General features: G+C 35.4%; 1 protein-coding gene across 14 annotated transcripts; it reads right to left on the minus strand.

Moving 5' to 3' along the window:
- Positions 1 to 46,156: 46,156 nt before the first annotated feature.
- On the minus strand, positions 46,157 to 49,709 carry LOC107851528 (probable mitochondrial-processing peptidase subunit alpha-1, mitochondrial). 14 transcript variants are annotated; one of them, XR_001669058.2, is made up of 5 exons: positions 49,031 to 49,707; positions 47,174 to 47,252; positions 46,713 to 46,751; positions 46,565 to 46,614; positions 46,157 to 46,471 (listed from the first exon to the last, which is right to left on the minus strand). XR_001669058.2 is itself a non-coding variant. In XM_016696586.2 (4 exons), the coding sequence occupies exons 1-4, from the start codon at positions 49,306 to 49,308 to the stop codon at positions 46,354 to 46,356; spliced, it is 366 nt and encodes a 121-aa protein (XP_016552072.2). In that variant the 5' UTR covers positions 49,309 to 49,706; the 3' UTR covers positions 46,216 to 46,353. The 14 variants fall into 14 exon arrangements, 3 of the variants coding, with proteins under 3 accessions (XP_016552072.2, XP_047257757.1, XP_047257758.1); XR_001669057.2 differs by having other exon boundaries at positions 46,713 to 46,769; XR_007048654.1 differs by having other exon boundaries at positions 49,150 to 49,706.
- Between the last annotated feature and the right edge of the window lie 94,470 nt (positions 49,710 to 144,179).

A 144,179-nucleotide genomic window follows, 5' to 3' on the forward strand; every position in this document is an offset into this window, starting at 1 on the left:
TTTGTTCAGTTGCTTAAGAGTTATTCCAGTAGAAGGGTTAGCTTGGGGTCACTTGTGATCCTAAGCACCGTGTGACATCTCGGGACCCAATTTTGGGGCGTTACACACATCTTATTATGTTTTTATTATAATTTTATGCAATCCACCGATTATTCCTACTGAGTACCCTTTGTTTTGGATCTCATACTACACTTCTGCATCTTTTTCTAATGTAGATTTAAGTACCAACTGTAGTTGTTGACATTCTATCCAGTGCATTACCAAAATTCAAAATAGGGTTAGCTTTCAGAGCCAGAGATGAGTTTCTCTCTTTCTTTTATTTTGGATAATCTTTATTGTTTAAGACTATCAGTAATTAATACTCTTGGTACTCTTACTAATTTAATTAAAGGCTCTTGTATTGACCTTGCTACGTGGTGGGATATTCTTTTTCTATACTTCTCTCTTATCTATATATGGATGTTATTGTACTTGTAGTTTATCACTTACAACCTATTTGCATGTTTAAATTTTGATATATATTATAATTTCCACTAACTAGCCCATTACTTATTGTTTTGAGCTACGATTTGGCTTACCTACATATGGGTAAGATTAGGTGACATCATGACTTGAGAAATTAGGCCGTGACAAATTGGTGTCAGAGCTAGGGTCGCTGGTACTATTGGTACAAGAGCAAGTGTCTAGTAGAGTCCATGGATCAGAATGATGACATCCATTGCTTATCTTTGGGAGGAAATAGAAAATTCTTAGATATCTTTGCTTTCTTCATCATTTTATACATTGAGTCTAACTTGGTTTATAAAACTCATATTATTTCTCTTTCATAGATGGTCAAGATGCGAGCTATGATGATCGAGGATAAATAACCCAAGCCTGAGACCAGGTCTCCTACTAGAGGCCATGGAAAACTTAGGAGCCAAGGTCAGGTGAGCGATGCAGCCCCTGCTAGGGGTCAATATAGGGAAACTTCACCAAATATTGTATTTTTTCTACAGCAAAGGTTCCTCTACCTCGCCTTAGTGAGTTATCGGGCAGCCCAGTCTCCACAAAAGTTTATTTCTTCTTTATTTCTAAGAGATGCTTTGGTTTAGTTATTGGGTTTGGTCGGTGGTGCATCATTTGCTGGTGCTTAATATATAGATATAATGCTACAGAGGCAGGGTACAACATATCATTATTTCTAATAGAGATGAAGTCCCTCCAGCACCAGTAGTTGCTCAGCTAGTAGCCGCCCAGCAAGCTATGTCTATTGAGGAGCAGAAGATGTTGGGCAGATTTTTGATATTAACTCCACTAAGATTTGAAGGTCCTCTAAATAAGTATGCATTTGAGTTCTTTATTGCTTGTGAGTATAGGCATTATAATTTTGGCCCAGTTGAGACTCCTAAGGTTGACTTCAATTTAAGTTGGACTTGGTAGCTAGATATTGGTGGAGAGGTTATCTTGATTCCAGGATATTTGGATCTTTTTCTCGACATGGACTTAATTATTTGGACTTTTCTTGGAGAAGTATATACATTGTATCCTTAAAAAGTGCTTGAGAAATCAATTCTTGAGGTTGGAGTAAGGTTCTATGATCATTTTAGAGTATGAGGCATGATTTCATGAGTTGGACAGACATGCTACTACTATCTTACTAATCGAGTTTAAATAGGTTCAGTGCTTTATTTGAAGACTGAGAATTTCATTTGTATGGCTACTTAGAGTTTGGTTGCCACTGACAGATCTTTTGTTAAGGTTTCTAATTATGCTCAGACTCTGGAAGAGATGCATAGCAAGGCCTAAAGAGGTAGCAATAAGAAACCATATCTCCAGGGGTAGTGTTAGTGGTAGTCAAAGTGGCTTACAATTCAGCAGCAAAGGTTTTTAGAGTATATACCCTCTGTGCCCACTTATAAGTATTAGCGTTAGATTCGTAGGCCCATTCATTTTGCATTTTAGATTATCGATGAAGGTCAGTCTAATTATATTCATCATAATGGGTCAAGTATGGATAGTCTTTAAGAGTTGTGCAACTGAGGTAGATATTCAAAATTATCTAAATCTTCTAAATATAGTCTAGCACCTGGAGCATGTTATGATTATGGGGCCATCGACTAATATTCTAAGGAGTGACCTTGGTTTTGGTGTAGTTATGCTTGTAGTGTAGAGTATTCAATCGATTATAGTAGTTTTACCCTCAGCTAGAGGTCGTATATAGGGCTGTATTGGAGGTCCTCAGGGTTCTTGAGGAGGTCCTCATGTAGGTTGGAGAAAGAGTCTTTAGATGTTGTTATTACAGGTATGATTTAAGTATGCCATTAACCAGTTGTTGCTTTATTTAATCAGGAATCCACTTATTTATATGTGTGCTTATTATTCACCACGAATAGAGTTGTCTTTGGAGTCTTTTTCAATTCCATTATGTGTATCTACTCTTCTGGGTGATTTATTAGCAGTGGATTAGGTTTATTGATCATGTGTCGTGACTATTTAGGAGTTGGACACTTAAGATGATCTTATTATGTAAGATATTATGGACTTCATTGTTTTGTAATTTTGGGCATGGAATGGTTATCCCCTTATTAGGCAGACTTAGATTGTTTTGCCTAGACTATTATCTTAGTCATGCCTATCATACCCCCAATTGTGTGACAAGGTTATATTATCCGTACACCGACCAGGATTATTTCTTATATTTAAGCTTTAAGACTTATATCTAAGGGTTACAAGTTTTATCTTGCTTTTATTCATGATGCTAGTGTAAAGAGTCCTTTACTTAATTTTGTCCCTATAGTCCATGAGTTTCTAATTTTTTTCCTATCAATCTACCTGGCCTTCCTCTTGAGTATGATATTGAGTTCATTATTGATTTTGAGCTTGGCACCCAAAATATTTATCTAGTACCTTATTGTATGACTTTTGTCGAGCTTAAGAAACTAAATTTTCAACTCTAGGATGTTCTGGGTAGGGATTTTACTAAGCTGAGTATCTCTTTTGGGTGCTCCCTTCTAGTTCATGAAAATGAAATATGGTTCTATGAATATGTATATTGACTACAGACAACTGAATAAAGTGAAAATGAAGAATAAGTATTCCATGTCACATATTGTCGACTTGTTCAACAAGCTTCAAGGAACAACCTTATTTTCTAAGATTACCATCTGTTAAGGATTAAGGATGAGGACATCCCTAAGACAATCTTCAGGACTCGCCATGGCCATCATGAGTTGTAAGACCCCGTAAGATCCTATCTCAATTCAGCTCGCCATGGTATATTAAAGGGGTCTAAGACTTAGAAAATTTCACTAAGTGTTAAGACTTAATCACTTCTAAAGCTCCTAAACTTTGATGATTTTATTTTCGACCTTCCCAATATCAGAAAGTAAATTTTTAAGTTGATTCATAATCGGAGATGTCAAAGGTACATCTTGGGTGAGTTTCAAAATTTTTGGACGAGCATAAGGGCATGTTTGGAATTCCAAAATAGTACCAACCATAACAAGATGTGCTCTGTTCAACCAAACAGGTATCCCGCGATATAGCCCTTAGCGCGTGCTCCAATCTGACGGACCAGAGCTCGCAGCACGTGCTTTATTGTGGCCCCCTTAATTTTTCAGCTTTCAGTCATATTTTCCAAGGGCATTTGGGTCTTTTTCCCTTCTCCCAATTGGTCCATAACACAGGATTAAGGGTCCCAAGAGGCAAAATTGATCATTCTATTCACAATTCTCTAAAAAAAAAAAAAGCAATCCTATCTTAAGAACAAACCCTAGCCTCTTAAAATTTATAGCTCAAACTTCAAGAACTCACTAAGAACCTTCATGAATTCTTCAATTAAGGTATGTGTGATGTTTATTCATGGTTTTTTTCACTCATGCAGTTAAAGAATCAGTTTTAAAGATTTAAATGATGAATTTACATGTTTGTAATAAATTATCTCCATGAATCCTTATGAATTTCGATTGTACATGGTGTTCAAACGTAATTGTCGTTAAAGTTAAACATTACAAGTTGGAATAATGATATTTTTTTGTTAAGCCCCTAATTTATGGTTTATTATTATAGCCATGTAAATATTATATGTTTTAAACTATTCTCACGCTTTAATTCATAACTCTTATGTGTTTGATGAAATGTCTAAGAGATGAGTTTTGAACAATGGTTCCTATCATGGTTTTAAAGTGTTCATGTGTTCCTATTGTTATTTATCGAGTCCTGGGGATTATGAATACACAAAAACTTAGCTGTTTACTCAGTCTTAGTATTTTTAGAATGGTTTCAGATATGTAAGAACATCAGTCAGTCAGTCATCTATCACATTTAGTTAAACTAAGATCAGTTCAGAAATCAGTGTCTTTTAGTTTGGAGTAAGACTTAGCACCGAGTGAATGTAGGGATGGTTTCTCCCTCATTAGTAGGCATAAGTCACTTGTATCCATCATCAGTAGTTATGATATATTAGTAGCAGTCCCTAAGTTCTAGATCTACGGTTCCACCGTAGACTTTGAGGGGTCCCCCATCAGTTAGTCATGACACCCTCATCCTTCAGGACAATACATTAGTGGATCCACACAGCCAATGTTAGTACTCATGGCACGATACTAACACCCTTACAACTGGGGTTACAGGTTGGACCCTAATAGTATATTAGGGCATGTCAGTTAAAGCTAGCTCCCACAGTCTCAAGTCAGTATTCAGTACAGATTTCAGTTTCAGGTTTGCTTTACCATAGAATGTAGTTATCAATTATTCAGTTATCAGATTTTGGTATTTTAGTTTACAAACTATATCATAATCATGTTTTATGCTTGTTCATGTATTCTCATATTTTTTTATAGCTTTTATGCATTCATACTCAATCATATCATGATATTCAATCAATTACTACCTTATGCATATGACCCATACATTTTAACCTAACCTCATTTCATATACCAGTAAATTTAAAGTACTGACCGCATACTCTTTTCTTGCGCTATGATGTCTTATATCATAGGTTTGAGCACTCAGGTTCCTGATTGTACTTAGACATTCCAGTGCATCAGCAGTAGTAGCAGTGGTGAGTCATATCCTTTGAGGATAGGCTTATCTTATATTTAGTTATGTCGGCAGTTGGGTTGGGTGGACGGTGTGGGTGAGGGGGGGGGGGGGGGGGGGGGGGGAGTACCCAGCAACTCCACTATCATCAGTTTTAGAGGCTTTCAGACATTCAGACAGATAGTCATTTTATAAGTTGTTTTTGTTAGTATTTTTAGTATATTTCCATATGTTCAAAAGTATGACTCAGTAATGTTTTCAGTTTCTAAAACCTTATGGAATTATCAGTTGATGTTCCACATATGTCTTCATTATTAGTATATTATTTTGAGTTCGCTGCAGGTACCAGCTCATGGGTTAGCTTGAGGTCTCTCGATATTGTAAGCATTATATGGCATCCAGGGTGTATTCCCAGGGTGTTACAAACTTGGTATTAGAGCCTAAGATTTTAAAATGTCCTAGGGAATCTGAATGTCGCGCTACGTAGATTCTTGTGTCGATGTGAAGCATGCCACACTTATAGGCAAGAAGCTACAAGGCATTTTAGGAAAAATGTCCCTTCTTTCAGTACTCATATCATGAGAAAAAGTTTGAGTTTTCTAATTCAATCTTTCTTTCATTTATAGAATATGCCTTCCAGAAATACTAACGAAAGAAGAAACAAAATTAGCCTACACCTCTGCCCATTCAGGAAGATCCCTTGAATGAACATGTCTCTCATGCTAAGTTTAGAGCTATATTCACTACTTTATCTCATTCAGTTGATACTCAAAAAGATTAGCCAGTTGCTATTCTATCTAATCCAATGGCTAATACTGTTGCATCCAAGATTTGGGACTTCACCCGAATGAATCCTCCTTTGTTTTTGGGATCCAAGTATGATGAGGATCCGCAGGAGTTCCTTGACATGGTTTAGAAAGTAACATATATTATGGGTGTGACTTCTAGTGAGAGTGTAGAGTTGGCTACTTACCAGTTATAGGATGTAGATGATACCTAGTTTAAGTAGTGGAAGGGGGATAGCGGCGCAGATGAAGGGCCTGTATAATAGAAGGAGTTTACTACAACCTCTTTTGACAAATTCTTTCCTTTGGAGTTGAGGGGAAGCTAAGATGCTGGAGTTTATTAATTTGAATTAGGGTAGTATGAGTGTGAGGGAGTATTCACTTAAGTTTACTCAGTTGGTAAGTTATGCTCTTCATATGGTGTCTGATAATAGGTCTAGAATAAGTAAGTTTATCTCTGGTGTAGCTGATAGCATGGTCAAAGAGTGTAGGACCGTGATGTTGATTAAGGAGATAGACTTGTCTAGGTTGATAGTCCATGCTCAGCAGATTGAGGAATAGTCAGCTAAGGAGAGAAAAGGAAGGACGAGAGGGTTAGGACAGGTAGTTTCAACTTTACTCAGCCAAGATTTAAGGGTGGTAATCATCCTCAATTCTATTATAAATCTTTTACCCCAGTTTTTTCCTCAGCTAGTGCTCTAGTGCCGAAGTTCAAAAATAATAACTAGGATATGGCGCTAGGCTCTAAGACTCAGGGTAGTGTGAATAGTTGTCGGACAAATCCACTTTGCCAGAAGTGTGGTAGAAATCATCAAGGTATAAGTAGGACTAGAAGTGATGTGTGTTTTAGATGTGGAAAGCCAGGCCACAGGATGAGAAAGTGTCCGACAGGCATACAGAATGGTAGGAGCAAATGCCAGCAGGGTTAGGCTAACTCTTCAGCAGCACCAGCAGGGTTTGTTGAAGAGTTTTTATCTATTACATCAGCCATGTTCAGATTAACCCAGAAGAAAGTCAAGTTTTACTGGTCAGATTCTTGTGAGAAGAGTTTTTAGGAGTTGAAGACTTGACTCACCTCAACGCCAGTTTTGACCTTGCCAGATGGTTCAGATAGGTTTGTTGTTTACTGTGATACTTCCAGAGTTATCTTGGGTTGTGTTTTGATGCAAAAAGGCAACGTCATAGCCTATGCCTCTAGATAACTTAAAACCTATGAAAAGAATTATCCTACCCACGATCTTGAGTTAGCAGCCGTTGAGTTTTACTTAAATATTTAGAGGCACTGTGTCTATGGGGTGCATGTCGATATGTTCATGAATCACAAAAGTTTACAATATGTGTTTTCACAGAAAAATTTGAATCTTCGTCAGAGGAGGTTGTTAGAATTATTGAAAGATTATGATATGAATGTGTTATATCATCTGGACAAGACCAATGTAGTGGCAGACTCCCTTAGTATGATGTTTATAGGTAGTGGTGCTCATGTTGAAAATGATAAGAAAAAGTTAGTTAAGGAGGTTCATAGTTGGCTAGGTTAGGTGTTTGTTTAGTTAATTTAGCTGAGGGTAGTGTATGGGTTCATAATTGTTCAAAATCTTCTTTGGTTGCCAAAGTAAAAGAAAAGCAAGATAGGGATCTCAGTCTTGTTAAGTTAAAGGAGTCAGTCAGAGATCAGAAAGTAGAGGTTTTCTTCCAAGGGGGAGATGGTGTGTTGCGGTGTCAAGGTAGGCTATGTATGCCATGCGTTGATGGTTTGAGGTAGAGAATCCTTGCAGAAATGCATGGTGCGCATTACTCAATTCACCTAGGTGCCACTAAGATGTACCATGATTTATGGGAGATCTATTGGTGGAGTGGTATACAGAGAGATATTGCAGAGTTTGTAGCTAAGTGCTCAAACTGTTAGTAGGTTAAGGTTGAGCACCAGAGGCCTAGTGGTATATTACAGGAGTTTAGTATTCCCACTTGGATGTGAAAAGAGGTAATCATGGATTTTATGATAGGGTTGCCCCATTTGCATCGTTAGCATAACTCGATTTGGGTTATTATAGATAGAATGACGAAATCAGCCTATTTCTTTCTAGTTCATACTACCAATACAGTCAAGGACTATACCAAACTCTATATTAAAGAGTTGGTTAGATTGCATAGAGTTGTATTATCTATCATTTTAGATAGAGGTACTTAGTTTACCTCTTACTTTTGGCAGGCTTTTAAGAAGGGTCTTGGTACCCAAGTTTGTCTCAGTATCGGTTTTCACTCTCAGATAGATGGTCTAGAAGAGAGGACCATTCAAACCCTAAAGAACATGTTGAGAGTGTGTGTTATCGACTTTATGGGTAGTTGGGATGATCACCTGCCTTTGATCGAGTTTACCTACAAAAATAGTTATCACTATAGTATTCAGATGGACTCATTCGAGGCTCTCTATGGGAGGAGATATAGATCTCCTGTTGGTTGGTTTGAAGAAGGTGAGGCTGCTTTGGTAGGACCAGATTCGGTATTTGATGCGATAGATAAAGTTTAGTTGATCAGGGAGAGGCTTAAAACAGCCTAAAGCTGTCAGAAATCCTATACAGATATGCGTAGGAGAGATCTTGAGTTTGGAGTTAAGGATTTGGTGTATTTAAAAATCTATCCCATGAAAGAAGTGAAGAGATTTGGCAAGAAGGGGAAACTCAGTTCCCAATAGATTGGACCTTAAAGGATCTCGAGTCGTTATGGAATAGGTAGCGTATGAGCTTGAGCTACCTGCAGATTCGGCAACAGTACATCCAATGTTCTATGTTTCCCTATTCAAGAAATGTATTGGTGACCCTACAATAGTTGTTTCTTTAGAAAGTACAGATGTACTGGAAAACCTTTCTTACGAAGAAATCCCAATGGAGTTCCTAGATCATCAGATTCGCAGACTAAGGAACAAAGAAGTTCCCTTGGTCAAAGTTCTTTGGCGGAATCAGTCCGTTGAGGGAGCCACTTGGGAAGCAGAAGAAGATATATGAACTAAGTACCCTTATTTTTTCTCCGTAAACTCAGACTTAGTTTAAGGTAACAGTTCCCCTTAGATTTTCTCTTTTGTTCTCAGTTTCAGCTAAGTAATCAATTTTAAGTTAATACATGCATTTATGAATCATATGAGCCATTCATCATGTTTCTGCTTCAGTCATGTGATCATGTTTTATGTTATACATATTCAGTATGTAACCTCAGTTCCTTAGTATTCTCAGCATAATCAGTCTCATTTGAGGACGAATGTTCCCAATGGGGAGATATTGTAAAACCGCATAAGATTCTAGCTCAATTCAGCTCACCATGGTATGTTAAAGGGGTCTAAGACTTAGAAAATTTCATTAAGTGTTAGAAATTAGTCACTTCTAATGATCCTAAACTTTGATGATTTTATTTTTGACCTTCTCGATATTAAAAAGTTAAATTTTAAGTTGATTCATGATCGAGGATGTAAAAGGAACATCTAGGGTGAGTTTTGGAATTTTCGAATGAGCGTAAGGGCATGTTTGGAAGTCCGAAATAGTACTGGCCCACGATAAGTATACAACGCGTGCTTTGTTCCATCAAAAAGGTAGCCCACTATATATCCCATGGTGTGTGCTTCAGTCCATCGGACCAGAGCTCGCGGCGTTTGCTCCAATCCGGTGAACCAAAGCCTGCGACGCGTGCTTCATCGCAGCCCCCTTAATTTTTCAGCTTTCAGTCACATTTTCCAAGGGCATTTGGGTCTTTTTTCCTTCACCCAATTGGTCCATAACATAGGATTAAGGGTCTCATAAGGCAAAATTGATCATTATATTCACAATACTCTCAAAAAGAAAGCAATCCCCTCTCAATAACAAACCCTAGTCTCTTCAAAATTCAAGCTCAAACTTTAAGAAATCACCATGAACCTTCACGAACTCTTCAATTACAGTATGTGTGATGTTCATTCATGGGTTCTTTTCATCCATGGACTCCAAGAACCCATTTTTAAGATTTAAATCATGAATTTACATGTTTACAATAAACTATCACCATGAATCCTTATGAATTTCGATTGTACATGGTGTTTACAAGTAATTGTTGTTGAAGTTAAGCCTTACAAGTTGGAGTAGTGATGTTTTCATGTTAAATCCCTAATTTATGGTTTATTATTGTATCCATGGTATTATTATATGCTTTAAACTATTCCCATGATTTATTTCATGACCCTCATGTGTTTGATGAAATGTCTAAGAGACAAGTTTTAAATAATGGTTCCTATCATGGTTTTAAAGTGTCCATATATTCCTATTGTTATTGCTATCGAGTCCTGGGGGTTATGAATACCCAATAACTTAGTTGTTTACTTAGTCTTAGTATTTTCATAATGGTTTCTAATATGTAAGAACATTATCAGTTAGTCAGCTATCATATTAAGTTAAACTTAGATCAGGTCAAAAATCAGTGTCTTTCAGTTAGAGTAAAACTTAGCACTGAGTGAACATAGGGTTGGAGTCTCCCCCATCAGTAGGCATGAGACATTTGTAGCAGTCCCTAGGTTCCAGACCTACGACGCCACCATAGATTTTGAGGGATCCCCCATCAGTTAGGCATGACACCCTCGTCCTTTGGAACATTAGATTAGTGGATCCATACAGCCAATATTAGTACCCATGGCACAGTACTGACTCCCTTCCAACTGTAGTTATAGGTTGGACCTTGATATTACATTGGGGTATGCCGGTTATAGCTACCTTCCATAGTCCCAGGTTAGTATTTAGTATAGAGTTTAGTTTTAGGTTTGCTTGACCGTAGCATATAGTTTTCAATTATTCAGTTATCAGATTTTAGTATTTCAATTTACAAACTATATCAGAATCATGTTTTATGCTTGGTTGTGCATTCTCAGATTTTTTTATAGTTTTTATGCATTCATACTCAGTCATATCATGCTATTCATCCAGTTACTATCTCATGCATATGACTCATACATTTTAGCCTGACCTCACCTCATATATTAGTACATTCAAAGTACTGACTACATACTTATATCTTGCAATATGATATATTATATTATAGGTTAAAACGCTCAGGTTCTCGATCATACTTAGACATTCCAGCACTTCAGTAGTAGCAGCAGTGGTGATTTTTCATCCTTTAAGGACGACCTTTTCTTATATTGAATTATGTCAACAGTTTAGTTATGTAGATAGTCGAAGTTAGTTGGGGGTTTGTCCCATCAACTTTGCAATCATCAGTTTTAGTGGCTTTCAGACATACAGACAGATAGTCAGTTTATAAGTTGTTTTATCAGTACTTTTAGCATGTTTCCATACGTTTAGAACTATGACTCAGTATTATTTTTAGTTTCTAAAACCTTGTGGCATTATCAGTTGATGTTCCATATATGTCTTCATTATCAGTATATTATTTTGTGTTTGCAGTAGGTACCAGCTTATGGGTTACTTATAGTCTCTCATAACTATAAGCACCATGTGGCATCTAGGGTGTATTCCCGGGGTGTTACATGAGTTCTTGGTGATGTCATTTTTGTTTACCAATACCCCAACCATATTATTGGGTTTGATGAACTCAGTATTCAGACGCTATTTTGAATCCTTCATGATTTTCATAGGTAGGAGCATGAGGAGTGTTTAAGGATTGTGCTCCAGACTTTGAAATGTCACAGGCTTTATGCCAAATTCTCAAAGTGCAAGTTTTATCTTGAGTTTGTTACATTCCTTAGACATGTGGTATCTATGGAAAAGATTATGGTGGACCCAGTGACGATTAAGGCTATTCGTTATTGGGCCAGACCTATATCTCCAACTAAGGTTCATTACTTTATTGGAATAGAAAGTTACTACTCGAGATTCGTGGAAGGTTTTGCTAATATTGCACCACTGATAACTAGGTTAACTAGAAAAGACGTTTCTTTTAATGGCCCGGGGTATGTGAGTCGAGCTTTCTAAATCTTAAAGGTTTAATCACTTCAACTCCTATTTTGAATCTTCTTGTTGAAGGCTAGGGATTTACCACGTATTGTGATGCTTTGGGTATTGGTTTGGGTTGTGTTTTAATGCAATAGGGCTAAGTTATTTCTTATACATTGAGGCAGCTAAAGCGGCATAAATGCAACTACCCCACTCAAGATTTATAATTGGGGCAATAGTTTTTATGCTTAAGATTTGGAGGCACTACTTTTATGGTGTTTAGTGTGAAATATATTTTGACCATCATAATATTCAGTATATTATGACCTATCGAGAGCTTAATTTAAGATAGTGTAAATGGATTGAGTTGCTGAAAAACTCTGATTCTCTATTCTATATCTTTTAAGAAAGACAAACGTGTTAGCGGATGCCTTGAGCCCAAAGATAGTGAATATGGATAGCTTGACCTTCATTTTAGTTCTAAAGCGGTTGTTGGCTAGGGATGTACAGTCCTTAGCCAACTCAATGGTGCAACTTGTTGCTTCAGAATATAGGAGGATCCTTGCTAGTATTGAGGTTAAGTATACCTTACTTGAGTAGATTTGGAGTCACTAGTTTGAGGATAGTATACTTTGTGGAATTCCTAATTAGGTTCAAGGGGTGAGTCTAGGAGGGCCACCTTTGATTCGAAGGGAATTTTGAGATATAATAGCCATTTTTGTTTTTTGAGAGATGGAGATGTTCTTCTATTGAAATTGAAGGAGGCTAACAAATCTTGATATTCTATTTACCCTGGTACAACTAAGATATATAGAGATTTAAGAAATCATTACTAGGGGAGTGGCATGAAGAGAGATGCAGCAAATTTTGTAGCTCGTTGCCTATGTTGTTAGTAGCGAAGATCGACCATCAGAGAACTTTAGATATTACCTATTCTTGAGTGGAAGTGGGAGAGAATTACCATGGATTTTATTAGTATGTTGTCCCGCACATCCCGTGGTTTTGAAGATATTTGGGTTATTGTGGATTGATTGAACAAATTAGCTCATTTTATCCCTATTTAGATGTCTTTCACTATTGAGAGGTTTGCTTGAATCTATGTTCATAAGATATTTTGCCTACACGGAGTACCCATACCTGTCATTTCAGATAGAGGCTCATTGTTTACTTCTAGCTTTTGGAGAAATTTTTTAGAAGGACTTGGGTACTCATGACCACATCATTGAGTTTCACCCTTAAACTGATGGGCAGTCAGAGCAAACTATTAATTTTCTTGATTATATGCTTCGTACATGTCTTATGGCGCTAAATTCATTTGCCAAAATTGAGGAAGCAAAAAATGATGTCCCCAACCCCAATTATTCAAGTTGTGGAAAATGAAGAAGGTTAGGTCCCAATCAATTGATTTGTCATCAAGCAATTATCATTAGTCATGAATAAGAAATAAAAAAAATATTCCTTAAGGTCAGACTATTAGGGTTCTTGAGGATATGCATCGTATGTGGGTTATGGAGTTTGGAGTTTAGTGGGAGTAGCACTTAGCCTTGAAACAGTTTCACCTATAATAATAGCTATCATTTAAGTATTGAGATTAGACTATTTTAGGAATTATATGGTAGGCGAGTTGATCTCCAATCGGTTAGTCTGAGACATCTGAGGTTAGGCCCAATGGGACGGACTTACTTTGTGAGTCATTAGAATGAGTCTGAGGAATTTAGGATGGGTTGAGGGAAGATCAGAGTAGCCAAAAAAGTTCTGATGATAATAGACTTTGTGCCTTAATGTTTAGAGTTGGTGATTGGGTCTTCTTTCTAGCATCGCCTATGAAGGGCGTGGTGAGATTCAGGAGGAAGGAAAAGATCAGCCCTAGGTATATTGGGCCAATTGAGATCCTTCAGACAGTTGGAGAGGTAGAGTATGAGTTGGAATTGCCCCGTATTTGTAGTTGTTCACGTAGTTTTGCATGTTTGTATGTTGCAGCATTATACACCAAATAGTTTCATGCTCTTTATTGGGACTCGGTTCAGTTGGATGAGAAGTTGGCATTCGTGGAGGAGCCAGTTTACATATTAGCCAGGTATGTCAGGCTGTTTCACTCCAGAGACTCAAGTAGTAAAGGTTCAATGGAGAAACCACCAGTAGATTAGGCTACTCAGGAGATCGAGTGTGAGATACGAGACCAGGATACTCACTTGTTCGAGCTTTCAGGGGCACCTTAGTCCTTTACTAAAGTCCTTTTTGTGGTGAATATAGTAATGACCATCCAGGTTATTTTATCTATTTCTACACTATTTCACCATATAGAGCTTTCTCGTAGCTTCCCTAAATCATTAATGACTTACTGGAGTTGACAGTTCGGTTGTCGGGTAGTTTGTTTAATTTTAAAAGCTAATTTCCTATTTTAATGTTTATTGTTGAGAATTTGGTATTAGGCTTAAACTTTACGTTAATGGCCTCATATGCCGATTCTGAAAGTTTCTTTAGTTCCAAGGTTTTTGGTCTCATTTTAGACTATTGGGTGGATTTTGGTTAAAACGGCCATTTGGGTATGGGATCCACATTTCATCAAAATGACTCCAGATGGGAAATTTGATTTCTCCATTGAGTTCAGAATGTTGAATTTGATGGGGCAGCATAGATATTTTGCGTTCATGGGATTCCGAACAAATACCAAGGGTCTTGGGGTGCAAACTTGGCAAATTTTGGTGAGTGCTGGTGCAGGCCTCAACTAGTGTATCCGCTTAAGTGGAGATCGATTTAGCAACCAAGGCACCATTTTAGTGACCAATTTAGGTCCCTGCTTAACCATTTAAGTGGAGGTTCACTTTAGCAACGCTCGTCTACTTGTGTGGAGGCCAACCTTTAGGCATGGGTCGCTTAAGCGACGATTTGTGGCTTTAGTGACGATCGCTTAAGCAGTCAAGCGATCTCTAATCATGTTATCACTGGGCATTTATTTCTCCCTTAACTCAAATTTTCTCATTTTGTAAATTCCTAAAATGCCATCGAACCCTAAGAAACTTAGAAACTTGTAGAGCTTGGTCATTGGGTGTGCAAGGTGGGTTGGAGAGTTTGTGGAATCATTTCATCGACTAAATTTCCATAAGTTTCCTTTGATTTCATAATTAAGTGAACGTTTAAACCATAAGACCCTAATATTTTGTGGGCTGATTTGTGGGTGTAATTGTGCTCGGAATCCATCCATTTGAGTGTAATTTATCTTTGTGCCTGGAGGGACATTTTGACCATTTCAAAATTATGATTCTACAATCAGGCCCCACATGGGATATTTAGCTCAATTTTGGACCTGAAGCATCTATATACAATATGGGTATCGCTATTCTCATATTAATATATAAATCATTATTTTGATATGGTGGAATCATGAGGAGGATTCTTGTAAGGTAAAAACTCTGATTTATTAGACTTTATCGAGCATTCATAGGCTTCTAGGTAGGCTAGGCTTACTTTCCTTGTATATTGAGATATATTATGGTATTAGTGTTGTATTATGCTTGACTGGGGTTGTAAATTATTACATAGTTGCACCCTTAGTGAAATTTATGTATAGTTAGTTTGTTAAAAAGCCATTGTTAGGTAGAATCAGCCCATTCCCCTTTTTCTTGAGATATATTATTGATTTTGGAAATTTTTTTTTAGACTTATTTAATGGTTAGTAGTAGAACCTTGAAGCCTCAATCTATTTTTGGGTAGAAATTGCCTTTGTATGGGATTTCGGGGTTAGTAGCGGGCCCCATCGACCCTATTTTAGGTCAAACATCCTCATTAGCTCCTTGCAGGCCTAGTAAGTTGTTGCGTCCAAGCACACACACACAAGTGTACGTGGACTCACAAAGTAATAAAGTGGCCTTAAATACAGTCAAATATCTATCCCACAAGGACTTGTGTTAAACAACTATTCAATTCTAGTTCACTATTGAGATTAAAGTGGTGTATAGGTAGCCAAAAGAGTTTGAGAGTTATAAACCGAAAATAAAGTAGTCAATGCAGAAAGGTAAATGCCCTGGACAATCAATGATAATGAAACCCGGGGTTATGGCACTACGAATAATCATACTATGCTATTGAACTTCATTGGTTAAGTTATTTATCTTGGTCGTTCATTTACAGGGTTGTTGTTATGATCATGGCCTCTCGAGCCTCTAATCACCTATCTAACTTAGCTCCACAACTACATCATTGAGTGGGATGTGGTTACTAGGTTAAATTCATTCATATTTAATTCCTTAATTGAACCAAATAGGTCACTTAGATATATCCCTATACTAAATGCAAATTACAACTTCATTCTATAGAAGATTATAATCCTACTCTATTTACCCCACGTTCTATCCACTTGTTCTTTCTCTCGGGCTCACAAGACAATGATAGAAGTATTCTAAGTGTAGATAATCCTTAAAATAGTTCTAACAGAGATAAAAAAACAGCCGATATTGATAAATAATCAAAACTAAATCAATTCATAACAAGAGTAATCATGTTCTTGGCCTTAATCCCAGAAAAGGTACTTTAGTTTCCCATGGACATAACTATAATCTCAAAGATATAAACATGTTAAACTCCATTAACAAAAATAAATTAAATATATAAAGAACCTAATTGAATTTTTTTCCATCCCCTCTCCAAGTTTCAAAGTCGTCCAAGGTGTTTTGCAATGTGTTGAGGTGTCCTATTTATAGGAGGTCAAATCTGCCGAAATTGGACTAGGGTCCACGTCGCGCCATCTATCGTAGTACCTAGGTTGTTTGAAGCCCCCTAATAGGGTATACACACTGTTTTTAGTCCATTATTAAGCTCCCAAGTTGAGGTACATTCCCCATAGCAGTAGCTAAGCTCCGCAATGCGCCATGTACTTCCAAGAGGTCTGTTTTATGTCAAATCTTGTCCCGTACTTTTATCCATCCATTCAAAGCCTTGTGGTGTTGTTTACACTTGATTTAAAGCATTTGTATCATAAATATATCATCATAATCATCTCACAAATCATCCTATATCATCAAACACCACGAACTATATCTCAAAACACCACAACCTCCAAGACGATGAACTAGAAACATAAGCTAAGAATGCTAATTTTGTTCTTTTGATCTTTGACTTAGTTTTGGCTCTTGGCCTGCTTCAATTTAACCTTAAACTTTATAAACAATTTGTTAAATACATTATTAAACAATCATACCATTAGGAACTCATTACACACACTAGAATTCATCGAGATAAACTAGAACAACACATAGCTCAAGCTAGTAACACTTGTTTTCTCATTTTTCACTCTGAGTGACCAATTTAAGTACAAACTTATTTGGAAAACACCTTAAACATTGTAATAAAGTATGTAAACACTTAGATGCTAAATTATATCATTATTAACATATTAAGAACACAAGAATTCCTCAAAACAAGGCTAAATAAGCTCGGATAACAACTCTGAGATGCATAAATCCACCTCAGATCATCATCCCACACTTAAAGCCTTTTTCGTCCTCGAACAATTCTTTACTCTAAGCATAATATTAAGAGGAGACTCAACACTTCTACTAAAAAAATACACTCAATCTAGCACTACAATTACTACACAAAATGCAAGTCCTTACACTAAGAATGTTATAGTAAAAAAAAGGGATACAAGCCACATATGAGGCTTCCAAGGAAAATAAGCTAAAGGATCAATGTGGTTAACTAAGATCATGCACAAGGTTAGGTAAAAGAGGGTATGAAACAAGGCTATCAATGAATTTTCTATAGCATCTCATAAACCCACACTCTTAATTTTCCATTGCATACACATCAGGTAAGTTCTAGACATCAAATTTAACAAGGAATACACAACAACCTCATACACATGGTACATACTCAACTCAAGTAGGATTATTATAGACTCTAAACCAAATAATAGCATGAATTCAATATTAATCCAACGACATACAAAAGTCATAAACTAGAGACTAGGAGACTCAAAAGTAGTAGTTCACACAAACAACATGCTCTTTACATTAAAAATAACTTGCATCATGCAATCACACATAACATCAACAAGAATATCTCACTTACCTAAAACAAAAAATTTTAAAATTTACTTCTAAAGGGACAACCCCATGGAAAAGAACCGTAAAGCATAACCACGAGGTGGGTGAAGTGTGTAGCTACCAAAAACTAGAGAGAGAAAATCTTCTATTATCTTTTAGAAATTAAAAAAATTTCAAATTTAACCGAAAACTATGAATTTATCTAAGACTAAAGACCCTACACAATCACCTCACCCAAAACAATGGGAATTTCCCTACCCCATACTTAAAAATTTACTTATTCCCTGAAGTATACTTAAAAGTGGAGATAGAAATACTCCCTGAGGCCTCTAGGCCTAGCTAGTAGCATCTTCATAAATCAAGAGGGTTCGGGGACCCCACACTTAGTCTTTGCCATGCTTTTTAGCTCTGGTTTTTGATACTCAAACTTCCCATCAACCCGTGACTTAATAAAAATAAAAAATATATTAATTAAAAACTAAATTACTAAAAATAAAACCTACCTTAACTTTTGTTGCCTCCCAAGTAGCGCCTGATTTAGTGTCGTGACACAACCCACATTAATTTTTCCTCCACTTTGAGGATATAAATTTCACCCCCAAAATCGTATCCATATTTTTGATTCACTCATAGGTAGTGGTACAAATATGAAGGAACCAAGTAATGGATGGTGCATGGCAAACCACTCGGCCTTGAAGTGAGGTGTGTTTTTGTGTAGCTTGTCTGGTGTAAATTTAAGAAAATAGGATTCTTGTTCCTCATATTCACACTCTTCCACTATTTCAAATAACTCCACAGACATGTCATAATCAAAAAATAATGTAGAAAAGAGCTTTGAATGAGGCCTAACCAATCCCACTTCTAAATTTACATCATTCCCACACACTCATTCATGTTCACCTTCTCAATGTCAGTCTCAAGAAAAAGATGACAGTTGAATGGATGAGATTCATGTGTCTTCTCAATAGATTTTCTAGTATCCACCTCATATAGGGAAGGTCCTAACCACTCACTTCCATTAAAATCTTAACAAAAAGCCTCTCGGTGGGGTCCTCCATAAAATAGTAAGAATCATCATCACTCAAAAATCATTTATCCCAAGCTGACATATCAAGAAATGTGACAAAAAAGTAAAAGAAATTAAAAAGAAAAAGATACTGAACTATGTACAATTCAATATAGCTAAACTAAAAATAAGTTAGCTGTATATTTACAAGTCCCCAGCAACTATGCCAAGAACTTGTTGCACCCAAGAGCATACGCAAGTGTACGTGGTCTCACCAAGTAATATAGTGGCCTTAAATAATGCCGAATATCGATCCCACAGGTACTTGGGAAAAGTAACTATCCATTTCTAGTTCACTATTGAGATTAAAGTGGTGTAAATTTAGCCAAAAGAGTTTTAGAGTTGTAAACTAAAAGTAAAGTAGACAATGTTGAAAGGTAAATACCTTGGACGACTTTGAAACTTTGAGGGAGGTTGGATAACACTTAAAATAGGGTTTTTTTTATGTTACTTTAGTTTTCATATAGATTTTATCATGTATTCGTATATCCTGATTATGGTTATGTTTATGAGCGGCAAAATGCCCTTTTTCGAGGTTAAAGCCAAGAACATGATTACTTTTGTTATGAATTGATTTATTTTTTATTATTTATCATATTTGGTTGTTTATTTATCCTTGTTAGAACTATTTTAAGGATTCACGACCCTTACAATACATCCATTATTATCTTGTAAGCTCGGAAGGAGGAACAAGAGGATATAACGTGGGGTAAATAGAGTACGATTATAATCTTCTATAGAATGAAGTTGTAATTTACATTTAGGATGGGAATATACCTAAGTGATCCATTTGTTTTACTTACGAGATGAAATATGAATCCATTTAACTTAGTTCTCACATCCTCGCTCAACGATGTAGTTGTAGGTCTAAGCTAGATAGGTGACTAGAGGCTAGGAAGACCATAGTCATAATATCAACCCCGTGAATCAACAACCAAGATAAGTAACATAATCAATGAAGTTTAATGCCATAGAATGATTTTTCCTAGATCTTTAACCCTGGGTTTCTCTCCATTGATTGTCGAAGCACTTAAATTTACCGCATTGTTTACCTTACTTTTAGTTATAACTCTCAAAATCTTGCGGTTATATCTGCACTAATTTAATCTCAATAGTAAACTAGAATTTGATATTTGTTAGCACAAGTCCCTACGAGATCGATACTTGGCTTTTATAAGGCCACTTAACTGCTTGGTGGGACCATGTACACTTGCATGTCCGCAATAGAGGATTTCCTAATTGCCTTGTATATATTCTTTAGACTTAGTATAAGAAAACATTTTTCCATCTCTAGCTTTGACTAAGTTACTTTATTCTTACATTAAAGATAATTTTTTCTCTTACATTATAGACTGGTTTGAGTCTGAAGCTTACTATTTAGTTATGATACCTAAAGACCTGTTCAAGTTTGGTATTTACTATACACTTATGATAGGAGAATTTGGTTTTGAATCACATAGTTATGGTTCACTTATGAGGATGGAGGATCTTATTGAGTCCGATGATTGTGGTACGAAAGGGGTTCATATATTCACTTCCTGTTGTTGGTTATTTTGCTATGGGAAAAGGGAAAAATATGCCCCTAAACTTTGCGAAAAGGTCCAGAAATACCCTCTGTTACAAGTTTAGTCCACAGATGATCTCACTATTAAAGTTTAGGAGCACATATACCCATTTGGAAGTTTAGTGATTTGCTGGAAATTTAAGGTCTTCATTCCCCTTTTTAAAAATATTTTAATTGCCACAAAAGCAAAATAATTTCCAGATTACAAAAAATAAATTCACCCAACTCTTCTATACCCTAAACCCGACCCGGCAAAATACCCATACCCCTTTTAACCCCTGTAATACCCATACCCATTTCACCATATCCTCTTCATCATCTCTTATTTATGATTTGATCTTATCATGACCAAAACTAAGGCCTGGCCATAACAGGTACCTCAAGTCCAACATGGATCGGAGATCACCCCATTCACCTAACCTAGTCAATATAATAACCGTCGAGCTGGATGAATTTCGATCATACAACAAGATACGGGTTGAATTATATAAGGATATCAAAGTATAATCATAATCAAAACTATCAGGTATCAGCGTCAATGCCAATACCAATACCAATTTTGATACCACTACCGATACTGCACATACCAACAATAGTCTGACAAAACCTCTAATAAAATCCAAAGAGTATCCTGGTCGGGACATGCCCCCGACCATAGCTAAAAATTGTAAATCTAAACAAAGTCTAAAACATAGAAAATAATAGACCATGAAGGAAGCCTTCCGAAGTATGGAAGCTCACCACTTTAATGTCAACTCACAAACCAACTCGAATACCTAATCATTGTGGAGGAAAAGAAGAAGGAGTTCCAGCACCTGCATCGCGTAGGGATACAACATTCAGAGATAGTTAGCGGTTGTAATGATAGAATATAACTCAGGTATAGAGGAATAAAATAATGGGATCATACAAAACCAAATCAAATCATCTTATGCAACCACATGTATGCATATATATATATTGCTGGGATAGGGAGCAAAGCTTACCATGAACTCTTAACACCTTAACCTGGGCTATGTAGAATAACCTTCATATAATAAGGCACCCACAGGTTATATGGGCCCAGTTCTCCCCTAGTTGGAAGGTCCCTAGTATGTGTAGCCGCACAAACTAGAAAATATCTATAACCGCATATGCCATTATAGAGGAATCGAATCTCTCGGTATAATCAAGGTGACATAAGCACTAATGTATACAATATGTAGGAATCAAACCTCTCATTTATAAATTCATTTGGAGGACTCAAAGCTCCCGATCATATAGACACTCGCACAGGCTAGTGTGGTTCCAGTGTTAGTCCTTCGGACTCCACTTTCACAGCCCAGCTTCACATCCCACTTTAAAGCCCAATTAAACATTCTTCACACATATGGACAACCATTAATCAAATTACTTACAAAAAGTATCCCGTTAGTATCGTCATACCAACCCCACTTTCAAGCGTGCCACCTGCCATAATCATTATTAGTCAACTCTAGGACTCAAACCCATTGTCTAAACAAAGACCTCAATTCAATTCAACATTTAGGGACTCAAACCCATTTAGCCAATTAAACCACCAAGGTTATAATTTTTATATAAATTTATGGTCATCAAGGCCTTCATAAACGATTTATCAATCACCAATATTCATAGGCCAATCCCATAGTTCAAAACACAATTCATATATGACAAGATTCTTCTCATTGAAATTTTCACAAACAGGTTAAGGGCATACCATAATCCAACCATTATTCAAGCTAAAAACCATCAAGTCTAGGGTAAACATGCCCCCTTTCATTAAACCACAATTCCCAAGCACCCACATGTGCAAACCCATTATTAAAACATGTATAATCATAATTGGAAATATGGGAAAATGCTACTCAACATTATGTATTCAAACCCTCAACCATGGCTTTCAAAACCACTTTTAATGAACCATGAACAATTTTTAAAACACGTGATTTTTATGAGCTAATAATGAAAGAAGAGTCACATTCCTGAGTTATGAAGATTCACAAAGAGATTTCGATCCTTAAGCCTATAGATAGCCACCTTGAAGAAATCCTATCCATTTTTTTAGAGAGGTTTTTAGAGAGTGTTTCAATCTTCTACAGTGTAAAATGAAAGATAAATAGGTGTTATAGGACATGGGGTCTTAAGGAGGGTGGGAAATGTCCAAAATAACCTCAACTTAAAAGCTATAAAATGAATGTATAAGGGTACAATTGGACCCTTCAACTTGTAACCCCATCATACGAGTGGTACACCTAACTCATCACTTGAACAGAAAGTCGAACACCATATTCTATCCAATATATGACTCCCTTGCCTTACTTGTATCATCACCATACGACCATTATCATCAAATCATACCCTAGGTATAACATCAAAGGCTAGACACTAGACTACATTTAATTGGGCCCTATACTTCTCGTCATATAACCATACGACTCTATGGAGTCTCTCATACCTTGAATAGAACATGGCCAATAACATACTGACCAACATACGAATAGTTCCCTAGACCCGTAGCCACACCATACGAGTTATGGTGTGATTCATATGATTATCAGAAGGTTCAAGACTCAAGAAATTTTACAAAGGCCAAGTTTACGGTGTTTCAGTCTCCCCTTGTAGGATCATTTATCCTCGAATGATGGAACAAGGAAATACAAGAACAATTAAACCCCTAATTGTATCTACTCTTACCTTTAAGATAGAAAAAAACAAACCAAGGAATTCATAATCTATCATTAACAAAGATAGAAAACAAGATATTAGGAACAACACATACCTCAAGCACGATGTTTTGAAATCAAAAATAAGAACAGATACTTAGACTCCATGTCCTCCTCGACTTCCCAAGTAGCTTCCCAGACTTTTGGTTCCACCATAGAACCTTCACCGAAGCCGCGTCTTTTGTTCATAACCAACAAACTTGCCGATCCAAGATCCTCATAGGGACCTCCTTATAGGACAAAGAATCGAAATACCAATGGTTTCCAAAAGGACAACAAATGAAGCATCACTTACTTATTTTTGTAACATAGACACATGGAATGCTGGATGAATAGAACTCATGCTAGAGGGTAATTCCATCTTATACACAATATTACCAACCCTTCTCAAAATCATGTACGGGCCAACATACTAAGTACTGAGCTTCCCCTTCTTCCTAAACCTCATTATTCTCTTCATGGAAGATACCTTCAAGAATACCCAATCTCCTACCTCAAACTCTAAGTCCCTTCGCCTCACAAATGCATAGGACTTTTTGCAACTTTGGGAGGAATTAAGCCTATCCAAAACCACCTTTACCTTCTCCATATCTTGGTGAACCAAATCCAGGACAAATATCTCTGCTTCACCAACCTTGAACCACCCAATAGGAGATCTATACCTCCTTCCATACAACGCCTTAAATGGGGTCATACCAATGCAAAATTAGTAACTATTGTTATAAGCAAATTCAATCAAATGCAAATGGTCAAATAATTACAACTATAGTCAATAACACAGGCTCCCTACATATCTTCCAAAGTCTAAATAGTCCTTTCGGCTTACCCATCTGACTGTGGGTGGAAAGATATACTAAGACTTAATTTAGTCCCCAAACAACATTGAAAAGAGCACTAGAAATTTAATGAAAACTGAGTGCCATGATCCAAAATAATTGAGATTAGCGCACCATGCAACTTTAAAACTTCCTAAAGGAAGAACTACACATAATTCACGACAGAATAGGTAGTCTTCACTGGCAAAAAGTGAGCGAACTTAGTCATCCTATCCACGATGATCCAAATGAAGTCACACTGATACAACAACTTTAGAGATAGTGATGAAATCCATATAAATTATCTCCCATTTTTACACCAGTAGTTTAATCTCTTGGAATAACCGATCGGAATTCATGTGCTCCACCTTCACTTGCTGACACACTATATACTTAGACATAAAGTTGGATACATCTCATTTCATATTGTTCCACAAATACATTTCCTTAAGGTCATGATACATCTTTGTCGAATTGGGATGAAACATATACCGTGATTTATGGGCCTCTTCCAAAATCCTGCATTGTAATCCATCAACGTTGGGAACATAGAACCTCTCTTGGTATCTCAAGATACCATCATCGTCAATCTCGAAAGCAAACACCTTCTGCTTATCCACATCATCCTTGATTTTAATCAAGAGAGGGTCTAATACCTATTTTTCTTTTATTTCTAAACCAAGAGATGATTGCACCACTTGTTTCACAAATATACTACCATCCTCAAAGTCTAAGAGACGAACCCCAGAGTTAGTCAAATGGTGAATATCCTTCACCAATTCCTGCTTATCATTATCCATAAAAGCTAGACTCTCTGTGGATAACCTGCTAAGAGCATCAACAACTATATTAGATTTACCTAGATAGAGTGAAGACTCATATCATAGTCCTTTAGAAACTCAAGACACCTTCTTCGTTTGAGATTAAGCTCATTCTGAATGAACACATATTACAGGCTCTTATGATCAGAAAAGATATCAACATGGACCCCATACAGATAATGATGCCAGATTTTTAATATGAACATCACATCCAATATCTCTAAGTTATGAGTCAGATAATTCTTCTCATGAACCTTCGATTGTCTAGAGGCATAAGCAACCACCTTTCTATACTGCATCAACACACAACCTAAACCAACTCAAGATGCATCATAATAGACCGTAAATCCCTCTGCACCCTCAGGTAGAGTCAAGACTAGAGATGAAGTTAACTTATCTTTTAGCTTCTCAAAACTACTCTCGCAAGCATCAGACCATAAGTACTTCACCTTCTTCTGAGTTAACTTGGTGAATGAAGCAGCAATAGAAGAAAAATATTTCATAAACCTCTTTTAATAACTGGTAAACCCAAGAAGATTTGAATATCGATTGGAGTCATAGGTATAGGCCACTTTTTAACCACCACAACCTTCTGAGGATCCACCATGATCCCTTCACTAGACACAACATAACCCAAAAATATAACAATGTTCAACCACAATTCATATTTGGAGAATTTAGTATACAACTACTGATATTTTAATGTCTGTAACACAAGATGAATGTGATTGACATGATCCTCCTTACTCTTAGGTCCAGAAACTAATGGAAGATACTATTTATCAAATCTATGAATACCACAGGGGAATTGGTCAAGCCAAAAGACATAACCAAAAATCAGTTGGAGCCATTATATATGGAGGAATAGAGATAGGACTAGTGTTCGAAACAAGATATATCCAAAAATTAATCTCCCTATCAAGAGGAATACTAGGAAGGTCATCAGAGAAGACTTTAAGAAATTCATTCACCTCCAAGATATAAAGAACAAAAATATCCTCTAAGTTAGAATCTTTAACTCGGGCCAGATGATAGAGACATCCCTTGGAGATCAATCTTTGAGCTCTAAGATATGATATAAACCTTCTCTTAGGAGCTAGGAAACCACTCTCCCATTCAATAACCAACTTATTAGGAAAATTAAACATGAACTTATAAGTCCAATAGTCTAAAGAAACATAGCACGAGTACAACTAGGCCATTCCCAGAATAATATCAAAGTCAACCATGTCAAACTCTATAAAGTCTACTAGAGTTTATTTACTACCAAAAGTTACTACACACCCGCTATAGACTCTTCTGACAACTAAAGAGTCTATTATTGGAGTAGAAATAGAAAAAGGGTCAAACAGACACTCAAGATAGAAACCAAAATACATAGCCACAATAGGGTCACATAAGAGAGAGTGGACCCCAATTCAATAAAATAGTACACATCATGATAAAAGATTTTCTACTAACTAGTAACAATATCCAGAGATGCCTCAGACTCCTGACGAGTAGTAAGTGCATAGAGATGGTTCCGACCAGTGTCGGAGTGAAATATCCTGGGTCTTCAGCATTAGAAAATTTCCAGGAAATCCATTCTTTGGACCCAATATGACTCATAGGTATAAGCCATATACTGGGTTATGAGTGGTATGGTCCTATCATATATTGACTAATGTTAGTTGGTGGGATGGTTTTGGTCACTATAATGGGTAAAACTTAGAGGTGTGAGTCATAAAAGATCTGTACGAGTTGTATCAAGGACTTGTATGGTGGGAAGTATTTTGATTCTCCTGGTATTTTATTATTCCAAGGATATGGGTTATGGGTATGGATCATATACTAAGGTTATGACTTGGTTAGATGAGTCGTATACTGGACAGTATTTGATCCAAGGGTTGAGGCTTGGATACGAGTGGTGGATATCGATCATATAGGAGGGTACGACACATATGGGTTAGTCATATCCTTGTTATGGGTTTTAAAAGTACTTAAGTGGGGGTATTCTAGATATTTCTTTACTTAGCCTAATTAGGACCCAAGACTTTTAATACACTTAGGAGGTTATTTGCCCTATTATTCTATTTATTAATACTTAAAAACTATTCCAAAACATCTCATAATTATCCCAAGAGCCTTTGGGGCAAGAAGTCTAGGGTTTTATCTTATGGATAGCTTTGGGGATTATCTTGGTGATTTCTTTCCATTAATTCTATGATATAAGGTATGATTCTCTTCCCTCATTGTAATTTTAACTAAAGGCGTGGTTTATATAATTGATTTCATGGTTTTACTATTTCATGATTATGGTTTTCCATTATTATTTGAGTATTTTCATATTGAATGCTTGGGTATGGTTTCCTATAGTTTTAACTATGCTTTTATATGCATTAATGGTGTATTTGGACAATTAGATTGCATGGTAATGATTTAATGGTCTTTGTAATTGGTTTTAGTTATATTATTCCCCTAAGGTGTTTGATAAAATACTTATAAAGATATGTTCACTGCATTGACTTCTTTTAATGGAACTCTTGCATGTTTGAAACTAGACAAAGAATTTATGCATGGTTTAAATAGTTTTAAAAGGCTAAAGTATAAATGGTTATGCTTATAGAGAAAATGGAAGCCTTCCAAGTGGATTTAATATGGTTATTAGAAGGGCACCTAAGGTCCCCTTAACCTAAATGATTTGGCTATGATATTACTTGTAAGTAAGGGGTGGTATAACTATATCACCAATATTAGCCTAGGTTAATAAATGTAAATGTATTGATTGGACATGGTTTTAATTGGGCATTAATGGCGGGGTGTGTAGCTAAGTCGTGAAAGGTGGCAGTCCTGGGGGGACCAAAATTGAAAACTCATATTTGCTGATATGAGGGGTCTTGATGACCATGTGCGATTGTCATATTTTATATTGAGGGATGTACTAGTCATCCCATGGGATATTCCATGGTCATGCGGCAACATATAATGAGGCCCTTTCAGCAAAGGGAGCTGAACCCATATGGCCTATGGGTGGTTAGGACGATAAAGCTACACAGCCCAGGTAAAGGTTTTAAGTGCATACTAAACTCGGTTCCACTTTTCGACACTTATCTATGTATGGTTGTATGCATTATGGATGGTTTTACTTAGTTTTACGACTGATATTACTTTATCCTTATCATGAGATTCATGCTAGCGGTCACTTGCTAACTCCATCTACTGGCAGGTGTATATCCACGCTATGTAGGAACCAGCTATTGTACTCCTTCAATTTAGCACGCGGATTTAGTATAAGCATTTTGACTGAAGTGGTGAGCTTCCATTATTTTGGAAGGCATCATTTCATGTTATGGATTTCTTTAGACATTTTTCTTTTATTTAGATATTGGTTTTGGCCATAGTTTGGGGCATGTGCCAACAAGATTTATTTACTCTTTTGGATAGAGAAATTATGGTATTTCTGGGGATTAGTATGGGCGGGATCGATAGAAGTGTAGCCTTAGCATTGGTAGTGATATTGAGGTTGGCATCATCAGACATGATTTCTCACTATTCCATTCTATTATATTTTGGGATTAATTTTCATATTATGTTTTGGTATTCCCTTTGGTTTTTTCTCTATTGTTTGGTTTGGAATGGTTGCACGGTTTGTGCGGTATGGTTGGATTCGGTTGGGATGATCAAGGTTGTGATCCTATCCCAGAGTCTTAAAAAGAATAATAATGTTATCTGTTATATATTCAAAATTTAGCCTATCTAAGGATGGATATAGGTGGTTAGGTTGGGTAACAAGGGGTGGTTCCCATTCCTGGTTAGAGTTAGGATGCCCATTACGATAAATCCTGAGGTCGGGTCTTGTCAAGTTGGCATCAGAGCCTAGGTTCATGGTTAACTGGGAAGTCCACAAAGCAGTGTCGAGTAGAGTCTCTTTTAGCGACAAAAAGCACGCCACACTCATAAGAGAGAGGCTACAAGACATTTAGGAATGTTTTACTTTCTTGGTATTCTATCTTCAAGCTTGAGTTCACAATGTTAGAATCTCTACTAATTCTTGTTTTTTCATTTTTTAGATCATGCCTCCTAGATCTGAAGCATAAGGAAATTCTTTTTTCCCATCTGGGGATAATGCTAAAGGGGTACGTCAAATGTTTGGAGTAAATCTTTGATCTCATGGTCTTAATTCTGATGGTGTTAGAGTTCTTCCTATTCTAGCTAGTTCTCTTCAGGTCCCTTAGGGTAATATGACAAATGCAGAATTTTTCTAGTCTATTCATGTCATTGCCCAATTAGTTGCTGCTCAGGTTGAGAAGGGTGCGACTGGTGCTTTGTCTACTGAGGCCACAAGGATTGGTCAATTTATGAAGATGGTTCCTCCAACTTTTACTAGGGTGAAGGCGGAGGAGGATCCATAGGGTTTTTTGGATGAAATAGAAAAGATCTTTTGGGTGATACAGGCTACTAATATAGAGGGGGTTAACTTTGCAACTTATCAACTAAAAGATATTACTTATCAGTGGTATGAAGAGTGGGACAAGGATAGAGGTGATATGGAAAAGGAGGGGTTATGGGAGGCCTTTTCAGATGACTTCTTGGATTGGTTCTTTCCTCAAGAGTTTAGAAGAGCAAAGATAGAGGAGTTTATGAAACTCAGGCAGGGGAGGATATTTATAAAGGAATATTCTTTGAAGTTCCATCAGCTATCAAGGTATGCTCCTGATTTTATGGCTAATATGAGGTCAAGAATGAGAAAGTTTGCTTCTGGTTTGAATAGAGATTGGATTCTAGAGAGAAAGACTACCTTACTGATTAAAGATATGGACATCTCAAGGTTGACTATTCATGTATAGTGGGTTGAGGATGATAAGAAAAAACAAGTGGAGTTTGGGGATAGGCACGGAAAGAGGAGCAATTTTTTATCAGGAAGGTGCTCAGTTTAGGGTGGTAGAGATGGTAGGAAATGGTAGAAAAAAAGTGGGAGAGTTTGGGCTCCTTTTCTGCTAGTGCTCCTTATCAGTCGAGACATAGGCATTATTAAGGTGGTGAAAATTCTCGGGCATAGGTTGCCTAATCTCAGGAGAGATGAGGTTGCCTAATCTCAGGAGAGATGAGGTTAGTTAGTTTTTTTGCATCCTTCTTATTGATTTTGTGGTAATCCTTATTGGGGTTATTAGGAGGAAAAAGGGGTAAATGCTTCAAGTGTGGCCAGGTAGGCCATCGGCTTAAGGATTGTCTGATCAATAAGGTTTCTATGGGGGTGAATAATATTATTGTTACTTCATCTTCTGCTCCTACACATGGTGGGATGGAATCAGCATCTGTTACTACTCCTGGTCCTAGCATTAATCGAAATAGGTTGAATGCTTAGGCGTCCTGAAAGGAATCTTAGGCACCACTTGATGTCGTTATTAGTGCGTTACATTTTTTCTCTCATGAAATATATTTTTTTCTTGATCTGAGGTCCACTCTTGCTTATGTGACTCCATATATGGTTGTGTCTTTTAGTTTTGATCCAAAAGTTATTTCGAATCCTTTTTTTATTCCTACCCTAGTAGATGACTCGGTTGTTTCTAAGAGAGTCTACGGGGGTGTGTGGTAGCTGTTGGTAGCAACAAGACCTTTGTGGATCTATTTGAGTTGATATGGTAGATTTTGATGTAATTCTAGGTATGGATTGGTTGCATTCTTGTTGTACGTCTGTGGATTATCGGACCCGTAGGGTTATCGTTAAGTTCCATGGTGAACTGATTATAGAATAGGAAAGTAGTTTCTTAGCTCCTAATGGGAGGTTTATTTCTTATCTTAGAGCCCGGAGGTTAATCTCTAAGGGTTGTCTTTATCACTTGGTCTGGGTTAAAGATTCTAACTCGAAAGGTCCGTCCTTCCTTGTCTTCGATCCCTATGGTTAATGAGTTTCCAAAGATGTTTTTAAATGATCTTCCTGGTGTTCCTACAGATAGGGAAATAGAGTTTGGTATTGATTTTCTTTCAAATACTCATCTGATTTCTATTCCTTCATAAAGAATGGCTTCGACTGAGTTGAGGGAACTTAAGGAGCAACTTAAGGATCTTATGGATAAGGGGTTTATTCATCCTAGTTTTTCTCCCTGGGGTGCACCAGTATTGATTATGTGCAAGAAGGATGGTTCCCTTTGGATATGCATTATCTACAAGAAGCTGAACAATGGGTCAAGAATAAGTATTCTCTTACTCGGATAGATGACTTGTTTGACAAATTACAGGGTTCCAAGTTCATCTTTAAGATAGATCTTTGATTTGGGTACTATCGTCTTAAGATTAGGGAGGGGGATATCCCTAAGATAGCTTTTCGTACTTGATATGGGCATTTTGAGTTCTTGGTGATGTCGTTTGGGTTGACTAATGCTCCGATGATATTTATGGACTTGATGAACAGGGTGTTCAGGCAGTATTTGGATCTTTTCGTTATTATATTTATTGATGACATTCTAGTTTATTCGAAGAGTGAGGTGGATCATGATAATCACTTTTGTGTAGTGTTGCAGACCTTAAAAAAACAACATTGTATGCCAAGTTCTCTGAGTGTGAGTTTTGATTGAATGTTGAGACTTTGTTGGGCCATATTATTTCTAGTAAAGGGATCATGGTGGATCCACAGAAGGTTATTGTGGTGAAGAGATGGCCTAGGACCACAACTCCATCTGATATTTGGAGCTTCTTGGGTTTAGCTAAGTATTATAGGTGGTTTGTAGAAAGCTTTTCTTTGATAGTTGCTTCTTTGACTAAGTTGACTCAGAAGAAGCTTACGTTTTCTTGGTATAATACTTGTGAAGGGAGTTTCGAGAAGTTGAAGCATAAGTTGACTTCGGCTCTTATCTTGACCGTGCCTGAAGGCAATGATGGGTTTGTGGTATATTATGATGTATCTTGGGTAAGGCTTGGTTGTGTTTTGATGCATCATAGGAAGATGATTTTCCTATGCTTCTAGGAAGTTGAAGGTACATGAGAGAAATTATCCTACTTAAGATTTGGTGTTGGTGGTGGTTGTATTTGCTTTGAAAATATGGTAGCATTATTTATATGGTGTTCACGTGGATATCTTTTCTGTTCACAAGAGTCTTCAATACGTGTTCACTCAAAAAGAGCTTAATCTTATGCAGAGAAGGTGGGTTGAGCTTCTCAAGAATTACAATATGAGTCTCCACTACTACCCAGGCAAGGCTAATATAGTTATTGATTCTCTTAGTAGGATATCCATGGGGAGTTTGGCTCACATAGAAGAAGGCAAACGAGAATTGGTGAAGTATATTCACTACATGGCTAATCTTAGAGTTCATCTCTTGGACTCTAAATATGGTGGTGTGATTGTACAAGAAGTAGTTCAATCATCTCTTTGTGCAGAGATTAAAGAGAAGCAAGTGCTAGATCCTGTATTGATGAAAATCTAGAGTGATGTTGGTAGGCAAAAGGTAATGGTGTTTAAGATCAGTGGTGATGGTACTTTATGGTACCAAGGGAGGTTGTGTGTTTCTGATGTCGACGAGCTGTGACAAAGGGTTTTGGTGGAGGTACATAAGTCGCACTATATTATTCATCCGATCTCGAGTAAGATGTATCATAATATCAAGGAGATCTACTGGTGGAATAGCATAAAGAGAGATGTGGCTGATTACGTGGCCAAGTGCATGGTGTGTCCACAGGTTAAGGTTGAACACATGAGGCCAGGATAGTTGTATCAAGAAATTAATTCTCCTAAATAGAAGTGGGAAGTTATTAATATGGACATCGTTACCAATCTTTCTCTATCTCGGAATCAGTATGATTCGATTTGGGTCATCTTGGAGAGAATGACCAAGTCTGTGCATTTTTTGCCAGTGTTGACTACTTTTTCGGTGGAGGATTATGCGCGATTGTATCTTCAGTAGATTGTGAAGCTTCATGGGGTACCTATTTCGATTATCTCTAATTGTGGTAGGCAATTTACATCATTTTTCTAGTGGTCTTTCTAGAAAGGGCTGGGGACTAGGGTTAGTCTGAGTACTATTTTTCATCCACAGTCGGATGGGCAAGCAGAGAGAATTATTCAAACATTGGAAGATATGCTTCGGGCCTGTGTGATTGACTATAGTGGCAATTAGGTTGAGCATCTACCTTTGGTGGAGTTTTCTTACAACAATAGCTATCATTCGAGTATTGGTATGGCTCCTTTTGAGGTGTTATATGGTAGGAGGTGTAGATCTCCTATTGGGTGGTTTGATCTTAGGGAGATGGACATCTTTGGTTTGGATTTGGTTTATCAAGAAATGGAGAAGGTCAAGGTGATTCAGGATAGGCTTAAAGCTGTCCAAAGTTGCCAAAAGTCTTATGTGGATATTAGACATAGAGACTTGGAATTTAAGGTCGAGATAAGGTGTTCCTCAAGGTGTCTCCCATGAAGGGAGTGGTACAATTTCAAAAAGGGGAAACTCAGTCCTTGGTTCATTGGTCCTTATGTGATTTTGTAGAGAGTTGGCAATATTGCTTATGAGTTGGATTTGCCATCCAGCTTAAGTTGGAGTTCATGTTTCTATGTTGAAGAAGTGTCTTGGTGATCCTTCTTCGATTGTTCCTTTGGAAGGATTGGGTATTTCGGATTCTCTATCTTATGAAGAGGTCCCGATTGAGATATTAGATAGGAAAGTTCATCGATTGCGGACCAAAGATGTGACTTCGTTTAAGATTCTATGGTGGAACCATAACGTGGAAAAAGCTATATGGGAAGTGGAAGGGGACATAAAGTCCAAGTATCCGCATTTGTTTTCTGGTCCTAGGATTCTTGCGGAAGATATGTGTCTTGAACACATCTTTATTTTCTGAATTTAGTAAAGAAAAGATTAACATCATTGCCTCTTTGTTTTAAAACATTGTTAACGGGATGTTTGATAATGCAAATAACTCTATGTGTGGTTACCCCTACCATGTCTATCATTTGGGGATGAATGTTCCTAGTGGGGGAGACTGAAACATCCTAGGTTTTGACCCTTATAAAATTTTTGGAAATCCATTCTCCGTAGCTAATACAACAATCATGGGTATGAGTCGTATGCTAGGGTATGAGTGGTATGGTCCTGTCGTATGCTGACTAGTGTTAGTTAGTGAGATGGTTTTCGTCACTGTAACGGGTATGACTTAGAGGTATGAGTCATAAGGGATTGGTATGAGTCGTATTAGGGACTCATATGGTGGGCAGTAGTTTGATACTTCTGGTATTTTATTCTGTCAGGGATACGGGTTATAGGTACGAATCATATACTATGGTTACGACTTGGTTGGATGAGTTGTATACTGGACAGTGTTTAATCCAAGGGTTGAGGCTTGGATATGAGTGATGGATACCGATCGTATAGGAGGGTATGACTCGTATGGTTTAGTCGTATCCCTAAGACGTATATTTAAGGGACTTAAGTGGGGGTATTCTGGATATTTCCCTACTTACCCTAATTAGGACCCACGACTTTTATTACACTTAGGAGGTTATTTACCCTATTATTCTATTCATTAACACTTATAAACTATTCCAAAACATCTCATAATTCTCTCAAGAGCTTTTGGGGCAAGAAGGCTAGGGTTTCATCTTACGGATTACTTTGAGGCTTGTCTTGGTGATTTCTTTCCATCAGTTCTTTAGTATAAAGCATAATTCTCTTCCCTTATTGTAATTTCAACTAAAGTCATAGTTTATATGATTGATTACATGGTTTTACTATATGATTATGGTTTTCAACTATTATTTGGAGATTTTGATATTGAAAGCTTGGTTATGGTTTCCTATGGTTTTAATTATTCTTTTATATGCATTAATTGTGGATTTGGATAATTGGATTGCATGATAATGGTTTAATGGTCTTTGGAATTGGTTTTGGTTATATTATGCCTCCAAGGGGTTTGATAAAATGCTTATAAAGATATGTTCATTGCATTGACTTCTTTTAATGGAACTCTTGCATGTTTTAACTGGACAAAGGATTTATGCATGGTTTAAATGGTTTTAAAAGGCTAAATGGTTATGCTTGTGGACAACATGGAAGTATTTCAAGTGGATTTAATATGGTTATTGGAAGGGAACTGAAGGTTCCCTTAACCTAAATAGTTTGACTATGGATATTACTTACAAGTAAGGGGTGGTATGACGATACCACTAATATTGGCCTTGGTTAATAAATGGTATATGGATTGTTTGCACGTGGTTTAATTAGGCATTAATGGTGGGGTGTGTCATTAAGTCGTGCAAGGTGGGGAACCAAAATGAGAAACTCATATTTGCCGATATGAGGGGTCATGATGACCATATGCGTGTGTTACATTTTTTATTGGGGGATGTACTAGTCATCCCATGAGATATTCCCTGGTCGTGTGGCTACACGCAATGGGGCACTTTTAGCTGGGGGAGCTGAACCCATATGGCCCGTGGGTGGTTAGGAGGCAAAGCTACATATCCCAGGTAAAGTTTTTAAGTGCGTGTGAAACCCGATTCCCTTTCCAGGCACTTATATATGTATGATTATATGCACTATGGATGGGTTTACTTGGTTTTATGATTGGCATTACTTTATCCTTATCCTGAGATTCATGTTAGAGGTCACTCACTAACCCCATCTACTGGCAGTTGTATACCCATGCTATGCAGGTGCCGGTCATTCTACCCCTCCTGTTTAGCATATGGATTCGGTATCAGCATTTGGACTGAAGTGGAGAGCTTCCATCCTTTAAGAAGGCATCATTTCATGTTATGGATTTCCTTAGACATTTTTCGTTAATTTTGGATATTGGTTTTGGCCATGGTTGGGGGCATGTCCCAACCAGATTTGTTTACTCTTTTGGATAGAGGCTTTGTGGTACTTCTAGGGGTTGGTATGGGCGGGATCGGTAGAGGTGTCACCCTTAGCATTAGTAGTGATATTAAGGCTGGCATCATTCAACATGATTTCTCATTGTTGCATCCTATTACATTTTGGGATTAATTTTCACATTATGTTTTGGTATTCCCTTTGGTTTATGGTCTATGGTTTGGTTTGGAATGGATGGGAGATTGGTGCGGTACGGTTGGACTCGGTTGGGTCGATCATGGTTGTGACCCTATCCCAGAGTATTAATGAGAACAATAACACTATCTTGTTATATGTTTGAAATTCAGCCCATCTAAGGCTGGATATAGGTGGTTGGGTTAGGTAATAGAGGGTGATCCCCAGTCCTGGTTGGACATGGGATGCCCATTATGACAAGTCCTGGGGTCAGGTCGGGTCATGGAGCCTGAAGTAGCACCCTTTGGTGCCGAAGATGATGAAGAGGCAATAGGAACATTGTTTCCCCAGAAACAACTCTAGAGGGACAATCCCGTTGTATATGTCCAATCTGACCACACAAAAAACATTGATTCCTCCCATTTCGTACTGACCATGATGATTCTAACCACAGAATCTACAGAGGGTAGGATGGTGCTGACTAAGCCCCACTAGCCTGAGATTGGGCACCCTGTACCCTAAAAGCGTCACCACCCTATAAACATCGGTCTCCAGATGACTTTGGATAGGGGAACTAGCCGTCGAATAGGAGTTAGGACTCCTCTAACTCTTTTTCTTAGACCACTTACTACTCTACTGATGTCGCTCACTCAATTTGGAATACCTAAACTTCTTTCTCTACCTTTTACCAATTTCAGTCTACTACTTTTTCTCCTCTTTGACCTACTGCATATACATAACCAATTTGGATATGTTCATTTCCTTGATCAATAAGGTAGCCTTACACTCATGAATCAACTTACGAGACAATCCCAAAGTGGACTTTCTTATCCGAAACCTCATATTAGTACCAATTCCAGAACATACTGGGACAACTGATGAAATTTCAAAGCATACTACATGACTGTCATCCTTCCTTGCTTCAAGTAAATAAATACTTTCACCTTTGCCTTCCTCAACTTCTGAGGAAAGAAGCTCTTTAGAAACAAACTAAAAGAGTCATCCAACAAGGTAGAACCAGTATCCTCACCTCTTAACTATTCTTACTATTCGTACCATTGGTACGCCATATCTTACAATTAGTAGGCAACAAACTTCACACCTTCAAACTTCTAAGCATGCTTAACCCAAAAAATTTTCTCCATCTCATTAATAAAGCTTTGAGGATCTTCCTCACCCTTCGTACCAATAAACATTGGAGGAAGCAACCTCATAAATTGTCCCACTTTAGTGGCCTCAGACGAACCTATAACAACAGTAGAACCCAACTATTATCACTGAGACATCACCAATTGAGTCAAAACGTTAATGGAGTGACAAAACTCAGCATCAGTAACCTCCCTAGGAGGCAGCAGAGTATGAGGGCCACCATCGGGAGCAGGATCATTTGGGAACATGGCTTATTATGAACTTTTAAAACCTTAACTTGGCTATGTATTATAACTATCATGTAACAAGACACCCACGAGCTATATGGGCCCATCTCTCCCTTAGATAGAAGGCCCCATGTGTGTAGCCTGACAAACCAGAAAATGTTCGTAACTGTATATTCCAGTATGGGGAACTCGAACCTCCCGGCATAATCAAGGTGACTTAAGCACCAATGTATAAAATATGAGGGACTATAACCTCCCATTAATATATTCATTCAGGGGACTCAAACCTCATTGTCATATAGACACTCGCATCGGCTAGAGCAGTTTTCAATGTTAGTCCTTCGGACTCCACTTTCACAACCGAGCTATGTATCCCGCTTTAAACCCCTATTAAATATCCTTTACACATATGCACAAAAATTAATCAAATTACTTACCAAAGTAATCCTATTGATATCGTCATACTATCCCCACTTTCAAGCGTACCATATGTCATAATTATTGTCAACTCTAGGACTCAAACCCATGGTCTCAACAAAGACCTTAATTCAATTCAACCTTTCGGGACTCAAACTCATTTAGCCAATTAAACCACCATGGTTATGCTTTAAATGAATTTATGTTCATCAAGACCATCATAAATAATTTACCAATCATCAATATTCATAGGTGAATGTCATAGTTCAAAATACAATTCATATATGACAAGATTCTTCTCATTGACATTTTCACAAACATGTTGAGCGCATATCTTAATTAAACCATTATTCAAGCCAAAAACTGTCAAGTCTAGGGTTAAAAATGACCCCTTTCATTAAACCACAATTACCATGCACCCATACGCACAAAACCATTATTAAAACATATATAATCATAATTGGAAACATGAGAAAACAATACTCAATATTATCCATTCAAACCCTTGACCATGGATTTCAAAACAACTATTAATGAACTATGAAAAATGTTTAAAAGATATGATTTTTATGAACTAATAATGAAGGAACAGTCACATGCCAGAGCTACAAAGACTCATGGAGTGATTTCAATCCTTAATCCTCTAGACGACCACCTTGAAAAAGCCCTAGCCTAATATTCGATAGAGGTTTTTAGAGAGTGTTTTAATATTCTAAATGTTGAATTAAAGTCAAAAAAATTTTATAATAAATGGGGTCTTAAGGTCTTGGGGTGGGAAATATCCAAACTACCCTTAGCTTAAAAGCTTTAAAAAGAACGTTGGTGGGTACGATTGGACTGTTCAACTCGTAACCACATTATACCAGTGGTACCCTGAACTAGTCACTTGATCAAAAAGTTGGACACCACATTCTGTCTAACATACGACTCCTTTGTGTAACTTGTGTCATCACCATATGACCAATATCATCAAGTCATACCCTAAGTAGATCATCAAAGACTAGACATTGACAACATACGATTGGGCTCTATACTTCTCGTCACTTAACTATACAACTCGTATGGAGTCTCTCGTACTTTGAGAATAACATGGATGATATCATACTGACCAACATACGACTAAGGTACCTAGACCCATAAAAAAATAATACGAGTCATGGTGTGAGTTGTATGATGATCAGAAGGTTCAAGACTTAAGAAATTTTGCAAGGGGCCAAAGTTTAGGGTGTTTCAGATATTTCTTACTCCATTAATTTCCTATCCATAATCTCTCTTTCACGATATAACTCTTATTACTCCATCAATTCTTTTTCAATTTTGGGTTCAGTTTTGAAAAAATAAGTAAAGGTTCAAGTGTCTTAAGTAGGTCGAGTATTATTAAAACCCGACTCTAGGTACAAGAATTTCATCAAAAACCCGACTCTGTATGTACATAATTAAAATTATTTTTTATGAATATGCTGAATTTTCTTGGCTTCTTCATTTTGTCATTGATGTTATGATCTTCAAGATCAATAGACATAAAAAGATGAACTAAAGATTTTTTGATGTTACTAAATTTCCAAGGATACTTTAGAGCAAGATTTTGTTTGATTATCTATGTTTAGAGATAATCTACGGGGGATCCTTCTTGGTTTTCAACATTATGATCCAAATTATTAATGATTTATGAGCAATTGGATATCTTAATTTGCTTTCTTGACTTATGTTGATCCATGAAAATTACTATCTCCATACCCTCATCTTTGAGTTCTCTAAAATAAAATAGATAATGTGTTAATTTATCATAATTGATACTCATTAACACTATGATGTTACAATATCTATCAAAAAAGTTCTTATCTCGAGTCTTTAATATTAATTAAACCATGACTAGTGGCGTGATGAGGTTGTTTAATTATTCTATTATGCTTTTCAGAAGAAAATAATAGAGAGAAAATGGTAACCTGAACCTCTCAAAATTGTGTCACTTGAACATTTTCCAATAAGGAGTTCTATATAGGGAGCAATATCAATTCATTGTCTATTGTGGCCGAGGATCATAACCATGTCATTGTTGTTGCAGTGGCCACTGTTGTAGCCGTTGAAGCCACTATTACAGTTGCTCAAGCAGATACTAAAGTTGTCAGTTTATCTGGTGGCTATGGTCATGGACAATCTATAGAAGAAAGGGCTGCCACGCTTATTCAGTCATATTACAAAGGATATCTGGCAACATTTAATCCGAATTAGCCATTTTTTTGACTACGTAACACTATAATGCTATGTTACATTGTCCTTAATCTTCTAGTAATACTACCCAATAAGATCTTGATGATATATAATTTTACTAATTTTGGAAGCAAGATGATCTTTGCGTGCTTTCAAAGGTTTGGTAAGGCTGCAAGCACTAGCAACGGGACATAATGTGCACAAACAAGCATAAATGACCATGCAATGTATGCAAGCATTAGTACGAACTTCATAAATGGATGGTAACCTATACTCCAGAATCAAGTGGTGATGATTGAACTTCACCATTAGGAGCACGTTCCTGAAGATATAATTTTACTTGAACCTTTTTTTGTGTGGTAAATAAAGTATTGATCAATAATGTTGTTGTTTTGTTCTAATAACTTATTGTTATTGTTTATGTATCCTACTTTGAATTTTGGTGGTTAAATATGTGTTTGATCTTTTGCAATGAATGTAAAATGTGATAAGTGTATGTACAGATTAATGTTTGGGATTGAGGTGTAGTATATTTATTATTGATGTGTATGATAAATTTAGAACTACTTTATATGACACTCTTTCTATCATATTTTCCAACAAAATCTTCATGAAGTTGCTTCCTTGAGATGGCTATGAGATTTTCCCACTCTTGTGGCTTCTTCAACCCAGGAAAAATCATCTTTGTCCTGGGAATATATAGAAAATGCCTCGAAGTCAGCAATTAAGCATAGTGAAGAAGGAAAATAGTATCAATATGATCTCTAGCACATTAAATAGAAATTAAGCATAGTGAAATTGGAAAAATAGTACCAATATGATCCCAACACATCCAATTATTTCTCATGTTACACTACCTAGAAAAGTTGAAGAGCAACACCCCTTATATCTAGTGTACATTGCAAAGAGTAACAACCCCTGTATCTAGTCTACATTACAAAAATAGAAAGACACCACAGCTATGCAAACAACACAAAGGGATAATCTAAAGAGTCACTACACCATTCACATCAGCAATTGATAGTAATTAGTTTTGAACTAGCAGAAATAAATCTCAAGTGCATTTGAAAAAAGTAGTACTTTGAGCATACATTTCAATAATAGTAATCTGAGCATACATTTCATCATGCACGTTCTGAACTCATACATAGCTTTCTCACAAACATATTTATTTTTAATACAAGACATTATCATAATCTTAGTAAACTGGACAAAAAATGACAAAAAATCTGGGTATAAGAGCAAAAATAAGCTAGGCAAAAACAATATAGAAATTGGACAAAACAATAAAAAATCTGGGTAAAACAGCAGTAAAAAAATTGAACAAAAACATCACAAAATTTGGACAAAAAATAACAAAAAAATCTGGACAAAAATAGTCAAAAAAATTAGAAAAAAAAAACAACACAAAAATTGGACAAAAAACAACAAAAATTTGGGCCAAACAACAGTAAAAAAAAATGGACAAAACAACACAAAAGCTAGGGAAAAATAGCACAAAAACTGGGCAAAAGCCTGCAAAAATTTGGACAAAAAGTCAAAAAAATTAGGCAGTAATGGCACCAAAACTGAACAAAAAACAGTAAAAACACTAAGCAAAAATAGAAAAAAAAAATAGGACAAAAAAAGGATAAAAAACAGCAAAACAGCAATACCATTCGTTCATTCATTCATTCAGCTAAACAAAAGATAGAGTCATCAATACAATTCAACAATAAAATCATCATAATCAAAAAAGATATGTCCATAATGTTATTCATCAAGACATATGAAAGTTTGATCCAACTTAATCATCAGGTGCTTAATCAATTTAAAAAAGTTATGTTCAATCATATTGTTCATCAACCAAATGTGGTTAAACATTGAAAAATTAGGCCAAAAATAAACATACAAATTAAACTATATCACTAAAAAGCACCATCAGGTGCAAGTACTCCTTTGCCTTTAACCTCTATTTTGGTTCTTCTTCTTTTTTGCTTTCATTTGCAATTGTTTAGAAGAGACTGCTTCTTTCCCTTTTCAGGTTTTCTTGAATGGATAATAAGGTAGATTAGTTGGCATTGAAAGTCCAATTTGATCTTCAATGAAATTAATTTTTCTGCAAGGTGAAATAGGTCGGGGTATTACAAATGTTAAAAGGGATGTAGACCTTGGGTCGCATCGGGTTTAGGGTATAGAATAGTTGGGTGAATTTTTTTTGTGATGTAGCATTTATTTTGCTTATATGACAATTAAATTTTTTTTTAAGAAAGGGGAAAGAAGACATATAAATTTTCAACAAATCACTTCAGGTCTAAATGGGTATATATGCTCCTAAACTTTAACAGTGAGGGAATTAGTGAACTAAACTTGTAATGTAGGGAATATATGGACCTTTTTGCAAAGTTTAAGAGTATATTTGACCCTTTATTTTCCTTTTTACTATTACTATTATTATTAGTGGTTCTCTCTTAATTGCATCCACCAGGTTGATGGGGCTCAGATGAGTTATTTTTTTCTATTTATGCCTTCTGAGTTTTTGGAGGACCAACTAGATTTTTGTTAGCTTGTATTATTTTTAATATTATCTACCTTATTGTTGATTATTTGTTATCTACATCATTACTTTTTGTTTTTCTTTTCCCTGACTTTAGATTACCGTCTCACATCTTACTATGCTTTTATTATGATTTAGCTTAGTCAGTCGATGATGTCTACTAAGTGATCATAGTTTTAATACTCAAACTATACTTTTACATCTTTTTCTGATTTAGATCCGAGTACCAGTTGTTGACATTGACGTTTTATCCAGCATATTACCAGTATTTGGAGAAAGGGTAAGCTTTCATAGCCCAAGATAATTTTCTCTCCTTCTGCTATTTTGGAAAGTCTGTACATTTGATTAGAGGCTCTTGTATCGGTCGTACTAGGTTGTGAAATATTTTTTATCTATTTTTCTCTTTTATCTATAAATGGATTCTATTGTACTTATATTTTATCCCCTACAACCTATTTTCATGCTTAAATTTTGACATATATTATAATTTTCACCAACTAGCCTATTACTCATAGTTCTGGGATACAATTTGACTTATCTACTGGAGGCTAAGAGTAGGTGTCATCATTACTCGGGAAATTAGGTTCTGACAGGTTAAGGATAGGCTAATTGGGTTGTCTTTTCTCTTTTGGAATTAGTTTACTTTGTTTTTTCTACGGAGTTATGTTAATGCGTGAGGAAAATGCGGGAAAAAAGTCTCATAGCCTTGACAATGGTAGCGATATGTATGGTTTCAATACAATTTTGATTTGTCTCTGTAGTGTTTAATTGTAGTTCTACATTCTCCTATGTGCTTTCTTATTTTACATTAGTTCTTGATATGAATCGTGAGTTTCTTGTAATGTCTATTCATATTACTATCCTATAAGTGATACTTTAATGGTGAATTGAGTGTGTCAATCCTATGTTGTGACTCATTTAGAGTATGTTGTTATGCTAGATTTGGTTTCCTTGGATTTTGTAGAGTTCACTGTGTTTTAGGTATGATCTTCTCGATGATTATGCTATGGAATAGTGGAAGATTTACAATAGTTTTTAGGGTACTGATGGATATATTTACTTATATATTTTTATATATTAAAAATTAAGTATTAAACAAATTTAAGTTAATATATCATATTATAGCATATTTTCTAACAAAGTCTACTAGAAGAACAATACAAGGGAAGACTAGAGAAGAATAAATTATTAAAGAAACAAGAGAAATTTCATGGGTTCAACCACAATTTCATAGTCACAATTGTGGCACTTTCTGAAAAAAGTTACAAAGTTCATGGGTGTGATTATCACTTCATACTCACACCCATCAAGTGATAGAATTGAGAAAGAAGTTAGAAGTTAACAATTATAACCACCACTTAAAAGGATGCATTAACAAGGGCAACACTATAGTTTTCTATGATTCATCTGTTTGTTTACAGATCATCCAACAACATAAGCAAGATATAAGAATTAGTCTTGTTTCCTTTCTCTTCCTTTCTTTTTCTTTTGTAGTGTAATATTTTTTTTCTTTATTAATTTCTTCATAATGGAGTAGTTTTTATCTGTTGAAATAGTTGATGAACTTGATATATTTATAATATTATCTCAGTTTAACACATTCTTCGCCTAAATATTTAATTTACCTCTTCATATTGTGTTGGATAATAGACTTTATCTAATTGTTATTATCACATCTATTTATTTTATCTCTATGCTATTCTTATATTGATTTTGTTATCCTCAAAGAGCAAAATTAATATATAATAACTAATGGTAAAATAGTATAGTGAGAATAATTTTCAGTTATTTATTATTCCTAGTCTTTAATCTTGCTTCTATCAATTCTTATCCTTACGGAGGCATTGACTCAAGCAAGTTTGTAGATTTAGATAATCGCTATCTTATTTGTTCGAATCTGTATCCTCGTGGAGGGATTGACTCAAAGAATATTATTAATTTGAGAGATCTTTATCTTATTTCTTTCAATCTGCATCCTCAGAGAGAGATTGTCTCAAATAAATTTATTGATCTAAAAAAGTACTCGCAAGGGGTCGTTTCACCTTTTAGAATAATTTAGGAAAGAAGATATTTTCATTTAGGTATCACTAGTCTTAAACCATTTAATTGAAATAACCTGATAGAATGCTAATTAAAAATTCATTTCTTAGTAAATAAAATATAATTGTTTTAGTAATAAACAATTATTCATTAGAGAAATACATGTGGAGGCTGATATTTTACTATAGTAAAAGTATCTAGTGAATTCATCGATTTCAACAATTTTAATATATATATAAATCTTGTGGAAGTGATTTACTTTATTTTATGTAATTTATAATTTAAACTCATCTTTCATTGATTTATTTCTCTTAAATAGGAATCAAGATAATACAAATTTGTAGTCTAGACAATTTCAATTTCTGTGGAACGATATCATAAGTTATATCAGAATTTGATAGTACTAGCAAAAAATATCAAAAAATTACTATCCACAATGAACTTATCGAATTTTTGGCGTCGTTGCCGGAGATTGGTAAACATCTACTTCAAATTAATTATCTTATTTTACTTTAATATTGTACATTTATATTTTTTCAAGAACTTTATATTCTAATACTTTACATGATTTAGAAAAAAACTTTAAAATATTCTTTTTGCTATTATTTTTATTATTATTTTATCATTTTTATTATTTTATTATTATATTATTATATTTAATTATATTAATTTATATTATATTTAAATTAATGTATTTTACTTGTATGTTTTTGTCTTCAAGTATTTTGTTTTGTAGCATCTAATTAGTGCTAGGGACCAAGATTTTAAAAGAATAAAAATATTTTCTCATTGTGAACCCACTTTATACACTTTAAATATTAACTTCAATCAATCAAGTAAAAGTTTTATCAAGTCGGTAGAAAAATATTTTCAAAAGGCTATTATTTGTAAATATTGTGGTAGCAATCACTAAAGTTTTGAATGTCAAATAAGTAACACATTCTACTATTCGAATTCTAGGAGAATGAATGATCTAGAGGAATTAATTAACAAAATCAATGAAAGATTCATTACTTGTGAATATTGTGGAGGAAGTCGCCTTGTTCATGGATGTAAAACAAGTAAATTCATATTTCTTTAATTTTTCCTAAAAACAATCTTACGTTATTTCTAGTTTTTCCAGATACATCGATTTCAGTGAATATAATTGCAATCCAAAATGCAATCAATACTCCCAAGAGAATCACAATATTGAGTGTGAACCATTTCAAGTGGAGAATATTGACTTCATAAATTCATATCCAGAAAAATAAATTATTTTTTTTTATTTTTTCTGAAAGGTTTTGACAAGGTTCAGAATGGATGGTACCTATAATCAGATCCAACCATTGCAGTTTGTCTATCATTATAGACAATCCCATCCATATTATCTATTCTATGGAATTTGAAGAAATCTATGTATACCTTCATAAAGAATATCAATGAAAAAATTGCAAATAATTATAAAGTCATCACAAATCTAACAATGAAATTAAATGAATTAATAAATATGTTAAACTCCTGTAATCACTACAAAAAAGACTCATTTTGTGGAGGGTTTATTGTTAATTTGTGGGAGTTAAATTGAGACGGTTTCAGAAAACGCAACAATAAGCCATGGCACGAGCAAATTTGTGGCAATTTTATAGAACCTCCACTATCAACCGCCACAAAATAAATTTTTAATTTATGACATTTTTAAAATCAAATTTGTAGCAATTTATAACCTCCATAATATGATTTTAAATTTTTAATTTCTTCAACCTTTGGGGGGTTTATAACCCCAGCAGCAATATAGTCTCAATATCTTGTATAATTTTTTTGTAGGCTTTACAACCGCCACATATTGTTTTAAATTTTTTTTAACAAAAAAGCCTTTAGAATTATATTCATACGTACAAATAATTTTCTTTACTATCATTTATAACATATACTAAATAGAAACTATCAACGTACCAAAAAACACAATTACAACATATACAACCACTTATAACATAGACTAAACTAAAAATATTCCGAATACAAAACAGTACAAATCTAAATTCATGTCACACATAATTAACAATCTCGATTTGAATAACCTAAAGTTTACTTCAGCTCCATAAAAATCTAATATGAAAAGATACCAAATATTTGCATGGTGATTCTCCATCCACGGATGAAGCAAGTGCATTTTCGATTTGCATAACTGGACTGAAATAATTAATCAATCTGTAGACTTCCAAGCGAACAACGTAGATTTAGAGCAGCGAATTTTTTAAAATAATTAAGTCAGCTAGGAGAACATTAGAAACAACAGTGTACCTCTCTCCATATGTCAAAAGTTGTCTGCCAATATCTTCTGATGCAACCATCTACAAGTTAGGCATCACCAGTAAGCACATATATTATACAACATACATCCTTCGGCAAATTCCGGCCAATGTAGTATAGGCAGTTGAATTATACATACCCGATATTCCAAGTTCATCAGAATGGCAAACTTTGTTGCCTGTTTAGCAAAGTTTAGCTGCACTTGGTCAACTCCATTAGATGACAACTTATAAACCATTAAATACTTGAAAAAAAAAAAAATGAATGCAATGTGCTAATTAGTTGATTACAAGAAACCACAATAGTTAAAATTCATTACTAAATTAGAAGTATTTCATTAAATTAACGTTGTTAATAATACTTTAGAATCTAAATTTGACTAATACTATTTTATATAGTTATTTAATATTGAGGATAAAAAGAAAAAAACTATAATCAAACTCTCTTAATTTTTTTGAAGTAGACAAGTAAACTAAAATATATATTTTTGATATAAAGACCAAGTAATATGAAAAAGATGAAGCAAACAACATAAAAGTTGGGGAAGGGTGGATATGGAAAGGAAGCAAAACGTAAGGAATATGTAAACAAGAATTTGACCTTTGGGAGCGGACAACGAAATAAGGCACTGTTGGTATTCAGTCTTTTTCCAATTCATTCAACTTATAAAGTGGAAAACCTATATCAAAGATGGCATGTGAAAATAAAAAAAAAAGAATGATGAATACAAAACAACAGAGTTAAAAACAATGAATACTATTAACCAATATGGTGAGCCAAGATACTATAATCATGCATCAATAAAGAAGACCATTCATATGAAGTTCCCCATAAGTACATAAATAACATTGTAGTACGAAAATGAACATAAGTACAGGACTGAAACAAGAGAGTTAATTAATAAGAAAAGAGACATAAGTTGGTATAGTATAACTAATTCCACGAATTAAGTTACAGGCACAAACAGCAATCACTAACTAAATTCGAAAAGATACACCACAAAGCTTAAGAAATTTTTTTTTATTCTTTGTAGTAGAAGCAGCTAATAGTCTTTTTTTATTTATTTTTAAGGAGAGAGTAAATAGCCAGAGTTTTTGACCAAATTCATTCTTATTATTTCACCCAAACTTTAACTTCATCCTTATAATATGTCACTTAAATTGAAACATCCTTTAAGTTTTAAAAACTTGACCAAAAGCATCCCTCTGTTATGTTTTTCATCCATTCCTAATAGAAGATTGTTTATTCACGTGACTCGTTTCTTTCTTCTTCCATATCTAATTCTAAGGGGAATTTTATAAGATACAAGCTTCTGTCATTTTTTTTTCTAGAGAGTTTTCGTTCTCCCGCCTCCAAAGGGTCATAGAAATTAAAATTGTCTTCTCCAGTGAAGTTTGCCTTTTGTGTAGCTTTATTTATTGTGATATTTTGTGGTTAGTATGATAGGAGTAAATAATAGTAATAAAATCATGGTATATTTAAATGACACAATTATTTTAGTATAGGGGTCAAGTAAAATGAAACAGAGGGAGCGCATTATATTTTATACATTTTGCACTACTGCATATTTCTTGCATTCCGCACATTGTTTATCTCATGACTACTCCCTTCGTAAATCTTTACCTATCGAATATTGAATTGGTAAACACCTTAAGAAACAATAAATAATAGGTTCAATTCTACTATATCAAAATTTAAATATTATAAAGTTAATGCTTTGAAAAATTCAACGAATTTAATAGCAAAGGTAAAATTGACTCAAAATGGCAAATTATCCATTAATTTTTCAAACTGGATAAATATTGTTGGACATCTATTTCTGGTATACTGGACAATTAAAGATGAACGGAGAAAGTAATTCTTTGGCATTTTGTACAAATCTTTAGCAATTAGTGGAATGTTACATTTTTGTACTTAATTACTGCAGCTTTCTAGATGTCCTAAATTATATCTAAGCCCGTCAATGCAAAATTCTAAACCATACATACTTCTTAAGATGAAACAATTTATCAGACCACTTTACAACTATACGTGGGAAAATCGAGTATTCAAACTAAAAGAGATAGGAAGATATAATTGGGTAGAAAAAACTATGGACAATTATTTTCCTGGGGAAAGACAATACAAAGCAAGTTTTCTTGCAGAGAATGAGGAACTTACAGGGAAAGAAGAGTAAGAAGGTCACATGAATAACCAAACTTCTGTTAGAAATGGATGGAAAACATAACAGAGGGATGTTTTTGGTCAAGTTTTTAAAACTTAAAGGATGTTTCAAAATCATAGCCAAAACAGTTCACATCCATGTAGAGAAAAAGACTATAACAATTTGACTTCAGAAAGAAAGATAGTAACTAATTTAGGATTATTGAATTTCTAACTAAAACGGTAAGTAAAGGTACATTTAGGGTTAAAAAAAAGGTACATTTAGGGTAAAAAATAGACTACGAAAAAACATACCATTACACTAATTACATCGGAAACCAGCGCCAAGAATTACCAGTTTTGAATCTAAGAATCTGTACAAGGAAGAAAAAGGGTAGAAGAAGATTTCAGATGCTTTAAACAAGAGAGAAAACCTGACGCGAATGAATCCGCCATGCCCTTAAAACAATTCTCCAGAGAATTTGACCGGAGAAGGCGGAGGCGAGGCAGCAGATGAAAAAGGCAACATGGGGGGAAAAGCAATGGCGGCTGCATGTGATGGAGAGAGGGCTCGGCATCTGTATTGGGTTCATCGGCGGTGGATACGGCGGTTGGCTCAGAGGAATCGCCGGCTGGTCGGTTCGAAGAGTTCGCCGGCTGGTGCGATGTTGCGCTGGTTCGCTGAAATCACTGTAACGGGGAGAAAGGAGGCAACGAAGACAGGAGTTAGGGTTTCACCAGTCATTGCTGTCCATCGCCGTTGGTTAGAGAGAAGAGCGACGCTGGTCTGATGGAGGTGTGGTGGTCGCCGGCTGCATGGCGACGTCGTTCGTCAGGGTGGCGGTAGTCTTACCATTGACGTGGCTCACCGGAGCGTGGTGTTCGCCGGTGGGGTGAGTGGCCGCAGCTATGGTTGCTGATAGAGCAATGAGAGTAGAGAGAGAAAGTGGAATGGGTGCGCGGCTGATAGGAGAAAAATGGGGAGTTAGGGTTTGGGATATTGTTTAAAAGGAAATAATAGACTGAGTTGATATCAACCGTTGGATAAACTTTTATCAACGGCTGAGATTGAATTAATTTAAAGATAGGTAAGGAATCGGATTTTAATATGGAATCAACATTGATGACAATTTGTCAATTTTGGCTAAAATTGACATTAATTGAGTACAAAAATGACTAAAAATTAATGACATTGAAAAATTAAAGAAAATTGGTTATTACTTTAATACTAATGAAGTAATAAAATGTCGATATTAAAATAAACTACGTGTGTAAGTTGATGTTACGTAAAATATATGATAACGTGTTTGTAAATATGAGTGTGCATATTTACAAAAATGATTTAATAAATATTAACAAAATTATGTAAAAAAAATATTATATTTAAATTGATAAATTGTAAAAATGATATTAAAATTAATAAAATAATTTATATATTTTTTAAATCATGAATGTGACACGTCGATAATTGTTTGATACAAGAATAATGTGTAAAAAAATATTAATATTCAAAACTAATAATTTTTATAAAATAACAGCCTAAAAGGAGTATAGGCAGTCAAAATTGGGTTTCAACTTTAGGTACCACCAATATTCGTTACCATAACAATCATCGGTCTCTACCAACAATCACCACCATCAATCATCATTATATATTTTTAATTATCATCATTATTTATTACCACAATTTTACTATTACTATTAGCCAACTCTCAACAATCACCATCAAACTATCATCTTATGTTGTTAGCATTCTACCACTAGCTATCGGAATGCTAAAATTAAAGAACATCTTCCCCAATAGATATATTTTATTATGATCTATTTTTAAACTAGATTAATAACGCTTCATAAGTTGGATATTTGTATGAAATAAGAAAATGAAGGGTATTGGGGTTTAATGAAATTGCATGCCGGATTTTATTAATGTTAGGACCAAAATAATCAGGTGTCATACAGAAGTTAGCAAACAAACCTCAAAATACCATGAACAAGAATATAAATGAGAAATACATCAAAAAAGATACAAGAATTTTACGTGATTTTGTCAATCGACCTACATCCACAAATGAGATGAGCAATCTACTATATAAAAGAGAATACAAATTGTCAAGAGAGACAACCTCATACAATTCACTCAGAATAAAAAAGAGGTTCACACAAGTGATACCGTAACACTTGTATCTCACCAAGTCCCCTCCCCCCCCCCCCCCCCCCCCGAAACAATACTCTCAAATCCCTAGGATTACATTGTGGATTCTACCAAATTAGATGAAAGGAGCCTCTATTTATAGAGTATACAATCTTTTCCTATACGAACAAGAATTAGCCAAATATGGAGAATATGTTTTCCATTTTCTAAAGGAAAACCCAACTATAGTACCTAAAAGAAAATTCAATTATGGCAAGAAAGTCAAGACAAACACCAACAATTAATACAGCATATACCACAATACTCTTATAATACACTCTATCAAATGATTCTTGAGAGTGACTATGACCAAAATTGTATTTTTAGAACTTACCTTTGACGTTAGTATAATGCACATCTTTTTATCGTACCGTGATAGGTTTTGTTTACATTTTAGTTATTCAATTATGTATTATATGATTAATGTTTTCATCTATCATTTCGTTCTCTAGAAAAAAATGAGCCTGAATATATAAATTCTTTGCATTTTGTCATCAAAATCTCATCTGAATGTCATCCCAACTGAATTTTCTCCTCTCATATTGATTAAACTTGCAATATATTTATTCAATCTTAATTCTACTTATTCTAATTTCCTTATTGTCTAAAGTGTTTTTTGTAGTTCAAGCTTTTAGTCGACACATACTATTAACAAATTGTAAGAAATGATGAAATTCATCAATTTTTCAAGAATCTTTTTTAAGAAGAGCGATCGACTTGAAGAAAATCAATAGACATCTGTCGGTTATATATATTTCTTATAAAGATGCACAAAAATTGTAAAAAAAAAAAAGAGTTTTATTTTAGTTTGATTTTGAAGTACAAAATTGTAGTTGAAGAATATAGATAAAAAGCACAAATGTATTTAATGAAAAAATGTGTGGTTTAGTGGTAGAATTGTTTAATATCGTTGTATTAGTTTGATTTTAAATTGCTACATTTTTAATATATTTTTGAAAAATCAAGGAACTCTAACGATTTTCTAAAATTGATCGGCATCCCTCAATTTTATTCAAAATGATCTATTATTTTTCTTAAATCGAATGCATCATTTTGCAACGTTATTGAATCTATCAATTTTAGTAAAAAATGAGAAAGTTGTTAATCTTCATTTTGGTTTTAGTAGTGACCTATATTGTGGAGATAAATGCTACAATAAACCTCCACAGTAAAATCACCACAAAAAATTTATATTACGGGGGTTAAAATAAATGCTACAAAATAATCTTATAGTAGGAGTTTTTGAAAACTCCGCAAATAAACCTCCATAATTAATCTTATTTTTTTTGTAGTGAATGATGATGAACTTTCAAACGAAACACTGTCTTGTGAAGGTACAATAATTAATGAAATAAAAGAGCCTTGTGAAAAAGAATTTACTGCTCATGATGAAAAGACTAATTTAGTGCAGTAGGATGGCAATAAAGGATTGCTGGACTTCAAATCAACAACTAATAAATGTATATACCTTTTTTCTAATCCACATAAATTGATTAATTTTGAGAAAAATATGAATGAAGAGGTCACAAGTACAACATAATATTATTTGATCATTATTCTGTAATTTCTTTATATCATTATAGTTTTATTGTTTTTGTTATTGGATATTTAAAGGAAAAAACATGAAATGATCTTCATAAAAATACAAGAGTTAAGAACTATCATGCAAGATTACTTGTCCACTTTAGAAAAGGTCAAGAAAAAACAAATGATGCAAAAAAACAAAAAATTATAATGTTGTTGGTCAAGTTGGCTTTGACAGAATTTTCAAGAATCAAAAGAGAGATTTCTATTTAGAACCGGGGGTGGAATGCACAAACTCTCAAAAAAAAAGGGAATCGCTTTTTGCTCCTCTTGCTTTTAAATTATTTATTAGGGACATGGCGATATTTACTATCCCAAGATTTAAATATCATCTCCTGAAAAATAATTTAAAGCAAGAGGAGGAAAAAGGGGTTTCGTTTTTTTTTTTTCGAGAGCTTGTGAATTCCACCCTAATTCTAAATCGAAATTTCTCTTTTGACTCTTGAAAATTCTGCCAAAGTCCACTTGACCGATCACATTATATGTATATATACAATATAGTTATATATTTGCATAATTTTTTAATTTATAGAATAACTTCTTTAATATACTTTCATGAATTTCTTTGTTCATTTCTTTGCCATGATCGTAACATTTTGAACTGAACACCTTTTAAAAAATTTATAACAAATAAATAAATAAATAATTCAGCTAAAATATAATTTTTCTAGAATGAGATTTTAAAAAATAAATTAATTGACTATAATTCATGGGTTATGAATATCTTTCCAAACTCATATTTGCTTATTGGTGATTAAAATTCTAATATTTACTAATTTCAAGTGTACAGTGTTTGTCAGTTGATATTGCCCAATCCTCTTGCTTATTTAAAAATTTTGAACTTGCCTTGAATGTGATTTAAGGTGAAATACTAGGTAGATTTTGAGTTGAGAAATGAAAGTATGCCTTCTTGTTAAGTCATGACCAAAATTGGCCTACCTAAATTATATTTATTCCTAGTCAGCCCATTGAGCCTAAATATCATATCTTGTTTTATTGATAAGTCAAATTTTGGTCTGAGTTTAATCTTTATTATCACATCTATTTGTTCACTCTATCCACTTAATGCTGATAAAAAAATAAATACGTAAGTAGTGCGGGGAATAATTATAAAAAAAAAAGTAAAAGATGATTCTTTTTAAACTTATTGATATTTTAAGAATGCTGTCGAAAAAAAAGAATGTTGTCATAAAAATAAAAGTTACAAAGCAAATAGTTGACAACTACTTCTTGAAAATAATTAAGGAAAAAAAGGGATTAAAAAATGGGGAGAAAAAACATAGAGGTTGATTTGTTTTATAAGAAGTAAAACAATGAGGTATATAAAAATGCTAAAGTATTGTGGTGCTTAAAAGGGACTTGAGTCACTTTTATCCATATGTGTCCTATCCATTTCTTAACCCACTTTACAACCTTATAAAAGTCCTACATGATCTCAACTTAAAGACTCCTATATTAGTGGAGAATTATATGATAGACAAGCTTATGGCAAATTTGAGTAGCTTGAGATACTTCTTGGTTGAAAGAGAAAGAATTTTTTTCTATCTATGCCCTTCCTTTGATTTATATTGATATATTTTGTGATTTATGGACATTTCTCTTGAACATGTATTGTAATTTTTATTCTCAAAAGGTGGTTATGAGTGCAATTAAAATTATTTGAACTCTTGATGTAGTCTTAGTTGAATTTTGTGTTGTCCAAAATTCTCATAATTTCACATAATATTTTAGCCGTTATTTTGTTTTGTCATTTTTCCGTGGACAACAAAGATTCAATTGTGGGGTATTTGATGACTATATTTATTTATATATTTTTATATATTAAAAATTAAGTATTGAAATAAATATAAGTAAATATATCATATTATTGCATATTTTTTTAACAAAGTCTCAAGAAGAAAAATATAAGTAGAAACTAAAGAAGAAACAAATTAGTAAAGAAATAAGAGAAATTTCATGGGTGCAACCATAATTTCGTTGCCACAATCGTGAATTTTTTTAGAAGAAGTTTCAAAGCCCAAAGGTGTGATAATCACTTCATACTCACACCTGTTAAGTGGTCGAATTGAGAAAGAAGTTACGAGTTGACAATTATAATCACCACTTCAAAAGATGCATTAGTGGAGGCAACACTATAATTTTTTTATAAATAATGACATCAATATAATTACAAATCACCGAACAACACAAGTAAGATAAAAGAATTAGTCTTGTTTATTTTCTCTTCCTTTCCTTTTCTTTTAGTAGGATAACATTTTTCTTTTCTTTATTAACTTCACCATAATTGAGTAGTTTTTTCTGTTGGTATAGTTGATGAAACTTGATATATTTATAATATTATGTTAGTTTAATACACGATTTCCCTGAACATTTAATTTACCTCTTCATATTGTCCTGGATAATAGACTTTATCTACTTATTATTATTACTATTATTATTATTATCATCATCATCATCATCATCATCATCATCATCATCATCATCATCATCATCATCATCATCATCATATCTATCTATTTTATATCTATGTTATTCTTATATTGATTTTGTTATCCGCACAGGGTAAAATTAATATATAATAACTAATGAGTAATATAGTAGAGTGGGAATAATTTTTAGTTATTTATCATTCGAAATCTTTAATCTTACTTCCATCGGTTATCCTCACAGAGGGATTAGCTCAAGTAAGTTAGGTAGCTTTAAATAATCTCTATCATATTTTTTTCAATCCATACCCTCATGGAGGGATTGACTCAAAGAATTTATTTGAGGGGTTTTTATCTTATTTCTTTCAATCTGTATCCTCGCGGAGAGATTGTCTCAAATAATTTTATTGATTTAAAGATTACTCATTCAATTGACATAACCTATTGGAATGCTAATTAAATATCTATTTCTTAGTGAGTAAAATATAATTAATTTAGTAATAAACAATGTTTTGTTAGAGAAATACATGTGGAGATTGAGATTTTATTATAATAATAAAAATATTATCACATGAATTCATCATTTCCCAACTCTTTATATATATATATGTGTGTGTGTGTGTGCGCGCGCGCGTGTGTGTAATTTTATATAATTTAAAATTCATCTTTCATCGATTTAGTTCTCTCAAATAGTAATCAAGAGAATACAAATTTATAGTTAACTTGGTTTCAATCTATGTGAGATGATATCTTAAACTATAATAGAATTTGATAGAGTGCGAGCAACAAAATCTTAAATACATTGGACTTGTCAAGTATTCATATAGTGAGGTGTCTAGTGATACATATATATTTGGGTAAGAAGACCTTGTGATAGATTAGACTTGTGATGTCACTGACTTGATATGATGGCAATAAAAGGTACTAACTTGATAAGGAAATTTTTTTCAGGTGTTCATGCCTTGTGATTTTTTACTTCCTTAGTAATTAGGTTTGCTTGCGTGGAAAGACATGATGTTGAAAAACTTTTTCAGTAGACTTGAAGGAATTCAGGTTATAAAGGTTCTTGCTTTTGATGCGAAAGAATCTGTGAATGAAAAGGTTCCTAGTTTTGTAGCATTTATTAATTTTGAACTTAAATGGATTAATGAAATATTTTGCTCATGAGATTTGATTTAAAGTATGTGTTGTTTCCATGGTTATTGTGTTATAGAATTGGAAATAAGTTAAGGAAAAGGAACTTGTACGAAATTTTAAAGTATGAGGAATCGTGCTATGGGCACGACTTGGAAATTTGAAGTTCTAACAGTATAGTTCATTTGTGACTTATGAGGAGATTAGTGGTGACTTTTTAGTGATTCAATTTGTGTTTTGGCATCAGTCAGTGGTATATAATGATCTTGTATTCCTACCATGGGTTGAAATATTCTGATATGACAGGCTGCTTATATGTGTATAATCGAAAGAGGCTTTTCATTTTACCAAATTATTGAGGATTGGTTTTACCAACTATATTGTCACGGCCCAAATAGACATGAGTGACACCCACACTAATCTTTATGTCGGAGAACCATCTAAATCAAACTATTACCTAATCACTTAGTCAATACAAAGATGACAATATCATAAAATTAACATAATGATAATAATCCAGGACTAATTATTATTAATACGGAAGTCAAATAAATACTTACTAAAATTTTTAAGACTCGAAAGTCATCGTACAAGAACTACTAACAAAAATCATGTCTAAAGAGATCTCCAAAATAAAGTAAATAAGGAATGCTTCATTGCCCGAAAGATGGAAAATAACAAATAAGATGACCCGTGGTAGCCTGGAGACAGAGTGCTTACCCTTGGATCAAGATCTGCTATCAACTCTAAAGGTGAAGTCGTGTCTGAGCCTCTAAAAAACTTTCTGCACTGAATAGGTAATAGTTTGATTTAGATAGTATCAGTACAAACCACTATGTACTGGTAGGCATCATAGGCGAACTCAATTTAATAACATGTACACAACATAAATCAAATAACAAGTAGATAGGCTTTATCACATAACAAACACTCAATGAATCAAAAATACAATAATAACAGGTCAAACAGCGGTTACAAACAAGCCACATAACCATCAAGAGCATCAACCATACTGTAAATATCCACAGAATCAACACAATTATATACACACATGCTATGAGACTTATTTTTGCCTAAATAGTCATGACCTGAAAGAAACAATCTATGTTCATGTACCGTACCGGTATAGTACTCGATCCAACATATACATATTCGTATCGATGTGGTACCCGATCCAACATATACTTATTTGTACCGGCGTGGTACCCGATTCAACATAAATAAATTTGTACCGGCGTGGTACCCTATCCAATATATCATATCCATACTGGCGTGGTACCCGATCCAACATATAAATATTTGTACCGGCGTCGTATCCGATCCAACATATAAATATTCGTACCGGCGTGGTACCCCATCCAACATATACATATCCTTACCGGCATGGTACCCGATCTAACATATACATATTCGTACCGGCGTGGTACCCGATCCAACATACATATATTTGTATCAACGTGGTACCCGATACAATATAAATAAGTAATATCAATATCAAATTTACATTACCTCACATCATACAACACGATGTGTCAAGTTTACAAGTACACTTAAAGTCATAAGACAATTCCATCAAGTAAATTTTCAATCATTCTTACATGCATCAACAATCTCAAGCATGTTCGAATACCAATCAACAAGTATCCAATTTCGGAGCATACATATAATTAAATCGAATCTAAACTCCAATTAAACCGTAACCTACCTCAATTGAAGAATCCAAATAAAAGCTATTTTGTAAAAGGATTGTCTTTTCAGATAGTTTATGAATGATCACAACCTGTTCAAATATGTAATCCCCATAAAATACAAAAATTAATGATACCACCTTATTAATTCTTATTATAAAAATCATATCCTGAGAATTATTAAAATAATAAGAAGACAGAATGTTATTGTCTTCGGTTTGCATCAAATCTGATACCATTTTAATATTGTGAATGTAGAAAACTTAATTATTAAATCTACTAACCTTTTACTGCCAATCATTGGCATATAACAATTTTCCTATTTGACATGCAAATTAATATTAAATTAAAAGTAGAATTGAAATGTTAATAAAGACAAAATACCCCTCCTTCCTCTTTCCACCATTATGGCCAAGCATTAATGCCATCACCGTAACTTTATTACTCTTTTTTCTTTAATTCTACTTTTAAACTAATTGACCAGACAACGTGAAACCAAGTACAGTATACTTGTTTTAAAATATTCCCCAACAACGAATCAGCTATAGTATTACCAAATAGAATATCACTTTTAAGAAAAAAAATAACCTGAAGTTTTAAGCCAAGTGATTTTTCTTCGAATTGCAATATGAAAATCGCTATATTCTGCCTCCCCTTTCTGATGCTACTAATATTATAAATGATAAACCGTACCCACTTAATTCCATTCTTATATTGACCATATAAGTCAAATAAATTATAATTTTTACCCACTAAATCCCTAATTAAATTAATTATCTAAAATATCCAAAACTTTTAACAAATACTCAAAATTAGGTTTGAGCTCCGTATAAATAAGTTAAATATGTAACTTGACTAAAATGTACGTTTCAAACCTATTAAAAGTATTAAAATGCCAAGTCGAGGTTATCTTGTAAAAAAAAATAGGTAAGATGAGAAAATTTCACAAACAACTGGGAGGGTCGTTCATCAGATACCAATTAAACAACCGTTCGTCCCCAAATGGGCAAACACAAGACAAGAAGGGAAAACACAGAATTACCTGAATCCGCAAAAAGATATGGATACTTGCTACGTATGTTCGCTTCGGTCTCTCAAGTGGCCTTCTCAATAGGACGGTTCTTCTACTGGACCTTTACAGATGCAATCTCCTTAGTCCTCAACTTACGGACATCTCTATCAAGAATAGCAACAGGTTCCTCTTCATAAAAGAGGTTTTTATCTAACAAGACCGAATCCCAACGATTTATGTAGTTACCATCACCATGAAACTTCTTTAACATAGATACATGAAACACAAGGTGAACACCCGACAAACTTGGAGGCAAAGATAATCTATAAGCTACCGACCCCACATGTTGAAGAATCTGGAACGGCCCAATATATCTAGGGCTGAGCTTACCTTGCTTCCTAAAATGCATAACACCCTTCATGAGCGAAACTTTGAGCAACACTTATTCACCCTCCATAAAGTGCATATCTCTAACTTTTCGATCCGTATACTTTTTTTCCTGCTTTAAGCTGCTATAAGTTTCCCCTGGATGAATCTAACCTTCTCCAATGAGTCTCTCAATAGATCAGTACCCCACAGTCTCACCTCAAAAGCATCAAACCACTCAATGGAGATCTACACCTCCTCCCGTACAATGCCTCTAATGGCACTATGTCGATACTCAAATGATAACTGTTATTATATGCAAACTCAGTAAAGGCAAGAACTGATCCCAATGACCTCTAAAATCCATTATACATGCATGGAGCATATCCTCCAATACCTGAATCATCCGCTCGGACTGTCCATCGGCCTGAGGGTAAAAAGATATACTAAGGTCCAACCTTGTTCCTAATCCTCATGCAACTTCTTCCAAAAGGTAGGGGTAAATTGAGTACCCCTACCCGAGATAATATAAATCGAGACCCCATGCAACCAAACAATCCCCTTAAGATAAATCTTTTCCAACTTTTCTGCATTATAAGTCACCTAAACTGGAATGAAATGTGCATATTTTGTCAACCTATCAAAAATAACCCACATAGAATCATACTTCCCCAAGGTCTTGGGAAGACCAACAACAAAATCCATATTTATCCTATCTCATTTTTATTAAGGAATGGGCATCCACTAATGAGTACCACTAGGTTTTTATGCTCTTACTTTATCTGCTGATAACTTGGCATTTAGCAACAAAATCAACTATGTCACGCTTCATTTGACCCCACCAGTAATGCTGCCTCAAATCATGGTATATATTGGTTGCACTAGGATGTATAGAATACTTCGAACAATGAGCCCCAGTCAGAATAGTAGGAATCAAGTCATCAACATGAGGTACACAAACTCGCCCATTAATCTGCAACACACCATCACCATCAAGAATGGCCTCCTTGGCGTCACCTCGCAAAACCTTATAACGGACTTGCTTAACTTAGCATCCTCAAATTTTTTAGCCTTGATTTGATCAAGAAACATGGAGCTTGCCTCAATGCTGGCTAGAATTCCTCCTCTCTCAGTTACCTCAAGTCGAACAAACTTATTAGCTAGAGTCTGAATTTCTCTAGCCAATGGACGCCTGCTAGCATTCATATAAGCCAAACTACCCATTCGTGCTGACTTTATGCTCAATGTATCAGCAACCACATTAGCCTTCCCTAGATGGTAGAGAATTGTGATATCATAATTTTTGAGCAAATCCATCCATCTACGCTGTCTCAAGTTCAAATCCCTTTGCGTGAACACATACTGTAAACTATAGTGATCAGTGAATACTTCACAATGAGCCCCATACAAGTAATGCCTCCATATCTTAAGAGAAAAAACCACAACATCTAAGTCCAAATCGTGAGTGGGATAATTCTTCTCGTTGGGCTTCAATTGCCTCAAAGCATAAGTAATAACATTCCTTTTCTGTATCAACACAACACCTAAACCAGAATGTGAGGCATCACAATAAATAATAAAATCCTTACCCTCTACCGGCAAGGCAAGAATAGGAGAAGTAGTCAACAAGGTCTTGAGCCTTTGAAAGCTCTCCTAACACTCATCAGACCAAATAAATGGTATACCCTTCTGAGTCAACCGTATCATATGAGTAGCAATAGAGGCAAACCCCTTCACAAACCTGTGATAATAACTTGGTAAGCAAATGAAGCTATGAACCTCCATCATGAAGTAGGCCTAGCCCAATTCTTAACTGCTTCAATCTTCTGCGGGTTTACCATCACCCCTTCCTTAGAAACCATATGCCCCAAAAAGGATATCGAGGCCAACCAGAACTCACAATTAGAAAACTTTGCATAAAACTTTTTCTCTCTTAACAAACCCAAAACAATCCTTAAGTGATTCTTATTCTCCTCTTTAATCAAAGTAGGTTTTAAATATCCCATTCATCAAACTCATAAAAGCAGCTGGGGCATTAGTCAGTCCAAAAGACATTACAAGAAACTCATAGTGCCCATACCTGGTTCTAAAAGCAGTCTTAAGAATATCATCAGGCCGAATATTAAGTTGATAATACCCGAACCTCAGGTCAATCTTAGAAAATATAGATGCACCCTACAACTGGTCAATTAAATCATTGATAGGGGCAACAAATACTTATTACAGATTGTAACTCTGTTCAACTGCCTGTAGTCTATACACATACAAAGAATACCATGCTTCTTCTTCATAAACAAGACAGGAGCACCCCATGGAGAGATAAAACCCTTACTTAACAAATCCTGTAAATTAGCCTTTAGCTCCCTCAACTCAACTGGAGCCATCCTATAGGAAGGAATGGAAATAGGGCGAGTACCTGGTGCTAGATCAATACAGAAATTAATGTCACAGTCTAGCGGCATACCAGACAAATCTGCAGAAAAAATCTCTTAGAACTCACACACCACATGAACTAACTCAATAGATGGGACATCTGTGAAAATGCCCCGAAGATGTGCTAAGAAGGTCAAATAACCTCTCCCAATTAACCTCTTTGCACGCAAAAAGGAAATAAGTTTCATTAGAGCAGGACTATAATCACCCTCCTACTCAAGTTTATCTAATCCCGGCATAGCCATAGTTACTGCCTAAGCATGATAATCTAATATAGCATGATACAGAGACAACAACTCATACCCAAAATAATATCAAAATCTACCATGTCTAGAATCACTAAATCTACCCAAGTTTGATACCCCATAAACATAATAGAACAAGAATGATAAACTCTATCAACAAAAATAGAATCACCAATAGGAATAGACACGTGAATCAGAAAGTCAAGAAAATCACACACCATGTCCAATCACACAACAAAATTAGTAGATAGTATGAAAAAGTAGAGCCAGGATCAAATAATATAGTGGCCATCTGGTAACAGATAAGAATAGTACCTGTAATAACAACATCTAATGTCTTTGTCTTGATCCTGCTTGGAAATACATAGATATTGGCCCTACCACCAATCTGAACGTCACCCCTGCTAAGATAAAAACCACCTCAATAGGGCTGATTAGCACCCCTTCCTGCCTAATGACCATCCCAACCACCCTGACCACGATCTCTACCATTACCACCACCTCTCCTACCTACTGGAACTAGAGCTCTAGGAGCCCGCTGTTGGCTAGACTGACCAAACTGTCTCATATTAGGACAAAACCTCCTAATGTGACCAGCTCTGCCACACTCGTAACATATACGATCCAAGGTAGGCCAATAAGCTGACGAAGATAAATCAAGGTAACCACCAGAGTATGAAAATGACTGGCTAGCTCCTGACGGACCACTCATACACATCGGTATCACTGACTGAATGGGTCAGGCAGGGTATCCCTGTGCACTTTGACTCTTAGAATATGAACCACTGCAACTGCCTCCTTTGCTGGCCTTCTTTTCTAATGCCTTAGCACAACCCAATTGCCTTACTCCCTTCACCTTCTTGACAAAATCAACCATCTCTTAGAAATACCTACTTAAAGATGTTATCTGAAGAGCAAAAATCTAGAGACGTGTTCAACCCCTTCATAAAAAGATGGATCCTCTCCTCCTCAGTCTTCAGTAAATGAGATGCATAGCGAGACAATAAATAAAATTTGTCCTCATAAGCCACAACTAACATGTTTCCCTACTTAAGATTAGCAAACTCATCCCCTTTTTTATCTCTTAAAGTACGAGAAATGCACTTTTTTTTTAGAAAAACTACGTAAAATTATCTCTAAGTCAAAGAAGGTAGCTGCATCCCTAAACTTAACATAGGACCTCCACCATCTCTTAGCATCCCCCTGAAACTGGAACGTAACGAATTCTACACTATACCTCTCAACCACCCCCATCTTATGCTGCTTCTCATGATAGTCAATTATAAACTCGTAGGCATTCTCCGACTTAGTTCCATGAAAGACAGGAGGCTTCATCTTGATAAACTTACAGAATAACTCATGCTTATCTTCGGTCATTACTGGACCCACTACCTGTCTTGGAAAAATATCTTCTCCTGATGCTTCTTCTATCCATAAGGCTACAACAGCAATATAATGCATCCCATGTTATACTGTAGGTGCTGCAGGCATAGTCCTTGATCCTTCCAAACTACTCAGAAACTCAAAACCTACTGAATCACAGTAAAAGACATCTGAATAGGAGTTGTACCTCCCTGAGCTGGTACAACCCATCACGAACCAACACTCATTTATCCTGTACTAGCATAGCTCCATCCTCTATAACCTCAAGAAAATCCTCATGTAGGGGAGGAGATGCTGGTCTTTCTCTATTTGGCCTCACAGTCTGAGCTCTGCCCTTGGTGGGAACTGCTCTTGTTTCTCTACCACGTCTACCTCTTGCTTAGACTCTACCCCAAACATCCGCTTCAGGCACCTCAACTCTTGCCCTATTCTTTTAAGTTCTTACCATCTGCAAGAATAAGAGTGAAAAAAGTCAGATACTAATTAGAATTGCTAGATACCAATTAAAATCAAGTAATAGCACGTAATAAAGAAGAAAATTTTCCTATTGCCCAGTAGCCTCTTGAAGAAAAGTACAGACGTCTCTGTACCGTTCCACAAGACTCTACTAGACATGTTCTTATACGACGAGATCGACGAACCTAGGGCTCTGATACCAACTTTGTCATAACCCAAATGGCCATGAGTGGCACCCACACAAATCTTCATGTGGAAGAATCATCTAAATCAAATAATTACCCAATCACTTAGTCAATACTGAGATGAAAATATCATAAAATTAACCTACTAACAATAATACAGGACTAATCATTATTAATACAGAAGTCAAACAAAATACTTACTGAAATTCCTAATACACAAAAGTTATCGTACAAGAACTACTAAAAAATTCATGTCAAAAGATATTTCTAAAATAAATTAAATAAGGAATGTTTCATCGATCGAAAGATGGACAATAACAAATAAGATGACCCATGGTAGCCTGGAGATGGAGTGCTCACCCTTGGATTAAGATCTTCTATCAACTCTAGAGGTAAGGTCGGGTTTGAACCTCTGAAAAACTTTCTGCACTCAATAAAAGAAGAGTACAGGGTAGTATCAGTACAGACCACTATGTACTGGTATGTATCATAGGCCAACTCAATTTAATAACATGTACACAAGATAAATCAAATAATAAGTAGACAGGCTTCATCACATAACAAATACTTAATGAATCAATAATACAACAATAATAGGTCAAACAGTGCTCACAAACAAGCCACATAACCATCAAGAGCATCAACCATACTGTAAACATCCATAGAATCAACATAATTATGTACACACTTGCTATGCAGCTTATTTTTGCCCAAATAGTAATGACCTATAGGGAACAATCTATGTTCATGTACCGAATCAGTGTGGTACATGATCTAATATATACATATACATACCGGTATGGTACCTAATCCAATATATACATATCCGCACCGGCATGGTACCCAATCTAACATAAACCTATCTGTACCAGCGTGGTACCCGATCCAACAAATACATATCCGTGCTGGCGTGGTACCCGATCCAACATATACATATCCGTACCAGTGTGGTACTTGATCCAACATATATATATCAGTACCGACGTGGTACCTAATCCAACATATACATATTCATACCAATGTGGTACCCGATCCAACATATATATATATCCATATCGGTGTAGTACCCAATCCAACGTACACATATCTGTACTGGCATGGTACCCGGTCCAACATAAATAGGTAATATCAATATCAAATTTATACTACCTCACAACATACAACACGATGTGACAAGTTTATAGGTACACTTAAAGTTATAAGACAATCCCATCAAGTAAATTTTCAATCATTTATACCCGCATTAATAATCTCAAGCATGTACGAATACCAATCGACAAGTATCTAATTTAGGAGCATACATACAATTAAATCGAATTTAAACTCTAATTAAACCATAACCTACCTCAATCGAAGAATCCAAATGAAAGCTATTTTGTAAAAGACTTGTCTTTTAATAAAGTTTCTAAATGATCACAAACTGTTCAAATATGTAATCCCCATAAAATACAAAAATTAATGACACCACCTTATTAATTCTTATTTTAAAAATCATATTATAAGATTTATTAAAATAACTAAAAGATAGAACGTTGATTGTCTTTGGTTTGCATCAAAGCTGATGCCATTTTAATATTGTAAATGCAGGAAACTTAATTATTAAATCTACTAACCCTTTACTGTCAATCATTGACATATAATAATTTCCCTATTTGACATAAAAATTAATATTAAATTAAAATTAGAATTGAAATGTTAATAAATACAAAATACCCCTTTTTTCTCTATCCACCATTATGGCCAAGCATTAATTCCATCACAGTAACTTTATTACTCTTTTTTCTTTAATCCTACTTTTAAACTAATTGACCAGACAACGTGAAACCAAGTACAGTATACTTGTTTTAAAAGATTCCCCAACAATGAATCAACTATAGTTTTACTAAATTGAATATCACTTTTAAGAAAAATATAACCTAAAGTGTTAAGCCGAGTGATTTTCTTCAAACTACAATGTGAAAACTGCTATATTCTGCCTCCCCTCTCTGATGCTGCTAATATTATCAATGATAAACTCTACCCCCTTAATTCCATTCTTATATTGACCATATAAGTTAAATAAATTATAATTTTAACCCACCAAATTCCTAATTAAATTAATAATCTAAAATATCCAAAACTTTTAACAAATACTCAAAATTAGTTTTGAGCTTCGTATAAATAAGTTAAATATGTAACTTGATTAAAAAGTAAATTTCAAACCTATTAAAAATAGTTAAATGCCAAGTCGAGGTTATCTTTTAAAAAAATAGGGAAGATGAGAAAATTTTACAAACTACTGGGAGGATCGTTACATACATGAATTGTTTTCATGGGTTGCATAAAATTGTGACATTCAGATAATTTGGGTCTATTATTTGTACAGTTTTATGATGATTCTCAATTTCCTCAAAGGTTTAAGCATAAGTATATGACTATTGAATAGTAATCTAAGTATGCTAACTGTGAAATTTTTGAGGTTTTGTGTGGCATTGATACCAATTTTTGGCTTAGTTGCTTCAACTTGATGAAGTAGTGTTTTCTAATTTGATGGTTATACTATCAACTGGCGGTTAAGGTACCAGCCTTGAGTAGATTGAATAGTACTATAGAAAGTTGCTACGTATCTCCATGGGTCCCTTGATATTTTATGCATTTGGGATTGATATTGGGTTTTGGTATAATCATTGACTTGCAGTGCCTTCGATAGATTCAGGTGAACCGACTATATTCAAAACTTCTATTATGATCGACTCAGTTTTAGGTATAGAGGAAGTTCAAAAATAAAGGATCTTAACTTCATTAAAAAATTTGGCTTAAGATATATGACCTTCTTAGTAACTATGTGAAGTATTTTTGGTTACTATAGTGAGACCGGTAGTTCTAAAGATGTCACTCTGCTATAGAGTGCTTGTATGATATTTACAATGATATTTTATTTTCTTAATAATTTTTGGCACCTTCCTTATCTTTACATTCAATGACGAATGTGTGGTTCGTTTGTGGATAATATAACTACCGTCATGGTGAGTTTTAGCTTTTATTGTATTTTAACCATTTTGCCCTTTCTCATAGCTGATTTATGCCATTGTGGAAATAGTTGGCATGACCCTTAAAGCATTCAGGAGTGATCTCTGTGAGTTTGTGATTTTGAGTAGCTTTTAAAGTGGTATAGCTGACTTTGGTGAATATTCTATGATTCGAGCATCAGATAAGAGTTTTGTCATTTTTATTAGTTCCAAACTATCGATTTTGGATTAGTAGCATGGATGGTTTGGGTTTCAAGGCTTTCAATTTAATTTTGAGTCTTGAGATGAGAAGTTAGTTTTAAGGTGTCTCGAGTTTGTTTTGGAGGTAATTTGTTGATAACAACTTTTGTTGAGAATTCTTACTACACCATTGTGTCTAGAAAGTTGTTTCCAAGCTATTAGCATATTTGATTTGTGATCATGGGGTATTAATAAGTTTTGAATGAGTTTTTTTAACATTTTGGATGCTTTGACCTTGTTTAGGTAAAATCTATTGACAAAAAGGTTCGTTATTAGTTTTAAAGATCAAAAAATTATTCTAAGACTTCTAAAATTTTGAGCATGAAGTATAGTATTGATTTGGAAAATTTGGTGTAATTTTGATATGTCGAGATTGAGTTTTAGTATGAAACATGAAATAATTCTTTAATGAGCAAATATAGTATCTGACTAAGCAAATGTGCATGAAATGAAGTTCGAAATGAATGAGTATGTCTGTATCATTATTTAGGAATTGGAAAAAATCATTGTTTCCACCCTAAACTATACACGAAAAGTAACTTACACACTTAAACTATTATCGTGACCTAATAGACACACGTACTATGTAAAAGTAAATTTATTTCTACCCCAAAATGTACTAAACCAGTCACAAGATAGAGAGTGATTTTCACTCGTTCCACATCATCAACATGTCATTACTACATCAGATATTATTTCTTTTTTTAATTAAAAAAATTCATGTCACCCATTGCTTCTTCTTTACCAAAATCACCATTAAAATACCACCATTGACACCATCATCAAACTCAAATATTCACCATAATAATTTTAAGAATCCACCATGGATTTCATTATTGGAATCACAATACAACCATTAGTATCACAAAAATCTCAAACAACCACCATAAAATTCAACATTCACTACTAAAATTGTCATTGGAATCACAATATCAACATTGTTAACATCCAAAGTTACAAAAACCACCACAAATTCGCACTTGCACCGCTATTAAATTTTACATCAATATACTATTATTGATTTTGAGCAAATTGGAAGAGGATTTTTATAGAGAAAAGATATATCTCCAAAAAATGTATTAAAAGCTTGAATTTTGAGCAAAATCCACAAACTTTTATAGAGAAAGAACATAAATATAAAAATAAATTAAATAATTGATGCTTAACTTGATGAGTTTGGTGATGGGAGGAATAAGATTTAATTAATTTCACGTCTCATCGAAAAAATTTCTGATCAACTTTTTTTTTTTCAATTTCAATGATTTTCAATAATTTTCAACAAGATGAATATAGAATTTTGAAATTACAAGTATCACCAAACTGAGTTGAACACTATCAAATAAGATAATATAGAATTTAGGGATCCCTTCCAAAAGAGCAAAGTAATGGAAAGTTTTTGTTACAAGACAATTTGACCATAAATAAAATTTATCCAAATACTTCTACAGATAACAAGGATATCTATCAATATTAACCACTTTAGTTACATATGATGGTGTTCTCAACTAGGACTAGCTAGATTTGGAAAGAAATAGTTCAACTGCCTCTGGTTAACCTTCTTTTAACTTCAACACATCGGTTCAACTTTATAATCTTTTATATTTTTTTCTCCAAAAAATAATATGGAAAAATCATTTCTATTAATCATAACGAGTAGTATTTGTGAATCAAAAAAAATAAAGAAAAAATAAGATTGAGATAGAAATAGAAAAAAATAAAGTTTGGGTTGAAGGAGAGAGAATCTGCATGGGGATGGGATGGGGGGTTTTAAAGAATATTTTTGGCTTTAGACACGCTTCTTTTTCTTTTTAATTTAATTTTATTTTCATGTCAGATTTAGGGCGGAATTAAATTCACATTTATTAACAAAAAGTGTGTGATGGGTCACCATGTTAGTTTCGGTGTGTAGGTGACTTTTTGTGTATAGTTTGAGGTGGAAACAATGATTTTTTCCTTTAACACTTACAAGAAGAAAAATCAGGGTGTTTCACTATCATATAAGAAATATATAGCTATTTTGGTGAGAAATAATATTTTTGGTGGGAAAATGTGGTGCTTAAATAGCTAGTGCAGATTTTCTAAGCAGTGTATTTAAATTTTAGACTATGTTTATTCGGTATTTTGAGCATATTGGGAGTTCTAGAACTTAGAATTAAGTGATTCTCATGGCATTTTATTCAAATTATCAAGGGAAAAAAGATCTAATGCTTAGGTTGGTATTCTCCTATAATTTCTTTAGCTGAATTGCTTTCTTTACCCATAAATTTGTTGGAGAAAATTGAGTTTTTGTCAATTTATATTTGATTTTTTTTGAAATTTCATATTTAGGACCCTTACATTATGGGTAAATGAATTTTGACAAAAAGTTGTTGATTCACCAATATTTCTCATTTTTAACAATGTTTAAATATGAAAATTTAAAATTTATTTGGTAAAGTAAAAAAATAGCTATTTTAATAATTTTAAAACCCATTTCTATTTGATTTTTGATAGGATTTCAGATTTAGAATTCTAAAAATATGGGTAAATTAGCTTTTTATTAAAATTTGAGTTTTACCCATTTATTTTTGGGGTTGATCTTTGAGGTTATTTTGGATGCTAGACCAAAGATATCAATATGGATATCTTTGATCTTCTATTTATACGTAGATATCATATTTGGATAGATTGAATATATTTGGTCATGATTCATTGGAGTTGAGCTTTCGTTTGATGCTTTGAACTATTTTACAACCTTGGGGATCTTCTTTAAGGCAAGTTGAGATGTACCTTCACTCTAATCTGAGGTGTGTATGTAATATATGCTTATTTTATGAGATTTTGTTAAACTCTAAGGGTTTGGTGGTCCCGCTTAGTTGAAATAGCTGGCATCTCCAAGGGTACTAGAGTCTATTGATATGATATAGTGATATAATTATTTATCTTATTTATTCTTGCTACTTGTGAGTATTCTTAAGAGTAAATTGTGAATAGATGGCTTATTGATCTTGAGTAAATTTATAGTAGGTACCTATTTAAGATCTTGAATCGTGTTTATTGGATTTTGTTTTGATGATCCGGGTGTAGAGATAATTTAGGGGATAATTATGCTATTATTAAAATAGTTGTAAAATTACTGCGATTTTGTTTTTTCTTAACCTTTAATGGATAATAATATAGCTAAACAATTAAAAAAAAATCTTGGTTTAGTTATTAGGTAAGTGAATGGAGGTGAACCTTTGGGCATGTTGTTAACTAGCATCATTCTTCCTTTAGTAATTTAATCTAGTGGTTCTATTTTTGGGAAATATGGGACTTATTGTTAGAACAATCTAAGTTTTTTGTAAGCTTCAATATATATTTGCGTTGTTTGGATTATTTACTATTTTTATGTTGCCTGTGTAGGGGCTTATGTGAATATTATTATTGATTGACTTGAGAAATTATTATTATTATTATGATGTCCAAGTGGGGACATAAATTGATATTATTAGCCTTAGTAATGTATTTATTTGCCTTATTATTAGTGTGATGCCTGAGTAGGGGCTTGGATTGATATTATAAGCCTTATTGAGCATTTTATGCCTCTATTATAATAGTAATGCCCAAGAGAGGGGATTTATTGATATTAATGATGTCTTACGTGATCCTTTATTCTAATGGTGCCATGTGATGGATTATATGATGAATTACTGACTCATTTAGTTGATTTTGAGCTTATTTATATCATTATTAAAATGATTACTATCTTCATACTAATTTGGTTACAAGCATTACATCCTTATTTCATCCATACATATTCATGAGATTGATACTACCGAGAAACTTCAATATTAAAAGAAAAATAAAATACTTAGTAAAAACCTTGATGCGGCTATTGTTGGAAAGGTTGATTGAGAAACTTTCTAAAACCCTTGATTGAGGTACTTGCTGGAAAGGTTGATTGCGTTATTAAAGTATATGGATTGCAAACCCCATTGGTGTTATCCTAAAGCTTTAGCTTTAAAGTTGTAAACGAGGCCATGCAATGGCTGCCATGTAGTGGCTTATATCATCATTATCCCATCATCATCACTCCATTGAATTATATCACTGGCATTGCATTGTATTCTTTTGTATAATTGATGTTATATCTAATTATTTCCTTATTTTGTGTTACCATAAATGAACTTTTTTATGATATTGTGCATTCTGCATTTATTTCACTATATTACATCACATTATACCATCTCTTGAGTGATTTAGAAGTTGATATATTATGAGATGTGGGTATGGCTATGGCTTGACCAGTGAGACTATTATATTACATTTTTTAGTTGCATGATATACACTCTCACTATTTTCCCCAGATTTTTGGTTGAATATGATGACTGAGCATGATATACTGTGTTGGTGAGTCTCTTTCTTAAAATGACTTGCTTTATTGTTGATCTAAAAGGACTAGTGTTAACTTACATAGACTAATTTTCCTACCATGTTTATTGTTATTCTTACAACTATTGTGTTAGGTTAACGTATTAGGATATGGTAGTGTATTTACCAATCGTAGTTTTGTTGGGTAAATTGGATTGTTGGGGTGGTGGTTCTCTCCATAACTTTGGATTAGGGTTAATTATCGAAGATGCTTCCTATGACATATGTTTTGTACTCACCCCTACTTTTTCTTTTTGGTGCAGGTATTGATTTAACTAGTTATGTGTAGATCATATTCCTTCTATGTTGGTATTATAGAGATCGAGGTAGTGGCTGATAGATCTCACAGTTAACTTGGATCTCTCTTCTTGTATATTATGCTTTACATGTATTTAAGATACTTTAGATTATTAATATTATTCTGTAATAAAGGCTTGTAATAGTGACAACTAGATGAGATATATATTTGAGATCATGCTTTTACTGATATTTATAATCATGAGTTGATGATTATTATAATGATATTGAGATCATTGTGAATTGACATATTTTGATGGTATTGTAAAGAGAAAGAGATGATGCATATGTCTTGCATACATACATTCATCATATGCATTAAATGTTAAGTTTTAATTATATATTGTGATGCAACTTTTTGATGACATTGACTAAGTGTGAAAATACATAATATGAGCTTGTACCCCCAATGAAATGATAGTCTTAGGGTGGTTGCCACTAATGTCTGTTTGAGTTATGATAAAGTAACAGAGTAATGGATTCATAGATATCTCTGTACAAGAACAAGTCTAGTAGAGTCTTAGAAATAGTACGAAGTTGTCTACTCTTTTCTTTGAGAGATCTTTGAATAATAGCTTCCCTAGCTGCTAAGGCTACAGTTTAACATAGGCCTTGTATGAGGGGTAGGTCTAGGAAAGGAGGACAAAGGGAAACACCTGCTAGGGGTGGAGCCTGGGAAGCCAGAGGATCGAATAAACAAAGAAATCCCACCCGTCCCATACAACAAGGTGCTCTAAAGTTAGCACGGAATGAGGAGGCAACCGTTAAGGAGGAAAAAGTACTAATTCTTGACAATTTAGTACTTAAATAGAATGGTGCAACCCAAGTACCTATGACTTCAGAGTTTATTCAATATGTGTTAGTTACCTAGGCAGTTTGGATAGCACAGATAATACTCTTGCTATTCGAGTATTTTCACCCCCTACCTTTTAACATGTAACTATATGGCCCAAAGAATTGATAAGGGTTTTGAGACAAGGGTGTATCAATGACATGTACTTGGATTAGTGATTACTAATGATTAGTATGGACTTTTATGTAAGTTCATGAAGATAAAACCACCAGTATTTTAGGGTACAAAGTTTGAGGATGCACTTGAGTTGTTGATATATTGTCATGAACATCTATGTAAGATAAGTATTGTTTAAAGGTACAGTGTGAACTTTATTTTTTTCATCTATGTAACATCTAATGCCTATGAAACATCATCTAAAATAGAGTGACTAAACCTTATTCCACTATAACATTTTTGGCCTACGGCCACCCTTGTAAAGCGTGGCCTAAGATAGCAGAAAGTGTGGCCTTTGATCAAAGGCTACACTTTTGGATTTTAGGCAACACTTTTTGGGGAGTGGCCTAAAGAGGCGTAACCTTTGATCAAAGGCCATGCTTTTCAAGTGTTTCCATATCAGCTACACTTAAAAAGCGTGGCCATTAAGGTATAAAGGCCACGCTTTGTAGCTTGTCATTGGCAACACTTTTATTTGGTAAACCTACTCTTACAAGTGTTGCCTTTGTTTTGGTATTGGGAACACTTCACAAGCGTAGCCTTTTGTATCACCTCTAAAGAAACACTTAAAAATGTTGCCTTTGTTTTACTATTGGGCACCCTTCAAAAGCATAGCCTTTTATAGCATCTCTATAACAACACTTAAAAAACGTGGTCTTTACTTTCTTAAGGCCACACTTTTGAAGTGTAGCCATTAATATCTTCTCTAAAGCAACATTTACAAAGTGTTTCCTTTTCTAATTTTCACATACACATCTAAATAAGTCGCACAATATATATCCCTGCTCCCAATGACCACACGTTTAAAACATAGCGTTCTTGTCTATTTTATACAATTAATATTTACTACAAATTTTGATTGAAAAATACAATTATATTCTCATACATCCACCAGTCATATTATACATCATTATTCTATTTAGATTGTCTCAAAACACTATGTTAGATAAAAATAACTCAAAAATTATAGTACACGCAATTTTTCATCATGTTCCCTTCGAGAAATAGACTGACTCCATGCTTAATCTAGGCTTTGCGATATCCTTGATCATAATATACATTATTATTCATATCCTTGATGATTTGTGAGTTGAACTATGATCTTCTCTAGTTGAATACCATGCTACATTGTTGTATAACACAAACAGATCCACCTAATGTTTCCTTTAAAAACCACCTTACCTGTATTTCATAATAAAATAACTATAATTAAGTAAAGAATGGGGAAATGAACCAGAAAAGAAAAATTACTATATTTGAATAGAAAATGTGACCTGAAAAAAATACCAAGTATACTCCTATAAACTAGGGTCTGGGGAGGTCAGAGTGAACACAGACCTTACCCCAACCCTCAAAGGTAGCGAGATTGTTTTTGATGGACCTAAGATTAACTGATCCATATTCCCAAGCTATTGTTTCATTTTTGTTATGAACGTAACTTTAACATACTAACACAAATAGAATTACTGCATTTAGAAGCTCATCTCACCAATGTCTAACATATGGGAACTCTAATAAAAAAATATGCTAACCTTTAATGCCTAGTATAGAAATGGAGTAACTCAAGTCCACTGACCTTTATATTGATGTCTCTTATCTGCACCAGCATTCTGCTTTGCCTGGAGTCTTGACAGTAAGAAAGAAAAACACTATTATGTAGAAAAAATCAACTGTTGGATTGTGGTACAAACGCTGCATAATCAGAACTTTATTGGACCCAATTGCAGGCCACATATGTTTAATTTCAAGAGTTTGTTTAAGAGTTTAAGTTGAGAGTAGGTGTTTAATTTAAAAAATAAGTGCAGTTGTTTTCGAGAGTTTATTTAAGTCTGTCTCAGTTCCTAGCACAACAAGTTGTCTATGTTTTCTACTAGCATATACTGATGATATGTGTCTAGAACACTTAGAATTCTGCACTAGAAAGATATACATGCAACAATAAACTTAAAAAGTTCTTCTGTGAGCAGAATTTACCTGGTTCCTAAGAGCCTGTTGAACATAAAAAAAAGCAGTTAATGACACTTCCACAACTAGCATAAGCCTCAATCTAAAAAAGAGTGCAGTTTACCTCAACTAGAACAGGTTTATGTTCATTAACAACTATTTTTCATGCCTCCTAGACAGTGGTGAAAACAACAAGAGCATCATTACCATCCACACGAATACTATGAATTCCATAGCCCTGTCCTTTGGTAACAACACCATCACCTAAGTAATAACCATAAATAGATGTCATTGTCAGTAACCAATTACATAATTATAGTAGCAACTAATTGAACAGCTAAGAGAGCCACCTACTACGAAGGTTAAACGGTGGCTGTTAAGGTTATAAGGTTGTTTATTAAATGATGTCCATTAAGTTTTATGTATAGATTAGGATTTAAACGGTTCCCATTAAGGCTTAGGTTATAAGGTTATAAAGTTGTTTCATAATATAAGGTTATAAGGTTAAACGGTGGCTGTTAAGGTTATAAGGTTGTTTCCTAATATAAGGTTTTAAGGTTAACCGGTGGCCGTTAAGGTTATAAGGTTGTTTATTAAATGATTTCCGTTAAGTTTTATGTATAGATTAGGCTTTAAACGGTGGCTGTTAAGGCTAAGGTTATAAGGTTGTTTCCTAATATAAGGTTATAAGGTTAAACGGTGGCCGTTAAAGTTATAAGGTTGTTTATTAAACGGTGGCTGTTAAGTTTTATGTATAGATTAGGCTTTAAACGGTTACTGTTAAGGCTATGGTTATAAGGTTATAAGGTTGTTTCCTAATATAAGGTTATAAGGTTAAACAGTGGCCGTTAAGGTTAAAAGTTTGTTTACTTAACAATGGCCATTAAGGCTAAGGTTATAAGGTTGTTTACTTAACGGTGGCCGTTAAGGTTATAAGATTATAAGGTTGTTTCCTAATATAAGGTTATAAGGTTAAACGGTGGACGTTAAGGTTATAAGGTTGTTTATTAAACGGTGTCCGTTAAGTTTTATGTATAGATTAGGCTTTAAACAGTGGCTGTTAAGGCTAAGGTTATAAGGTTATAAGGTTGTTTACTTAATGGTGGCCATTAAGTTTTACTCTTATTAAGAAAGTGGTTGTGCGGGATCAATTATGGTTACACAGTGTGAATGGATTTCAGGATACTTAAGGGAAAGCGAAACAGCAAAGATGGAGCATCTAGATGTTTTTGCTAACTTACTACGACTATCAAATTAAGTTCAACAAATTAATAACATATTGATACAAGACTAAGTGTGTATCAGGCGATTCAAGCCAACATAAGAGCAATAAGATGAACAACAAAGTGCTAGTGAATCAAAATAGGCCACTCACTGCTTCACTAGACTTTAGATTTAGTTTTGAGCAAGAAAAGAGATGAACACAACAACAACAATGCTAGTGAATCAAAATAACCCCACACGGCTTCACTAGACTTTAGATTTAGTTTTGAGCAAGATGGTAAAGGATAATAAAAACATACCTTTGCATAGGCGCGAACAATGTCATTCCCTGAGCTTTTGCAGTAAAGCCACAGGGCGAGTTTTACCACTGCTACAGTTAACATGATTGAATATAACCATGCAAGCTGATTCAAAGTCATCTTTTTAGGAGGTTTATTTTCAACTATTTGTTCCACAGCCTGGATCAATACTTGAAAACCTAAAAGTTAAATTTTCAACTTTTTGATCGAGAATGATGTACATGAGTGAATAGTAAAATAGAATGATCAATCCAGAATATTTTGGTATACTGCATTAAAAAAATAGCAGGATAGAAACTGGAAATTAATGGATTCTTTTACAAGGAAATGGAGATAATTAACACTAGGGCAGCCAAATGTATTCATGTTCATTCTCCCATTTGTATCCAGAAGTATGGATGCATTGTAGAGAAAATAGATCCCTGTACAAGGAATACAACATGATTAACTATGCAATAATTACATACCACTATTTTCATCAGTGCAGTCAGCAACATAAGTTGTTTTGCCTCCAGGAGCAGTACTACACCATGAAAAAACTCAACACTTTAGGAGAATAAAAAGTTATCAAAATGTTTCAATTCTCTGCTTATTGAACTACGAAGTAAAAAGTTGGCAGAAATTGTTTTAGCTTCCCTCTCACTTGAACCTAATATGGACAAAGCTATATCCAAGGCAAAACAGCTAGTTTAAAGAAAGGAGAAATTAAAAGTGAAAGTGAAAAAGCAGTTGCTTTATTTTTCGATTAGCTTTTTCCTCGACTAAGTATGCACTAGAAAATTCTTTCAGCAATAAATTTGTTTTTACATTATTTTAGACAAAAACTTAGTTACTTACGCCATATCATTGACACATTCATTCTCTTGAGGTGCAAGGGCCATTACAGGTAGAAAAGAGCTCGCACTTTGGAGCTGTATGCAAGCTAGTTATATTAGAAATTACCAACACAGTTGAATACAGAGCAAAGACATCTTTTAAAGTGTAATGTCAAGATACCATGTAATGACCAGTCATATACTCAGGAGTGGCACCAACTAGAACTTGAGAATCATATACAACTAGTCCAACCTACAAAGTCATAAATGCATATGATAAAATAAGTAAGCATACATGTGAAAATAATAAATAACAGATCCAAATTGATACCTAAGTAATGGGTAAACCAAAAGAAAACACATAGAATCACAGTTAATCATTGTAATTGTACCTTCGACCATTTGCTTAATTGGTCCAAATTCACATCTCTATTAAGAAGAACACCAGCTAAATCCCGTCCGTAAATCTGAAATCCCATCAAAGCAATCCACAATGAGTCGACCATCACAGGGAGAAAAGTAAGGATAAAAAAAGCCAGATAAAACATGACCTTTAGAGTGTTTGTTCGTAGAGAGATTGGTCGAGGCTTTTCAAATGCTTCTATAAGTTTAATCAGCTCAACAGGAGGAAACAATTGCAATAGCGTCACATATCATATGCAACTGAAAAGGGAAAGGTTGCAGAGTCTGAGCAATATTGTTTTCAACCATATTTTCAACTATATTAAAATTCAGATAGACACAATCACATAGTATTTTGTAAATTGATAGAAAAACCAACTATCACTTTTGAATCACTCAAAAAGTTTCTAACTTTGGTTCAAACGAATGCACATTCAAACACAACTTTAGCTTTTTGCCATTTTTCAACTTCAAACATAATATATCGAAACACAGTACCAGTGTAAAAATATCAAAGAAGGATTGAGGATATACCGGTATAGAAGATCTATTGGAAAGGTCTTTTCATAAAAACATCTTCATACTACCAATTACAAAATGAAATCAACCTTCCACACAACATTTCAGAGAATTATCTGAGGCTAAATCAGAAAAACTGATGGCTAGGAACCAGCATATCTTCAGCTAGACTCGAGTAGAGAAAAGCTTTGTAGTTCAATAGATAAACTATATAAAGAGAGAAAAGCAAAACATGTTCTATCAATTTCACTGTATTCTTTTAAACCATAAATTCATATTCTTTTTCTTTCTTTTCATTTATGTTAACCTTTGTATGTTGATGAAATTCACACAATGACTAACGAAATTAATGGTCATATTAACTAGAAAAAGAATTGATCTTTGGAAGGCAAAGAAAGAACTCAAATCTTTACTAGTGTTGCAGTTCAGTTTGTCAGCATAATAAGTTTAAATAACTGTTGTACGTCAACTATTATACAACAGCTTGGCTACGTTATAATTTGAAATAGAGCTATTGAAACTGAATTTTAAGAATTGATTCAATCTCATACAGAATTCAATAACACCAAATTCACGATGCCTTTTTGGTCTATTAGGATAAAGCATGAAACTATAGAGGACTACCATTAGAAGGGCATGGAAACTCTCCTAAAGTTAAAACTAAAATAAAGTTTATGGCAGTGAAAAATTTACTTGTATTGCAATTTAATTATTAGGATAATTGAGCAGTTAACTCTACAGTAAAGAAGTGCATACGAATAGCTTGAACTGGCTATGACTGTCTATACGAGATAGGATGGGCAAACTACGCAAAACTAATATTTAAGTTCATGCAACTAGTAGAATAGTATGGAAAGCATTTTTCTTCATACTCTTAGATTCCACATTGTTTTGAAAGTCAAATTTGCACGAGTGAAGAAAGCGAGAAAATACATCGACTGTTAGAAGTAAGTTCTGCACTTTTTTTAATTCTATATATACTTAATTAGTTAGTTATAACCAAAATTGTTGTGCTTTATACTCATGTTGTACTGGATACACCTGTATACTTTAGGAACAAGGTAGACATTAAGATAACAAAATTCTAATTCTAACAAAAAAACTTTAAGGAAAACTTGATAATCAGATATCTGAAAACAAAAGAAAGAAGGGTGCAACCCTAAACTCCTCACATTCTCTTCAATCATATAAAGTGGAATCATAACACACCCCAAATTGACATTCCTAAAATCCAAGAAACTCAAAAGAACCAACAAATTCCCAAAACCAAGCTAAAAAATTGACAATACAATGAAAAGAGTGTTCAAATTCACTGATTGAGAAAAAAAAGACCAAAAGGAGAGATTGAATATTACCTTTAGGTTCTCGCTCCTCGCCAGTGGTCGGCCCTCTCCGGTGGTTGGCCTTTCGAGCCGACGGCATTCGATGATGTTGGTGTTATTCAATGGTGGAGAGACCTAGACCGTACAGGGTGTTTAATACCTGTGTGAAATAATATGTAGGGTTTTTGATTTTTAATATACTCAACTCTTTTTGGTTAATTATAAGTTGGAGGGAAATTGAAATATTTGGGAGGGAGAGAGAAAATTTTAATGAAAATTTTAGACCACATTTTAAAAATGTTGTTTTTTAAATTATAATAATATTACCTTTAAAAATGTAGCCATATATTTTAATAAGTGTTGTCAATTATATCATGATTTGGAAACATTTGTAAAGTGTGGTCTACATCATTAAAAACCACGCTTTCAAAGCATTGCCAAAAGTAATGTGGCCAGAAGTTAAAAACTAAGGTTACACATTAAAAGCGCGGTCTTTAATGGTATAGGACACACTTGTAAAATATGGTTCAGTTTTAGTCTGACCTTAGGCCAAAAATGTTGTAGTGTGCACTACATCTAAAATTTTTAAGCTTAGACATATCCCTTGAATACTCCTTCCACTATACTTTTTGCCTTAGTACAACACATCACTAGAGACTACTAAAAATATTTAAATGGGTGCTGAGCACGAATGCATAAACATACTAACTTATCTGATTAACTGCATAGCTATTAGCTGAATACTGGGCATGTAAGATTGAACTGTACTTAGTCTGAATAAATGGACTAAAACTATAGCGCATTATGCATAGAAGGTAATGATTGACTGGGTAACGTGAGATAACTAAGCATGAATGAGCGAAAACTGTATTATCTTAAGGATGCAAGACCAAGCATATAACATGATTCAGAAACATTCTGTAAACTGAGGTACTGAAATACTAATAACTAAATAGCTAATGACTGTATGCTATGGTCAAGAAAACCTGGATTTGGATTGAGTTTTTGATCTGATTACTAAAATGGAGCTGAAACTGTAACTAAATCTACAACTAGACTCATACTGGAACTAAATACTGGGTTTTTGTAGCCGAATACTGATAATTGAGGTTTAGACTGATACTAAATTCTAATATCTGAGTAACTGATAGCTGAAATCCATAGTTCTATAGGACTATATGAGTTCTTTACTGAATATTGATTACTGAACTGGCACTATAACTGAGGCTTGAGGGATAGAGCATCAACACCATAGATTTCACCGAGGGATCTAAAATGAGGGCATACGTGACATAATCTGAGTTTGGTTGATAATTCAAAGTTGATCATGTGTTATGTGGGCTGAGAATACTATAAAGCATGACATGAGTGCATGAGTAATGAGCTGCATTACTTGAGTCTGAAGTCTCTGTACTCATGGGATATGATTGTAACATGGAATAAACTGGAACTCCTTTACTAGAAACTATGAGCGTACATGATTCTCACTAACTTGCATGCATATGAGCAATGATCATAGAGCTAACATATAGGACATGAATAGATATCATGATAATTGATGGGTTTTGAGGATCTGTAACAATTTTCTGAGATGGTCTGCATGATCACGCTCACTGCGGGAGTTGACAAGAGTGTCATCTGTGAAGACTATGATGAACATGTCCAAGTACTGGTTGAATACATAGTTCATTGAGTCTATGAAAGCTATCGAGGAATTGGTAAGACCTAAGGACATGACTAAGAATTCAAAATGACCATATCAAGTTTTGAAAGCTATTTTCGAAATATCACATTCGCTGAGTTCTACTGATTCTATTTTGTATGGTAGAGTAGATATGGGCTAAGTATCTGGAAGAAGGTCTATGCCAAAGTCTATTTCCCTCTCAGGCGAAACTCTGGGAAGATCTCTAGGAAAGACATCTGAATATTCACTCTTAACTGGAACTGACTCAAGATTGGGAGTTTTGGAAGTAGAGTCCTTAACTCGAACAAGATGATAGACACATCCCTTAGATATCATTTTCCTAGCCAGTAAGTAGGAAACAAGTTGACCTCTAAATGGTGAAATACTACCCTTCCACTCAAGGACAGGTCCATTCAGAACTGAAACTGGACAACTCTATTTCTGCAGTCGACTGTGGCATAGTAGGAATGAAGCCACTCCCTACTAAGAATAACATCAAACTTAGTCATTTCTTATTTTACTAAGTCTACTGAAGTGACCTTCTGAGATACCATTACCGGAAAGTTTCTATATACCCGTTGGCTATGATAGATTTTCCCACTAGGATAGAGACTGAGAAGAGCTCTGCTAGAATTTTGGGACTGACTACGAAATCAACTGCTATATAAGGAGTAACAAAATACAAAGAAGATCCTACATCTATCAAATCATAAACATGCAAATAAAAGATCTTTAATGTACCAGTGACCACATCAGGAGGATTTTTCTAATCCTGTTGGGACTGAAGAGCATAGAGTCTGTTTAGGCATTGCTTACTAGTAGCACTGGAAGTGGCACCCTGCTAATTTGGGCAACCAAACTGAGCTAAAGGACGATTTTGTTGACTTCGTAGATCAACCTTAGTTCTTACCACAAGTCTGACAAATGGGATTAGTTTGGGAACTACGAACACTGCCCTAGGATCTAGGGACTAGCGCCCTATCTCTGAATTTAGGGACTGGAGTACTAGCTGAGGAAGGAATTGGAACTGAAGACTTTGGAAAAAATTGATAATGGTTACCACTCTCTGACTTAGGTTTAGCGAAGTTGAAATTACCTGTTCTCGTTCTTTTATTTTCTCTCTTTCTTTTTATGCTTTCCCATTTCAATCTGCTAGGCATGAATTATATACCTGGGTGGGACAAAAACCTGCTGATTTCTTTGATCTACTATAGAGTGAGATAAAGTAAGAGAGTTGGTTCTAAATTCTCTCTAAAAGACATGCTCATCCAGGGAGTCTGCCTGAACGGACGAAGGTGCCGACTGATTCTCAATTCTCCTTTTGTTTGTCCTTTTGGGAGGCATGTTCTATAATGAGAGGGAGAAATAGATTTGACTGAGAGTTTAACTTGAGCTCATGCTCACTCACATGACATGAATACTGAACGAGGGGAAACTGTTCCTAAAACATCTCAAAGCTTCCTGTCCATAAGTGTGGTGCACAACATACCCATGCACAGGACTCTACTTGATGCATCTTTTCATACTTCCTAGGACACTATTGAATCTCAGGCTCTGATACCAAGTTTGTAACATCCCAAATATGGTACTCAAAATGCCACACGGTACTCATAAACAAAAGGACCACAAGCTAACCCATGATTGATATATGTAACTGAGCACTACATAATATAATGTATAAATATAGTAAAAAAGAGTTGAAAGGACATAAGGTTCACAAAACTGATAAAACATAAAATCTAAATAATACGATATCACCATGCAAAAATTAAAATACCTGTCTGAACATGCTAGTCTAAAAGCCTCTAAACTATCTAAATAAGGAGTTGATGGGATATATCCCAACTAACTCCAACTACTAAAATAAACTAAGTACTAAAAGAATGAAATAGTCAAATAATAATATCTTCGAATGATAAGGAATCACTGCTAGTATGGCTACTGAATGTTTTTACTACTAAGGATGCTCTGAAGCTCGTGCTTTTGAACCTATGGTATAAAACACCTTAGTGAAAATGCGTTAGTACAATTGAATATACTAGTATGCAAGTGAGGTAGGATGAATGAAAGGGGTTTATTTGCATAAACAATACTAACCGACTGAATAACATGAATGTGAGAATACATGAATGAATACGTAAACTATGACTGAGATTATGAAATCACTGAATCTGAATACTGATAACATAAGTTTCATATGAATGATATACTATTATCTGAATAACTGTGTCTGATAGTCCTATTTCTGATGGAACTAGTTGAGTTTCGTACTGAACTGGGTGACTGTATCTGACAGTCCTAAATTCTGTTGAACTATATAGGTTCTATTACTGAGACTGTGACTGAGATTATAACTGTGGAAAGTATTCATCTAACTGACATGCCCAAATATGATAATATAATTGAGTTGGGGTCTAATTTGTAACCCCAATTGAAAGGGTATCAATACTATGCCATTGGTAAGGACAAACTGTGAGTAATCCCTTATCTAATAGGCACTCTAAGAGAATGGTGGGATCCTCATCTAATAGGTTAAGCCACCTCATCTACCCTCAAATAGCAGGCTTGATGTCTCAACCTATGCTGGTTACGTAGTTCTGGAGCTCAAGGATTACTTCTAAGAATCACACCCTCTACTCGCAGGTGAGTTCCCATCCTTGGGCTCACTCAGTGCTGAATTCTACTCCCATCTGATTAGACACTGAATTAACTATACCAAACTAACTGGACTGAGTTTACTGAGTTCCATTGATAGATAGAATATTACTGAGATCTAATAACTAACTGAGATTACTGTGTTTTCCTGAGTCATGAGGCTGACTGAATTCTACTGAACATGGCTTGACTGAGAGTATCTTGAAAACTGACACTGGCTCTAGGAACACAGCTAAATTATCGGGTACAAGTACCCTCAGGACTCTATAGCATGAAACTGAAAAGATATTACACTTCCTGGACTCACGACCATAATCAACAATCCATAATACAATCATTTGGGAATTTCATGAGACACTTGATTATCATGGTTTGGTACATGAGCAGGAAAGCATATAAACATGTCATAATTTTATAGGATAATCTCATGAACAATCCATCAAACAATTTCAATGCATAACAATAACATGGAAGTCATTTTTAACATTAGAGTAAAGCATAGGTTCATCATTTTTGTCATAATTGAGTCATAAGGCATATTTCCTATTCTTTTAGGCATTTTATCAAACACCTTGCATGCATAACTATAAGATTAGGAATTGAAATTAAATTCATTCATCATGATTGCATAAATCAACACAATTTATTAGATTTCAATCCACATGCTAGCATAAATTAATGAAAACACATTTAACGATTCCAACTTGGGTATCATACATAACATTAACATGATCATAATCAATCCACAACCTAAACATCATAATTTATAATTTAAAATTAGATTCTTGGGATTCATGGATGAAAGGAATCTATGAATTAACACTTGACATACCTTAAAATCTTGAATCTTGAAGGAGGTAAACTTTTATTGAAGGTTCTTGAGTGGTGATGTTTTGATTCTTGAGTTTTCTTGGAGAAGGGTTTGAATCTTTTTCTTAGGTTTTAATCTGGAAAAAAACCCTAATTTTTATGTTATGGATGAATGAGGAGTTATGTCATTTGATTTGACATAATTAGGGGTTAAAAAGGGTGAAAAATGACCCAAAAAGCCCTTTAAAACGTTGTTTCAGCGCTGTTTCGGACAAATTGATGGTCTGGGTGATGGACCATCACTCTTGTGACTGACCGTCACTCCAACCATCAGTTTTGGGCCAAAAAATGGCCTTAATACCTCTGTTTCAATGGCCAAAGTGATGGTCTGTCGCTGACTTGACGGTCCGTCAGCTTGCTCGTCACTCACGGGCAGCTCGAAAAACTCTCAATAAAATGGCTATAACTTTTTACTTCGATACCGTATTTTTATGAAATTGGTATCTTTGGAAAGATAATTTAATTATATATCTATTTGTGGGTCATGATCTAAAAAATTCATAGTATAACAAAAAGATATTCTAGTTTGAAGTTGACTATGACAATATCCTTCTGAAGAATTCAATCGGTAAGGGATGTTTTGCTTCGTCTAATGGAAAGGAAGTATTTGAGGCCTTAATATACATATAAATTGATCATAAAACTACCAAATCACTATAATTTATTTCTCATGAGCTTGAAGCATGGTTGTACTATCGTTTGGGATTCTTAGGGTATTACACTTGATTTGGGTCATAGTAGGCAATCTAACCAATTTTGCTTATTTTTATCTTAGTTAGGGTGGATTATTGTTCAAAACATTTAGCCAAGATTTATATCAAAGAGATATTAGGCTATATATTATACCAATTTCTATCAATTCTTATAGAGCTATACAATTCACCTCTAAGTTTTGGGGCAGGTTATATGAAGAGTTAGGCACTAAGCTTGATTTTAGCACTACTTTCCATCCTCTGACTGATGTGCAGTAAATTAGGAATATTGACATGCTTGAGGATATGTTAATGGTCTGTGTGATTAACTTCAATGGTCATTAGCGTATGTTTTTTTCCATTTTATAAGTTTTCATAAGATAATAGTTATTATTTTAGCATTGATATATCTCTATTCTAAGTATTTTATGATGGAGGTGTAAATCACATATAAGATTGTTTGAAGTTGGTAATGTAATGCCTTTGGGCATGAACTTAAGGAAGTAAGCTCGAGAAAAGGTAAGGTTCATTTAGAGCAAGTTGTTGGTATATTAGAGTAGACAAAAAGATTATGCAGATTGCAAGGTGAGGCACATGTCATTCAAACCCACTAAACAAGTTTGGCTGAAAGTATCTCCTATGAAGAAATTTATGTTGTTTGGCAATAAGGGTAAACTTAGCCCTTGATATATTGGTATGTTTAAGGTTCTTGATAATGTAGGCTTGGTAGCTTATAGGTTTTCATTGCCAGTGATGCTATAAGGGGTTCATACAATATTCCATGTGTCAATGCTTAAGAGATATCTGGATATAGGTTTACATTACTCAATGGTATTTAGTTTTACTGGATTAAAACATTTCATATGAGTTGGATGTAGTTGCAGTTCTTGACCAAGACATTAGAAAGTTGAGTATGAATGTTATTTGGTCCATTAAGGTCTGATGGAGGCATCATCCTATTAAGAAAGCTACTTGGCAAACCAAGAGGGATATATGAGACAACTACCTTCACTTGTTTAAGAATACAAGTACTCTTTTCCCCTCTTTCATGTCTTATTTTTCTTTTTTTTATCATTCATGGATGAGCGATAGGTAAATTAGTATCTGCAGTGATCACCCTTTCTATTATTATGCGTAAGTCTAGCTTTCTAAAAATGGGATAAGGTTTTCCCCAAATTGGGAGTTATTTTAGTTTAGGCTAGTTTGGACAAAATCCAAGCATGGTATAGTCAAGGTAAATCTAGAAGAGGATTGGTTCAATGTTATGTAATTCAATGTATTCTTATGATAGACAATGTGATAAGGAATTCATAGAATCTTTTGTAAGTGAATTTGGGTGAGTAGAACTCCCGATATTAAACTTGATGTAAAGAGGTTGGTTTGGGATATCTAGATTTAAGCGTGAGTTGGAAAAAAGGTAAAACAGGGAGCAATCCCAATTTTTAACCTTTCCTCACCACTATAGAAGGTGGTAGGCTACTACTACTACACAACTATAGTAGGAAATTTCACGCTATATAGGGAGTCAACTTTGGTCAATCTTGCAATAGTAAATAGATCCCACTATAGCGAGGCTGCTATAATAGATAGGGCTACAATAGTAAGATATGCACTTATTAATATTGAAAATAACCCAAAAGTGTTATTTTTGTTTCTTATTTTGTCCAAAGGTTGGGAGTGGTGATTTTGGGCAATTTCCACCTAAAACCCATTGTTTTCTTCATAGAAGTTAGTTAATCACTTCCACTTACCAGATTTTTAATTGTTAATCCATGGAGTTATTATTTTTAGGTTTTAGGAGGATTTTATTTGACTAAACTAATTTTTTTAGTGTAATAAGGTAAATTAGGTAGAAAACACTTGGGTGTTGGTTAAACTTTTTAAATTACTCTTGAATGACTATAATTTACCATTGTAACCATGAAATTAGAAGGATTAATGTGGAATAATGGTAGAAAACCCTAAAATATGAGGAATGATAACAAATTTGTCCTTGGGGTTTAGATATTAGGTTATAATCCTTGATACTTTGGGGTCATTTGGTTGATTATGTGTTGTATTGATGTTTTTACACCACAATAAGGTTGAGATTGCAAAAAGGGGCAATGCTCATGTTCTTTATAGCATTTTAAGATTGGATTAAGGTAGGCAGTGGTTTAATATAGTTGAAATCCAACTTGTTTTATGTATGCATGATAACCGTTTCTTAATAATGCTTCTTACAATAATGTTCAAGTAAAGTAAATAACTATTTAATATCCTAAGTATTGATCCCATGCAATGAACTTATATTAAAAGATTGTTGGTTTTGTAAGTGTGATTATTATTATTATTATGGTTGTGATTGTTATGATATCTAATTTTTATTTTAGGATATACAGGTATTTGGATATCTTCATGGGATCTATTGGTATAAGGTTGGCAAACACTTGATGTCTGTTGTTTGGTACATGGATGCTAAGTGGTAAATTCACCACTTATTTGCGCCCAAATTTGTGCACACTACGATGATTTAAAGTCATGATTTAGAAAACTTTATTAGTTGAATGCGCTAATTTCTATATTTTATAGGTATATAGGTAATGAGAAGGCAAGAAGTGAAATTGAGCTTAAAGGGGACCAAAAAGAGAAGAAAAGTCCAAAAGTTTAAAAAATCAAAGAAGATCTAGCCTCAAGTATCGCGATCGTGGACAGTCATGATGGTCAAAGCCAAATGATCTCTAGGATTTCACTGCGTTAGCAGAGCTGTGGTTGATGCAAAGCTATAGCGATCTCGGTATATCGGGTGCATGTTAGGGGCAAATATGTAATTTACTGTAGCCGACCCCAAATCCCATTTAAGGACAAAACCCTTTCTTATTTGGGGACACTATCACCATCTATACTTAATCTTTGTCTTTGTTTCTAGGGTTTTATCACTTGGAGCTTGGAGAAAAATTTGTACTAATCTTGAGATAAGAAGACATTAGAGTGACTCTGAAGTGAAGAATTGACAAATCCCATTAAGGATTCATTGGAATTTAAAGTGTGGCTTGAATTCTCTTTATTTTCTATGAACCAAATTGGTGGAGATTTTGATATATTTTTATTTATTATCTTTATGATTTGCTAGTTCTTCCTCTTAGGGTTATGTTTGAATAGGGTGAAAGTGTATGTGGGTTGTTTTTTTAGCTTTAATTCTTTGTTAATGTTTTTGGGTTTCACAAATTTTTAATTTAAAAATAATTTTTTTTAGTGAAAGCCTCAATTTCCCTAAACCCCACATCATCCTTGAATGAGGTATGTGGGTAATCTAGATCCTACATCATCTTTGAAAGAGGGATGTAGGTGACATGAGCATTTGTGAACAATAAGATAGATAATAGTTATTCCCTTTTTATTTTCTTAGAAATAAGGATAAATTTTGGAATTCTATATCTTGGGCATTATCCTAGAAATAGGGATACCCACTTAAGGCTTTGTGATGATTAGTCGACCACACCCACGAGGTATTCTAAAGAATTCGTGGGTTATAGTTTGGTACTTTGTTGAAAGGTTAGTATCAAAATACCTAAATGAGCCTACCCACGCATTGTTTAACTAAGATTTGAAGTTGATTTTCATGTACCCATACATTAGTTTCCTCTAGTAAAGCAAATCCCCAAGATCCATTCTAAATTGATTACGCTCTAATTATTCTTGGCCTCGAGTTAGTCCATTAGAAGCCCTAATTTTTTATCTTTTCAAAAACATTTAAAATACCCTAAAATATTTGTATTTTAGGTTTGAACTTAGCAAGCAACTTTTATTTCAAATTTACTCGATCACCATTCACATTGTTCCTCATGGATTCGACCCGACTCTTATTGCGTTTAGATTGACAACGACTTCCTTGCACTTATTTTGACGTGTAAGTTGAGCGTTATAAAAAATGGCGCCATTTCCAGGGAACAATTTGGCGTGTTGAGTTAGTTTTAAATTTTACCTTACTTACTTGGGTTCAAACTTGTAAATATTTATTTGTGATTTTCTTTTGTTTCTTGTGTTAGGTAAAATTTTGTTTCTTTTACTTGTTACTATGGTTTCTTGGAATGAACATGAGTTCGATGGTTGTAAATTATATGTTGATGATCCATGTCCATATTGTGATGAACCCCACTTTTGGAAAAATTGTAAATATGCTCTCTGGAAGGAGGTATGTGCACCATCTCGATCCTATTGGGAGCATGATTGTTCTTTCTGTGGTGGTCGAGAGGATATTAGAGTGATTGTACAAATGACCCATCCCTAGTTATGCTAACAAAAATGCTTGTTCTTCTTATGAGATTAATAGGTCTCATGATGTGATAAATGAATAACAACGTGCCGGATACAATGGTGTGGAATGCTTCTCACTATCCTGGATTAAATAAATACAATGGGGGAGAATATAAATCTCTTGAATCAATCCATGGCGGCATTTGGAAAGGAAAGTCAAAAGAAAGAAGAAGTGGGTGAGGAGACCGATCTTTTGAGTTCCATGAATATGCCCAATCTTTAAAATAAGGTTGATAAAGAAAATATATCAAGACATGTGGTTAATGGTGAGTTTGATGTTGAAGAATTCTTGGTTATTTGATAACCAATCAAACCAAAAATACTTAAGAATGCCAAAATTGAAGTAATTGTATTAGAGTTGAATGAAAAAGGCAAGCAAATCCTTTGTGAAGGCTCTAGTTCATTTCGGTCTGAGAATGTCAAGAAGAATGTGACTTCGGAATTGGGAAGACGACCTCATTCCATTCACTTTTTGACATTATTCTTGGTAGATGTGATGAAATTCAAACCACCTGAGAGAATGATTAACTTTGGAAATGAAGTATGAAATCCTTATATTTTTGAGTTTGTCATTCCAAAAGGGTGAAATGACCTTGCTCACTTGAAAACTAATAAATGCAAAGCTCGATGTTCACCAAGTGAATTATTGATGTTCTCGTCGATACCCAATGGCCCTACTCAGATGTTTGATGTAAAGTTGGATAAATGGTTTAAGTCATCAAAGTGGCGAGATAGAGGCATCATCACTACATCCTCAATTTTGTCCAGTCTCATTTTAGAAGATATGAATCTTCTTCCCGACTTTCGCTCAATACATATTGATCACAAGTTGGGACATCGATTCAAATCTTCTAAGTGGAGACATAAATGATAGTTGATGAGGTGTCGTGCCGTGATATTAAATTAGGCACCCGATGGGAGGCAACCCATCACACCATGAAAGTGGCATGTATCTTTTAAAATTTGTATGTTAGAGTAGATTTTATTTTTATTCATGTTTAATCCATGAAATTGTGATGCTATAAGATTTTTGGAATAATATAGAACAGGGAAAAGTGTATCAAAATGGTGCATTAAGATGAACAGGAGAAAAACATAAATGCAAAAATGCTCTCTTCTACTGCGATTGCGACACTAGTTACTATAATTAGGGAAGCCACATCACTACGATTGTAGAAATAGGACCGCGATCGTGGTCTTAACTGGTTTATTTAGACTACCATTTGCCCACTCCCCCTCTCCAAATTCTCTCTCAAATTGCACTAGACACTGGGCATATTTTAGGCATCCAAAATCATTCTAACAACTTCCTTGCATCCAAAATCTGGTATGTGTGCTTAACCCTCCTTTAATTGATATAGTATTCCTTTGGATTTTATTGCTTGGATTCTTGGGGTTCTCTTTATTTCTGTTAGGATATTTTTACTTCTATATTTGGATGATTGTTATCTGGGTTGTAATATTCTGACACCTTGAGGGTGCCCATATTTCATGGATTAGTTGTTTGTTTCATTTTTAGATTTTCATTTCATCTTTATCTTATTTGTGATGATATCAGATGAGCCTTTCCCTATGATAGATTAAGTGATAACATTCTTAAGAGAAAATTATCGTGATTGGATTTTTTGCCATTGATGTAGGGGATGTGTGAGTACCCATAGCATCAAAGCTACAAAAACAAGGGAAGTCTAAGTATCTGTGGCACTTTGGAATTGGGATCACACTTATACCTATGGTGAAGTCTGAGTAGCCATATAGTTTGCCCTCTTGGAAAGCTAAAATGTGAGACATCATCTTGATTTGGTGCCATAAATAACAAATTTTTCTTGATGCAAATGCAAAGCAAACACCCCCACTGAGCATAATTTTTTTTTGAAAACCAAGGGCATGGACGTGAAAAATTTTGCAACAATACTTTACCTCTTTTTGTGACTCCAAAGTAGTTATCTTGTAGAAATTAGTATTTACTCCATTTTTTCTCTAGTAGGTAGTGCAATTGAGCCTTCTTGAGGAGCTTGCAAGCCATGTGCGGTGAGCATAATTGTCTAACTCTCATGCATACTTGTATACCTTAGAACTTTCTCCATTAGTCTCTCAAGACTAATTGTGTATATACATGGTTGTAGAAATGATCTTAGGCCTTCCTTGTGGAAATAGGAACCCACTTTTGCCTAATGTCATACCCATGCATAGAGTAGTATCCTTAGTTACCTATTTTAAGCCTTCAATCCTTTATTTGGCAACCATATTACAAGCCTTACACCTTTCAAAGTTTTCCCTCTTTTGAACCCTACCCTTCTTGAACTCAAAAAATGAAAATTAAGGCCATATTCCTAAGTTGAAGGTCTTGAGTTTGGAAAGGAGGAACTTGGGACATGATAATGTAAGTGGATGTCTATGATGCTTAGAAAAGAAATAGAAATGGAAAAGTGAAAAAAAAAAGGAATCATCAAAAGAAGAAATATCATGATATAGCAAAAAAATTAGTTCAAAATAAAATGGTTGCAAAGAGTTGGGTAAATCAGGTAGCTAATGTAGGCATGCATGAATCTTAGAAACCAATGAAGTTGTCCATGGTCTAAATTTTTGTGAAAATAGTGTGATGTAGATGTTCAAGGAGGGTGTAGTCACTTTGTTCCTAAATGATATCATACTCTTTCCCCGAACCTAATTACAAGCTTAGAAAGGCCTTCGAGATCTCCAACCAAGTGTGGTAATTGTAGTGGCAATTGAAAATAAGGGAAAGCCTTTGGTATGGTACTTGTTAGCATTGAGAGTTTATTACTGAAAGAGAGTGTTTTGCACTAACATCCCTTGTTGCATATTTTATAATTTGGTATGTGGGATTTTTCTTCGTGTGAGGCGGCATGTAAATGAATTGAGGTAGGTGACATTGTCATAATCCCAAAAAAGAGGCAGATTGAGTTTCTTTTGATAGGGAGTCACCTCTAGAGAGTAGTTGAGTGTTGCATTATTGTTCCTTAAATTCCTTTGTGACTTGGTATTGTGTTTTATGTCTAAGGGTGTCGTTAGAATAACTTTGTCCATATTTGAAAAGCTACTTGTGGTAGTAATCAAGTTCGAAGTCATTGTGATCATTGGGTTGAGTAAATAGGCTTAAAATTTGCATTATCTCATTGAGTAAGAGGTAGGTTGCTTGAGGACAAGAAAAGGTTTAAGTTGGAGGTGTTGATGAGTGGTAAATTCACCACTCATTTGAGCCCAAATTTGTGCACACTAAGATAATTTAAAGGCATGATTGAGACAAATTTATTAGTTGAATGCACTAATTTCCATATTCTATAAGTATATAGGTAATGAGAAGTCAAGAAATGAAATTGAGATTAAAGGGAACCCAAAAGAGAAGAGAAGTGCAAAAGTTGAAAAAAACAAAGCAGATCTAGCGTCAGGTACCGCGATCGCGGAGGGAGGATCGCCATTGCAGAAAGTCATGATAGTCAAAGCTAGGTGATCGTGAGGATTTCACTCCATTCGTAGAGCTGCAATTGGGGAAAAGCTACAATGATCACAATATAGCAGGTGTATGCCAAGGGCAAATGTGTAATTTACTATAGCTGACTCCAAATCCCATTTAAGGCAAAAACCCTTTCTTTTTGGGGGACATTATCACCATCTATCCTTCATCTTCATCTTATTTTCTAGGGTTTTATCATTTGGAGCATGGAGAAAATTTTGTACTAATCTTAAGATAAGAAGACATTAGAGTGACTCCTAAGTGATGAATTGACAAATCCCATTGAGGATTCATTGAAATTTAAAGTGTGGCTTGAATTGGCAAATCCCATTGAGGATTCATTGGAATTTAAAGTGTGGCTTGCATTCACTTTAAATTTCATGAATCAAATTGATGGAGATTTTGGGATATTTTTATTTATTATCTTTATGAGTTGCTAGTTCTTTCTCTTGGTGTTATGTTTGAATATGGTGCAAGTATGTGTAGGTTGTGATTGTTAGCTTTAATTTTTAGTTAATGTTTTTGAGTTTCACAAATGTTTGATTTAAAAATGAAATTTATTGGTTAAAGCCTACATTTTCTAAACCCCACATCATTCTTGAAAGAGAATATGGGTAGTCTAGATCCTATGTCATCCTTCAAAAAGGAATGTAGGTGATATGAGCATTTGTAAACAATAAAATAGATAATAGTTATTCCCTTTTTATTTTCTTAGAAATAATGATAAATTGTGGAATTGCTACATCTTGGGATTATTCTATAAATAGGGATGCCCAATTGAGGCTTTGTGATGATTAGTAGACCATACCAACAAGGTATTTGAAAGAATTCGTGGGTGATAGTTTGGTACTTTGTTGACAGGATTGTATCAAAATCCCTAACCAAGCCTACCCACACATGATTTAACTAAGATTTGAAGTTGATTTTTATGTATCCATATATTAGTTGAATCTAGTAAAGCATTGCCTCATGATCCGTTCCTAATTGAATACACTCTAATTATTTTTGGCCTCGAGTTAGTCCTTTAGAAGCCCTTATTTGTTATCTTTTTGAAAACATTTAAAATCCCCCAAAATATTTGTATTTTAGGTTTAAACTTAGAAAGAAACTTTTATTTCAAATTTACTTGATCACCATTCACATTATTCCTCATGGATTCCACCCAACTCTTGTTGGGTTTATATTGACAACAACTGCGTTGCACTTATTTTGACGTGTAAGTTGAGTATTATCAATGGACAAGAGCTTGTCCGTGTAGATCATGGCTAGTGTAACCATAAGGCCATTAGCATATATACACAAGGTATAGGTAAGTGTGATGGTTCCTTGAGTAAACTAGGTCTATGTTTTGACTTGTCATTTTGGCTTCTTGAGTGAACCAACATCTATGTTGACTTGCTATATTTGGTTTCTTGATTTAACTAGGATTTGTAACTATTTATATTTTTGTTGTTTTAATGGATCCTTGATTGGTCTGGGTTAAATTACAAATTATTGGCATAACTCTATATTGTCTATTTATGTAATGACCCAAATTGTCGTTATGCTGAATAAGAGTTAAAATTCACACCCAGCACACCCAGACTTCCTTTGGTAAACTTTTGAGAATATAGGGCTAGTCTAGGATGGTATTATTTTTGAGGATTTTATAATCAAATGATATTTGGTTTTATTAGTTTTGGTAATAGTGGGGTTTGACGTGATAATTTGATAGCTAATGAGTATACAAATTCTTAGAAACTTTCGACACCTAAATTGACTTATAGAGCTCCAGTTATAGGATTTATTATGCAGGGGTTAGTTTGCATGTTGAAATTCATAGTGTGTGTTTTCAAATGAGGAAAACTAAAGAGTGGTCTTAAGTTTCTAACTAAGACCATTGTAGGAAAAAAAGTAACTGCTGCAGTTGTTAATGAAAAATGCAGCAGGGTTTATATGATACATGGGATCTGGGAGAGGGGATGTAAAAAAAATTACAAACTTGATCCTTAGCTCGAGTATCATATTTGGTTATTTGCTAACGACCTTTATGAAAAAGGCATAAACCACTACAACAGCGACCTCTACAATGTTTGATCCTAATTTCATATTCTCTTATGTGTATGTGAAATTTACTATGCCTTGGGACTTGGACTTTGAGTATCTTCATAGTTGTTATGTATGTGTCTGCACTGGTTGGGTTGTCTATGTGTGTTGATCATGTATATCATGCATAAAACTAATCGACCGGGGGCCTTGTCGTAATGGGCATCCTAAGTCCCACCAGGACCAGAGACCACCCCTGTTACCCAACCCAACCTCCAGCCACCTTCCTTGAGTTGGCTGAATTTCGAGCATGTAGCAAGATAGTGCAACGGCTCAATAGAGACTCTAGGATAAGATCACAACCGTAAACAACCCAACCGAGTCCAACCACCCCATACCAATAATACAACCATACCAAAACAAGGTCCATAAACCAAGCCATAACCAAGGATGTTCCAAAACATAATATAATCAATCCCAAAATGAAATATGATGGAAAAACCAACAATATTGTACAATGATATTAGCCCACCGTCTTATTCTAATGCCAAGGCCATCACCTATACCGATCTCTCCAATCCCAACCCATAGAAGTCCCACAAACCCTCTAACCAAAAGAGTAATAAAATTCGATTGGGACATTCCCCCAACCATAGCCAAAATTAATATCCAGAATAAAACTAAAATGTCAAAAAATGTCTGTAACATGAAATAGAGCCTTTCGAAAGGATGAAAGCTCACCACTTTAGTCCAATTGCTGATCCCTAAGTCAATCACTATGTAGAAGGATTAGAAAGATCAGTTCCTGCATAGCATGGGTATACAACCACCAGTAGACGGGTTAGAGGGTGAACACTAGCATGATCTCAGGATAAATATAAAATAATACCATTTATAAAATCAAGTAAAACCATCCATATTCATATAGCCATACATATACTTCTAACCATACTGGGAAAGGGGAGCGGGTTTAGTATGGCTTTAAAATATTTACCTGGGCTGTGTAGCTTTGCCGTCCTAAACTACCAATGGGCTATATGGGTTCATCTCCCCTGTTAAAAGTTCTCCAGTACGTGTAGCTGCACGACCAGGGAAGTAGCCCTTGGGATGACTAGTACATCCCACAAATATAGTGTGACATCATGAACACGGTCACCAATACCAACCTCATATCAACAAATATGAGTTTCTAGTTTTGGTCCCCCCCGGGACCTCCACCGTCTACGACTTTGCTACACCTTTCGCCATTATTTCACAATTAAAACCATTTTCCAAATAACCAAACCATTAGACAATTATTAACCAAGACCATTGATATTGGTATCATCATACCAACCTTTATTTGCAAGTGTCATCCATAGCCAACCATTTATAGGTTTAAAGCGACTTTCAAGTGCCCTTTTCCAATTACCATATTAAACCACTTGGTGGATTCCATGTACTCCACAAGCATAAAATTTAGCCATTTAACTTTCCAACCCTTTTAAATCATGCATAATTCCTTTACCAAGCTTTAAAACATGCAAGAGTTCCATTAAAAGTAGTCTATTCAATGAACATATATTTATAAGCATTTTGTGAAACACATTAGGGGCATAATATGACAAAACCAATTCCAATTTCCATTAACCATTCCCATGCAATCCAATTATCCAAAGCCGCCATTAATGCATATAAAATCATAATTAAAACCATGGAAAACCATAACCAACCATTTGATATCAAAACCCCCAATTCATATTTGAAAACCAAAATCATACAACCAATGAAATTATGGAAAAATTCATAAAACCATGCCTTTAGATAAAATTTACAATGAGGGAAGAGAACATGCCTTAAACCAAGAAGATGATGGAAAGAAATCACCAAGATAAGCCCCAAATCAATCCTCTAGTTGAAACCCTAGATTCACTTGCCCAAAAGCCTTTGAGGGAATTTTAGAGTATTTAGAAGAGTTTCTAAGTGTTAATGGATGAAAAAATAAGGTAAATAACCTTCCAAGTAGGTTAGAAGTCATGGGACCTTATTACGATAAGTCGGAAAATGTCCAGAATACCCCTACTTAAATTGCACCAAAATTCCATCATAAGGGTACGACTGACCCACACGAGTCATACCCTCCAATATGACTGGTATCCTCCACTCATACCCTAAGCCTCAACCTTCAGATAAAATACTGTCCAGCATACGACTCATCCAACCAAGTCGTATCCAAAGCATACGATCCGTACCTTTCACCCGTACCCCTGGTAGATTTAAATACAAAGAGGATTTAGATACTGTCCATCATATTAGTCTTGGGTACGACTTGTACCCTGGCCTATGGCTCACGGTGAGCTACTCATACTCAGATCCAACCTAAGTAACCAAGTTTAAGATTAAGTTAAGGAACCAAACAATCCCTAACCACTAATATAACTTGTCCCCTTAAGTCATACCCATTCCAGTAACCAAAATCCATCCCACTAACCAACACTGGTCAGCATACGACTAGACCATACCATCCGTACCCCAACATACGGCTCATAACCATGAGGCATATTTGGTCCAAATATTAGAATTCCAAGAAATTTTTTGAGGTCCAGAAACCAAGGTGTTTTAGTCTCCCCCACTAGGAACATTCTTCCTCGAATAACGGATAAAGTAGGGGTAACCATCACAAGAGTCATTTGCATTATCAAATATATTCCCAATCTTTAATAAAGTTTGAAAACAAGGAATCAGAGATATTAATATTTCCTTTAACAAACACTGAAAGTAAAGATGTGTTGAAGACAAATACCTTTTGCACGAATCCAGGAGCAGAAAACAAATGTGGATATTTAGACTTTATGTCCTCTTCCGCTTCCCATGTAGCTTCTTCCACATTATGGTTCTGCCAAAGAACCTTAACTGAATCCATATCATTCGTTCACAACCAATGAACTTTCCTATCCAAGATCTTAACCGGGACATCTTCATAAGACAAAGAATCAGTGATACCTAATACTTTCAAAGGAACAATCGAAGAAGGATCACCAGTGCACTTCCTCAACATGGAAACATGAAAGACCAGATGAACCAAGCTCCAGCTTGAAGGTAAATCCAACTCATAAGCATCATTACCAATTCTCTGTAAAACCTCATAAGGACTCACATACCAGTGACTGAGCTTCCCTTCTTGCCAAACCACACTACTCCTTTCATGGGAGATACCTTGAGGAAAACCTTATCCCTAACCTCAAACTCTAAGTCACTACGCCTACCATCCGCATAGGACTTTCGATGACTTTGGGCTGCCTTAAGCCTCTTCCAAGTCACCTTCACCTTCTCTATATCTTGTTAAACCAAGTTGGGACCAAACGTTCTGCCTCACCAAGCTCAAACCATCCAATCGGAGATCTACACCTCCTACTATATAATACCTTAAAAGAGGCCATACTAATACTAGAATGATAGCTATTGTTGTAATCAAAATCCACCAAAGGAAGATGCTCAACCCAATTGTCATCATAATCAATCACACAAGCCCAAATCATATTCTCCAGTATCTGAGTAGTTCTCTATGCTTGCCCATCTATCTGCAGATGGAAAATAGTACTCAAACTAACCTTAGTCCCCAATTCTTTCAGAAAAGATCACCTGAGATATAAATTGTATGCCACGATAAAAAATAAGCAAAACAGGCACCCCATATAGCTTCACAATCTCCTGAAATACAACTTTGCATAATCCTCCATCGAGAAGGTAGTCAACACAGGAAAAAAGTGAGCAGACTTAGTCATCCTATCCACAGTGACTAAAATTGAATCATATTGATTTCGAGACCGAGGAAGACCAATAACGAAGTCCATATTGATCACTTTCCACTTTCATTTGGGAAAATCAATTTCCTGATACAACCCTCCTGGCCTCATGTGCTCAACCTTAACTTGTTGAAACACTATGCACTTGGCCATAAAATCAGCCACATCCCTGTTCATGCTATTCCACCAATAAATCTTTTTGGGATCATAATACATCTTAGTTGAGACATGATGAACAATAGTGTGTGACTCATGCATGTCAACCTGAATCCTTTGTCATAAATCATCGACATCAGGAGCACACAACGTCCCTTGGTACCATAAAGTACTATCACCACCGATCTCAAACACCACTATCTTTTGACCACTAATGTATCTCTTGATTTTTATTAAGATAGGATCTAGAACTTGTTTCTCCTTAGTCTCCACACCAAGAGCCAATTGAACCATTTCTCGCACCACCACACCACCATCTATGGAGTCCAAGAGGAAAACTCTAAGATTTGCCAAATGGTGAATATCCTTCATCGATTCCCGTTTTAATTCGTCCACATGAGCCAATCTCCCCATGGATAGCCTACTAAGACAATTAGCAACCATATTAGCCTTACCTGGGTGATAGTGAAGAGTCATATATAATCTTTGAAAAGCTCAAGCCATCTCCTCTGCTTGATATTAAGCCCTTTCTTAGTGAACACATGTTGTAGACTCTTATGATTAGAAAAGATATCCATGTGAACACCATACTCTCAAAGCAAACACAACAACCAATAGCTCCAAATCATGAGTAGGATAGTTCCTCTTATGCACCTTCTTATGCTGCATCAACACACAACCAAGCCCTACCCGATATGTATCACAATAAATCACAAGCTCATCATTGCCTTCCAACAAAGTCAGAATTGGAGCCGAAGTTAACTTATCCTTCAACTTCACAAAATTCCCTTCCAAGTATCTGACCAAGAAAACTTAACCTTCTTTTGAGTTAACATAGTCAAAGGAGAAGTTATCGATGAAAAGATTTCCACAAACTACCTATAATACTCGGCTAAACCCAACACGCTTCGAATGTCAGATGGAGTCGTGGTTCTAGGCCACTTTTTCACAATATAAACCTGTTACAAATCCAAAATGATCCCCTCACTAGAAATAGTATGACCTAAGAAAGTTACAACATTCAACCAAAACTTACACATGGAAAATTTGGCATACAATTATTGTTGTTTCAAGGTCTGCAACGCCACACAGAGATGAATAGCATGATCCACCTTACTCTTCGAATAGACCAGAATGGCATAAATAAACATAATGAAAAAGATATCAAAATACTGACAATAAACCCTGTCCATCAAATCCATAAATATTGTCGGAGCATTAGTCAGCCCAAATGACATCACCAAAAACTCAAAGTGCCCATACTGAGTATGAAAAGCCATCTTAGGGATATTTACCTCTCTAATCTTTAGCTGATGGTACCCAGACCGAAGATCTATCTTTGAAAAAAATTTGGCACCTTGCAACTAGTCGAACAGATTGTCTATCCTTGGAAGAGGATACTTGTTCTTGGCTGCCTCCTTGTTCAATTGCCTATAATCAATGCACATCCAAAATGAACCATCCTTCTTGCGCACATAAAATACCGGTGCACCCTAAGGATATACACTAGGATGGATAAACCTCCCCTTATCCAGAAGATCCTTAAGTTTCTTATTGAGTTCCCTCAACTTAGCTGGAGATATTCTATTTGAAGGAATAGAAATTGGAAGAGTGTTCGGAACTAGATCAATACCAAACTCTATTTGCCTATCTAGAGGAACACCAGGAAGATCATTTGGAAAGATCTCTGGAAACTCATTAAGCACTGGAACTGAATTGAAAGAAAGACCTTCCAAATTATAATCTTTAACCCAAACCAAGTGATAAAGACAACCTTTAGAGATCAACCTATATGATCTAAGATAAGAAATAAATCTCCCCTTGGGAGCTAGAGAAACACCCTCCCACTCTATAACTGGTTCATTGGGGAACCTGAAGATAATCTTATGAGTCCGACAATCCAAGGACGCATAACAAGAGTGCAACTAATCCATACCCAGAATGATATCAAAATGCACCATACCAAACTCAAACAGATCCACCAAGGTCTGCTTGCCACCAATAGATACCATACACCTCCTATAGACTCTCTTAACAATAATTGAGTCATCTACTGGGTAGAAATAGAAAAAAGATTTGAAATAACTTTCAAATCAAAACCAAAAGATGTATCCACATAAGGAGTAACATACGAGAGAGTAGATCCCAAATCAAGCAGACAAAATACTTCACAAGAGAAAAGTTGTAACATACTAGTAATGAAATTGGGTGATGCCTCAGATTCCTATTGGGATGCCAGAGTATAAAACCTATTCTAACCAATACTAGAACCAACAAAAATAATAGAAGTAGATGCTATACCACCAGGTGTAGAAGCAAAAGATGAAGCAACAAGAATCTTACTCTCCCCTGTAGCAACCTTATTAACTGAACAATCCCTTAGCCGATGGCCTGTCTGGCCACACTTGAAATATTTATCCCTTTCTTCATGTTAATAACCCTGATGAGGACGACCACTGAACCATTAAAAAAGACATAAAAAACTAACCGAGTTTTGCTTGCTTGAGATTGGGCACCCTGTGCTCGAAAATTGATACCACCATGATGACGCTTGTCGCTCGACTGGTAAGGACAACTAGCCAAATAGAAAGAACCAGAACTCCCCTATATCTTTTTCTGCCACTTGCCACTATCTCGACCACCCTGATACTGAGCACCTCCATTGTTAGAAAACCTACTCCTTTACTCTTCCTATTGCTAAACTCTACCTGCTTTCTTTTTTCATTCTCTACTTGTTGTATTGAATAGTCAACCTAGAGATGTCCATATCCTTAATTAACAAGGCAGTCTTGCTCTCCAGAATTAAATCCTAATTCAACCCAAAAGCAAACTTCCTCATCCTGGCCTGCATGTCAACCACTAAATTAGGAGCATACCTTGATAATTGGTGAAACTTTAAGGAATATTACATGACAGACATCCTCTCCTTCTTGAGGTTCATAAACTCCTCCATTTTTGCTTCTCTCAAATCTTGTAGAAATAAACAATTGAAAAAAGTACCAGAGAAGGCATCCCTGAGGATGACTCCTCTACATCTCCTCTATCGTACTCTTTATACCACTAATATGTAACTTCTTTAAGCTAATAAGCTATAAAGTTTTCCCATCCATATTGGTAGCCTACATTACCCGAAATAACTTTTTCATTTTATTTAAGAAGCCCTGTGGATTCTCCTCCACCTTCACTCTAAAAAAAAGTAGAAAGACCCAACTTCATAAATTGGCCAACCCTTGTGGGCTCAATAGACAAAGCATAAGACACATCCCACTCAGCCTAAGCAACAACTAATTTAGCAATAGAATAAATAGACTAACAAAATTCTACATTAGTCACCTTGCCTTGAGGAGGACTAGTAACAATCGGTGGAACTCAAGAACTATCAGGGATAGGACTGTGTGATCGAAGATAAACCCCATAAGTAGGATGCACCCCTTCAGCATTACCTCCAAATAGGATAGAAGAATTTTCTTGTGTTCCAGATCTACGAGGCATGGTCTGAAAGGCCAACAAATAAATATTAGAGAAGATTCAAGGACTGAGACTCCAATCTTTAAAATAGAATACCAAGAAAGTGAAATATTCCTAAATGCTTTGTAGCCTCTCCCTTATGAGTGTGGCACGCTACACACCCCTAAAAGATACTTTACTCGATATGTCTTTGTGGACTCCTAATAGACCATGAACCTAGGCTCTAATACCAATTTGACGTGACCCAATGGGGGCTTTGTCATAATGGTTATCCCAAGTTTGACCAAGACTGGAGACCACCTCTATTACCTAACCCAACCTCCAACCGACTACCCTGAGTTGGATAAATTTCAAGCATATAGTAAGATAGTGCAACAACTTACATAGAGACTCTGAGATAAGATCACAACTGTGACCAACCTTATCGAGTCTAACCACCCTATACCAATAATCTAACCTTGCCAAACCATACCAAAACAAGGGCCATAAACCCGACCATAACCAAGGATGTTCCAAAACATAATATAATCAATCCCAAAATGAAAAATGATGGAAAAACCAACAATATCCTTAAATGATGTCAGCCCACTGGCTTATTCCAATACTAAGGCCGACACCTATACCGATTCCTCCCATTTTAATCCATAAAAGTACAACAAAGCCTATAACTAAAAGTGTAATAAAATTTGATTGGGACATGCCCCTAACCATATCCAAAACCAATATCCCAAATAAAACTAAAATGTCAAAAAATGTCCATAATATCAAATGAAGACTTCCAAAAGAATGGAAGCTCACCATCTAATGGTCCCCAAATCAATTACTATTTAGAAAAAGTAGAACAAAAATGGTTCCTGTATAGCATAGGTATAACCACCAGTAGATAGGTTAGCGGGTAATGCTAGGATAATGTTAGGATAAGGATAAAATAATGCCATTTATAAAATCAAGTAAAACCATACATATGCACACAACTATACATATATATATAACTATGCTGGTAGAGGGGACCGTGGTTAACATGCCTTGAAAACCTTTACCTGGGGTATGTAGCACTGTTGTCCTATACCACCCACGGGCTATATAAGTTCAGATACCTATTCCAGCTTTTGACGGAATATTTTAGGCCTTTTTCTTAGGATAATTATGTGTTTTCAAGCAACCATTTTTATATTTAACATGGTATTTTAGTGATTTCAAGATAAGGACTGAGTGTGAAGGATAACTTGGACAATCTAAGCAAAACAAAGGTAAAATAATCAGCGACGACTTAGGCGATGGACCATTGACCTTGCGATGATCCATTGGTTTGAACTGTCTACAAAAAGCAGAAGGCATAGACTCTGGACATCCTACGACAGTACAGGCGATGGACCGCCATCCCTGCAATGAACTATCAGTTTGAACTGTCGCTAAGATACAAAGCGCATCATCATTGGAAGTCCTGCGACGGTCCAAGTGATGGACCATCGACCTTGCGATGTGTCATCGTACTATCCATCGGCCAAAAGTAGAGCATGGAGTCACTGGACACCCAATGATGGTGTATACGATGAACCATCAGACCTGCAACAAACCATCGCTTGACCCATCGACCATAACATAAAGAATCTAAGTTTGAATTTTGAAACCCTAGTTCTAGAATCATATAAATATGAAGTATTAGGGTTTATTCTGCATCTTTGGTCTTCAGTTTCATACTTTATCCTCTAGTGAGAGCTTTGTACTACTTTTCATTGGGATTTGAATCTAGAGATTGGCATTTGATTATTTGTTTTCATATTTTCCATCAAAGATTGAGAAGAACAATATTATGACTTTTGTAAGTAATCTTCTAAAGTTATTTATGAACATCAATATAACTTTGATTTCTGATATGGAGATGAGTAGCTAAACTCTCATAACTAGGGTTATGGGAGCCTTGATTGTAGAGAACTATTTTGGGGTTTTGAATGGGTTTGATTTCTAACATCTATTAAAATTGCATAAATCTTTCTTCATTTTGATGACATCTCTTGGTTGCAAACTTAAGAAGTGAGCCCATGAACTTCACTTGTCTGATAAGAAAGTGGAAGTTGGGAGAAGAAGGGATTCACATGAACTTCATAGGTTTACCCTTTAGGTTAATAGGTTGATGCCTCAATAGGATCAACCCTCATGAGAGTGTTATTAAATAATGTATGAATCCTGTAAGTTCAAGAGAAGTAAAGGGTGAAATACTCATTAGGTTGAGATACACGTGGGTAATCCTTAGAATTTAATAATTCTTGCAATTGGATACACAAGTTAGAATTCAAACACAAACTCACAACCTTAATTATTTGAACATTGGTGAGCATAACTCTAGTTAATTCATTCTTATTAAAATTACATCTACATTTAATCTCAGTAGCTGGACTTTTGTGTAACACAAATACAAAAGAACACTGTTAACATTTCTAAACTTCCTTCATTTTGGAACCTTAGATCAACAGTCTAATAATAGTCACAATACTTAGTGAACATGGTATTTCCTGTGGGATTCGACACCCAACTAGTTGGGTTCTATAGTTGACAGTAACTGACTACTCTCTCATAAGATAGGTGTAATTTGGGTGTATCAAATTTTGGTACCATTGCTAGGAAATACGATTGTCAATTAAGTTTGTGTTTGTTGGTTGACCTTTGGTTAAAGTTTCCCAAAAATTTTACGTTGTATTTGTTGTTTTTGTTTTCTGCTGGGTGATCATCTTGTATGTTAAGTACTCGGAGCTCAGGTGAACCTTTATTACCTATTCACCTAGAACCTTAACTTATTGGCAAAATAAATGGTCAACAAGACCAAGAGAGATTAGTTGCTCAGTAGAAAGAAACCAGGCTGGCTTCCTTGGCAGCTGTACAAGTAAACTAGTAGGATGCAGATAATGTAGGCTGACAACAAAGACTAAATAATAAGGATCTAGGTGATGATAATTTAATAGCTCCAGTTAACCCAAGGCATGTAGATAATTTGCCTACACCAGCAAATAAGAATGTCAACAGAAATGACCATGTGAGGGTAAGACCAGAATGCCAAGCTGCCCTATTTAATCTGGAGGATGATGATGATAACTTAGATGGAGCTGGTGCAACAAGGGCTATTATTTCTCCGCCCTTAGCACCCGAAGCCAAGTTTAATATTACAAGAACTATGATCCAGTTATTTCATCTTAAAGGATTATTTGGTGGAATCGTGGGTGACGACCCGAATATGTATTTGGTTAATTTTATCTCAACATATAAGTTATTTGATAACCCAGGGGTAGGAAAAAGTGCTATTCAGTTGTGGATAATTCCATTTTCTCTATCTGCAGAGGTAACTCTATGGTTGAATGGGCTAACTCGTGACTCTATTACTAATTTGAGGCAATTGAAAGACTCTTTCCTAGAAAGATTCTTTCTGCCATCCAAGAGAGCACAGTTGAGAGATAAAATAAGTAATTTCAGACAGCTTCCAACTAAAGCTCTCTATGAGACTTGGGAGAGATTCAAGAAAAAGCTTATGTGGTGCCCAAATCATAATATGACCAATGTCTACTTGATGGAGATATTGTATTGGGCCTTGAACTCTGTAACTAAGCCAGTGGTGGACAATGCAATAGGTGGGTCATTTATAGACCTCACCTTCCCTGAAGCAGATGACATGCTTGACCATATGATAAAATAAAGTAAAGCTTAGCATACCAGGGATTCTGAGGTAGCAAGCTCCAATGTATCTATAGGCATGACTGCAGAGCAGAGGCGAAGAGAAGAAGAACGTGACCAAGACATGGGTCACATGAAGACACAGATGGATCTCCTTACTAAATATTTATTATCTGTAAAGATAGAGAAGGTTAAAGCTATAGCATCACAGTGAAGGGTTGACTCTGATTCTAAGAAAAAGGCAAATTACTTAAACAATCAGGGGTTTTTTGAGGTAGTGTCTAAGGAAACCAAAGTCAGAACTATTATGATAAATTTGGATATAAGGACCGTGATCAAGGAAATTAAAAGAGTAAGGGTGATAGGAGTGGGTTATATGTCCCTCCTGGAAACTGTGAGGCCGCTATAACTAGTTTGGGGAAGATATTTATAGAAGACATAATGACCAAGATATTGAAGGGAGTAGAAGCAACAAGTACCGAGGTGAATAAAATGAAAAGCAAGTTATCCTTAATAAACCAGCTAGTTGACTCTCACTCTACTTCTATAAAATAGTTGTAATAATAGATGAACCAACTTTCTATTGCATTCAATCAGAGAAAAGTTCGCACCCTCCTAAGTGACACAGTGCAGAACCTAAGAAAGGATGGGTCATGTATGACAGTCATCACTAGAAGTGGTAAGTTATTGGTAAGCCCTACTGTGGGTAAGCCTGCAGTTGATATGTCAACAGATAAAAGTAAAGAAGTGAAGGTTAATCATCCGGTGGAGTCTGGAAAATCAAATGAGTTTATTGATGATACACTATCCAATAGTCAGCAAGTTGATGAGTTAGAAAAGAATAAGGAAAAGAGGCAGAAGTGGTGGTTACCACTCTTCCAAAACCACCACCTTTATTTCCCTATTTGTTGAAGAAGAAGGTCAACGACACAAAGTTTGGAAAATTCATGACCATGCTTAAGCAGTTGACTATTAATGTACCATTAGTAGAGGCACTGGAGCAAATGCCTGAGTATACAAAATTCATGAAAGATCTTGCCACGAAGAAGTGGTCAGTTAGTTTTGAGCTGATGGACAATCTCTATCATTCTGGTTCTATTTTCACAAGGTCTCTGGTGCAGAAAAGGGTAGACCGGGAGCATTCACTATCCCATGTACTATTAGGCCTCTTGACTTTGCTAAAGCTCTATGCGACTTAGGAGCTAGCATCAATCCGATGCCGCTAGTTGTGTATAAAAGTTAGGTTTAGAAGACCCCACACCCACCAACATGTAACTTGTGATGGCGGATAGGTCGATAAAATGACCTATTGGTATTTTATACGATGTTCTGGTATAGGTTTCTAGCTTTTTACTTCTGCCAGATTTCATCATTTTGGATTGAGAGATTGACTTTAAGCGCCCATAAACTTGGGATGACCTTTATTCGTAACCAGAAGTGTGTTGATTGATCTGCAAGTGAAAGAGCTCTTATTTAGGTTAAATAATGAAGTGGTGTGATTTGATGTATGCCAATCAATGAAGTAGCAGAAGGAAATGAGTGTGTTCTCAATTATTAATGTATATTATGAGGATGAGCAAATGTACCTATAGAGGAAAGATTTGTTGTCGAGCCCCTAGCTGTAGTGCTGATGAATTTTGATCGTGAGGGCATTCAGGAGTACGAAGAGACAGTTTTTGCGTTGATAGAAATGGGATCATACTCTTATGATCCTAATAAACTCCATCTTGATCTGAAGAATAGAACAACACCACCGACTAAGACATCCATTGAAGAGTCGTCGGTGTTGGAATTGAAAGAAAGTCCCGGACATTTAAGGTACATATTTCTGGCAGATGGAAACACGCTACCCTTTATTATTGTAGCTGATTTGGGTGAGCATCAAGTGGAAGCACCTATTTTGGTGCTCCAAAGGTACAAAAGAGTAATAGGTTGGACTATTGCTGACATTATTAGCATTTCGCCAGGCATCTGTACTCATAAGATACAACTAGAGAGGGACTGTACCCCAACTATTTAGCATCAGCAATGACTTAACCCACCAATGCAAGAGGTGGTTAATAAGGAGATTATTAAGTGGTTGGACACAGGAGTGGCTTATCCTATTTCCGACAGTAAATGGGTAAGCCCAGTTCAATGCGTGTCTAAGAAAGGGGGCATGACAGTTGTTACAAATAAAAAAATGAGATCATTCGTCTCAGGACTGTGATTGGGTGGAGAGTCTGTATGGAATATCACAAACTAAACTCATGGACCTTAAAGGACCACTTCCCAATGCCCTTCATAGATCAAATGCTTGATCGATTGGCAGGAAGGGGGTGGTACTACTTCTTAGATGGGTATTTCGGTTACAACCCAATTTCCATTGCTCTTGAAGATCCGTATAAGATGACATTCACATTCCCAAATAGTATGTTTTATTTTAAAAGAATGACTTTTGTGTTATGTAATGCACCCATAACTTTTTAGCGATTCACCATATCAATCTTTTCTGATATGGTTGAAGATACCCTGGAGGTATTTATGGATGATTTATCAATTGTTGGTGATTTCTTTGAACTATGCTTGCTAAATCTGAGTCGGGCATTACAGCGATGTGAAGAGTACAACCTTATTCTTAACTGGGAAAAATGCCACTTCATGGTGAAGGAAGACATTGTGCTCAGTCACTGAATTTTAGTTAAAGGTATTGAGATAGACAAGGCAAAGGTTGAGGTGATTGAGAAACTACCACCTCCTATCTCAGTCAAAGAGGTATGCAATTTTCTTGGCCATACAGGGTTCTACCGCAGGTTCATAAAGGATTTCTCCAAGATTGCGAACCCGTTTTGAAAACTCTTGGAGAAGGAAGCCAAATTTGTTTTTGATGGTGATTGCAGAAAGGTGTTTGAATTCCTTAAGCTGAAACTAGTGGAAGTTCCAATTATTATTGCTCCTGATTGGATGAAGCCATTTAAAATTATATGTGATGCTAGTAGAGTAGCACATGGAGCTGTTCTCGGACAAAAGAGAGAAAAGTTGTTTCATCTAATATATTATACAAGAAAGGCCCTAAATATGGCTTAGAATAATTATACGATGAAAGACCAGGAATTTCTAGTAGTGGTGTTTGCTTTTGAAAAGTTTCGGGCATATCTGCTATGTACCAAGGTAGTGGTACACACTGACCATGCTGCCTTGAGGTACCTAATGGCGAAGAAGGACGCTAAACCAAGGTTGATTCAGTGGGTATTGCTGCTTCAGGAATTCGACTTTGAGGTCAAGGGTTGCAAGGGATGTGAAAATCAGGTGGCTAATCACCTATCCATACTTGAAGGCGAGCAGGCAGTAAAAGATGAGCTTGAAATTGATGATTCCTTTCCAGATGAGAAAGTATTGACTGTAGTGCTCGAAAAATTACCTTGGTATGATGACTTTGCGAACTACATGGTATGTGAGGTAATTCCTAAGAATCTTTCCTTCCATCAGAGGAAAAATTTTCTCCGTGATGTAAAACACTATTTTTGGGATGAGCCGTATCTTTTTTAGTGGTGTGCGGATGACATTATTAGAAGATGCATTCTAGAAGTGGAGATTTTGAGTGTACTGGAAATGACTTATACTGACCCAATTGGAGGTCATCATACTGGTGATCGTACTCCCAGAAAAGTGCTTCAACGATAAATTAGGAACTAGTGGGAGGCAACCCACATTGTATTGTTGTATAGCATTTATTTAAGTTATTTTGTTGTTTACTTTGTTGATATGTGTAAGCTGAAGGGTTTGTGGAAGTGTGCAAGTATAATAGTCCAGGAAAAATAGAAGCTGAAGGAGTTACAGGTGGCCGACGGATCACCTAATGGATCATTGCGACCTCGACATACCATCAGGGTAACTATCACAACAATGTCTAGAACTCAGCAAAATGGAAAGTAGCGACATGTTGACCCACGGTCTGTCGCATAGTCAACGGACCACTACATAAACTGTCACTAACGTGTCACAAGGTAGGTTCACTAGATTGGGATGATGGATTGACCAATGGACCGTCGCACAAGCGATGGACCATCGCACTAACTGTCGCATTTAACCCTACTTCAGCAGGTCGGGTCAGATCGATTTAAATAGTTAAATTTTTCATTCTTATCCGACCCAAGTGGTTTTAAATAGATAATTTGAAGCTGTTGAGTAACCCCCAAACTATTCAACGCACCTGAAACCTTTCATTATCTCTGAAAACTTTCCACTTTCCTTTTCCCTCTTCTATTTAAACTTCATCCCCTTATTATTCTTTCACTCACAAACAACAAAAGTCCTATACAATAATAAGGTGCCATACTGTGTACTGTGTTTAGAGTACAAGTCAAGGGTATAATCAAGTGCAGCAACGCAAAGGTATGAACTCTTCTTTACTCTTTATGTTACTCAACACTAAGAATCAAGAAAGCATGTAAAGGTTGTAATGGTGAATTAATTTTCTCTGATCTTGAGGTTATTATGTATGGGTATAAACTAAGTTAAAACCTGACAAAATCATGGGTGAAGTCTGAGTAGCCCATTGATCAAGAAAAGTAAAATGAGTAGTGGATTATTGGTGAAAATACAATGAATAATCGTGCTTGAATTAAAAGTGTGGTGTTTGACAAAATGCCGAAATGAAGCCTAAAAATGAAAATGGCCGGCAACGGTCAATGCAACGGACCGTCGGATACTCGAAGACCCATAGCCTATTCCTCAAAATTAAATCTACTGGAATGACCCCGACAGTTTGAGTCGACGGACCATCGCAAGACAGACAGACTGTCACTCTATCCGTCGCTGGTCTAAAATTTTTCTATCCTCTGGTTTTAGTTATGAACTGATAAACATTTCATTTGTAGGTATCATGGCAAAAAAATTACCAACTAAAACGGGTATAGGTAGAGGCCAAGGGGCCATACAAGGACTATCACAAGATATGGATGCCCCAGCATGCAACACCCAGTTCAATCGTCAATTATCTCTTTATTCTCCGAGTCTGAAGAGGAGGGTGAAAGCAGTAGCAGCAGTTGCTCTAGATAAATTTTGGTTGAGGAAGGTGTTGGAGTATATAACTCTGACCAAGAGGAAAGTCCATAACACGCAGACCTAAATTTAGTTTGGTGCAAGGATCTGCAAGTGTGGGAAGCTTTATGGTGGCAGATTAAGGGCATCCAAGAGCATTTCTACAACGGGCTGGTACCAACAGATAGGGTAGCCATAAAAATGGATATTTTTGAAGAGAATAAAATTATGACCACGACCTTGCATGAATACCCAGAGCTTGAGCACCGATTCAACGAGTACGAACTGGCATGGATGAGTAGGTCACTGGGGACCTATCAACTGAATCTGGTCCATGAATTTTTTGTTAATTCCTGGTATTGCTTAAGAAGAACTATCCTCTAGGTGCATCAGCTGCTGACATGAACAAGTGGGATACTGTTCCTGTTCGTGGTGTTGATATAGATATTTTGGGAGCACACGCTGAACAGATTCTTATTTAGGCCAAAATATCATATAGCGGGGGGAATTCTAGAATTAAAGCATCGACTGTTCATGCACACGTAGCAGAAGCCATGGTTAGCCAAAATACTGATAGATAGAGAAGAGCCTTCTTCGCTACATAATCCGCGTGAAAAGGTATCTAAGTCATCCCTAAATTTTAGGGCCAAGTTTTGGTGGGCGATTGTGAGGCTAAGAATGATGCCAAAAAGCGGTGATGACCGCTTAGAACTAACTAGAGCTGTGATTGTAGCTACCTTGATTGAGGGACTAACAATGGATTTTGGCCATATTATTTTTGATGAATTGTTTTTTCACGCCCACAAGACTCAGACTGCGTAACCATTCCCATGCCTTATCATAGAATTATGCAAACAAGTGAAGGTACCTTTGATTAGCAGAGTTGATAATGAGATTCAGGCGACACATAAGTAGGATATTGAAAAGACGAGGGATGACTCGAAGTTCGATATACGAGTCAACAGGCCTCCAGCTCAATAAATGCAGTCAGTGCCAGTTCCTAAATCAGCAAAGGGTTCTTTAAGTATGTCATTACCACTTGCTACGTATGTACCTCCTGCTACTTCTACAGGTTTAGCTTCGATGCCCATAGGTGGAACTATGGATTTAGCATCAGTTTTTCCCCAATACTTAGAATACAAGCTGAACCAGGAAAAATTTGTAAAGTATGTATGAGAGCAGAAAAGAATTGAAAAGCAATTGGCTATATGGGGGAAAGATTTTAAACCCTTCATTGAGCGAATTATAGAGAAGGTAAATCGGCCTTTCAGGAACATCCACCTTTGAATGGACAATATGGTGGAGTGTATCAACAAGAAGCTGGATAACCTGTCCATTCCAGATTTTTTAAAATTAATTAAGGAAGTGAGAAAACTCTAGGCTGACTTGTATAAGATAAATTAACAACCTCAGTAGACCACATTTGATCCGGTTTAGATTGTAAGTGATGAAGATGAAGGGCTTATTAACTTAATCATGAAGATGAAGGGTTCATTAACTTAATACTGTGACTAATCATGGATAAGAGTAAGAAAGCAGTTGAACCAGATGAAAATACTGAGAAAGCTACAAAGAAAGTCGCCAAGAGAAAGAGGCTAGATGCCATGTCACCTGAGCAGAGACTTGAGCATGATATGAGAAAGGCAAGAAAGAGGTCAAGGAGAGATAAGGAGGCAAGAAGAAAAAGAGCAGAAGATGAAGCAGCTGGAGTGTCTACCAGTTTTGCCCCAGCTAGGAGGCAACCTATAGATTCGATTAGAGATGTGGTACCTACGATTCCAGAGGGAGAGATTGTGAGTACTCCCACCACAATAGGAGTCAACATAGCATTGAGTGAGGACACAACAACCTCACCATACTTCACAGATACCTCATATAAATAAGAGGTACCACAAGTATTTTCCCTCCGTTGTATCTAAAGTTATATGCATTGAGCACAAGGCATTCTTTTTATGTGGGGGTGGGATTTGCGTCTACCATGGGGGTGTTTTAAGTTGCATTTTCATTTTCACTATTTTCATTTTCATGTTTTGTTGGTAATATTGTTGCATGAAATAAAAGTTTTATTCTCACTAGCACCTTATTATACATATGTAGATGACAACTGATTGTGGAAAAAAATGTGTTTTTCATTTTTGTATAATTAATTCCTCCTCCCAAGTGGTAAAGTATTGTGCAACCATGTTTGATTCTGATAATGGCATTAGAAGTTAGTAATGAAGCAAAGCACAACTATATGATCTGAATCCCAAGGATTAGTAGGATAGAAGCTAACTCAGTGCCTGTGTGGGTGAGTATTTGTGTAGTTCTAATATAAGTGTTACACCTAGAACTTGCTCATTTATTAGATGTTGTCATGTGCTTTGGCTCAATAACAGAAGATCGTGGGCCTCCTTATGTTGTTAGTCCACTTTGCTAAATGATTGACCCAACAAAATATTGTGTTTCCTTTGTCAACCCTGTAGAGTTGTGTTAGTGTTTTTCTGTCCAAATAAGTTTGATTCACTCTCTAGAAAGTGTTAAGCACTTAGCTTTGGCCCTGGTCAAATTGTGGACATTGTACACTTTAACTTAGGAAAATCGCCTAAGTTGAGGGTGGCTAGTGCCGGATTGTTGGAAGCCTAGGAGGTTGAGTTTAAATTAATTTGAGGGGTAGCATCTAACCCTAGTCTAGTTAGCAATATAAATATATATTATGCACCTCAACCATTTACATCAACATAAGTTGAGGGTGGTTGATCTTGTATTTTGAAAAAAAGGGTTATGACAGAAGCGTTGATGGATAACTGCAAAATGAATGAAAGGGTCTTTAATTCTGGTAAGTAGCTACCAAAAAGGGTAAAAAAAAGTGAATTCTTGTACTTTAAGTCACCTACCCAAATAAGTAACCTTTATTGAACCTAAAACCTCATTACAACCCTTAGCAAGTCTTATTTGATTTTAGCGAGTCAATCATGAGAGAGCATTAGATGATAAGGGTAAGTTTATAGGTGTACACTGTGTTGGTAACTTCTTTTCTGAGAGGGAAAGGTTAGTTTTGTCCATGATTTAACTATGTTATGTGAGGTGGGCTTCTTTGGCTGTGAGGGCATCTTGAGTTATATCTGTTCTATTTAGTCCTTTGGGGTGTTGTATCTGCAGCTGTGAATATGATGATCATTAGTTAATGCCAGGAGTAGATTCATGTATGTTGAGATAGCATAATCAATTGGGTAGTGGAATGATTGTATGATTGTGTTAGTTTTATGATGAAATACCCATCATGATATTGTTCATATATGTATCCTGGTGTTGAGTTGCTTGAGGACAAGCAGTTGCCTTAAGCTGAGGGTGTTGATGTTCCGGCTTTTGACGGAACATTTTAGGCCTTTTCCTTAGAATAATTGTGTGTTTTCAAGAAACCATTGTTGTATTTAACATAGTATTTTAGTTCTTTTAGGATAAGAACTGAGTGTGAAGGATAACTTGGACAATCTGAGCAAAACAAAGGTAAAATAAGTAGCAACGGCTTAAGTGATGGACCGTCAATATTTCGATGATCCGTTAGTCTAAAACATTGACAAAAAGCAGAAGGTATACACTTTGGACATCCTACGATGATATAGGCAATGAACCATTGGCCCCACGATGAATGTCAATTTTAACCGTTGCTAAGATAGATAACACATCATCACTGGAAGTCCTGCGATGGTCTAGGAAATGGACCGCTAACCTTGAGACATGTCATTGCACTACCCATCACCCAGAAGAAGGGATTGGAGTCACTAAACACCAAGCGATGGTGCAGGCGACGGACTATTAGACCTGTAGTGAACCGTCGTTTGACCTGTTGACCATAATGCAGAGAATCTAAGTTTGAATTTTAAAACCCCAATTCTGGAATCATATAAATATGAACTATTAGGGTTTATTCCGCATCTTTGGTCTTCAGTTGCATACTTTCTCCTCTAGTGAGAGCTTTGTACTACTTTTTATTAGGACTTGAATCTAGAGATTAAGATTTGATTATTAGTTTTCATATTTTCCATTAAAGATTGAGAAGAACAATATCGTGACTTTTGTAAGTACTCTTCTGAAGTTATTTATGAATATCAATATAACATGGATTTCTGATATGTAGATGAGTAGCTAAACTCCCATAACTAGGGTTATAGGAGCCTTGATGTAGAGAACAATTTTGGGGTTGTGAATGGGTTTGATTTCTAACATCTATCGAAATTTCATGATTCTTTCTTCATTTTAATGACATCTTTTGGCTGAAAACTTGAGAAATGAGCCCATTAACTCCACTTGTCTGACAAGAAAGTGGATATTGGGAAAAGAAGGGATTCGCATGAACTCCATAGGTTTACCCTTTGGGTTAATGGGTTGATGCATCAACAGGATCAACCTTTATGAGAGTGTTATTGAATAATGCATGAATCCTTTAAGTTTGAGAGAAGTAAAGGGTGAAATACTCATTAGGTTGATATATATGTAGGTAATCCTTAGAATTCAATAATTCTTGTAATTGGATACCCAAGTTAGAATTCAAACACAAACTCACAACCTTAATTATTTAAACATCTTGGTGAGCATAACTCTAGTTAATTCATTCTCATTGAAATTACATCTACATTTACTCTCAGTAGCTGGACTTTTGTGTAACACAAATACGAAAGAACACTATTAACATTTCTAAACCCTCTTTATTTCAAAACCTTAGATCAACAGTCTAATAACAGTCACAATACTTAGTGAACACGCTATTCCCTGTGGGATTCGATACCCAACCCAGTTGGGTTCTATATTTGACAACGATTGCTTACTCTCTTGTAAGAGAGGTATAATTTGGGCGTATTAATCTCCCTATTGAAAGGGCCTCAATGTGTGTAGCCGCATGACCAGGGAAGTTACCCTTGTGATGAGTAGTACATTCCCCAAATAGAGTATGATATCATGCACACGGTCACCAAGTCCAACCTTATATAGGCAAATATAAGTTTTGAGTTTTGGTCTCCCCAGGACATCCACCTTTCACGGCTTTGATACATCTCCCACCTTTATTGCCAAGTTAAAAACATTTTCCAAATAACCAAAACATTAACCAATTATTAACCAAGGCCATTGATATTGGTATTGTCATGCCAACTTTTAATTGCAAGTATCATCCATAGCCAACTATTTATAGGTTTAAGGGAACTTTCAAGTGCCCTTTGTCAATTATCATTTAAACTACTTGGGGGATTCTACGTTCCCCAAAAGAATAAGAATTTAGCCATTTACCTTTCTAACCTATTTAAACTATGCATAATTTTTTTACCATGTTTTAAAACATGCAAGAGTTCCATTAAAAGTAGTCAATGCAATGAACATATCTTTATAAATATTTTGTCAAACATATTGGGGGCAAAATAAATTCCAATGTCCATTAAACCATTCTCATGTAATCAAATTATCCAAAACCACCATTAATTCATAAAAAAGCATAATTAACACCATGGGAAACCATAGCCAACCATTTAATATCAAAACCCCTAATTCATATTTGAAAACCAAAATGATACAACCAATGAAATTATGGAAACATTCATAAAACTAGGCCTTTAGGTAAAATTTACAATGAGGGAAGAGAACATGCCTTAAATACAGATGATGATGGGAAAAAAATCACCAATACAAGCCCCAAGTTAATCCTCTAGTTAAAACCCTACTTCCCTTTCCAAAAAGTTTTTGAGAGAATTTTAAAGTGTTTAGAAGGGTTTCTAACTGTTAATAAATGGAATATTAGGGTAAATAACCTTCCAAGTAGGTTAGAAGTCCTGGGACCTTATTAGGATTAGTGGGAAAATATCCCAAATACCCCCACTTAAGTTGCACCAAAATCCCATCTCAGGGGTACGACTGACCTACACGAGTTGTACCTTCTGATACGAGTGGCACCCTCCACTCATATACTAAGCCTCAAACTTTGGATCAAACACTTTCCAACATATGACTCATATAACCAAGTCTATCCAAAGCATATGATTTGTACCTTTCACCCATACCCCTAGCAGATTTAAACCTAAAGAAGATTTTGACACTGTCGACCATACAAGTCCTGGGTATGACTTGTACCCTAGGTTACGGCTCATGGTGACCCACTCGTACTCAGATACAACCCAAGTAAATAAGTCTAAGTTTAATTTAAGAAACCAAATAATTTGTAAACACTAATATGACTCATACCCCTAAGTTTTACCCATTCCAGTAACCAAAATCCATCCCACCAACCAACATTGGTAAGAATAAGAATAGATTATACCATATATACCCCAATATACGGCTCTTACCCATGATTCATATTGGGTCCAAAGATCAGAATTCTAGGAAATTTTCTAAGGTCCAAAAAATAAGGTATTTCAATGCATGTTTGTGATATTTGTGGGTTTTAAGACCTTTACAGACTTAATCATTATTGAAATAGAGGAATTTGATTTTTTTGGGAATGAGTTTGTTGTCCCCTTATCCTGCTATTTTTTGTTGTTATGCAAAAACTATCACTATAGCAATGTCTGAGAGGGAGAAGTTTGAGTGGAAGAGTACTTTTAAGCCTAATACAGTGAGGGTAGTGTTCATAATTCATGCCCAGAAATTAGAAAGGAAGGGTTGTAGGGTATTTTAGCGTATATTTTGGAAAAAAAATCTATAGTCCCTATAATAACATTAGTTCTAATGGTATGTGAATTCCTAGACATGTTTTTGAATGTCCTCTTGGGTATGTCTCTAAATTGCGAAGTTTACTTCTATATAAACTTATAGCTAGGGACTAGAACTATTTCTATAACTCTATACCATATGAAACTTGCAAAGGTAAGATAATTGAAGTCCCAGTTGCAAGAGTTATTAGAAAAGGGATTTATTTTCCTAAGTATCTCTTTAGGGTTCACCAATGTTTTTTTTTTAAGAAGAAACATCATAGTATGAGAACATGCATAGATTATCTCCAGTTGAATAAAGTGATAATTCATAACAAATATCCTTTGCCTTGAATAGATAACCTATTTGACCAGTTATAAGGAGCTGGAGTATTCACTAAAATTATTATGAGGTTGGGTTAGCATAATCTAAAATTCAGGGCAGAGTACATTCTAAAGACTTTCTTCCAAAAAAGTTACTAGGAGAATGAGTTTGTGGCTATGTCTTTTAGCTTGACCAATGCCGCAACAACTTTCATGAGCTTAATGAATAGAGTGTTAAGTACTTTTTTAATTCATTTGTTGTTGTGTTTGTTAATGAGATACCTATTTTTTCCAAGAGTGAATAAAATGATGAAGCTCATTTGTGTACTATATTGAAGTTGTTGAAAGAGAAATAGTCGTATGCTAAGTACTCTAAGTACTAATTCTAGATTTCTTTGGTGTCCTTATTGGGGAAAATGGTTTATAGAAAAAGGGTTATGATAGAACCAAAAAAGGTTGAGGTTGTTAAAAATTAGGCTGGATTGATGAATGTGACAAAAACTTATACTTTTGTGGGGTTCACCAGTTAATACCGTTGGTTTGTTAAGGTGTTCTCTACCATTACTTCACACATAACCTTCCTGACTAAGAAACAAGTTCCATTTGATTAGGATGACAAGTGTGATGAGAGATTTAAAAAAAAAACTTTGTTGACTTTGCCTCCAGTACTAACCCTACCTATCGAGGGTAAATATTTTATAGTATTTTGTGATGCCTCATATTTGTAATAGGTATTGTGTTGATATAGGATAAGAGCGTGATTAATTATTCTTTGTCAAAACTAAAGCCCTATGAGAAAAACTACTCTACACCTGACTTGGAATTAGCAGCCATTGCTTTCACCATAAAAATTTGGAGACACTATCTTTACATAGTGAAATGTGAGGTTTCACAGACCACTAGAAGAATAAATTTTCACCAAGAAGGATTTAAATTAAGAGAGAGAAGATGTATGGAGTTGATTAAAGATAATGACATATCAATACTATATTACCTAGGTAAACCCAATATGCTAATAGATGCATTTAGTTGGAAACTAGTGAACAAGGTAAGCCTAGAAATGCTTGAGGTATCTAGATGGCCATTAGAAAGAGAGGTACATTTATTGGTTAATGGTTTTTAAGATTTCAATAAACTAGCAAAGGAGAGGTGTTGGCACACATAGAGGTTAGGTCCATATTCTATGAAAAGATTAAGAGTAGATAGTTTGAAGATTAGAAATTAAATAACCTCAGAGAAAAAATGTTACAAAGGGAAGAGAAAGAGGCCATTCTGGATGATTAGGGAGCTTTGAGAATTTTAGGCCAGTTGTGTGTACCTCTAGTAAATAACTTAATTCTAACCATTTTGGGATCGACTCATAATTCTAAGTACTCTATACATTCAAGTGCTAAAAAGATGTATAGAGACTTGAGACAACACTATTGGTGGCAAAAGATGAAGCCTGACAATTTGAATTTTGTGGTCATGTGTAAAAACTGCTAGAGAGTCAAATATGAACATCAAAATTTTAGTCATAAATATCAGTAGATGCCTATTCTGTAGTGAAAGTAGGAACAAATAATGATATATTATGTGATTGGTCTTTAAATAATCTCAAGGAAATGTGACTCCATTTGTGTTATTTTTGACTAGTTGACTAAGTTGACTCAATTTATTCTAGAAAAAGTTGATTATAATGGAGACAAGTTGGCCAAGATTTCTATGAAAAAAATGTAAGGCTACATAGGGTACCGGTGTCCATTATGTCAGACTAGGGTACTCAATTTACTTCTAATTTCTGGGAAAGGTTTCAGTCAAAGTTGAGTTCTAAATTTGACCTAAGCATGACTTTCCACCCGTAGATCGATGGTCAATTGGAATAGACTATCCAAGTTCTCGAGGATATACATTGGTTATGTGTTATGGATTTTAAGGGTCAATAGTAACAATACTTACCATTGTGTGAATTTGCCTAAAATAATAGCTACCAGTCTAGTATACCCATGTTTTTATAGGCCTTATATGGTAGAAGATATAGGTCCTTAATTAGGTGGTTTGATGTATTTGATGTGATGCCTTGAGGCAATGACATAATCAAGGACTCTACGGAAAAAGTGAAATTTATATAGGAGAAGCTCATAGCGGGTCTAATCTGATTGTATGAATATTCCAACAAAAAGGTGAGAGTTATGTAGTTCGAGAAGAGGGAGAATGTACTCTTGAAGGTGTCACCCATAAAAAGGTAATATTTAATTTAGAAATAAAGGTAAGTTGAGACCAAGGTACATTGGACCCTTTGAGGTGTTGAAGAAAATGGAGTCGGTAGAATACAAGCAGGCCTTAGAATATTCAGGGTTTACCCTGTATTCTATGTGTCAATGCTAAAGAAGTACCATGGAGCTGGTGACTATATTATTTGTTAGGACTTGGAATTTTTTGATAAGTAATTGTCTTATAAAGAGGAATCGATTGCTATTATAGCTAAAGATGAGAAGAAGTTGATGACATGAGTTATTCCTTGTGCGAAGGTTCAGTGGATAACCTCTTCATAGAGCAGTTGCTATATTTTGTGCCTTGTGATTCAGGGATGAATGAGTGGTAAATTGGTATTTTATGTAACAATCCAAATTGTCATTATATTGAAATAAGAGATAAAATTTGCGCCCAAACTTTTTTTCATTATTTTTTGAGAATTCAACAATAGTCGAGGATTGGACTATATTTTAGGATGTGATAATTAAATGAAATCCGGTGTTAATGTTATTGGTAATAGCATGGTTCTACATGATAATTGGATAGACAACAAGTATAGGAAGTAGTATCAATTTTTGATACCTTAAATGGAGTTATAAAACTCTGTTTATAGAATTTATTGTGGAGGGGTTAGTTTGCGGTGTGAAAATTTTTGACGTGTGTTTTAAAATAAGAAAAACTATAAAGAGTTCCAAAGTTTCTAACTTGGATCGCTACAGCGGAAAATGTAAATTGCTGTAGTAGTAAAAAAAACCAGAAGGGTGCTCCACGTAAAAGGAGCTAACCGCTCCAGTGGTAAATCTTGTTTAGTGGTAATGCATATTAAAATTATTGTTTCTTAAAACCATAAAAGTTTCATTCCCTCACTTTTCAAAAAACATAAGAGAGCTATAGGGAGGTAATTTTCCTAAGGTTTTTGGAGTTGTTAGTTACATTCTAGACTTGAATTTACTTTTTTAACCTTAGAAAATCACTAAAAATGGATTAATGGTGGGATTTGGGACTTTTCCCTAGTTTATGGGAATAGATGCAAAGTGATGTGAATGTGTGTAAATTCAGCAAGATATGATCCTATGGTGTTAGAAAAAACTAACGAAAGTAGAATTATGATTACTTATGAAAATTTAGGTAGGGCTCATGATGTTTTAATGATAAGAAAATCCCAAGATGATGAAATAAGGTAAATTATTGGCTGAAATCAATGGGTTATGATCCCTAATGATTAAAAGAGAATGAACTATTAAAATGGGTGCATAATCTTGTTGTTGTATTGATCAAGAACGTATTGAACAAGAATGAAAGGGAAAATTATGGATTAAAAGTGACTTTGAGAAATGAATTGAGGTAGGTTATGGTATTTTTAGAACTTGAATTCCTTGGCTTTGTTCTTTTATGTGAATATTACATGACTTATGATTTAATCACTACCTTGTGTTTCATTTGTGTAATGTCAATGCATTATGATGATGGGTAGGGTACCATACCAGTACTTTGTGATATTTATGGAAAGGTTGAGAAAAGTAAGAGATGATGTGCACATCTTGCTTACATTTACTCATACATATGCCTTTGGTGACTTTTTATAATTATACATAATGATGAGTTATTGATGAAACTAACTAAGTATGAAAGCTTTTTATTGTAAACTTATGAGTTTTAGTTATGTGATGATACATGATGTTTTTAATTGAATGATATCATTGGTTATGAGTTCTGTTATGATCGTTTTAATACTTTTTGTCTTGTTTACTTGTACATTGTTGATTTAGTCGACCAATCATGCTTACCGGTACTTGTTGATGAACTAATACTACCTATAATCTTCTTTTTGGTTTAATGCAAAACATCTTCCAGTGGTTGACATGTAACCTTTGTTCTTGTGGAGCAGTTCAAACCTAATTTTGAGGGTGAACACTGCTATATAAAGGTTTGATGACAAGCAATTAACTACAAGGGACCAGATCCCTGGATATGCAAGGTACAATATAGCTGGTACGCGTTGTCCACACAGTTTTGTCCACTTGTGTAACAAACTTCCAGGTGTTGTTTTGTACTAATTAGGATAGTTGGTCCAATAATATTTTATCCCTAATCATCATTCAACTATAATAGTAAAGATATTCCTCTTCATCAAATGGTTTTTGCAAATACAAAGAGTAAAGAAAGGTAGCAAAAACCCTACCTCAACACTGCTCAAGTTCTTAGCTTTATGAGTTCTTAAATAGAAATAGTTCTTGAGTGAGTTATGATTTGTAAATGAATTACTCGTGTTATAATACTAGTGACCTTTTATTTTTTAGTAGAGAATGTTAAGAAGAGTTTCCTAAGTATGAGATTGATTAGAGTTAATCAGTTTAGAGAAGGTCCTTGGTAGAGTTACCGAGATGAGCTTGTAGTAGAGTTGCGATAACAAAAGGATCCTGGAGGTAGGATAAAATCTAGACTATAATCAGGAGGTTAATTTAGTGTATTTCTTGGTGCTTGTGAGGGCAAGACATGGTTCTTCCCTTCCTGAGTTTCCACATAAAATTCTCGTGTTTTTACTCTTTCTGCACTGTCTCTTACTTCCTAGTTATTTTCGTGTACTTTGCTTGTGATTAATTTTGAGAGACCTGTTCCCTTACTTTGTGGTGCAACCCTTGGATTTCTACAATTGGTATCAGATCCAGGTCATTCTAAAAGGTTCACACCTATAGTGTTTTGTCTAGCATAGCTGCTCCATCTAATCTAGAAGAAGGGCAATCTACTAGTAGACCACCCAGATTTAATGGGCAGTATTATAGATGGTGCAAAACCAAGATGTTTGACTTTATTATGGCTAAGGATTGTGAGTTGACAAACATAATTATTGATGGTCCTCATATGCCTGTTAAAGAAGTTAAAGAAAGAAAGGTTATAAGAATAGTTGTTAAAAAAGAGTACAATGATAAAGACAAAAAGATTGAAAAGAATTACATAGCCAAGAAACTGTAGTATATGGCATAGGTCCTGATGAATACAATAGGATATCAGCTTGCCAAAATGCAAAAGACATATTGGATCGCTTGAGAACTTTTTGTGATGATACCACTGACGTGGAGGATTCAAAAATGGACATGCTGATTACTCAGTATGTAACCTTCATCATGAAATATGAGAAACAATCCATGAAATACATACAAGGTTCACTTCTATCATAAATGAGCTTCACTACTTAGGTGAAGTGACTCTGTTGTACAAACAAGTAAGAAAAAATCTTTGTGTTCTTCCTAAGTCCTGGGAAAGAAATGTGGATGATATAACTGATGCAAGGAACATGAAGACACTTACTAACGATGCACTCGTTGGAAATCTAAAGAATCATGAGCTCAAGAAGCTGCAAAAGTTGGAGAAAATGGAAGAAAAATGAGAAAAATCCCTAGCATTGAACGCTTCTAAATATGATACAGTTAATGATAAAGACACTAGTGTTTCCTATGTGGAAAATAGGATAATTAGAGCAATGAAAAAGAGTTGTCATTTCTAAAGGAGAGGAAGAAATGCTAAAGTGTGTCACAAATGTGAAAGTCCTAAGCATTTCATCAAGGACTGTCCCATGCACAAAATGATTCATCAGGATTACCTCAAGGTAGTAGGTGACAAAGTAAAGACCAGGGACCAGGTCCCTAAAAATTCAAGAAAGAATGCTACAGCTGATTATATAGTAAAGCAATCTTTGGTAACATAGAGACATTTCTCTAGTAAATCAAGTAAGGATAAGAAGTCTGGAGATGTAGCTGTGCTAGCAGTGGAAGATAGTCCAGTTAGCTATGATTCCTTATTTGATTTCATGGAAAATACAGATAATAAAGAAGAAGATAAGGTAACTCTCTCTGATATAAAGAAAAATCTAGATAACTATTCTGCTAGGAAGATAAAATGGATGGAAAGTGTATTGATAGACTATGTATGTGAACTAGTAACTGAGAAGAATGCTTAGAAGAGAGCGTAGAGAATCAAAATCATGATTTGATTGCCTTAACTCTCCAAATTTCTGGAACAGAAGAGTTTGTTCACAAAGATGAAATCTGAAAATATAAATCTGATAAGTAATCTAAATAAGGTAAATGGTGTAGATGGTAAAGAGAAGAAGGAAGCCTCAAGTTTTCAAATTGATCTTGATGAGAATTTGAAAGCTTCACAAAAACACTATATGTCAGCACTTCATAGGAATGAAGAGTTTGATAGGGACCTGGTCTGCTTAATAAAAGAGTTGAACAAGTCTCTTAAGTGGACTACTTCCTTACTGATGCTTTCTGACTTAACTAATCAGGGTGTTAATGATGGTAGAGGTTTGGGATATCAAGTAAAATTCCAACTTGTTGAGTCTAAAGAAAAGGTTGTTCATTATGATAAAAGCAAAAGGCACAATCTCTTGTTCACTCACTATGAAAGATATGGATATTTGAAAAAAAGATGTCAACACTTGCTTAAGGTAAAATTAAGAAATACTAATTACATTCAGCAAGAGAAGGCACATCTTAAGGGCTTCGAGTCTCTTAAAAAAGTGAAGAGGAAGATATAACTGCGTAGATGAGCTAAGAAGTATTTGATCACACCATTATCCTCCTACTGGGAACTCAAATTTTAGTAAGTTCCCAAATCTAACTTGTGATCATGATTCTAGGCATGGGAAGGGGATTGTAGTCAAGAATTTCTCATTGATTAAAAGGGTTCAAAGCTCAATGATAGAAGGTCTGACTTTGTTCTCTCTCTCAAGACACTTCAAGTGAACGTGTCTTATTACGAGTGGTAGGGTTGAGTCATATGGTCAGGTCATGATTGGGGATCATGGAGTCGTATGGTGGATAGTGTGCGGTCTCCAATTCTCTGTCTTTGTGATGGATCAATGGTAAGATTCATATGTTATGTTGACGAGTCGATAGCTTGACTTATAACCAAAGAAAGGATTAAACAGCTTTAAGATGAGGGTACTTTAGACATTTCTCCCTTAAAACCCTTAAGACCCCATATATCTATAACACTTTTTTGTCATTCACTCTATACTTTAGAAGATTAAACATCCTCTTTACTCTCTCAAAATTCTCTTAAGCAAAATTGGCAAGGGTTTTTCCAAAGTGATCATTTATGGGCATAAGGATCAATTTCTCTCCGTGAATCTTTTTAATTCATGCATGTGACTGTTACCTCATTGTTATCTTACTAAATTTATATATTTTAATGTATGGTTTTCATGGTGTTGTAATGGTTTTGAAATAAAGATTGGGGGTTTTTGATATTCATCATTGATTAATATTCCTCATGATTTTACTATGGTTACTTATGTTTAATATAGTTTTCCACATGTGGATGCATGGGAATGGTGATTTAATTGAGAGGTCATGGTTGATCCCCAAGCTTGATGATTCTGATTTAATAATGGGATGCCCTCAACCTATTTGTGAAATTGTCAATGAGAATGATTTTGTCACATAATTTGATTATTCTGGGAATATTTGTATTGCATAAATAGTTAAGAAAATATGAATTGGTTTTGGTTGGTTTCATATGGTTTTGGAAAGGCCTTTGTGGCCATGGTTTGATTATAAATGGTTTTGGTTAATTAGAAATGATGGAGTCTAATTTGGTATAATGGCTTATATGGCATAAGGTAATAGTCTTGCAAGCTCTAATTTTGGTATGATTATACAAATGGTTAATGCCTAATTAAAATACTCCTTGGTAAATGGTTCAGAATGTATAAATGATTTAATATGGGCTTAAAGGGGGTTGGGTAGCAAAGTCGTAGAAGGTGGGTGTCCTAGGGGGACCGACACTGGAAGCTCATGTTTGCCGATATGGGGGTGGTCTTGGTTATCCTATTTATGATGTAACACTTTATATTTTTGAGATGTACTAGTCATCTCAGGTTTTCTTCTCTGATCATACGGCTAATAGGCATTGGGGCCCTTTCAGTAGGGGGAGCTTAACCCATATAGCCTGTAGGTTATGTTAGTATAGCCAAGATACACAACCTAGGATAAGGATTTAAATATATGCTAAACCTTATTCCCTATCCCATCACGATATATATGTACATGTGTGATTATATATGGTTATTAATTTAGTTTGGAAATAATGGCATTATCGTATCTTTATCCTTGAGTTACATGCTAGCATTTACTTTGCTATCCGTCTTCGGGCATTGTATCCTCATGCAATGTATGAACCAGCCATACTACCATTCCTCCTGCTCAATAACTTGAATTCGGGGATAGCTTTGATTCACACTGAAGTGGTGAGCTTCCATACTCCCAAAGACTCTATTTTATGCTACAAACTTTTTTTTGTTACTATTATTTATTTGGTTTTGGTTTTGGCTATGGTTGGGGGTATGTCCCAACTAGATATTCTTTGATTCTAGTTAGAGGCTTTGTCAGGCTACATGGGTATGGGCGGTGTCAATATTAGTGTTAGCCTTAGTATTGTTATTGGCATTGAGATTTGAAATGGATAGTTGATGGGTTATAGTTTTTGACTTTGGTTTTATGCTTACTATCATGTCCTTAATTTAACATTATCATATCTTGTCATATGTTCAGAATTCATTCGATATGGGAGTACAAGGCAGGTAACAATTTGGTAATGGGGGTGGTCTCCAGTCTTTGTTGGACTTGAGATTCCCAACAAAACTAGGCCCTGGTTTGGGTCATGTCAGATTGGTATCAAAGCTCAATTGGGTGTTCGACAAAGTCGTGTCAAGTAGAGTCTCTTTTAAAAGTATGTAGCACACCACCCTCATGAGAGAGAGTCTACGAGGCATTTATGAATGTTTTTCCTTCTTGTGTTCTATTTTAAATATATAGAGTATAAGGTCCTAAAATCTTCTCTAATACCCATTTGTTCACTTTTTAGATCATGCCTCCCAGACGATATAAAGTTCACAAAAACTTCATTGTCTTACCTGAGGATAATGTTGATGGGACCCATCCTACTTATGGTGTCCAGACTAAAAATAGGGGTCCAGACCTGATTTCCCTCTTGGAGTTCCACCAATCCCCTTTAGTCATTTTTAAGCTTCTTAGGTTGATATAATGAATGCTGAGTTTCGTCAGTCTATTCATATACTGGAATAGTTGGTATCTTCTCAGTTCGAGTGTGGTGTTTCTATTACTCCATCTTTTGAGGCCACAAGGGTTGGCCAGTTCATGAGGTTAAGCCCTTTGCCTTATGCATTCTACTAATGTGGATGGTGTGGATTTTGCTGCCTACTAGTTGAAGGATGTGGCCTATCAGTGGTACGAAGAATAGGAACAGTCTAGGGGTGACGATACTAAGTCAGCCTTATGGGAGTATTTCTCTAATGCTATTTGGACTGTTTCTTTCATCAAGAGTTAAGGGAGGTAAGGTCAAAATATTTTTTTAACCTAAATCAAGGCAAGATGTCAATCAAGGAGTAAGCCTTGAAGTTCCACCAGTTGTCTAGGTATGCTCCGGAGTTAGTTTCTAGCATGAGGGATAGAATTAGAAAGTTTGCTTTTAGGTTATCCTGAGACTTGTTTTTGTAGATTAAGGCTACCTTATTAAACAAGGACATGGATATCTCCATTTTGGTTATGTACATTCAGTAGGTTGAGAAAGAGAAAAAGAAAAAGAAGAAGATAGGGGAAAGGTAAAATAAAAAGTTTAGATTTTCTGAGCAGGGTGGTGGCCAACAACATAGTAGAAGGGATGGTGAAAAGTGGTCTAAGAAGAAGTGGAGTAACTCTAGGTCATACTCAAAGTCTAGTGCTCCCTACCCAAAGTCATATAGTGATAAGCATTTTCATGTTGGCGATAATTATAGGGCAAAGGGTGCCCAATCTAGGAAAAGTGAGGCCAAGTCATCTCCTTCTTATCCTCCCTAAAAGTTTTAAGGGCGATTACATAGGGATATTGTGTAGAAGAAAAGGGAAAGTGCTTCAACTGTGGTTAACCAACGCATATTCTAAAATGTTTTCCTATTGGTAAGGTTTCTTCTAGGTCAAACAAGGTTTCTTTTGCCTTTTTATCAGATCCAGCACCAAAGGGTGAACCATCTGGCTTCGACATTGGTTGGAACAGACTCTATGCTCTCACTACCCTTTTGGAGTCTGAGGAATCTCTTGATGTCGTTGCTTGTAATTTAAAACTCTTTTCCCATGAGTTATACTATTTACTTGATCTGGGGTCCACTCTTTCTTATGTGAACCCAGTTGTGGCTATTCATTTTGGTTTTGATCCCGAGTGTATTACGAACCCTTTTTTGTTTCTATCCTGGTGGGTGACTCTGTGGTTGTCAGGAGAGTCTATATGGTTTGTATGGTATCTGTGGATGCTTGTAAGATTTTGGTGGATCTATCCAAATTAGACATGATTGATTTGGATGCCATATTGGGTATGGATTGGTTGCACTCATTCTATGCTTCTCTGGATTGTCGGACCTAAAAGGTTAACTTTAAATTTCCTAATGAGATAGTTATTGAGTGGTAGGGTAGTTTCCTAGCTCCTAAAGGGAGGTTTATATCATATCTTGTCTGGGTTAAAGATTCAAGCTTGAAGGGTCCTTCAATACATTCCGTCCTGGTGGTGAATGAATTTCCTGAGGTGTAATACCCTGTATGTTTCTAAGCTAGGAAGTGAATAGGTATTCCTACGTATGAAATCTCCTATCCTGTGATTCAAACTTGATTACATGACTTACAATGAATATCCTAGTGATAGGATAGCTTATGATGCATTAAGCATGTTCATATGAGTCACTTAACGTAATACAAGCTAAGAGTTTTTGAATCCATCATGTTTTAGTGTTCGATTTTGCAAGGGGCATCTTTGAACAATTATAAATCGATGTTAATGTGTTATTTTGACTGATTTAGACCCACTAAATTGTAGAGAATCGAATTAGCTTTCCAACGATACCAATTTCTCCTTGATCCAATACCCGAGCAAAACGTTATGCCCATTTTTGGGAGAGACAGTAAACATAGGCGATTGGCTAAGCGATGCCTAACCCAAGCATAGGAAATTGGTTAGGCGCCACCCAACCCAAGCATAGGCGATCACTTGGGCGCCGCCTAAGTCAATTCCAGGTGTCAAAAACACTCCGTTTTAAGTTATTTTAAAGGTAATTGTCTTTAAATACTCCTTACACGTCCCTAAACTTAACCCTATGAAATATATAGCTTCTAAACATACTGCAACCCTATTTTCATCTCAAAGCTCATCAACTAAGAGCACTAAAGGAGAAAAACAACTAGGGTTGCATAATTAAGCTTAAAGATCCGATTTCAAGGAAATTCCTCTGTCAATCATCAAGAATCTTCCTTCTAAGGTATACGTAGTGTTCATCCACGGATTCCTTTTGTTCGTGGAGTTCAACAATCAATCTTTAAAATACAAAATCTTGGTTGATTGTGGTGATATGATCATACCCATGTTGATGCTTGTTGTTTTCCTCTTTTTCATTATAAAGTATGATTTCTATATTGTTGGGTGTTGATGATCATGTTGTTGATATTGGGTGATTCCCAAGATGGAATCTTTATATGTTTTTGTGAATTCATGATATCATATGAGTTGGAAACATGTAAATTTGGTTGTTTATGATGTATAATTTGATAATTTCACCTATGCTTATGATGTGCATGTAAGGTGTTTAATAAAATGCCTAAGGAACTAGAAATCATGCAATATAGCTAAATTGTGACTAAGTGAAGGATTCATGATATGCCCTTACGTTACAATGACTTCTATGTTGTTAATGTGCCTTGTAAATGTTGTTGGAATACTCATGAACTATTCTTATGAGATTATGCTATGTTTACTTGCAAATCCTACTTATGAACAAGATGTATGATAACCATGTAACCCACATGAACTTCCATGCTATTAGTATGTGTTGCCAATATGATTATGTAACGAACATGATATTAAGATTGTGCAAGTAATTCCATGTGATATGACATCCTTTCCATGCAATACATTGTTGATAACCATGCTTAGTTTGAGATCCCTACTTATGATATTATAAACTATGGACTCTACTCTTATGATCAAGTCAGTCATATGTGTCAGTTACCTTTCATCGATTCCTGTGGGTGCTAGTACCCGAAAACTATAGCTGTGTGCCTAGATCCATGTCATGTTTCATGATATCCGAACTCAAGCTATGATTCCATAGACTTCAGTAAGTCATGTGACTCAGGAAAATGTCATGATCTTAGTCAGTTGTCAAATATCAGTTATATTCTGCCAGTCAACAGAATTCAGTAAGATTAAGTCATACACAGTCAGTTATTCATGTCTAGTCCCTCCAGATGGGAGTAGAGGTTAGCACCGAGTGAACCCAAGGATGGGAACTCACTCGCTAGTTCAGGGTGTGATTCTTAGTATCAATCCTTGTGTTCCAGAACTACGTAGCCAGCGTAGGTTGAGACATATTAACCCATCAGATTAGGGTTGTTGAGGTGGCTTAACCCGTCAGTTTAGGGTTCCAACCGTTCTCATTGAATACCCGCCAGATAAAGGTCACTCACAGACTGTCCTTACCCATGGTACGGTATTGACACCCCTCCAGTCGGGGTAGATATTGGACCCCAGCTTAGCCATAACGGCATATATAGGGCATGTCGGTTAGACACTACTTCCCACAGTTTTAGTATCAGTCTCAGTAAAAGAACTTAGGGTGTTCTTCAGATTTTAGTATATACAGGACTGTCAGATACAGTCGTCCATGTTATCAGTTTTAGTATCAGTCATGACAGTTATCAGTAAACCATGTATTAGCTTACAGATCATGCTATCACGTATTCACGGTCCCAGTTTCTATATATGTGTGTTTGCACTCCCATGTTCATATTAGTTAGTTAGTGTTGTTCATTCATAAAACCCTTTATGTTCAGCCTACCCTTCTCGTGTACTCAGTACTCTAGTTGTACTGATGCATTTGTGCTATGGTGCTTTCTTTTCATGTTACACCATAGGTTTTGAGACACGAGCTCCAGCCCAGTAGTAGCGGGAGCATTCTAGTCACAGAGACGCAGTGTGTCCTCATTGATTCGAGGACAATATGATTTGATCCATTTATTTATTTCTTCAGTTTAGTTTTATGGAGTTAGTTAGAGACATATTCCTTCAACTCCTTATTCAGGTAGTTTAGAGGCTTTCAAATTTATGTTTAGATTTACGTTCAGATTAAGTTGTTTTAGGTATTTTCACCAACATGATTGTATTCAGTTGAACCTTATGGCCTTACAGTTCCATGTATTCCTTATTATTATATCATGATTTGTAGTATATAGGTACAGATATCAGTCATGCGTTAGCTTGTGGTCCCTCGGGGTCATGAGCATCGTGTCGCATTCTAGTTAAGCAAATCGGGGTGTTACATGAGGTCTTTCTTGATGATCTTCCTGGTGTTCCTCCTAATAGGGAGATTTATTTTGGGATAGATCTTGTTCGGCACACTCATTCTTTTTCTATTCCCCTATATAGAATGGCTCTGGCTGAGTTAAAGGAGCTTAAGAAGAAACTAAAGGATCTTATAGACAAGGGTTTCATCTGTCCTAGTATGTCTCCATAGGGCGCACCAATTTTTTTGTGCGTAAGTAGTATAGTTCCTTTCATACGTGTATTGATTACCGGCAGTTGAATAAGGTAACAATAAAGAATAAGTACCCTCCTCTAGAGATAGATGATTTCTTTGATAAGCTTCAGGGTGCTATGTTTTTCTCCAAGATTTATCTTCACCCTATGTATCATCAGCTAATGATTAGGGAAGTGGATCTTCCTAAGACTATCTTCCATACCCGGTATGGGAATTTTGAGTTCCTTGTTTTTACTCTTGGATTAACCAATGCCCTAATGGCATTCATAGATTTGATAAATAAAGTATTTTGTCATTCTGTATTTGTTCATCATTTTATTCATAGATGACATTCTGGTGTAATTGAAGAGCAAGGTGTATTATGTCTATCACCCCCACAGTATGTTGCATACCCTGAAGGAGCAGCAGTTTATGACAAATTTTTGAAACATAAATTCTTATTGAATGCTATCATTTTTTTGGGTCATGTCAATTCTAGTAAAGGGGACATGGTGGATTCGTAGAAAGTTGCAGTGGTTAAGAAGTGATCTAGACCCATGACTCTAACCAATATTTGGAGCCTTTTGGATTTAGATGGTTACTATAGGATGTTTGTTGAAAGTTTTTCAACTATAGCTATCCCGTTGACCAAGTTGACTCAAAAAAAGGTAAATTTCTTATGGTCTGATACTTGTGAGGGTAGTTTCAAGATGTTGAAGGAGAATCTGACTTTGGCACTAGTCTTGACCTTTCCTGAAGGCATGGATGGTTTTGTAGTCTATTATGATGCATCCCATGTGGGGCTTAGTTGTGTCTTGATGTAATATGGCAAGGTGATATCTTATGCCTCTAGACAGTTGAAGGTGCACAAGAAAAATTATCCGACTCATGACTTAGTGCTATTGGCTATGGTATTTGTATTGAAAATTTGGCATCACTATTTATATAGAGTGTATGTCGATATCTTTTCAGATCATAAGAGCCTACAATATATGTTTACTCAGAAAGAGTTTAAACTCAGGAAAAATAAGTTATCTTAAGCTACTCAAGGATTATGACATGAGTCTTCACTACCATCTAGGTAAAGCTAATGTGATTGTTGATACTCTTAGTGGGTTATCCATTGAAGTCTAGCTCATGTGGATGAGAGAAAATAAGAATTGGTGAATGATGTTCACCATTTGGCTAACCTTGGAGTTCTCTATTAGACTTTAAAGATGGTGGTGTGTTTGTTTTGGAGGTGGTGAAGTCATCCTTGGGTGTTAAGGTAAAGAAAAAGCAAGTGTTAGATCCTATATTGATGAGTATCAAGGGTGATGTAGGTGGGAAGAAAGTAATTTATTTTGAGGTTAGTAGTGATGGTACATTACGGTACCAAGGAAGATTGTGCATTCTCGATGTGGATGGATTGTGATAGAGGATCTTTGATGTGGTGCATGAGTCAGGCTATACTATTTATCCTGGTTTGACAAAAATGGATCATGACCTTAAGGAGATGTATCGGTGGAACAATATGAAGCAAGATGTGGCTAGTTTTGTGGCAAACTTCATGGTGTGCCAACACGTGAAATTTTAGCACATGAGGCCCGAAGGGTTGTATCAAGAGATTGAGTTGCCTGTGTGTAAGTAGGAAGTGATCAACATGGAATTTGTTATCATTCTTCCTCGATCTTGAAATCAATTTAGTTCAATTTAGGTCATCATGGATAGGATGATGAAGTCCACTCACCTTTTGCCAGTGAGGACAAATTTTTTGATAGAGGATTATGCAAGGTTGTATCTCTAAGAGATTGTGAATTTGCATGGGGTCCCTATTTCTATTATCTCAGATTATGGTATAAGTTTTCCTCATAGTTTTTCCAGTTGTTTAAAAAATTTTTGGTGACCAAGGTGAGTCTTAGTACTGCTTTCCACCCGCAGTTAGACGGACAAGCAAAAAGGATTATTTAGACTTTGGAAGATATGCTTCGTGCTTGCGTGATTCACTTCGGTGGTCGTTGGGTTGAGCATTTGTCTCTGGTAGAGTTTGCATATATAATATCTACCACTCTAGCATTAGGATAGTTCTGTTTAAGGTCTTATATGGTAGGAGGTATAGGTCTCATATTGGGTGGTTCAAGGTTGGTGAGGTAGAGATATTTGGTTTGTATTTGGTTCTCCAATCCATGAAAAAGGTGAAGGTGATTTGGGATAGGCTTAAAGCTTCCCAAAGTTACCAGAAGTCTAATGCAAATGTGAAGCATTGGAAGTTAGAGTTTGAGGCTGGGGAAAGAGTGTTCTTAAAGGTCTCTCCCATGAAGGGAGTGATGTAGTTTGGGAAGAAGGGGAAGCTTAGCCCCCGGTATGTTGATCCGTACTTAATTTTGAGAAAATTGGCAATGTTGCGTATGAGTTGGAGTTACCATCTAGTTTGAGCTCCATTGACCCGGTGTTCCGTGTTTCTATGTTGAGAAAGTGTGTGGGTGATCCATTACAAATTGTGCCAATCAAGGATATTGGTATTTTAGATTCCCTATCTTATAAGGAGGTCCTTGTTGAAACTTTGGATCGGTAGGTTCATCGGTTGCGGACAAAAGATCTTGCTTCGGTAAATTTTCTATAGAGAAAACACAAGGTGGAAGAGTTTACATGGGAAGCTGAAGAGGGAATAAAGTCCAAATATCCATTCCAATTTCTTATTTCAAAAAATCGTGCATGAGGTATGTGTTGATCTTAACATCTTTGTTTTCTATCTTTGTTAAAGGTAGATTATGAATTCCTTGGTAATCTATTTTCTGTCTTAAAGGTAAGAGTTAAGATTTTTGGGGGTTTAATCATGCTAGTCACTGCCATGTTCTATTATTCAAGGACGAATGATCCAACTGGGGGAGAATTGAAACACCCTTGGTTTTGGCCCTTGGAAATTTAGTGAGCTTTGAGCTCACTGTCCTGCTGCAACTTAACCAAACAAGTCGTATGGTGTGGGTATGAGTCAGGTGACCCTAGTCATTATGTGACCAACGAATAGTGGTTGGGTTTTCGGTCTTGGTAATAACTTGGTGGTATGAGTCTTTAAGGTTGGTGATGGGTCATTAGGACGACACATAATTAAATTAGAAACTTAGTTACTTGACTTGGCTCTGAGTACGAGTGGCTCACTAAAAGCCATGAGGATAGGTTACGAGTGGAAAGCTTAAGTCATATTTTTCTATTGTCCAATCCTTTGGATTCTATCTTGGATACAACTACACCATATGATTCGTATGGTCAGGTCAAATAGCAAAATTAGGTTCTGAGGGTCAATTTTGTGAAAATAATTTTTTTTTTCAAAAATGTGATATCACCTTTGAGTTCAAAGCATCATATTTTGAAATGTCTATGTAGACTTTGAATTTTCCCAAGTTTACACAGCTATTACACCACTCAACTGTTGCAGCGGCTAAAGAACCACTATAGCCACTTTAGTGGAAAGTTATAAAGTGGCAGTTGGCCACTTTAGTGGCCGGCTACCAGCTAGGCAGGGGAACTTTAACGCACTTCGTCTGCTTTATCGGAGGATGCTAAAATGGCCCGTTTCCACTTTATAACTAATTGGCAGGCTAAGCGAATACCACTAAAGTGGTAGTTGACCATTCTAGCAGTACCTGACACCTAGGTATAAATAATTATTTTCTTGATTTTCTTCACCAAATTAAAGACTTAGAGCTTGGGGATCGAGTTTTTGGGAATTTTATTCTATTTCTAATCTACGGTAAGCTCCAAATTCCTATTTCAACCATTTCTATTTGATGTTATTATTTAAATCTTGTTTAAAAATGGATTTAAAGGTGGAATTTGGGGATTTTGGCTTGGAAGGCTGAAGTAATTTTTTTTGATTCAAAACCCCAATTTCACTCCCTTTTTCACTTGGGGTTTCTCCTATTAGTTCTTTTTGTCTTAGTAATAATGTTTTGGACAAAAATCTCAGTTGTACTCTATTTTTGATAACTCATTTTGGGGGTCCATTTTGACCCTGATTCAGAAGTGAGCAATGTGGGTATCTTTGGCTTTCTTTTGACACGTAGATTCTTTGTTTGTGTGTTTTAACTAATTTTCAGACTGGGTTGGGTAGTTAATAATAATGTAAAAGTATGTTATGGGTATGGGGTTGTATCATGGAAAATGTATTTAGGTAATTTATGTGCCCGTGTGGAGGCCTATAAGGATAGTATTATTTGGTGGTTTTGAGACATTAATTGCAATGTGTGACCATGTGGAATCTTATATGTTTTTATTATCCTTTTACTGATATCTGTGTGTCTTGTTACACTTTTTTGGTTGGGGAAAAGCCTAGATTTTGGGAATTATGTGGTCTCATTGACACTTCACTAGCATTTTCACTTGATGGTTATGGATTATATTAGATTATAGATGGTTATTAGATTTGAGTGGATTTTTTCTGCTCACTTAGTTGGTTTATTTATAGGATATTGTATATACTTATTGTGGTTTGTTGTGAGCATTGCATCATTATTCTCATTGCATCTTATACATATACGCATTTATTGTTGTATGTTGTGCTTGATTTATGTCTTATGTCATATATGTGATCATGAAGCATAAGTACCACTTTTGAAATACTAGAAACACTAAAAAAATTGGAAATACCAACTTGTGACATCATTATAGACCCTCTTTGAGGGATGTTTCAAAGAAGATTCATGGATATTGGTAATGGATATTGGTTGTATATGGGATGATGAACCCTCCATGGGTCCTATGTTCATAGTTGAGCTTGGTAAGTATGGCTTGTGAACCTCCCATGGGTCCTACATTCGTAGCTGAGCTTGGTAAGTTTATACGAATATTGTGTGATGACTTCGTGCATCTTCATCATCACTATCACAATTATCATTATTATTACCATCATCATCTTCATGACATCCCTTATGTTGTGCTTATTCTTTGATTGTATTTCTGTTTGTGACTTAATATAAATCTATTTATTCTACCTTCTTGTACTTGTATTTTGAGTATGAGTATACTTGTTCTTATTTCCCTTACCTATTTTTGTTATGTGTGTGTATTGTAGAACTGTTAGAGGACATAGTGTGGGCTACCATTTGGGATATTTTTTGATTGCAAGTGATATGCCCATAGTTTGTGTTAATATGCTTTATTTTCTAATTTACTTGATCGACGTATGATACCTACTGAGTACAAGTGGACTGTACTCATCCTTACTGCACCCTTTTAGTGTAGATTTAGGTATGAGTGCACCACATAGATTGCTGATTTAAGCGATATTTGGAGTATTTTAAGGTAGCAGTTGATCTATGCATCTGGAGTTGACTACTACATTTTCTTATATAGACTATATCTTATTTATATTCAGAGTTGGAGTTTTTCTATTTAGGATATCCAAAGTATATTTTGACTTCAAGTAATGTTAATTTGTTTGTACATTATGACACTAGGTTTTGGGATTTGATTTGGTATCTTTGAATTTATTTCCACCCTTACTATATAAGTGTGGCTCGACTCTATTGTAGGTGTCTTGTGTTGGTCTTGTTTTGATTTCTCATTTCATATTATTTTAGGTAATAAGCTTACTTTTCAAGACTTTCTGCTACAAGTGCCATCATGACCCTTTGTTTTTAGGTCATGAAAAATTTGTATCAGAGCAATTAGGTTTCATTGGTCTCAGCATTATAAGAAGGGGGTGTAAATAGATTCTCGTGAATCGATACGTAAACATCCATATCTATCTTTGAGAATGATAGGATGTCTTTAGGAAACTTCTCTTATTTTGTTCCTCATCATGCAGTTCTTTTCTACCTTGTATTCTAAGTCATATTTCACTCCTTTTTGCATAGATAGTAATGACTAGGTTTTGTATGATCAGAAATATGGAGCATTTATTCATAGAGAGAGCCCCGTCTAAATGGCAAGTTATGGGTCATGGACGGGACTAAGGTAGAGGATGGGCAAGAGGATCTACCCCATTAAGAGATAGCACTAAGTGAATCTCCCTTGAGACTCAAGATGAGTATATTGGAGATATGGTACTTACTCAAGTCCCTTAGTGTTCTTCTACCTTGGTCTTGGAGCGGTTATTGCTTTAGTTGCTGAACCATTTGAAGGGTTCTCCATTGAGCTCGCTTGGTATTTATCAAGCTCTCTATTATTCCCAATCTGTGCTGGCATTTGAGTATGGTGTTCTGAGGTTTGGAAATTAACCTTCGTCTATGTTATCTCTCTAGGTGAGATCTCAGCTAACCGGACTCACTATGTCTCCTACTCTTCAATGAGCAACGAATTAGATTATAGTGTATGTGGCGTTGTTTCAAACTATAATAGATTAGAAGAGGATGACTGGATCTATTATTTAAGTATCTTAGGGAGGCACCAATAGAGTGCACTATCAGGGCGAGTTCATTAGTTCTATGTGTGTGGTAAGGTTGGCATTGGTCAAAGAATTTCCCCTGCTGATGTTTCAAAGCTACCCATGTATAAAAAATGAGAGGTAAAGGTACTACCACAAGTGTGAAAGCCAGACGTGGTAGTGCCTATAGTGGTGGTCTTGGGGTAACTTAGTCGGGTGGTGGACGCAAACAGTGCTATGCTATACCTGTAAGGCCAGAGGCAGAGTTCTCTAATGCTATAATCATAGATATCATCCCTATTTGATTTAGATCTATACTTGTATTATTTGATCTGAGGTTATTTTTATCTTATATGTCAGCATATTTTTGCTTTGGATTTTGATTCTAATTATGCGACTCTTATGTGCCTACTATATATCTACCCTCGTAGGTGACTCTGTAGTGGTGGATTAGAAGTATCAATATTATTTTGTGACTTTTTTTGGGTGTGATACCTGGGTAGATCTAATTGTATTAGATATGTCAGATTTTAATATTTTGGGTATTGATTGGTTAGCTCCTTATCATGCTAACCTAAATTGTTATGCCATGACTATGACCTTATCTTCGTCGGGTGTGCCAAGGATAAATTGGAAGGGTGTGATTTATTTGGGTCCTAAAAGGGCTATATCTTTCCTTTAGTCTTGTTATTTGGTTAAGAGGGGATGCTTGTCTTATTTGGATCACATTCATGATATCAGTGTTACTTTGCCTCCTTTTTTTGGATTCTGTTTGGGTAGTTCATGAGTTCATGGATGTTTTACCTATGAATTTACTATATATTTCTCTAGATCGTAATATTGACTACTCTATTGATGTTGTGCCTAGCATCAGGCTTATTTTTATTTTTCCATATAGTATGGCCCTAGAAGAGTTAAAAGAATTGAAGGATTAGTTGTAGGCATTGTTGGATAAAGGATTTATCCAAACTAGTGTATCACCTTGGGGTACATATGTCTTGTTTATGAAGAAAAAGGGTGGGTCTACATGTACGTATATTGATTATCGATAGTTCAATAAGGTGATAGTTCATAATAAGAATCTATTTTCTCGTATTGATGATTTGTTTGATCAGATTCAGAGTGCTTTGGTATTTTGAAAGATTGGTTTAAGGTTTGGGAATCACCAGTTTAGGATTAGAGCTTTGAATATTTTGAAGTTAGGTTTTTGAACACGGTATGGTTATTATGAGTTCCTTGTCATGTCCTGTAGGTTGACCAATGCCCAAGTTGTGTTCATGGTGTTGATGAATCAGGTAGTTTGATAGTATCTCAACTCTGTTGTTATTGTATTTATAAATGATATCTTGATATATTCCAAGAGTGAGGCCAATCATAAGGAGCACTTGTTGATTATGCTTCAAAGATTAAGGGATAAGAAGTTGTATGCTAAGTTTTCTAAGTGTAAGTTTTGGCTAGAGTCTGTCTCTTTCTCGGGTCATATGGTGAACAAGTATGGTATTATGGTTAATTTGACAAAGATTACAACGGTTGTGATTGGGATAGGCCCACTTTGATTATCAAGATTCAGATCTTTATTGGTTTAGTAGGCTACTATCGACATTTTGTGAAAGGTTTTTTGCCATACCATTGACCAATTTGACTCAGAAGAAGACTTCATTTTAGTGGTTCGATACATGTGAGGCAAGTTTCAGAAGCTCAAGGATTTGTTGACTTCACCTCTTATTTTGACATTGCCTAAAAAGGGCATAGGTTTTACTATTTAAAGGGGTGCTTCTAGTGTTGGGTTAGGTGTTATTGTCGATGCAAGAGGGTAAGGTGATTTCTTATGCTTCTTATCAGTTGAAGCCCTATAAGAGAAATTACCCTACCCACGAGTTAGATTTATGCATGGTTGTTTTGGTTTTAAAGTTGTTGAGGAACTTCTTGTAGGGAGTACGTTGTAAGCTTTCCTCGGATAATCATAGCCTTACATATTTCTTCACCTAGAAAGATCTAAATATAAGGCACCGCCATTGGCTTGAGTTGCTTAAGGATTATGACTTGACTATTCTTTATCATCCCAGTAAGGCTAATATGGTTGTGGATGCCTTAAGTCAAAAATCAACTAGCATGGGTAGCTTGGTGCATCTCTTGACCTAGGAGAGGCCTTTAGCCTTAAAGGTTATGTCTTTATGTAACTAGATGTATAGTATTGATATGTCAATACCTGTGTTTGTTTAGCATCCGTTGAGGCTCGGTCTTCCTTGATGGAGAATATTTTAGCCCATCAATTTATTGATGTTGGATTGAGTATGATTCAGGATAAGGTATTGAGTGGTGAGGCTAAGAAAGCCTCACTTTATCTAGATGGTTTTTGAGGACTGGAGTCTGAGGTAGTATGTCGGGAGTTGGCGATTAGATTATATTTATTTTAGAGGAGGCTTATTGTTCCAAGTACTCCATTCATCCTAGAATGACTAAATGTACTATGATTTGAGACAACATTACTGGTGGGGTGGTATGAGGAAGGATGTAGTGGAATTTGTAGCTTATTTCTTATCCTACCAGCAGATGAAGGTCGTGCATTAGAGACCTAGTGGTTTTCTTCTGAGGTTGCCTATTCTCGAGTGGAAATGGGAATGGATCACCATGGATTTTATGACTGGGTTGCTGCATACTTCTCATGGTTTTGATAGTGTTTGGGTTATTATGGATCGATTGACTAAATTTGCTCATTTTATTCTAGTTCTTTCTATGCTAAGAGGTTGGCCCATATCTATATTCATTAGATAGTTCATCTTCATGGTGTGCCATTGTCTATCATATCAGATTAAGGTTCCGTGTTCGCATCTCACTTTTGGAAGACTTTTAAGAAGGAGTTAGATACTCGAGTTGATCTTATTATAGTATTTTACCCCAGACCGATGGTCAGTCAAAGTAGACTATTCCAGTTTTTGAGAATATGCTCCATGCTTGTGTGATGGAATTTGGTGGTAGTGGGAGCAACATCTAGCTTTGGTGGAATTTACATTTAATAATATCTACCATTTCGGTAGTGAGATGGCTTCATTTTAGGCTTTCTATGGTAGGCATTGTCGCTCTCTAATTGTTTGGATCGATATTTCAGAGACTAGAGCTTGAGGTACGGACTTGCATTATGAGCCTTTCGATAGAGATTGGGTCATTCAAGATAGACTTCGAGCATCTTAGAGTAGGACTCATAGACTTTGTGCCTTGAGATTTAGTGTTGGTGATCATGTCTCTCTTCGTGTTTCTCCTATAAAGGGTGTGATGAGGTTTGGGAAAAGGGGAAAACATAGCCCAAGGTATATTTGACCTTTCAAGATCCTTCATACTATTAGGAAAGTGGACTACGTGTTAGCACTACCTCCTGATTTATCAATTGTCTATCCAACCTTTCTTATTTTTATGCTTCAACGTTATATTACAGATGAGTCTCACATTATTTATTAGGATTAAGTCCAGTTGTTGAGCGGTTATCTTTTGTTGAGAAATTAGTATCTATTCTATCCAAGGATGTTAGACAATTCCTCTAGAGATATTCCTATTGTTAAGGCCCAATGGAGGCATCGACATATAGGTAAATCTACTTGAGAGGTCGGGTCTGATATATGTAGTAATGCTCCCTAATTTTTCATTGATTTAGGAATTTCTATTGCTTTTAGTTTGAGGATGGACTAGATTCTTAGTGGTAGATGATGTAATGACCTAAGTTTTTGTAATTTGTGTGAAATATTTAATTCTATTTATTGATGATTTTACCCCTCCTTATGGTTGCTTTGTGATATTTCTTGGGTATGGGGATCAATGCTCAGTTCCCAATGCATTTCAATTGGTTTATGTGGAACTGTGCATTTTGTTTGTATTAAAGCTTACTAGTTGACTACGGTCAACATCTTTTGATCTATCATTGGATGGCAAAACAAACCGCCAGCAGATTTGGAACATCAATTTTAGGTTGGTAACATGGTTGGTTCATTTTTATGAATTTTATATCTCATTATGACCCTCCATTTGTAAAACTGCAAAATTGGATTTCGGGGGTCAATTTTGTAAAAAATGATGTTTTCTACAAAATTTGCTATCGCCTTGAGTTTGAAGCGTCAAATTTGACAGGATAAGATAGTTTTTTACATTCTCGAGATTCTGAATGAATCTCGAGGGGTTCGCGAAGACTTGGAATTTTCCCAAGTCTCCACAACTGGTGCACCGCTCAGCTAGTGCAGTCGTTAAAGTGCCATTGTGGTCACTTTAGTGGAACTTGGCACCTGGGTATAAATAATTCTTTTCTCGATTTTCTTCACCATTGTTGAGACATGGATCTTTGATGATTGAATTTTTGGGCATTTTCTCTCATTTCTAAGCTTGGGTAAGCTGCAAACTCCTATTTAAACAACTTTTCTTCGATCTCATTATTTAAATCTTGTTTAAAAATGGACTTAAAGGTGGAATTTATCGATTTTGGCCTAGAAGTCCAAAGTTATCATTTTTTCAATTCAAAACCCTAATTTCAATCTATTTTCACTTGGATTTTCTCCTATGAGTTCCTTTTGTTTTGGAAAGAATGTTTTTGGACAAAACTTTGGATTTTAGCCTTTTTTTTTGTAAATCCATTTTGGGGGTCTATTTTGACATTGATTTGAAAGTGGCTACTATGGATATCATTGGCTTTCTTTTGACGCATAGATTCAATATTTGTGTGTTTTAGCTAATTTTTAGGTTAGTGCATGAGGTGAAAGCTAGATGATAAAGGCCTAATTATTTTAATATCGGCATTCGAGGTAGGTTATAGCTTAAATTTCTTCATACTGGGTTTGGTAGTTAATAATAATGTAAAAGCATGCTATGGATATGGGATTGTATCATGAAAAACATGTTTAGGTGATTTATTTGCCTACGTGGGGGCCTATATGGATAATATTATTAGGTGATTTTAAGATATTAATTGCTATGTGTAACCATGTGGAGTCTTACATGTTGTTGTTGGCTTGGTATTGATATATGTGTCTTTGGTTACACTGTTTTTTATGGGAAAAAGCTTAGATTTTGGGAATATAAATGACAATTTACTTGCATGTTTTACTTGATGGTTATGGATCATATTGGATCATGGATGGTTAGTGGAATTGAGTGGAATTTTGGCTCACATTGTTGGTTTATTCATTGCATATTGGATATTCTTATTTTGGTTAGTTGTGAGCATTGTATCATTATTCTCATTGCATCTTATACTTGCACGCCTACTGTTGTTGCATATTATGCTTTATTTGTGTCTTATGTCATATATGTGATCATGAAATATTAGTACCACAGTGGAAATAATAGAAACATTGGGAACATTGGAAACACCGTCTTGTGACATTATTATAGTCCCTCTTTAAGGGATATGATGAAAAGGAGTCATGGATCTTGATATTGCATATTTGTTGTATAAGTGTTGACAAACCCTTCATGGGTTCTATGTCCGTAGCTGAGCTCGAAAGGTATGGGTTAATTAACCTCCCATGGGTCCTATATTTGTAGCTAAGCTCGATAAGTGTATACAAAGGTTATGCAATGGCCTCATGCTTCATCATTATCATTATCACTATCATCATCATCATCATCATCATCATTATCATCATCTTTATAGTATACTATATGTTGTGCGCATTTAGTGATTGTATTTCTATTTGTGACTTGATATCTATGTATTTGTTCTACCTTAGTGTACTAGTATTCAGAGTATGAGTATGCTTGTTTTTCTTTTCCCTACCTATTTTTGTTATGTATGAGTATAATAGAACTGTTAGTGGTGATGGTGTGGGCTACTGTTTGGGACATTTTTGAATTGCACATGACATACCCATAAGTTGTGCTTATATGCTTTATTTTCTACTTTACTTGGTCGGCTTATGATACCTAATAAGTACAAATGGATAGTACTTCTTAATATAGTGCCCTTTGAGTGAGGATCCAAGTGCAAGTGCAAC

The sequence above is a fragment of the Capsicum annuum genome, chromosome 12 (genome assembly GCF_002878395.1).
Source record: "Capsicum annuum cultivar UCD-10X-F1 chromosome 12, UCD10Xv1.1, whole genome shotgun sequence".
NCBI lineage: Eukaryota > Viridiplantae > Streptophyta > Magnoliopsida > Solanales > Solanaceae > Capsicum > Capsicum annuum.

What these genes read in the sequence shown, in the direction of transcription:
- LOC107851528 (XM_047401801.1), bottom strand. Translation starts at nt 49,308, where the DNA reads ATGAACCCAATACAGATGCCGAGCCCTCTCTCCATCACATGCAGCCGC. An exon ending in GGCGGATTCATTCGCGTCAG is followed by an intron (nt 46,770 to 49,149) that starts GTTTTCTCTCTT and finishes GACCAAGTGCAG; the next exon opens with CTAAACTTTGCTAAACAGGC. An exon ending in CTTTTGACATATGGAGAGAG is followed by an intron (nt 46,472 to 46,564) that starts GTACACTGTTGT and finishes GGAAGTCTACAG; the next exon opens with ATTGATTAATTATTTCAGTC.